We start from the raw sequence: 144,179 nt of genomic DNA on the forward strand, positions 1-144,179 counted from the left end.
GGCCTCCGTGACTTCTCCATTTGTTCTCTGTCTGTTTGTGTAGCTGTAAGACTTTCTTCACCTCCTCCTAGCCATGCCATGCCAAAGAAATAGGATGGGGCCCTCCATTTTTGTCTTCTTCCGTTGCACACCTTTCACCATTCCAAAACTCAATTCTTTTTCCTCTTCACGTCCGTAGCTACTGCTCTTCTTCTTTCTCTTCAGCCTTCACACATTGTAATCAATGAAGAACCAATTTCCAAGAAGATTGATGGCCTAGAACACCACTGCTGCATGTCAACCTTCGTGCCTTCCTCTTATACTTCTAACATGTGTGCTTCTTCTTTTCCTTACATGTGGAGGTCTTCTTCAACCGTTGCAGTTGCTGGCCATACTCTTCTCTCTTTTCCAGCAAGGCCGAGACACCTTCTTCTTTTCCTTGCTGTTGGGCGTAGCACACCAAGGCTGCTGGAACGTTTCTTTGCTGCCATGGGCCGTGATGTTTTCTTCAAAAAAACTGATGGGTGCCCTTCTCCAAGATCAAGCCGTGACCAAACTGTTGCTGCCTCTCAAAACCAATCGTGAACTTCCAATAAGTAGTGGCTGGACAGCCTTGATCTTCTCTCCAAGCTCTTGTGACTGCGTGAAGAAAGCTGCTGGAAGCAATGAAGTCTTTGCTGTTCGTTGGACAGGTCCGTGGAGTGTGTGTGCAGCTGCTCCAAGTGCACCTCCAAAACTCTACTTGCTGGATGAGGCCGTGTGTTTTTCTCCAAGGCCAAGCTAATTGAAAATAATGTTGCAGACAAGAATAAGTTTGGTGGCCCCCTTCATAATATGTTGTCTCCCACTCACTTGCAAAGAGAAAGAAGATGTGCCGTGAGTTTGCTTCTTCTCTTAGAAGAATGAATGCCCAAAACCGTGAGTGGTGATGTGTTGTTTCTTTTTCCAATTTTTCAAGCTAGCGGGACCATGAAACCACCTCCCTTAATATAACATTAATATAATAGAATTCAGCACATGACCTCCTACGTGAACTTTCATTTGGTGGCCCTTCTTCATTCTAAATTCAAGTAATAGCTTTGCCAAAAATGAATTGTTATTGGTACCAAATGATATTGGAAAACCGTGAACTTCAACAATGGAAAACGTGATGGTCTTTTTTTTTTATATTCCAAACTATGTGTTGGATGCTTGCCAATTTAAGTTTGCCGTGTACACTTCATCATGGAATTCCAATGTATTGGCTTGTCAAAATGATCAATTCCAGCCACCACAAGTATAAAAAAAAAACAAGCAAACAATGTAAACAAATTAGAAGTCACTTAAACAGTAAGTACTAGACTGACATAGGGGAGTAAAAAAAATACTGGGAACAACACATAATGAATTTGAACAAAATAAAAACTATATGTGAAAATAGACATCTAGACGAAACTAACAAAAAAAATTACATGAAAAACGGATAAGATATGATCTCAAACGAAGACACACAAGTTGACACAACATTCACGCAGCACTGTGCGAAAATTGAAGTGGCTGAAATGCATTGGGCTCAATTGTCATTTCTCATTTAGCCTTCAATTGTCCCAAAAAGTTATCCAAAATTTTCCCGTAATTAATAATGCAAAATAATAAGCTCAGATAATTCAAATTAGTTAAAATAAGAATTTCTGATCGGATTAAGCTCAATTCAGTAAAATGGGAAAATACTGGACAATTATGCACAATTCCCTAATTAAATCTAGCACAATAAACTCAGTGAAGTGAAGAAAATATTGACTCATCAAAATAGACCACACTTAGTCTTTTGCACTCCTGGGCAAAATTAAGACTCAAATCAAGGAATAGTTCAAGGACATCAAAGGAGTGATACAAACGCAGCATACAGAAAATAAAGACTCACAAGAAAACACACAGAATTTACACAGTTCTCAAGAATTCTAGACAGATAAAAGAAGTAGACAATATCCAACACATAGTTAAGAAAAGCAGATACTCACAGAAATCATCCAAGCAATTCAGTACATGGAAAAATAATCAATCAGCTCAAGAGGTGAATTAAAAATAACATAACCTCACAGATGCACTAATAGTGTTTCTCTCAAGTGTTTAAGGTAAATAATTTCAACTCGATGCACTCAAGAAAGCAAACACAAGTAGACTTGGCAAGCTTCTAATATCAACACTTAAAACATATGCATGTTCAAATCTAAAGGTCTTTACTGGGTTGTAATGGGGCCAAGGACAGGGGAGGATAAAATATGGATAAGTAGCTAGATCTCAGAAGAATTAGAGGATCACTGAAAAAAAATGGAAATACAATGAAATTACATTCAAACCTCTAATTCGATCCTCTTCTCGACTCCATTATTCACAAAATTATTTTTCAATTTTTTTTTTCTTTTTCTCATCATCACTTTTTCATCCTGTCTCTTTTTTTTTCTCTTTTTATCACATAATAGGATATAAATCATCATTTCAAAATATGATGAGGAACCAACTAGCCAATTTATCAGAATCCCCAAGGAGACCACACTTGTTCACAAAACACTTCTATAGCTCCAGACTTTCCTAAGGTTTAGGTAATCATTTTTTTTTTTTTACTTAGGATCAGTGTATGAGCTTCAATCACAAAGAAATAAATATAGTATAGGCTCAAAGGGGTTATCAAAGGATAATAACAGGGTAGGCTTATTTGGCTAAAGAGGCTCAAGAACAAAATGCCTTTATCACTTCTAAACATGCATATCAATCAAGTAGTTTCAAAAAGAATCAAGCCAAGGCATATGTGCAAGCAATCAAGAGACATGTCACACAAAAGAAAGAAATTTAAGTGGCTCAAATCTCACACAGGGTATTCGTGTTATAATCAATTCACCCTCTCAAACATTATAATTATCTTCCAAGCAGAGAAAAGCAAGGATGTAAACTATAAGTATTAAGTAAGTGAAGGAAAAATCTACAACTTAGACAGCATCCAGAAATCAAGAGAAAAATGTAAAATTTATTGCACACAGAACACACTAAAACAACTTAAAACAGAAAAAATTTAACACTCAAAAACAAAAAATTTCACACACAAAACAAAGAAAAATCAGAATCTCTCCCAATAGACCACACTTAAACTACACATTGTCCTCAATGTGTTCTAACCATACATCAGCAATCAAAACAGTAAACATATTATGGACAAGTGCAATAAAAGTAAGGAAAAAGGGAGAGAAAGAAAATGCAAACTCCCGCAGGTTATGGTGGAAGTTGCCAATTTTGGACTTGTAGGGAGATGTTGTCATCTTCACGATCCAGCCAGGAAGTTTTGAGGACGAATTGCTTCATCCTCCATATCTGATCAAGCAGGGAAATGTTTTCCACAGCTGGATCAAAGTAGAAATTGTTGATGAGCCGGTTCAGCAGGTGCCTATTGTTGTTGAAACTTTTGTGAGTGTTGGCACCTTTGTCTTCCACTGTGGGTGCATGTTGGTCAAATTCATTCGTACCTCCTGCAATAGGGTTAGTGCAATATGGTTCCAAAGAAATTTCATGCAGGGGTATAACACCCAATCCCAATGTAACAAGCTGAACCTCAAATACATCCTCAGAACATGAATCAATTTTAAAATTACATGCATTATCAACCACAGACTCATATTCATGTTCAGTGCATGGAGAATAAACATTTGAATGTGATAGTAAAAAGCGGTTCTCATCATGCACAGAGGAAAAATTAAAATCAGACTCAGCAACAATATAATCATTAGCATACCGATCATCATCACAATCAACAGAATAATCAAATTGTGGTATGCTTACCTCCACTTCCTTGAAGATTTGTAAAGTAGTGGAGGATGAAAGTGGTCTACCTGGTTCAGAATTATTGCTTATTCTTGCCTGCTCCTCGAAATGTTCAGCAGTCTCATCAAGTGCAAGAGTGGCCATCTGCCCGATCTGATCAGTCAGATTCTTCATGGCAGCTTGAGTTTCCTGCTTGATTTGATCGAACTGAATGCTCTTCATGGTTATCTGCTCCAGTAACTCCTTCATTGTAGGTTCAGAAGTAGAAGGCTGAGGAGCTATTTGGGCAGGAGCATCATATTGCTGACTCTCATATTGCTGGACTTGTGGGGGCATAAAAGTGCTCTGGAATGGTGGTTCTAGATGATGATCTTGTGGGGTATCGTACCATTCGTTGTTAAGATCATTCCACTCAGGATCGTTGATGTATCCATACTTCTCAGGGGAGAATTTGCTCAGAAACTGATGCTCAAGATGTCCCCAATTGGTAACGGATTCTAGAGGAAGAGAGTCTTGCCAATCCTTAGCTGCTCCGTGTAATGAGTGCGAAAATGCCCTCAAGAAAATGTGATCAAGAGGGACATGTGGAGGCTTCATTGAAGAGCACATGTTGTGGAACTCCTCCAAATGTCTATGTGGGCATTCTCCAGCAAAACCATGAAACTTAGGGAGCAGATATATCAGTCCAGTGCTAAGAACGCAATGAATATCATCCTTTGTAGGTGGGACCGGCTCACGAGGAGCACTTTTAGGAAATTGAGGATGATCCATATAATTCTCATAATAGAATTCAACAGAATTACAATCAGGGTACCAAGCAGAAGGAGATTCATGATTATAAGCACTCGTAGAATAAGCATTATTCACGAAATTAAAATAGGTAGACATGGAAAAATAAATAAAAAGTAAATACTAAAAATTACGAAACAGATAATTCACAACACATTTATACAAGCTACAGGAACACACAAAACAACACATAAAAAAAATTTTAATTTTTTAATTTTTTTTTTTTTAAATTTTTTTTTTTTAAATTTTTTTTTAATTAGCAGACAAAATACATACGACACACATACAGAAAATAGAACATCACATCACAACGTAAGATAAAACATAACACAATTAAACATGCTACACGCACAAACAAAAAAAAAATTTTTTTTTTAATTAACACACATAATACAAAACACAACACAATAAAAATATAAAAGACTAAACATATATTAACACAACATATATTGACACAGTAAAAATCTAAAACAAAAACCTGGAACTGAAGTGACAACGCCACCAAAATTTGCTGAAGGTGTCGTTGTCGCCTACAAAAATATACAAGACAAAACACACAAAACAAACATATTAACAGAACAAAACTTTATACAACAAAAATCTAAAACCGAACCGTTATTAGTCCCCGGCAGCGGCGCCAAAATTTGCTACGACTGTCGCGGTCATACAAATTTGATTGCACGAAAATATGCAGTATAGACTAGGAAGTGACTCCTAGGTCGTCTTCAAGGACCAATTATGTGTGGTTCAGTTTTAGATCTTTTTACGAAAGGGGGGGTTTGTGAATATTTTTGGATGCAAAAAAAATATAAATTAAAACTGCCTGGAATTTAAATAAGACAAAAAAAAACACTTAAATAAATTTTAAAGACTGTAAAAACAGAACGATAAAAGACGATAAAAATAGAAAACGTCTGAAAATAAAATGAATAGTAAAATGCAATAACAGGATTTAAAGATGCAGACAACAATAAACGATAAAAATACGAAAGACAGCAAAAATAAAAACATTTGATTGAAAATAAAATTCACCAAAGATTCAACATTAAAATTAAAATTATGGACAGTGAAGATAAACAATAAAACGAGTAAACTGATCCAAATACTGTAACACACTACATCTTTTGAAATAAAATTCTGCACAATAAAATAAACAGAGAGGTACTGGAATGAGAAGTAAGAGCTGGCTACTGGAAAATGGAAAAGAAAGACTAAAATGATGTGTCAAGGAGAACCGAGAGCTACTGGAATGGTGGAATGAAAAATGAAGCTCCTGGAAGAGAAGGCTTCTCCCAGGCCGTAACACCCCTCCTACTCTACTCCCTACACTACTCCTAAATTCTGCTACTGATGCCCTTTTATTACCAATGCTCTGGACATACTGTGTACCCCTCCTTTATTCCAGCCGAATTTCAGCCAGCTTTTCCGTTCCATTGTCTCCTTACCATTTTGTCTTTCTTCAATTAAAGGTGCCAAAAAGTAAACAAAGGGCCCTCCGTTTGTGCTGTCCGTGTGTTTTTTCTGCTTCCCTCTTCCAATATTGCCAAATTCCTTGGACGGTGGTGCCCACACTCCAAGCTGCTATCCGCTTGTGCTTCCTCTGTTGTGCTTGCTGGATGCATCCATTCTGGGGTGTGGTGTTCTCCATCTAGCTTCAATGTCCGTGCTCTCCTCGTGTTCCATTTCTCTCAGTAAAACTAATTGAATATCCACATGTGCACCGCTTGCATCTCCAAAGCAATTGAAAGAATGTGCACTCCCATCCATTCTCCGTGTGCCTTCTTCTTTCCAGCCGAGACAACACTTCTTTAACGTGCAATCTGTTTCTCAAAGTAAATCAATGCAGCTTGTGCTTTTTGCAGTTCAGCAGCTTGCTTCTCCTTCATCCACAATCCATCACCGCTGCTGCCTTTGCTCAACGTGACAACACCTTCTTCTTGAACCGTGAGCTTTCATTCTCTCACGCTGGATGCTCCGCTGCTGTCCAGCTCTCTCCTCTTGCTTTGTGAAGGCTACTTGTTGGCAGTGGATCGTGATGTGATGCTGCCTGGACCGTGTGTTACCATCTGCTGGTCGTGGTGCTTCTTCTCAAAGGCTGGACCGTTGAGCTTCAACCGTGTGTGCTGGACCTGCTACTGCTGGAGCCCTTGCTTTTCTTTTGGTGGACGCTGCCTCTTTCTTTCTCCATTCAGCCATGACACTTCCCTTCACACATTGCAGCTGCTCTACGTGTTGCTCTAGGCTGTGGAGTGTGTGTGTACAGCTGCTCCAAATGCACTTCCGAACTCTGCTGGACGTTGTGTATGGACATCTCTTCCTGGCTGTGTGCTTCTTTCCTAAGTGAATATGTTTTGAATATGTTGCTTCACTTAAAATCCCGAAAGCTTTTCCAATGGAGCCGTGAGCTTGTCAAGAATCAAAAGCATTTTGGAGCTCTCACAAATGGACGTAAGTTTCAAAGCGGTGGCCATTCTCCATATATTTTAATTCTTAAAAGAAAGAAGATTCCAAACCAATTGTTTTTGCAATGGCCGTGTGATGTTCTCCTTGCACATTTTCTTTAATAAACTTTTAACAAGAAAAGGGACCATGTACTTTACGTAAGTTTCTTTTCATTGCATGTGGTCCCCTCCATCTTTTGTTTCTTCTACTTATTCAATAAATTAAATTCCCTTCTTTGTGGCTTGTTGTGGCCGTGTGATATTTGTTACCATGAAGCTCCTTTTCCAAATTAATAAATGTAACAACACTTCATTCTTTGTGCTTCTCTTCACCATATTGTTCCAAAATATTTCTAATATTTCCCTGCAATTATTAATGCAAATAATCAACTCAGATAATTCAAATTAATTAAAATAAGAATTTCTGATCGAATTAAACACAATTAAGAAAAATGGAAAAATACTGGACATTTAAACACAATTCCCTGATTAATTTTTGTACAATAAACCAAGTGAAGTGAAGAAAATAATGACTGATCAATGAGCTCGGCCAGTGAAGAACTAGCTCAGTTAAGAAGTTCGTCCAGTAGATTATAAGCTCGGCCAATTGATAATAGCATATTTTACCATGATTTCAGTGTCGAATTGAGAGAGAATATCAACTCTTTCTTAGCTTTTTGCCTTGTAAATCCTAGTTTTCATTTAGTTTCTTAAGTGGTTGCATCTTAAACTTTATTGATTCAATTTCATCACTAATCCCCATTTTTTAGTATGTTTTGGTCATTTACATCCAAGCTTGTATGCCAAACAGAAGAACTGAAGAACCAAAGAACCATATAAGCAAGAATGAAGGTAAAAGAGGAAATTTTGAGAGAAAAGATAAATGCTAAAGCTGGGGTGCCGCTGGCGTGCAGCTGAGCGCCACCTGACCAGACTTGCTGTAGCTGAGCAGCACAGCTCTGTGCAGTTGAGCGCCACCCGATCCGACTTGTTGCCACTGAGCGGTAGATATATTTGGGTTGTAAAATGATTTCAAATTTTCAAACTAACCCAAAGGACCCATACAAAATAGTTGGGTACCTATTGTTTAAAATTTAGAATTTCTTTAAAACAATATTTAAGAAAATTTTTTAAAATTGTTTTTGTTTTAAATATTTGAAAAGAAGAATTAAGAAATTTTTATTTCAAGGAATATGGAACAATTTTTTAATATACAAACCATATATAGTTTTCAAATGGAAAAATAGAAAAATGTGTGCATGTTGTCTTTGATGAAATTGTAGACCTTGAGGCAAAACCTCTTGAGTCATTTGAATTACATGCAGGCAATAATGAAGATTTGTATAAGACAACAAATGAAGTGAAGAATGATGACAATCCTCAAGATGAAGATCTAAACAAAATATGGAAACAACCTAGAGGATTATCATTACGAAATTGGAGGCATATCTAAAGGGGTACTTTATGATTCTATGCTTTTTGTAGTGTGTGTGCTATATATTTAACTTCTTTGTATGCTTGCCTCTTTAAATTCAATAAAATGTATGTTGTTTTGCCTTAATATCTCTATGCATACATACTTTTATTAAGGGGGAGTATATTTTCTAACAAATTTAGGGGGAGCAATTATACATCACTTTTTAATAATGATCAAAAAGGGGGAGAAATATTTAAAGCCTTAAACTTATTTCTAAGTACACTAACAATTGTTTCTTCCTTAAGTTGTGTTTTAAATACAGATTATTACCAAAAGCTTTAAATCAAGAAAGTTTTGATCATCATCAAAAAGGGGGAGATTGTTAGCAAAATGATGAAGATGAAGTTTTGATGATGTCCAAATCAATTCAAGAAGAAATCAAGATTCAAGATGTTATGAAGACTTGTATTGCTATGGAAAGCTTTTGTAATACTCTTAGAAATATGTATAGGACTTAGATTAGAAAAAGAAAGTGTTTTGTAAAATTACTGTAGCAAAACACTGTAGCTAATCGATTAACAGAGGGTGTTAATCGATTAACGCTAATCGATTAACAGAGGGTGTTAATCGATTAACACAGTGACCGTTTGAAAAACTAGCCGTTTTTAGAGCCGTTGGACAATCCGTTGGAGTGTTAATCGATTAACCACTGTAGCTAATCGATTAACACAGTAAGAAAGGCTGAAAACGAAAAATGGAAGAGTCTTTGGATGAGTCTATAAATAGACTCTCATTTCCTCTCAAGAAAAACCAATCCAGAGACACAGAAACTCTTCCCTTGTGCTCAAATACTCCGAAATTCTTGAGACTTGTGTGTTCTTGTTCGGCTTGTGAAACTCGTGTCTGTAGAGCTGGTGAAGTGCTGCTACGGTGACAGAGGAAATAGCCGGTTCATCCTTGGTGTGTCTAAGGAGGTGTTCGAAAGAGAATCATCCTTCGTGAAGTATTCGGAGGAGGTGTTCATCCTTTGTGAAGACTCAAAGGAGGTGTAGTTTCATCTCTTGTGGTATCAAGAGAGGTGTTTTCTAAACTCTTACAAATTGTTTCTTTGTGATTGTAATTTGTAATTTCTTTGTGTTAGTGAAAAGGTTTATCTTGTTTGAGATAAACGACTGGAAGTAGGATTGGTAAGATCCGAACCAGGATAAAATCATCTGTGCAAATTTCTCTCAACCTTACTCTTGCTTTATTTGTCTTTATTAATTGCTAAGTAAGTTTATTTGAGTAGAAATTAAAGGCACAAGTTAGTATTAAAAACCCTCTTGGTTTGTTATTCCACGCTAACCATTCCGCTGCAGCCGCTCTGACAGCCAGCTCTCTGGAATGCTGCCGCTGGGGTGCAGCTAAGCGGTGGCAATGCTGATGTGGCAAATTTGGTCTATTTAGGGTTGAAACTCGAAGGGATTTGGATCTTTGGCTGCCCAAACATGATTTCTCTCATTTGGAGCTCTTGGAGGCGAGCTAGGATCTGTGGGAACAGTCCTTCTTCACCCTTGGGTCTTCTTCCTTCTTCCATTTCCACCATTTTTGTAAGCTTGAGCTTTCCATTCATGGAGGTCTAGTTTCATTGTTGTTGGGGGATTGATGTAGCCACTGAACTCTTATGTAAACTATTATGTTTTGAATGAATTTATGCCTCTTTCATTGATTGTTAGTGTTTAATTCCTTTTCTTAATGCTTGTTGTGAAGTTGCTACCCATTACATGATTTTAAGGTTTGTTTGATATTGGGAAATGTTGAGTAAATCTGGACTTGGATTAAACACCTAAAGGAAATAGTATCTAGGGATAGAACTAGGATCTTTGGTTGTCTTAGATCTCAATTCTTAATGCGGAAATAATTGTTAGGTCTTCCAAGGGATTGGAGCCTAATAAGGAAGTCTAGGCTCTCTCTACCAAGGGATTGGGTTTGAGTAATTTAGTATATTGACATTGGCATATTAATGAAGAGGAAGTGATTTTCTATACATAAGAGTGAAGTAGGTGAAATCATACCCCCAATAATACCATTCCATATCATTTCTAATCTTTCCATTTCCAAGTGTTTGAGTATCTAAGATCTCTTTTATCATTTATGTTTCATATTTACTTTAATTGCACTAAAACCCAAATTATGAAGCATTCTTTAGTCTAAGTTAGTTGGAAATTATACGATTGTTTGGTGACACGAGTCTCTTGGGAAACGATATCTGGTCTTACCAGTTTTATTACTTGAACGATTTGGTATACTTGCCAAAGTCCTAACACCAATAGAGAAAGGTTGAGCAATGGGTGATATAAAACAAAGAATAAATAAAAAAAGTCAGTAGTTTGTCACATCCAACAATACAAATCCAGATCAACAAAGATAAAAATGAATTGTTACAACTAGTAAGCATAATAATGACAGATGAGTAATAAATCTCACTTGTAAATTTATATGTGTTGAAATATTGATAATGTCATAGGCAACACACCATCTTCAGAATGATACGACTATTGAATCCTAGTAAAGTTTGTCGGGGCATATATTGAAAAACCAAAAGCCTTTGAGGACATCTTCATTAGACTCTTTTGAATCAAGCTGGTGAGTATTAAGTTCTGAGCTTTCTCCTAGACGATGACTCCTAATGTTTATTCAAGTAGACTAGAAAGCCAAATCCAACTCCAAACCTAACAAAGCTAAAAGTTTAGAAACTTAGTACTATAAAGGAGATGCTTAAACAACAAAGGCTAAGCAATTTGAACCAACCCATATTTCAACCAAAGCCGATAACGCATAAGTTCAAAATGAAAAGTCGTTCAAAAAATCTCTCAAAGGCATAATCTCGGATAAATCCTTGATGAAGATCACAATGATGGTAACATACAAAATTGGTCTCAACCATGACGATTACAAAACCACTAAGCTAATCTGAATGTTATTCACAAAAATTGGGAAGAAGCTCGTGTAAGAGAAGTAATGACAAAATAGCAAGGTGCACCACAATGCACTATTTGAGTAGAAGAGCCAGATGCTTGACAAAATGGAGAAAGAAAGATCCCTCCAAAAAAGGAACAACCCATGAAGTAGTCGTCAAACTCTATCTGACTAGTAGTCATACAAACTCGGAAGGATCTAAAAATCAGAAACGGGCAAATCACTCCGAGAACCACAAAGACCAAGAAAAATCTTGATCTCTAACCCGTTAGGATTGTTGTAGAAAAGCTGACAGAAACTGATGAATCATTATTTTCTTCACTTCACTTAGTTTATTGTGCCAGAATTAATCAGGGAATTGTGCTTAATTGTCTAGTATTTTTCCGTTTTTGCTAATTATGCTTAATTTGATCAGAAATTCTTATTTTGATTAATTTGAATTATTTGAGTTAATTATTCGCATTAGTAATTTCAGGGAAAATTTTGGAAATAAATTTGGAACATTTGAAGGTTAAATGAAAAATGGCAATTGAGCCAATGCATCTCAGTCATTTTTATTTTCGCTGGCTGCCACATGAATGTTGTGTCAACTTGTGCGTCTTCGTTCGAGTTCAATTCTTATCCGTTTTGCATGCAATTTTTTTTCATAGTTTCGTCTAGATGTCTATTTTCACGTATAGTTTTTACTTTGTTCAAATTAGTTTTGTGTTGTTCCCAGTATTTATTTTACTCTCCTATGTCAGTCCAGTGATTACTATTTGAGTGACTTCTAATCTGTTTACATTGTTTGCTTATTGTTTGGTACTTGTGGTGGCTGGAATTGATCATTGGACGGTGCTAAGACCTCCCAACACTCAAGGATTCAACACTCATATTGGCACAATTTAGAACTCATTTTAATAAGTGATATTGGTTGGTTTGGAAACCATGCATAACACACTTTTGCACGTCCAAAGCTTGCTAGATTAAGCATTTTTTCTTGGCTGGAACAACTCTTTGCTTTCATCAAAAAAATCAAGTGAAGAAAGAAGGAAGGAGCCACATTTAGTGGAAATTCACGTTGGGAAGTTCCTTCCCTTGCCATGTCACGGCCAAATTTTTGCAGCAAACATCACTTCAAATTGAAGAAAGGGACCACCATGGTTGAAAATCTGAATTTGTTGAAGAGTCATGACTCCTTTATTCTTTTAGTATTTCCAAAAAGAGGAGACAACATAAAAAGGAGGAGGGCCCCTCATGGTTTTGGCACATTAGCAATTAATTGAAAAAAGAAGAAAGCTTTCACACAAGAGAGTGAACTCACGGTTTTATTTAGCAAACATACACCAAGACCACACATTTTGCAACAAAGAAGGGACCACCGTGTAGAAAGCACATGGCCCCATTGTAAAATTCAGCAAAGCATTGGAAACCATCTATGGAATTGGAGTGAAGTAATGAAGGGGACCACGTTGCTTTCACATTGCAAAGCATGGTTTCCATTCAAAAAAAAATTGCCGAGAAGTTTGATAGAAATGGAAAGCCATTTCATGTTTTCTTTTAGTTTGGTGCAGAATTTTTGAAGTGTTTTCCAAAAGGGAGCTCACGGCACACTACAAGATGAAGGAGGCTAGCATCACAAAGATGGGTTTATTTATCTTGTTGTCCAGCCATCACCCAGGGGAGCTCTCAGTTATTCCAGCAACAGTCCAGCCACGTAGAGAAGCTTCACTCACGGCCTTGGTCTTGGAAGAAGCAACATGTTGAAGCATCAAGTTCATTGGCTGGAAGAAAAGCACACATGGAGCCACACCTTTAGCTTGGAACGTAATTCTTGAGTGGAGGAGAAAACAACTAATTAATTTGGAGAGATGCACAAAGATACATCTAGCTACCTCACGGTTTTTGTCATGGCTTGGAGTGCAGATTTTGTTGCTCTGTATTCTTCCACTCCATAATGGTTTTTCATTTTACAGTTGATAAGCTAATGGCATCCATCCACCAAGAAGTGATATTTTTCAATTCCAAGGAAGAAGCTCACAGCTGGTCCAGCAGCAGCTAAACGGTCCAGCCTTCGTCCAAATAAAAAGAACAAAGTCCAGCAGTTTGGGAGTGTAAGGACCTAGTATTTTATTTTATGTTATGTTTTTATTTTAATATTATTTTAGAAGGGGTGGGGGAAGCAATTAGGAAGTCACGGGACTTGGTTTTATTTGGAAGTGGGGAAAAAAGAAGTCCGTGACTTCTCTCTTGTTTTGGCACCATGCAAGCTTGGAAGATAAAAGGAGTTGAAGGGTTCTGCACTGGGAGAGTTTCTGCACTGGAAGGGGAAGAATCCTTGCTACCTTGCTGCCATTTTTGTAAGAGAAGGAGAAGTTCAAAGCTTGGTGGAATTGCTTGGAACTGCAAGTTTTGGAAGAGTTAGATTCAAAGAGTTCACAAAGTAAGTCTTCAAGAGGTAAGGGGAGATAGATTTTTCGTTTTGGTTAGTTCATTTTGCTGTTTTTGGTAGAAATCTAAAAGCTTTAGAGTTAAAAATGGAGGTTTTCTGGTTTTCTGGAAAATCAGTGATTCTCCAAAATCTGCAGAATCGCGTTCGTCCAATTTGGTTTCAAATTGGACGTTCGTCCAAAACTTGACAAATTGAACGTTCGTCCACGTTGTTTTGAACGCTTGTCTTTTCTCTGTCGAGCGTTCGTTTCTGAACGTTCGTTCGTCTTAGTACCGAGCGCTCGTCCAAACAGTGTTGTCGAGCGTTCGTCCTTAAGTTACATGTTGAGCGTTCGTTCTTAAATATTCTGAACGTTCGTCCTAACAGTATATGACCTAATATAGGTGGGTTTCTGAGCGTTCGTTCATAAATAGTGGATTAACGAACGTTGGTGATAAGGATTTGAGTAGAGAGCGTCTGTGTGCGCCTGTGAACGTTCGTCCATTCCGGGTAAGGGAAGCTTATTTAATTTAACTGGTTTGATGTATGTGTTTGAACGTTCGTTGTTAACGTGATTTTATTGTATGATGTTACTGTGATTTTATTGTATGACGTTCGTTATTTGATTGAGTATAATGCATGATATTGGATTTCTGAGATGCATGAACGTTCGTTATTTGATGGTATGTGTATAAGGCATGATATTTGATTCATTGAACTGCTTGAACGTTCGTTTTATTGAATGAGAATGATATATGACTGAGAGTGGTGTCTGGTAATCGTTTACAGCACCCCTGTAAACGATTACCCGAGAGAATTAGCAAATATGTACCGAAAGTCCATCACAGGTACTCAGTCAGATGAATAGGGGTCACCATTTGAAAAAAAAAGAGTTTTATGCATGTCTGCACCTTCCCTGAAACGCTGTACGTTCGTTCTGGACGGTCACTGACCGTTCAGTTTTCCTTAGGAAAATGTTTGGTATGTTGATTCTGTCATTTGACACTTTCTGGTTGAGTACGAACGTCCTCATTTTCGAGCGTTCGTTCTAATAGTGCTCGGTCTCCAACTGAGCGTTCGTCCAAATAGTGCTCGGCCTCCAACTGAGCGTTCGTCCAAATAGTGCTCGGCCTCGAGCGTTCGTCCTAATACTGCTCGGTCTCCAACTGAGCGTTCGCCCGAATAGTGCTCCGTATGATTTTGAGCGCTCGTTCTCTTTTCCCACCAAATAACGTTCGTCCAATGAACAGTACCATGCTTGGCCATTTCCTGAACGCAGCTGTTTCTCTGCCGTCCGTACTTAATACGAACGAGCGTTCTATTGGTCTCGTTCACTGCGTTCGTTCTCAGTCTCCTTGGGTTGGGACGTTCGGTACATGATATTAATGAACAATACATGATGAATAGTAATTGATGATGAATAGTAAATGATGATGAATAGTAAATGATGAAGAGATGAATGGAAATGTTGTGACTTTTGAAAGAGCGTTCCAAGGAGGAGCGACTCAAGAATTGATTATTGAGATTTGTAAAGTATGAATGTGGTAAGCTTATCCGGTAGTTCATCCTGATGTTCCGTGAGTACTCGTCCTCACGTAGAGGGGGTATGTCATGTGTGGGAACGGCAGGAGGTCCTAGTCCTGATGATTATTGGACAGATAGGATTAACCTCGGGTGGCAGCTGATGAGAGTTCCAGTTACTACATCACCCGGGTGCACGAACACCGAAGCTACACAGAGTTCATACAGTCCGGACAGTCAATCGTGTTGAGTTTTATTTAGTGAGTATGTTGGAGTCGGTTGTTATGTAATGAATGTGTATGTTGAGATATGCATGTATGTTGAATTGTTTACCTGAAATTGTATGTTGATGCATGAGTTAAATTACGTAAGCTTACCCTTTCGTTTTCCTTGTGTTGTCAATTGTCCTTGTACGTCCGTCTTGTCATTGCAATGATCATCCGTGTGGATGTGAGCAGATGGAGACGAGCGTTTGGAAGATGCGTTGAATGAAGAGAACCTGGTGGACGTTGAAGTGAAGATCGAGCAGTGAGACCGCTCGGCCTGTATTGTATTTAGTTGAATTGAATGGTCGTTCGACCATCTCTCGTTTTCATTTAAGTTTATTTTGGACCGTTCGGTAAATGTTTTCTGTAAACCGTTCGGTCAGGTTTTTATTTGTGCGTTCGACTTCAGATTGTGATTCGTGTACGGCTTGGCTTTTGTTTTTAGTGAAAAACTGTACTGAATTATTATTAAATGTGACTTTCTGAATTTATAGTTATGACTGTATTTTTGGGATGTCACAGGGAGCATGGAGGAAGGCATGGAATCTGCACATCCAGCAACCACAATCTCGGTTAGCATGGAATTGAAGAAGACAAGTTGGCAAAATGGAGGGCCCTACCTACTTTCTTGGCACGGCTTGGAGGGGAAGAAAATCAGGAAACTATAGAGACAAAAGACAAAACAATCAAGCTGAATGAAGGAGAAAGAAGTCACGGGAGGATGTTACTTTTGGCTATAAATTGGCAGTAGACAGAGAAGCAAATCATTACATTTCAACATGAGATTTTAGATTAGATTTTAGCATTAGAAGTTAGGAGAGAATTTACGTTTCTGGCTTTGGTTTTCTTCTCCCCTCTCGGGGAGATTTTGTGTTTCATTTCATTTTCCAGTTCCATGTATTGCATTTCGTTGATTACAATTTCAATTCTGCGTTTTAATTCCAATTCTGTTCTGCTATAAAAAAATTCAGTTGAGCATTTTAATTTTGTCAGAATTTTGTTTTCAATTTACATTCTCAAAACGTTATTAAGCTGTTTCTCAATTTTTATTTTCACTCCACCCCTTGATTTACGTTTTCAGAAAAAGTTAAATTTCGTTTTTACCATTTTCAAAATTTATTGTCTTTTGTTTTCTACTATTTACTATATTTTCAATATTTACTGCATTTTTGTTTTCTGCACTGTTATTTTAGTTTTCCGCATCAAAACACTATCAAACCCCCCCTTCGTGTTAAATCTAAGACTGAACCCAAATTGGTCCTTGAGAGACGACCTAGGAGTCACATCCTAGTTATACTGCATTAATTTCTGTGCACATCAAATTTGTATGACCGCGACAGTCGTACCAGAAACACGAACAATGTTTCCTGACGCGTGTAGTTTCACTGTCCTTAAAGACTTATCCGCGGTGTATTGCGCAAGTCTCTCAAGATACAACAGGAACTTCCTAGAATATTTTTGACGATCTTAGAACTAGCAAGGATCTTTAAAAGGAGTATAAAATAAACATGGATTTTCTTAGAAGAAAAGAGATAAAGAGAATGAGAGAATGAGAAGATGAGAGAAATAATTTTGATGTGTTATAGAATGAGAAAAGTTGTTCTATTTATAGAGCATGTAAAGCACCTTGCAATCAAAGAAATTGAACATTGCAGCTCTTAATAAAAGAAATTGATTGTTGCTTCATAAAATTTTAACGTTGGCAATTAATAAAATATTAACATTGCCAAGCAAAATATTAACGTTGTAATCCAACGTTCTTTTGCAATCAATATTTTACAATAATCCCCCACTTATTGCAAAAGAATGTTGAAATAAAAGGTCTTTGACTTAAATCGTTCAAACATTAAAAGAAAGATAAAAAAATTATTCTGGGTCTGATATGATGTATTGCATCAGAGCTGGTAGAGCAAGCTATATGAACCAGTCTTAAATTGAGATACTTAACACACAGTGTAGTTGATATAGCAAGCTATATGAACCAAAGACACTTGACGTGTGTTAGAGGTTTATCAATCACAATACACCCACATTATCCTTGTTCTTATCGCTGTGTTGCGCTTACTAGGCCATGTGTGTGCCCGGTATTCATGAGTGCTCTAGAGATCATGCCAGATCTCATGCAAGCGACCCCACTTGACACTCATATAGGTAATTTCATCAAGTCTATGCTGCAAATCATACACCACCCGTAAGGGATATGAAGATCATTAAAAACTTTGTTTAATTACAAAGTTTAACCTCTCAATAATGCAGTCTCTAGCACTTTCACACACCATAGGAAAGGACATAATTGATTAAGAATCAATTTAGTGCTATCAGAACTAACAAGTGACTTGTTTTTACCCATATGAACCTGGATCTCGAATCACAAAGGATGGGTTACCATCACTTGTTTGTTTTCCAGTGGCTTAATTCTCATTCCCCTCGATGTTTCTAAGATCATACTTCTTCTCAAGGGTTTTGTTAGAGGTTCTGCTAGATTCTGTTCTGACTTCACATAGTCAATGGAAATAGTTCCACTCTTTAGCAGATGCTTCACCAAATTGTGTCTCAATTGTATATTTCTATTATTTCCATTTTAATTCTTTATTTTAGCTATAGCTATTGCTGATTGGCAATCATAGTGTATTGATACCGATGGGGTTGGTTTCATTCCTAGTGGAATGTTCGCTAAGAAGTTTTTCAACCACTCAGTCTTATGATCAGCCATCTCAAGAGCAACAAACTCATATTCCATAGTTGATCTTGCAATAATTGTTTGCTTGGTTGATCTCCATGTAATCACACTACCCCAAGTGTGAATACATAACCTCTAGTAGATTTTGTCTCATCTGAATTAAAGATCCAGTTAGCATTATTATATCCTTCTAGTACAGTGGGAAATCCACTGTATTCAATGGCATAATCCATTGAACCTCTTAAGTATCTCAAAAGCCTAGCAAGTGCATCTCAATATTCCTGATTTGGACATTGAGTGTACCTACTCAGTCTACCTATTGCATAAGCAATATGAGGTCTAGAAAAGTTCATCAAGTGCAGTAAGCTCCCAATTATCTAGGCATACTGAGGCTGAGATAATGATTCTCCTCTATTTTTTATTAATTAAGAGTTAGCATCATAAGGGGTACTCACGGTTTTGAAATCATACCCAAACTTCTTAAGAAGTTTCTCAATATGTTGTTTTTGATGAGATAGTAATATGTTATCTCCCTTCCTTATGATTCTAATACTTAAAATCACATTGGTTTCACCCATGTCTTTCATTTCAAAATTTGATCCTAGAACCTTAGTTTTTAGAGACTATCTGATTGCATGTGTCAATCATTAGCATGTTGTTCATATATATATAAATATATAATGACATATTATTTACTTCCAGATTTATAGTATTATCATTTGGTGAAAAGCCAAACTTATTTCTTCAAGTGATTAAGTAAAATTGCATACACCCCACAATTTTAAAATATTTAAGATTGGTAAACGAGAAATACCTGGTTGTGCTTCTCTCATTTGTAGGTAAAGTATACGAAACATTACTCAAGTACCTCATCTTCTTATTTCTTTTTCTTTCTCTGGAGAGAAAATCTTCTCCACCTTTCCTCAAACATTACAAAGGCATGACACATGAAAATTAAGGTTCATCATCCTAACTCCAACGAACTCTAAGTTGTCGTCTTGTCTCTCTCTTCTTCATCTTCATCTGCGGTCCCTACAAATGCGATCAGAAGTCATTGTTGCTACAAGCATCTTGCTAGCCTCCGAAAGTTTTGTCAAGAGAATATCTTGACTTTTGACACGTCCGGAAGTGATTTTGCGAAGATTGTCTAGGTTTCGAAAACAATGGTTTGGCTCTCTAAAGGCATGTTGTTGATGTGAGTTATAAGTCCTTAAGATTGTTGTAGAAATGCTAACAGAAACACGAACAATGTTTCCTGAGGCGTGTAGTTTCACTGTCTTAAGGACTTATCCGCAGTGTATTGCGCAAGTCTCCCAGGATACAACAGAAAATTTTCATAATATTTCTGAGGATCTCAGAATTAGCAAGGATCTTTAAAAAAAAGTATAAAATAAACCCGGATTTTCTTAGAAGAAAAGAAAATGAGAGAATGAGAAGATGAGAGAAATAACTTTGATGTGTTTTAGAATGAGAAAAGTTGTTCTATTTATAGAACATGTAAAGCACCTTGCAATCAAAGATATTGAACGTTGCAGCTCTTAATAAAAGAAATTGACAGTTACTTCATAAAATTTTAACTTTGGCAATTAATAAAATATTAACGTTGCAAAGTAAAATATTAACGTTGTAATCTAACTTTCTTTTGCGATCAATATTTTACAACAAGGATTAGTAGAGTAGACCGTAGGAGGAATCTCAAAAGGTTGAGAAAGATCACACCCCACCTCACCGACGTGAAAGGTTGGGTGGTTCCCATGACCATACAAGAAAAGCTTGTCGTTCTAGTGTTCAGTGCAAGAGAAGCTTGACGACGATAGTAGCTTGTTGTCCCAATGCTGAGTACAAAAGAAGCTCGGTGTCTCAGTACCCGAGTTAAAGAGCAATTTAATGTTCTAGTGACCGGGTGCATGAGCAACTCATTGTTTCGAAATCCGAGTATAGAAAAAGCTCCACAATGATGCCATGATGATAGAAGAGCTCAGACGAGCATCTTATCTCACTAGTTCATGAAAAGAAAACAATAGTCAAAGAAAGGGTAATCCAATGAACACACAGAGATGACAGAGATATGAAACTTTATGAGATAATGTAAGAAAAACAGCAAATGAACAACCCGATGTTACAATATTTGGATTCAAGAATGAACGATCCAAAAGCTACACCTAGACTAGAGAAAGTCTGGCGCGACACTCAAGACTTCAAGAAAAAAGAAACGTTGCACCCAACCGAAAATCATATTTCATAGACCGCTCCATAACAGAGCCTATAGGTAGAAGAACTTAATGAGAAGGTAATCATCAAGATCACCTCATGACAAACCTTAAGAGTAGATAACGAAGACAAAATAACAAAAAACCATGTATTAGAGGAAAAATCTATTCACCTCACATTATAAGAGATATTATCTTGATTTAATTAATATTTTGAGTTGATGGATTGAACTAATTGAATTTAGTTAAAACCAAAACTCACATAATTCTATGCATTCAACATGCTCCTCCTTCATGTTTCTAAATAAGTACCTTCATTCTCTCTTATTCATCGCTTCTGATTATTCCTTTTAAAAGTTAAACGGTGTGATAGGTTGAATTTAGTCTCAGAATTCTGAAGGAGTTGTTATTTGAGAATTTGCAAACGGTTTTCAGACTGATATAGTATCTGCAGTGCTGATTCAAACGCGCAAATGACAAGGAATCAGATACAATATTAAGTCACCTCTATTACCTATATTAACAGCATATGTTATGATAAAAATATAAGATAGACATATATATATATATATATATATATATATATATATTCATTATTACGATAGAATTAAGGCTGTGTTCGTTTGGAGTGATTTGGGGGAGATGATTTGGGGGAGATGATTTGAATAGATTTGAGTGGATTTGAGGGTAATTTTTTTGTTGTTTTTTTGAGTAGATTTGTGGGTAATTGAGAGTGGATTTGGAAGTAAAGTTTATGAGAATTAGTGTAGGATTTGATTGATGTGATAGATTTTAAAAATTAGTTTAATTGATAAAAATTAAGGATTACCAAAATGGCCCTAGTTATAAAAGTAATATAAAATGTTATTTATAAATGTTATATTTAATTGTAAAAATGTTTATAAAGAAAAAAAAATTATGAATAATTTATAAAATTAATGTTTAAAAATTAAAAAAACTAAATAATCAATTTTTTTTAATAAATTAGAAAACTAAATAATCAATTTATTAAAAATAAATTAGAAAATATAATAATCAATTTATTAAAAATAAATTAGAAAATATAATAATCAATTTATTAAAAATAAATTAGAAAATATAATAATCAATTTATTTTTAAAAAATTAAAAAATATAATATACCTAATTTTATTAATATTAAAATAATTATTAAAAAAACTTAAAAAAAAAATAAGAAATCGCGTAACCGGTTACGAAAACACGTAACCGGTTACGCGAACGCGTAAGCGGTTACGCGAACGCGTAACCAGTTATGCGAACGCGTAAATGGTTACGCGAACGCGTAAATGGTTACGCGAACGCGTAACCAGTTACACGAACGCGTAACCGATTACGCGAACGCGTAACCAGTTACACGAACGCGTAACCGATTACGCGAACGCGTAACCAGTTACACGAACGCGTAACCGATTACGCGAACGCGTAACCGGTTATGCGTTTCCAGCGTTTCTTAACTGAGGGCACACACGACATTTCGCTCACAATCCGCGCAAATCTCTTCACAACCGCGGGTGACTGAACAGTGCATCCATCCCGCATTTCATCACAAATCCGTCCGCGTATTTCATTCCAAACGAACGCATAATATACTTAATTCATCGCTCTGTAGTTCGCATGAACAGTAAATTTTGTTCATGCATTTTGCACGTTCCATGTACTGCATTTTGTCAATTACAATTTCAATTCTGCATTTTAATTCCAATTCTGTTTTGCTATAAAATTCAGTTGAGCATTTTAAATTTGTGAGTTATGTTTTCAATTTACATTCTCAAACGTTATTCAGTTGCTTCACAATTTTTATTTTCACTGCACCCGTTGATTTACGTTTTCAGAAAAAGTTAAATTTCATTTTCATTTAAGTGTTTCATTTTTACCGTCTCTTTATTTTACCGTTTATTGTTTTATGCATCATTAAATTTTACCGTTTTTGGATTTTTACTGTTCCATTTTTACCGTGTTTAAAATTTATTTCAAAAGTTTTTAACTTCTGTTTTATTTAAAATTCAGTTGTTTTTAATTTATTTTATTTTTCAGTGTCAAAAACATCCACAAACCCCCCCCCCCCCCCCACTTCGTGTGTAAAATCTGAGACTGAACCACATAAATTGGTCCTTGAGAGACGACCTAGGAGTCAAATCCTAGTAATATACTGCATTAATTCTTGTATCAAATTTGTATGACCGCGACAGTCGTATCAACAGGCTGAACTTTCCCAGAACAAAACGTTTAAATTGGTGATGGAGGTAGTAAACCATCAATGTTTTACTACAGCAGAAGAGGAAAATGAGTGGCTATGGCACCTCAGATTTGGACATCTGAATTTTAAAGATCTATAAATGCTAAGTCAGAAGAATTTGGTGACTGGCTTATCAAAGGTAGACATTCCAAGAACTGTTTATAGGGAATGTGTCCAATGCAAACAGACACGTGGCAGTTTTCAAAAGTTTTTACCCAAGAAATCTGCAGAGAAAATAGGAGTGGTGTACTCGGATGTTTGTGGCCCTATGCAAGTAGAGACACCTGGTGGCAGCAGGTATTTTCTACTACTTTTAGATGACTGGACCAGAAAATGTTGTGTTTATCTCTTAAAGAGAAAAGGGGAAGTACTGCAACATTTTCAGCAGTTCAAAAATATGGTTGAAAGGCAGAGTGGAAACAAATTGAAGACACTGAGAATAGATGGAGGAGGAGAGTATATCTCCACTGATTTCAGAGACTATTGTGGAAAAGAAGGGATTGTTCATGAGGTTACTCCTCCCTACACGCCTCAACACAATGGGGCAGCAGAGAGGAAAAATAGAACAATCCTAAACATGGTAAGGTGCATGTTGAAAAGCAAGGGGCTACCTAGTTTCTTATGGGGTGAGGCTGTGTTGACAGCCACCTATGTATTAAATTTGTCTCCAACAAAGAGACTTAATGATGTCACACCAAAGGAAGCTTGGTCAGGAGTGAAGCCAGATGTGAAGCATCTGAAAGTATTTGGGTCCCTATGCTACAAGCATGTTCCAGAACAGTTGAGGAAAAAGCTGGATGATAGAGGAATTCCACTAGTGATGATTGGGTATCATGTTACAGGAGGATACAAATTGTATGATTCAGTAACAGGTACTGCTTCAGTCAGCAGGGATGTGAAAGTTGATGAAACTGGAGAATGGTAGTGGGAGGATAAAGAAAAAGAGAACCCAACCATTGTGTTGGAGAGTGAACCTGCAGCAGAATCAGAAGCATGCAGGAGGGAGGAGAGTGTTAGGAGGTCCTCTCGGGTTACTCAATTGCCAACCCATTTGAGATACTATGATCTTGCATATGAGGCCACTATCTCATCAGAAGGTAATTTTGTGCACTTTGCCTTAATAGGAGAAGCAGAACTAGTTAACTTTGAGCAGGCAGTGAAGGATGAGAGATGGAACAAGGCTATGCAGGAAGAAATTGGGTCAATTGTGAAGAACCAGACCTGGGAGCTGACAGAATTACCTCCTAACAAGAGACCCATAGCTCTAAAATGGATTTATAAGTCTAAAATAAATCCTCAAGGGGTTGTGAGATACAAAGCCAGGTTGGTGGCTAAAGGATTTTTATAGCAAGCTGGAATTGATTATGGAGAGGTGTTTGCACCTGTGGCCAGATTGGAGACAGTGAGACTGGTAGTTTCAGTGGTTGTACAAAACAACTAGGTGTTACATCAATTAGATGTAAAGTCTACCTTTTTGAATGGAGACCTGGAAGAGGAAGTTTATGTGGTTCAACCTCAAGGTTTTGAAGTTAAGAAACACATTGACAAGGTGTACAAGTTAAAGAAGGCCTTATATGGGCTTAAGCAGGCTCCAAGGGCCTGGAACCAGAAGATAGATGGATTCATGAGCAGCATTGGCTTTGAAAAATGTGTGTCTGAACATGGGGTATATGTTCAGTGTTATGAGAAGAATGACAGGAAAGATATGGTAATTGTGTGCCTATATGTAGATGATATGTTGGTTACGGGCAGCAGTAATGAGAGAATTAACAAGTTCAACGCATAATATACTTAATGCATCGCTCTGTAATTCGCATGAACAGTAAATTATGTTCATGCGAACACAGCCTAAGGAAAAAGACTAAAAAGTTTTTAAAATATTTAAAGCATAATTTAAAAGAAATAATATAATATTAAACATAAAAATACAAATAAACATATTTTTCAAGGAGTTCGAACATAGTTGTATAATTATTCTAAACCTAATAGTATACAAAGGGAGAGTGTTCATAATTTTGATGTTAAAAAAGTTGATGGAAAGGATGAATTGTTAGAAGTTTTTCCACGACTACCAATGAAAGAGAAAAGTAGTTTATATACATTCAAAAGAAAAATAGTTTATAGTTCGACCAAAAGCATCCAGTATTCAAAACGAACAACATCACTACCAAATGTTCAGACATTGAATGTCAGCAATCTTTTCCCAGTCTTGGCCTCCTCTATGGCAACGCTGTTTGAGCAAAGGACAATTGACTATTCGAAGATTCGAAATTGATTGGGGAAGACCCTGCTCTGGTAAGCATTGGAGTTTGGGGCAGTGAAGAAGAGCCAATGATTGGAGAGATGAGAGTTGGGAAAGCCCCATATAGTCTAGTTTTTCTAGATTTAGACAATCACGAATGGTTAGTTTAGCAAGGGAGGGTGGAAGCAAACTTTCATCAGGAAAACATTCTGCATCCAGTTCTGATATCTCTAAGCTTTCCAAAGAAGAACTGTCTACGAAAGCTCCTTTCAGTGACACAGCAAGTCTAGAGCAATTAATGAGTTTCATCTCTTCTAGATTCGATGGCAAACCTCCGCTAGACAACAACTTAAGCCTTGGACAGTCCATTATCCGTAGCCTCCATAGAGATGGAAGCAACATATGCATGTTTGCAGGAAATGATTCTAATTTAGGGCACTCGCTGATTATTAGATCTCCGAGATCATGATGAGCTTGATCCTGTGAGATCATACGTAGATTACCAAACCTAGAGAGAACAAGTCTCTTGACTGTTGAGAATGAATCTAGAGGAAAAGTCGTTAGAGGGATAGAGTCATCGATTGAGTCTTCAATTTCCAACTTATCAAGAGTGTGGGACCCATCACCTTTAGAGAATAATGCTTTCATGTGGTGCCCACCCGTTCTAGGCCATTCCATTGGAGCCCAATCCAATTGCAACTTTCCACAGTGACGTAGGTCTAATTCTAGAGTCCTGGGAGGGAAAGCTTCAAGTTGTTGGCAACCTGTAATTTCTAGTGTTTCCAAAGGAACAAGTAGGTCTGGTAGTTGTCCTTTCAGTTTCGGACAATTCTTTAAAGAAAGAATTTGAAGATTTGGAAAAGCACCTGTCACAGCTTGGCATTCCCATTTTTCCCATTGCTTCATATTGGAGAACTCCAACCTTTGAAGGGATTGAAATGAAGAAGAGTTGTTCCCATGAAAATCAGCATCAATGCTCACTACCTTATCAAACCCTGAAATATACAGCTTCCTCAGAAATGGCAAAAGACCAAGCGGAGGTAAGCTTGGGCAAAATTCACAGTTAGCCAACTCTAAGGACACCAGGTTTGGTAACGAATCATCAACTAACCACTTTGGAAATTTATTCCCACCATAGTCTAAGATTGACAACTCTTTTAAGTTTTTGGAAGGTTGCAGATTCTCATTTACCTCCTCTTCTTTTTTTGAATCAACAGAGTTCCCAGTCCTCTCCCATCCCAATGTCAGCCTCACAAGGTGTGTTTTGTTCTTCAAATCGGCTTCTAATGCATCCACAGGATTCTCAATGTCCTGCAGTCCCCCAATTGATAGGTTTTCATAAAGGATGTTGAGCTTTCCTAGCCGTTGAATACCCGACTCCATGCTATGGTCAACCTCAAAGGTAGTCATCATTACTTTTAGATTCTTTAGTTTTTCCAAACCTGGTGGCACTTTTCTCACTTTAGTGAATATAAATTCAAGGCGACACAAAGTGGTAAGTAAATGCAAATTTGAGGGCAACTCTTCCAAAAGGCTACAACAGTTCAACTTCAGTATTTGCAAGTTGGAAAGTGAACATATCTTTTCAGATAGTTTTTTTATGTCAGTCCAAGAGAGGTCTAACGAACGGAGATGTTCAAGATTGCCGACAGAGTCAGGTAACTCTTTAAGGTTAGAACAATGAGAGAGAGATAAGATACGCAAGAACTTGAACTTGGTGAACAATTCATGTATCGACATATTGCAATACCAATATAAGTAAACCAATTTCCTATCTGATGTTGGCAGAAATGTACGCAACCTTTCCGTTTTGCATAAAGTTCCAAACCCATCAAAATATTTGTTGTCACCAAGTTCAAGTGAGAAATGACGAGTCTCTTTTTGTATCTTTTCGGCTTGATCATCTTCCCACCTAAAGTATATGTCTCCACCGACATATTTTGCCAAATCATTCAGAAGGTCATGCATGACAAATAGTCCTATCTTTTCACCTGATTGTTGGAAGAAGGACCTTGATAATAGATCATTGAAGTATTGTTGGCAAACTTCTTCTGGAGTCTTACTATGTTGACGACAGTGTGGGAGATTTTCAGTCATCCACAAGTGTATCAAATGCTCCTTCTTAAATTCATAATCTTTGGGAAACAGGGCACAGTAAACAAAGCAGGCCTTGAGATGCGAAGGAAGGTGGATATAGCTCAATGCTAAAGCGGGAATAATATCAGATTGCTCTTTTGAAAATTCCCATATTTCGCTTTGGGACACAATTTTCCATTCTGAAACAGATGATTTATTGTACAATAGGCTTCCCATTGTTTTCAAGGCGAGAGGTAGTCCTTTACACTTTTTAACAATCTTCATGCCAATCTCCCTACACTCTGGATTTGATTCAGTATCATCATCATCTCGGAATGCATGTTTAGCAAACAATTTCCAGCAATGATCTTCATGTAATTGCTTTAGGAAGTGAACTTCTGACATCATGGTAGAAGCAACTTCCTTACTACGTGTGGTGACAAGAATCCTACTCTCTTGGGCAGCGAATACAAGGGGCTTCTTCACTTCTTCCCATTTAGGTTGGTTTTCGTTCCAAACGTCATCCAAAACGAGAAGGAATTTCTTTCCCATCAATTTTTCTTTCAATCTACTATGAACCATCTCCAGATCTCTACTATCATCAGTTGATTTAGTGACACCTTCAAGAATTGCTCTTGATACCTTAAAAACATCAAATTCTTCTGAAACACAAACCCAAACTTTGACATTAAATTTAGGCTCATCCACCCTTGGATCATTGAATACATGTTGAGCAAGAGTGGTCTTACCCACTCCGCCCATTCCCACAATAGAAAGTATTGATGGCTGGTTACGATTGATGTCAGACGTCAGCCAGTCAAAAATCACTTCTTTATCATCCTCTCTGCCATAAATGTCAGTTCCAACCACCAAAGATGTTGTTTGTGATTTTTGTGGCAGTTCATTACTCAACCCATATCCAACACTCTTAGCTGTTTTCAATCCTAGAGCACCCTTTTGGTTTGAAAGAAATTCTAAGCCGTCAAGGGTTTGTTCCATCCTAGACTCAATTTCCTTGTTAAGAGAACTAAAAGGAGAAGATTTGAAGAAATTGAGTACCTTGCAAGAACAGCCCGTAAAGGTTTGAGATTCAGAATCATCATCCACTTTTCTTTTGGAGAGCATTTGTATATCATCCAAAAGATCCTCTACATCAAGGACAGCATCTTTGACACTAAGCAGCCAGTTTCTGACATATGGATCCGTGAACTGCTTTCTCTCTGCATCATCAGCCAGAGAATCGATTGAATTCAGCTTGGTTTCCAACTTGGTCAGCAGCTTCTGATCAAGCTTCTTTGCACAAAAGAAATCGAGAATTTGGGGAGAAGCTAGTTTCTGGAATGCCACCTGAAGGAAAGCAGAAAGAAGAGCACCACCAACAAATTCTAATGCCATGGTAAGACAGGGATGAATGGGATTGAACCGCTGATAGCTTATGCCATTGACTCAGTGCAATGCAGGGTTAATGTAGTGATGAAACTGTATATGGTTAGTCAACCATTAATTAATTGCTGAGTCTTCCACGCATTACATATTTCAACCATTGTATTCCATTTATGAACAAGGGGCTATTATTATATTAACTAAATAAGTGAATTGTTTGAACTAAGAGATATTAAAAAGCTTGTTATGGAAATGTTTGTCTAAAAAGCTTGTTTAAATTTTAATGTGTTCTTTTAGTATTGCAATGTATTTTGTTATGGGAATTTTTGTCTTTATATTAAAATAACATTTATAATAATAATCTAACATTATATGTATTTTCTTTGTAGGAATTTTATATATTTTGATGTAATTTACATGTTTAAGATGACATAGTGCATGTTTACTTCTAAAAGCTTAAAAACATACTAGCCAACTCAGCAAACTAGTTAAATAACTTAAAGATAATTTTCTTTCAATCTTATTATTTATATATTAATTTTGATTGGCCAGAGGTTAATATTACGATGAAAGAATGGTAATAATCTATTTTAGGAGTGATGGCTTATTGTAAGACTTGTAAATAGAGTGTATGAATGGATAAGGCTATGGATGAATGGATAAGGTTAAGCATACTGAGTCATTGTCATTTAGATGTTTCTTTCAAAATTATCAGTGAAGAGAAATATTAAGAACTGAATAATTATTTAAAATTTAATTTTATAAATCTGTACTTTTTATTTAAATTTACGACATTTATAGTTCAACCAAATGCATCGGTATTCAAAACGAACAAAATGACTACCGCATTTTCAGATATTGGATGTGAACCATCTTTTCCCAGACTGCACCTCCTCTCTGGCAACGCTGTTTGAGCAAAGGACATTTGTTTATTTGAAGATTCGAAATTGATAAGGGAAGACACTGCTCTGGTAAGCATTGGAGTTTGGGGCAGTCCTCAAGAGCCAATGATTGTTTATAGTCTAGTTTTTCTAGATTTGGACAAGCACGAATGGTTAGCTTAGCAAGAGGGGTGGAAGCAAACTTTCATCAAGAAAACATTCTGCATCCAGTTTTTATTTTGATATCTCCAAGCTTTTCAAAGATTGACAACTCCTTTAAGATTTTGAAAGGTTGCAGATTCTCAATTACGTCCTCGTCTTTTTTTGAATCAGTAGAGTTGTCATTCCTCCACCAATTCCACTCCAAATTTAGCTTCACAAGATGCGTTTTATTCTTCAAATTTGCTTCTAATGCATCCAGGGAATTTTCAATATTCTGCAGCTCCCCAATTGATAGACTTCCATCAAGGTTTAGCTCTCCTAACCGTTGAATACTGAACTCCGTGCCACGACCAACACTAAAGGAATTCATTACTACTTTAAGATTCTTCAGTTTTCCCAAATGTGGTGGCACCCTTTTCACTTTAGTATATATGAATTCAAGGCGACACAAATTAGTGAGTAAATGCAAATTTGAGGGTAGCTGATTCAAATTTTTACATTAATTCAACTTCAATATTTGCAAGTGGGAGAGGGAACATATCTTTTCAGTTAGATTTTTTATTTCTGTACGAGAGTGGTCTAAAGAACGGAGATGCTCAAGATTGCTAACAGAGTCAGGTACTTTCCTGATGTCAGAACAACCAGCAAAAGATAAAATTCGTAAAAACTTAAATTTGGAGAACAACTCATATATCGACATACTGATATTTAAACAACCTATGGGCATAAATGTATGTAACCTTTCTGTATTGCATGAAGTTCCAAACCCATCAAAATATTGATTGTATCCAAGTTCAACTGAAAAATGACGAGTTACTTTTTGTATCTTCTCTGTTTGACCAACTTCCCACCTGAAGTATATGCCTCCTCCAACATATTTTGCAAAATCATTTAGAACATATGTTTCTTCCTTTTTACCTGATTGTTGGAAGAAGGATCTTGAAAGTAGATCATCGAAGTATTGTTGGCAAACTTCTTCTGTGGGATAATGTAGGAGATTTTCGGTCATCCACAAGGGCATCAAATGCTCCTTCTTAAACTCATAATCCTTGGGGAAGAGGGCGCAGTAAGCAAAGCAGACTTTGAGATGAGAAGGAAGGTGGATATAGCTTAATGCTAAAGCGGGAACAATATCACAACGCTCCTTTGAAAATTCCCATATTTCGCTTTGTAACACAGTTTCCCATTCTGCAACAGATGATTTGTTGTATAACAGATTTCCCATTGTTTTCAAAGCAAGAGTTAGTCCTTTACATTTTTTAACCATTTTCGTGCCAATCTCCTTGCACTGTAGATTTGGTTGAGTATCATCATCATCTTGGAATGCATGTTTAGCAAACAAGTTCACTAGTAAAAAAATACTTTTTTAACTCGCAATATATGCAGCGGTTTCGTAAAAACCGAAACATTTAAAGAGGCGGTGGCAGTTTTGAAATTAAGATGAAGTTATATACTTTGGATGTACAAAGAATCGTGGCATAAATTGTTTACGACACCGGTTTCAAAGATAACCAAATAACACCCTGCACAATCTGCTGTAAGTCAGACTTTACGTCTGACATGCTTTTTGAAACACAGATACTACTTCGGTTGATGCAGGACCGAAGTATAGTGTGACGCAGAATTTCAAATTTGTCATTTCCTGAAGGGAATAGGCATCGGGTGTGTGTTTAATTGAGTCCTATAATATGTTATTGCCTCGATTTTTTGTTAACCGAGGTAATCTCCTTTATTTACTAGCCAAAACGCAGTAGGTTCATTTACGCAAACAATTTTCACTTCTCCCTCTTGCGTACGGATCAAGGGTGGCTAAATATGTAATTCAATTATATAATAGTACGTAGTAGATATTAGGATATAGTAAATTCTAAGTTTATGCTTCTAAGTTGTTTTATGCTTTTGTACATTATTATTAGTTTAACTTTGTGCATTAGACTGATTTATGTTTCAAAGTTGATTTATAATTACATTGGATTGATTTATACTTCTAAGAAGTTGATTTATGATTACATTGAATATATTTATGTTTTAATATAATTTTCATTCAAAATATACGCTTATGGATTATTCTGGACTGTTCTGCACTGTTCTGGCTGTAAAATTATATGAAGGTTTGTTTCTGCAGTTGAGAATGTTGCAGAAACAAACTTGTTCTTAAAAAAAGGAGAATATGTCTCGGTTGTGCCACAACCGAGGCAGAAAACACCCCTACGGCATCGGTTCAGGTCCCAACCGAGGCATAAAGTCTGGCGGAAGAAAAAAAAAAGACCCTACTGCCTTGGTTGACCAACCGAGGCAGTAGAGGTGGACATACTGCCTCGGTTTGGTGGGAACCGAGGCATAAATTCCTGCAAAAATAAAATTTAAAAAAAAAAGACATACTGCATCGGTTGACTTTGAACCGAGGCATAAAAGTCTAGACTTTTTGCCTCGTCTGTATATGCCTTGATTCAGAAATCGCTACCAAAGGGCGAAAATAACTGTTGTCGTTTCCCTTGACTGCACTAGTGGTTCCAGCTATGATGTTACTCTAGTTACTTTAGGAAGTGATATTCAGACCGCATGGTAGAAGCAACGCTCTTTTTTTGTGTTGCGACAAGAATCCTACTTCCTTGGGCTCCGAAAATAAGAAGCTTCTGCACTTCTTCCCATTTAGATTGGTTTTCGTTCCAAACATCATCCAAAACAAGAAGAATTTTTTCCTGTCAATTTTTCTTTCAACCTTCTGTGAACCATCTCTGTATCTCTATTATCATCGGTTGATGTAGTAAAATCTTCAGTAATTGCTCTTGATACCTTGAAAACGTAAAATTCATCTGAAACATAAACCCAAGCTTTGACATCAAATTTAGCCTCATCCATCTGTGAGTCATTGAATACGTGTTGGGCAAGAGTGGTCTTACCCAACTGCGAGGTGGGTCGTTGTGCGAGAAACCTCTGGGTTCGCTATGCGAAAGTGTGCGCTAAGTGAATGGTTTGAGTTCTAGTTACTCTGTTCTTGATTTCCTTGTTTGGTTTTAATGATGTGATGAATGATTTAGATTATGTATGATTGTGTGAAAAGTTATATGAGTATCAAGTAATTTGAGTTATGATTTAAAGGGATATTAAGTATGTTCTCAAAGTAAAGTAGTAAGTTTCAAGGTAGAATCTCTTGGTGAGATTCAAGTTTGTTTAGAATGAATGCAGAAGCTCAACCTTGGGGGTTATCCTCAAACTCTAATGGTTTTTCATTCTAAAGTAGAGATGATTGAACCATGTCATGAGGAGTAGCAGGAGGTCTTAGTCTTAGGGGCTTCTAGTATGCCTTAAGGCTTGGAACAGACTAACCTCGTGAGTGTAGTAGGGTGAAACCCATTGGCAATGGCTTTGCAAAGCAGTAGAGGCCATCACGAGTGCATGACCCGCCATAGCTCGACAATCATTCTAAGTCTGAACGGAGTAGTCTAGGTCATAGCATGTTAGGATGTCTGAATTATTTTATCTTGCTTGAGGTATCATGTATATGATTTATGCTTTGTAATTATATGAATGCTTTTATATCTAGCTTACCTTTCTGCTTGTGTTTGTGTTTTGTATGTGTGGTGTTTTTCCTTTGCAATGATTATCCTATGGGTGTGAGCAGAGGGAGATGAGATCTCCGTGGAGCAGGCGCTTGATGGAGAGGATCCAGCTGTTTAGTTAGTTGTTGTTTAGTATTGTAAATAGTTTTGAAATAGATCAATTGTATATAAAGTTTAAATTCTATAGTTATTTTGGATAAAGATAAGGATAATACTTTATATTATAGTCGCATAATTTTACTATGTTATCATGCATGTGATGACTCTATTATATAGTTTATACTATATATTTTGGGATGTTAGAAATAACTGTAATTTTATTGTTATAATTGTATAAATAAATTTAATTTAATATAATAATTTATTGTGATTGTAATCAATCTTTTGTATTTCTATTCAACACATATTGAAATTCAAAATATATATGTTAGATTTAAATTAGTATTGATTTATTATATGTTGATTTTTGTTTAGTAATTTTGATCGAGTGGTGTATTATAATTTATTATAGTATAAAAAATATTTTATTAAAATTAAAAAAAGTTAAAGTAAAGAAAAATTTAAAACAATTTTTGTAAAGTATTTCTAAATTTCATGAACTAAGTTTCATTAACATTTACAAATTTAATAAATGTTTTGAACTTTATTTGATACTTTAATGTGAAATATATAAAATTATAATTTCTTTCTAAATATTTAACATTGAATAAATGATTATATTTTTTTTATATTGAATATTTGATCATATTATATTTTTTTACTGTATTTTTTACCATTTCATAACAATTAATTAATTAATATTGAAATAATAAGAAAGTGGGAAGAATATTGAATAAATTAAGAAATAAAATATAAATTTTATAAATATAAGTATTTGATTATCGAGGTTAATAGCTAGTTAATTGAGATATTTTTAAAGTTATTATTGTAGTTGTTTACATTCTATATTTATTTGTAATGTTACTTGTGATTTTATGGTGTAAAAATTTAGTGAATACCATAAATGATATATATGTTTAAGGCTATTGGGATTTAATTTTATTAGATATGATATCATGTAATATTTTAAGTAAAATTATTATGACTTAAAAATAAAACAATAGAGTGAGAAATAGATATAAAAAAGAATTAATAGTATATGTTAATAGTGCTTGTGCTTGACATTGTAGATGGAGAGGAATAAAATTCGTAATTTGGAGAAAATATTATGTGACGGAACAATTGAAGTATTGTTTTAAATTATGTAGTGGGAATGAGCTTATAGGAATTCCATTTGATATGAGTTTAAATAATTTTAAAGAACATATTTTAGATTATGATTCATATTTGATAATATTATATTTAGATGTTTAGATTAACTTAAGATTTTTTATTTAAAAATGTTTAGTTTTATCGTGTTTGATGAAACAAATATAATCGTTAATTATTAAAAATGCAAATAGAAATAGTTGAGTGTTATATTGGTTGTCAAAGGGCCCTATTTATTAAACAAAACCTGAGTCTTATGCATGTTGTGTTGTGTGAAGTCAATTGTTATAATATGCTATGATTACGGAGATTTATTTTATATTTACTATTATTAAAATGTTTTTAATTTTTAAAAGAGACAAAATAGAATATTTTAGACAGTCTCTAAAGTGTCTATATCTTATACAAACACAAATACCATGTACAAGTAGTAAGAGCAATAAAAAGGATGACTAATACATTTTAAGTAAATGAACAAGATAATATTAATAAACTAAATGTAGTTGCAATATTAGGAGTCAACCAACATGCTTACCCTTGTGAGTATGTAGGTTCATTTTTTTGAACAATCCTCCAAAATTTATTCAAAACAAAAATCTAGATATAGCATATTTTATGTGATTTTGCTTATTACATAAACATAAGATAATTATTATTTATTATACATTTTGAGTGATTATATTTTGAGTTTGGATGGTGATTGGAACATGCTTACATCCACTTCCCGATCAAGTTGTAAAACATCAAGTTAAGTTGCCTATAAAATGAAATTTACTGTAACTTGGGTTAATTCTTTTATTCTTAATATAATAATCTTAAAATAAAAAAAAAAACTATGGATTAGAGGAAAAATCTATTCACCTAACATATTATAACAGAAATTATCAATAGTCGATGTCCAGATATTGAACGTGAGCAATCTTTTCCCAGTCTTCGCCTCCCCTCTGGCAACGCTGTATGAGCAAAGGACATCTGTATATATTAAGATTCGAAATTGATTGTGGAAGACCCTGCTCTGGTAAGCATTGGAGTTTGGGGCATAAATAAAGAGCCAATGATTGGAGAGACGAGAGTTGAAAAAGCCCCTTATAGTCTAGTTTTTCTAGATTTGGAAAACCATATATGGTTAGTTTAGCAAGAGAGAGTGGAAGCAAATTTTCATCAGGAAAACATTCTGCATCCAGTTTTGCTATCACCAAGCTTTCCAAAGAAGAACGGTCTCCAAAAGCTCCTTTCAGTGACCCAACAAGTCTTGGAGAGTCTATTATCTTCAACGCCTTCAGAAGTGGAAAAAGACCAAGCGGAGGTAAATGTTGGCAAGATTCACAATTGCGCAACACTAAGGACACCAGGTTTGGTAACGAATCATCAACTAACCACTTTGGAAATTTATTCCCACCATAGTTAATGATTGACAACTCCTTTAAGTTTTTGGAAGGTTGCAGATTCTCAAGTACGTCCTCTGCTTTTTTTGAATCAATAGAGTTCCCAGTCCTCTTCCATCCCAATGTCAGACTCATAAGGTGTGTTTTATTCTTTAAATCGGCTTCTAATGCATCCTCAGGATTCTCTATGTCCTGCAGTCCCTCAATTGATAGGCCATGAGAAAGGTTGTTGAGCTTTCCTAGCCGTTGAATACCCGACTCCATGCTATGGTCAACCTCAAAGAAATTCATCATTACTTTAAGATTTTTTAGTTTTTCCAAACCTGGTGGCACTTTTCTCACTTTAGTCCATGTAAATTCAAGTCGACACAGAGTGGTGAGTAAATGCAAATTTGAGGGCAACTCTTCCAAATCCATACAATGGTTCAACTTCAGTATTTGCAAGGGGGAAAGTGAACATATCTTTTCAGATAGTTTTTTTATCTTCGTCCAAGAGAGGTCTAACGAACGAAGATGCTCAAGATTGCCGACAGAGTCAGGTAACTCTTCAAGGTTAGAACAATGAGAGAGCGATAAGATACGCAAGAACTTGAACTTGGTCAACAACTCATGTATCGTCGACATATTGATATGTAAACTACTATCTATAGGCATAAATGTACGTAACTTTTCTGTATTACATAAACTTCCAAATCCATCAAAATATTCATTGTATCTACCTTTAACTGAAAAATGCCGAGTTACTTTTTGTATCTTATTTGTTTGACCAAGTTCGTACCTGAAATATATGTCTCCAGCGACATATTTTGCCAAATCATTTAGAAGGTCATGCATGACAAATAGTTCTTCCGCATCACCTGATCGTTGAAAGAAGGACCTCGATAGTAGATCATTGAAGTATTGTTGGCAAACTTCTTCAAGAGTCTCACTATGCTGACGACTGTGTAAGAGATTTTCAGTCATCCACAAGTGTATCAAATTTTCCTTCTCAAACTCATAATCCTTGGGGAACATGGCACAGTAAACAAAGCACGCCTTGAGATGAGAAGGAAGGTGGATATAGCTCAATGCTAAAGCGGGAATAATATTACTTCGCTCTTTTGAAAATTCCCATATTTCGCTTTGGGACACAATTTTCCATTCTGAAACAGATGATTTGTTGTACAATAGGCTTCCCATTGTTTTTAAGGCGAGAGGTGGTCCTTTACACTTTTTAACCATCTTCATGCCAATCTCCCTACACTCTGGATTTGATTCAGTATCATCATCATCTCGGAATGCATGTTTAGCAAACAATTTCCAGCAATGATCTTCATGTAATTGCTTTAGGGAGTGAACTTCTGACCGCATGGTAGAAGCAACTTCCTTACTACGTGTGGTGACAAGAATCCTACTCCCTTGGACTCCAAACCCAAGGGGCTTCAGCACTTCTTCCCATTTAAGTTGGTTTTCGTTCCAAACGTCGTCCAAAATTAGAAGAAATTTCTTCCCTGACAATTTTTCTTTCAATCTTCTATGAACCATCTCTGTGTCTCTACTATCATCAGTGAATTTAGTTACAGCCTCAAGAATTGATCTTGATACCTTGAAAACATCAAATTCATCTGAAATACAAACCCAAGCTTTGACAACAAATTTAGCCTCATCTACCCTTGGGTCATTGAATACATGTTGAGCAAGAGTGGTCTTACCCACTCCGCCCATTCCCACAATAGAAAGTATTGATGGCTGGTTACGATTGATGTCAGACGTCAGCCAGTCAAAAATCACTTCTTTATCATCATCTCTGCCATAAATGTCAGTTCCAACCACCAAAGAAGTTGTTTGTGATTTATGTGGCAGTTCATTACTCAACCCATATCCAACACTCTTAGCTGTTTTCAATCCTAGAGAACCCTTTTGGTTTGAAAGAAATTCTAAGCCGTCAAGGGTTTGTTCCATCCTAGACTCAATTTCCTTGTTAAGGGAACTAAAAGGAGAAGATTTGAAGAAATTGAGTACCTTGCAAGTACAGCCCGTAAAGGTTTGAGATTCAGAATCATCATCCACTTTTCTTTTGGAGAGCATTTGTATATCATCCAAGAGATCCTCTGCATCAAGGACAGCATCTTTGACACTAAGCAGCCAGTTTCTGACATGTGGATCCGTGAACTGTTTTCTCTCTGCATCATCAGCCAGAGAATTGATTGAATTCAACTTGATTTCCAACTTGGTCAGCAGCTTCTGATCAAGCTTCTTTGCACAAAAGAAATCGAGAATTTGGGGAGAAGCTAGCTTCTGGAATGCCACCTGAAGGAAAGCAGAAAGAAGAGCACCACCAACAAATTCTAATGCCATGGTAAGACAAGGATGAATGGGATTCAAACGCTGATAGCTTATGCATTGACTCAGTGCAATGCATGGTTAATGTAGTGATGAAACTGTATATGGTTAGTCAACCACTAATTGCTGAGTCTTCTATGGTTAGTCAACCATTAATTGCTGAGTCTTCCGAGCATTACATACTTCAACAATTGTATTCCATATATGAACAAGGGACTATTATTATATTAACTAAATCTGTGAATTGTTTAAACTAAGAGATATATCTAAAAGCTTGTTATGGGAATTTTTGTCTAAAAAGCTTGTTTAAATTTATTGTGTTCTTTTAGTATTGCAATGTATTTTGTTAGGGGAATTTTTGTCCTTATATTAAAATAACATTTATAATAATAATCTAACATTATATGTATTTTCTTTGTAGGAAATTTATATATTTTGGTGTAATTTACATATTTAAGATGACATAGTGCATGTTTACTTCTAAACCCATAAAAACAAACTAGCCAACTCAGCAAACTAGTTAAATAACTTAAAAGATAGTTTTCTTTCAATCTTATTTTTTATATATTAATTTTGATTGGCCAGAGGTTAATATTAGGGTTAAATATGTTTTTAGTTTCTATACTATCAAGCCATTTTGATTTTAGTCCCTTTTTCAAAGTAAGGTACATTTTAGTCATCTTCCTTAAGAAAACTTTGATTTTAGTCCTAACACCGTTAAAAACCAACTGACGTGGCTAACGGTAGACTGACATAATTTTTTTTTCTTGCACTGAGTCAGTGTTTCTCAATTTTCTCCCTCTCTCTCCCTCGTCTCTTCCTCCATCTTCCACCCAACCTTCCCACCCTCTGCAGAAAGGTCATTGACACTGTCCAAAGGGTGTGACACATCCAATTCAGTGAAGTGTGAGTCTTATTATCAATGTCAATTCAACTAATGGCCTACTCTTTTCTCCCCTGTCTCTCACGACAAATATCTCTTATTTTCTCAACCAAATCCCATTTTCCAAGTGAAGCATAAATACTTGAAAGTAATTTGTAGGTTTCAAGGTTGCAATTTGATAAAGAGTATCTTCTCTCCCATGATCTATATTCCCACGCAATCAACATACAACATGGTCATCTGGCTTAGAATCCATCATCTGCAGATCCTTCACTGATTCATTAAAACACTTTGCTTCATAAAAAAGATTAGTTAAGCTTGTGTAGTGCTGTTGGTCAGGGACGACACCATGCTCACTAGGCATGGACTTGAAGAACTGAAACTCTTCCTGTACAAGACCTGAATGACTAGAAGCATTCAAAATGACGAAAAAAGTGATCCTATTTGGCTTCACTCATGATCTTAGCATATTATAAAGCATCGTAATTGCTTATGTGACATAGCCATAGTGAGCCAGTTTTGATAAAATCGTGTTCCACATCGTAATTGCTTCTCATTTTGTTTTCATATATTTTGACGATGAATTAAAAATTTTGTTTGAACTGAATTACAGAACTATTAAACAAGTTATGGTTGATTTATGATAAATAATATGTTGGAAATAAACAAAACAGAAGTTATTCTGTTACTGTGTGTGCGGTTGTGTATAAATAGTCTTTGTATCTTTCATTCATGTGTTAATAAAATTTTGAAGTATTATACAGAATACCTGAGTGCATTTGTAAGCTTTTGACCGTTTGTTTCTGCATCCTGGTGTTGCTCCGCCGTGTGTGGTGGTGGTGGTCTGCAAGACGGGTCGGAACCCTAGCAGAGCGTTGCAAGCTCTTTCTCTCTCTGATTCTCGACACTCATCTCACTTCTCTCTCTAAGCACGTGCCACTAATATGTCTTAAAGAGAAAGTATTATCTGAGTATGGGATTTTACCTTTCTGCCCTTTTACTCTAATATGGTATCAAGAGCATAGGTTGTTGTCCTGAGGTGTGTGGAAAGTGAGCATTGTATTCTGGAGGTGTGTGTATCCAGAACTGCAGAAAAGGAGGGTTCTTTGACTGGATTTAGATCAAAGATTCAGAAAGACTGTAGCAAGAAAGGATGGCTGGAATTGGAGGAATTCAGGGGTCACTACCTGTGTTTCATGGCAAGCATTTTGCAGATTGGCGGATCAAGATGTGGGTTGTGTTTAGTTTTCAAGATGTGTTGGAAATCATTGAGGAAGGAGTGCCTGTGTTGAGTGAAAAGGCAACCCAAGAACAGAAGAAAGAACACAAGATACTGGAGAAACTGGACAACAAGGCCAGGTTCTTGATGTATCAATGTGTAAGTCAGAAAATTTTCAACAAAATCTCTAATGCAGCCACTGCAAAGGAGATTTGGGGAATGCTGATGAAAACCTACGGTGATGGAGATAGAAATGCAAAGGTTAAACTACAAGCTTTAAGGAGGAAATTTGAAACTCTAATCATGGAGGAAAGTGAAACTGTGGCTGAGTATTTTGATAAAGTCCAGGAGTTGGTGAATAAAATGAGAGCTTGTGGTGAAAAGGTAACTGATGAGTACATAGTAGATAAAGTTATGAGAACCCTAACTCCCAGATTTGACTATGTGGTGACTGCTATTGAAGAAACCCGTAGAAGAGAGGATATTAACAGTGAGGAGTTACTGCATTCACTGGAGGCTCATGAGTTTGTTGATGGTTTGGCAAGCGTATCGAATCGTTCAAGTAATAAAACCGGTAAGACCGGGTATCGTTTCCTAAGAGACTCGTGTCCTAGACAATCGTATAATATCTAACTAATTTAGACTAAAGAATGATTCCATGTTTTTGGGGTTTTCATGCAATTAAATTAAAGATAAAACATAAAGGGTAAAAGTGATCTTTGATAATGCAAACACTTAGGAAATGAAAGATTAGAAATGATATGGAATGGTATTGTTGGGGGATGATTTCACCTACTTCACTCTTATGTAAAGAAAATCACTTCCTCTTCATTAATTGGCCAATGTCAATCTTTTAATTTACTCAAACCCAATCACTTGGTAGAGAGAGCCTAGACTTACTTCTTAAACTCCAATCCCTTGGAAAACCTAACAAGTTCATCCGCTTTAAGAATTGAGATTCAAGACAACCAAAGGTCCTAGTTCTATCCCTAGATACAATTTCCTTTAGGTGTTTAATCCAGTTCTAGATTCACCCAATATTTCCCAATATCAAGCAAACCCTAAAATCATGATACGGTTGAATCAATCATACAAGCTTTAAGCAAAGGAATTAAACACTAACAATCAATCAAAGAGGCATATAATCATTCAAAACAACTGTAATTTACATAAGAGATTTGTGGTTACATCAATCCCCAACAAGAATGAAACTAGCTCTCCATGAATGGAGAGCTTGATCTTACAACAATGGTGGAAATGGAAGAAGGATGAAGACCCAAGGATGAAGAAGGGTTGTTCCCACAGCTCCTAGCTCGCCTCTGGACGCTCCAATTGAGAGATTTCGTGTTTGGGATGCCAAAGATGCCAACCCCTTCGCGTTCCAGAACTAAACAAGCCGTTTCTGCCACATCAGCAAAAGTCGCACCCAGCGGCCCGATAGACAGGCGCCCGGCGCGCCCTCGGTCAACATTGTCATGCCCGACGCCGCTTAGGTCAGTAGGCGTCCGGCGTGACTCTCTGCAGCAGCCTTGGTTCTTCATCTTTTCAGCTCCTCTTCTCTCTTTTCTTGGGTTTTGGCAATGTTCTTTGGTGAGTAGCTTCTCCCAGCTTCTTTGAATGGGGATTAGCCATCAAATGGGCTAATTACAACTTATAATGTAATCACTTACAAATAACAAGAAATTGAGTTAAACAAGACTAAAAGTAAAGGAAGAGTTGACAATTTCCATCAATTTGATGTTGGATATTGAAGTAAAATTGGTCATTATCAGAGTTACGTCTCAATGAACGCAGGCAATGTCAGGAGCAAGCCCTGCAGGCCAGATCACAATGGAGAGGTAAAAAGGGGTTCAAGAAAGGTGAAAAAGGAGGAAAGAAAGGAAAAGATTCTCTAGATCAGCAAGGACAAGAGTTCACTGAATCTGGAAAAGAGAAGAAAGCAAAGAATGTTGATGGAGAATGGAAATTTGATAAGAAAAAGGTGAAGTGCTATAACTGCCAGAAGTTGGGTCACTATGCAAAGGAGTGCTGGAAAGGTGAAGGGGCCAAGAATAAACCTAAGAGGGCTAATCTGGTCCAAGAAGAATCAGATTCAGAGGCAGTAATTTTGATGGCCTATGATGATGAGAAGCAACCAAAAAGCAATGTGTGGTATCTTGACTCTGGCTACTCAACTCACATGACTGAGAGAAAAGACTGGTTTGTGACAGTGCAGAGAGTGAAGAATAGAAGGATCAAATTTGCTGATAACAGCAGTTTTGAGGCAGAATGCTCTAGCAGAGTATCTTTGAGGGGTGAAGATGGTAGAGAAGTGGTTATTGAAGAGGTACTGTATGTACCTGGGTTAAAGACTAATTTACTTAGTCTTGGACAACTGCTTCAAAAGGGCTATGTGATGAAGATGGAAAACAATGGCCTGAGTATCTTCAACCAAGATGGAAAAGAGGTGATACAGGCTGAACTTTCCCAGAACAGAACGTTTAAATTGGTGATGGAGGTAGTAAACCATCACTGTTTTACTGCAGCAGAAGAGGAAAATGAGTGGCTATGGCACCTCAGATTTGGACATCTGAATTTTAAAGATCTATAAATGCTAAGTCAAAAGAATTTGGTGACTGGCTTATCAAAGGTAGACATTCCAAGAACTGTTTGTAGGGAATGTGTCCAATGCAAACAGACACGTGGCAGTTTTCAAAAGTTTTTACCCCAGAAATCTGCAGAGAAAATAGGAGTGGTGTACTCGGATGTTTGTGGCCCTATGCAAGTAGAGACACCTGGTGGCAGCAGGTATTTTCTACTACTTTTAGATGACTGGACCAGAAAATGTTGGGTTTATCTCTTAAAGAGAAAAGGGGAAGTACTGCAACATTTTCAGCAGTTCAAAAATATGGTTGAAAGGCGGAGTGGAAACAAATTGAAGACACTGAGAACAGATGGAGGAGGAGAGTATATCTCCACTGATTTCAGAGACTATTGTGGAAAAGAAGGGATTGTTCATGAGGTTACTCCTCCCTACACGCCTCAACACAATGGGGCAGCAGAGAGGAAAAATAGAACAATCCTAAACATGGTAAGGTGCATGTTGAAAAGCAAGGGGCTACCTAGTTTCTTATGGGGTGAGGCTGTGTTGACAGCCACCTATGTATTAAATTTGTCTCCAACAAAGAGACTTAATGATGTCACACCAAAGGAAGCTTGGTCAGGAGTGAAGCCAGATGTGAAGCATCTGAAAGTATTTGGGTCCCTATGCTACAAGATGTTCCAGAACAGTTGAGGAAAAAGCTGGATGATAGAGGAATTCCACTAGTGATGATTGGGTATCATGTTACAGGAGGATACAAATTGTATGATTTAGTAACAGGTACTGCTTCAGTCAGCAGGGATGTGAAAGTTGATGAAAATGGAGAATGGTAGTGGGAGGATAAAGAAAAAGAGAACCCAACCATTGTGTTGGAGAGTGAACCTGCAGCAGAATCAGAAGCATGCAGGAGGGAGGAGAGTGTTAGGAGGTCCTCTCGGGTTACTCAATTGCCAACCCATTTGAGATACTATGATCTTGCATATGAGGCCACTATCTCATCAGAAGGTAATTTTGTTCACTTTGCCTTAATAGGAGAACCAGAACCAGTTAACTTTGAGCAGGCAATGAAGGATGAGAGATGGAACAAGGCTATGCAGGAAGAAATTGGGTCAATTGTGAAGAACCAGACCTGGGAGCTGACAGAATTGCCTCCTAACAAGAGACCCATAGCTCTAAAATGGATTTATAAGTCTAAAATAAATCCTCAAGGGGTTGTGACTAGATACAAAGCCAGGTTGGTGGCTAAAGGATTTTTACAGCAAGCTGGAATTGATTATGGAGAGGTGTTTGCACCTGTGGCCAGATTGGAGACAGTGAGACTGGTAGTTTCAGTGGTTGTACAAAACAACTAGGTGTTACATCAATTAGATGTAAAGTCTACCTTTTTGAATGGAGACCTGGAAGAGGAAGTTTATGTGGTTCAACCTCAAGGTTTTGAAGTTAAGAAACACATTGACAAGGTGTACAAGTTAAAGAAGGCCTTATATGGGCTTAAGCAGGCTCCAAGGGCCTGGAACCAGAAGATAGATGGATTCATGAGCAGCATTGGCTTTGAAAAATGTGTGTCTGAACATGGGGTATATGTTCAGTGTTATGAGAAGAATGACAGGAAAGATATGGTAATTGTGTGCCTGTATGTAGATGATATGTTGGTTACGGGCAGCAGTAATGAGAGAATTAACAAGTTCAAAGCTCAGATGCTACAGGAGTTTGAGATGAGTGACCTGGGTAAACTCAGTTACTTTCTTGGGATTGAATTCACTACAACTGATACAGGTATAATGATGCATCAGTCTAGATACATTATAGACATGTTAACTAAGTTTAACATGGAACAATGCAACTCTGCTATTACTCCAGCAGAGGTTGGCATAAAACTTGAGAAAGATCCTGAGGAAGAAGCTGTTGACCCGACTGAGTATAGAAGAATGGTTGGGAGTCTAAGGTACTTGTGCAATACAAGGCCTGATATTAGCTACAGTGTGGGTTTGGTCAGCAGATTTATGCAAAACCCCAGAGTGTCTCATTTGAATGCTGTAAAAAGGATTCTAAGGTATCTAAAAGGTACTATTGAATATGGAATCTTGTTGCCTAAACATGGATTAGGAGGAGAGGTAAGAGTAATTGCTTACTCAGACTCGGATTGGTGTGGAGACAAGGGTGATAGAAAGAGTACAGCAGGGTATGTTTTCTATTTTGATGGGGCACCTATTTCCTGGAGCTCTATAAAGGAACCTGTTGTAGCTCTGTCTTCATGTGAAGCAGAGTACATTGCGGCATGTGAAGCAACTTGTCAGGCAGCCTGGCTTGACTCACTGATGAAGGAGTTAAAGATTGAAGGGAGAGGGAAGGTCAGACTACTTGTTGACAACAAGTCAGCCATTGACCTGACTAAGCATCCTACATCACATGGTAGAAGCAAACACATTGAGACACGATTTCATTTTATCAGAGAGCAAGTTAGCAAGAAGAAGCTAGAGGTGGTGCTCTGCAGATCTGAAGACCAGATTGCAAACATTCTCACCAAAGCACTGAAAGGAGAACACTTTCTAAAACTTAGAAAGCAGATTTGAGTGGAAAAATTGAAGCTTTCACCGATTGATCGGTGAAATGGGTTGAAAAAACTTTGGTTTTATTCAGAATCATGTTATCTTTACCGTTTTGTTTAGGAGGAGTGTTGGAAATAAACAAAACAGAAGTTATTATGTTACTGTGTGTGCGGTTGTGTATAAATAGTCTTTGTATCTTTCATTCATGTGTTAATAAAATTTTGAAGTATTATACAGAATACCTGAGTGCATTTGTAAGCTTTTGAACGTTTGTTTCTGCATCCTGGTGTTGCTCCGCCGTGTGTGGTGGTGGTGGTCTGCAAGAGGGGTCGAAACCCTAGCAGAGCATTGCAAGCTCTTTCTCTCTCTGATTCTCGACACTCATCTCACTTCTCTCTCTAAGCACGTGCCACTAATATGTCTTAAAGAGAAAGTATTATCTGAGTATGGGATTTTACCTTTCTGCCCTTTTACTCTAATATAATAAACTGTTACTTTATACACATAATAATTAAAGTATAAAATTAAAGTGATGCATGTGTCTTCGTATAAACGCTTGGAATGTGTAAGAAATAAAAAACCCAAGCTGAGATCAGTTTTGCTTCTTGCCAAGTTCATATCCAAAGAACAAAATTAGCACATCGTCCCCCAGTTTTTACGGGAACCTTTTTCCACTTTCCATCGTGCGTTGCATTATATCTTTCTTCCTTTGTTTTTACTTCCACCAAAGACACCAAAATCAACAGAATAAAGCAACGTTTCCTTCAAATTAGGGAAAACTAGAACGAATCTACCAACATTGTTTGCAAACAAAACATAACAACGTGCTTCCACTGTCAATGACCTTTTTGCAGAGGTTGGGTGGAAGATTGAAGGAAAAAACGAGGGAGAGAGAGGTAGAAAAGGTGAGAAACACTGGTAGCAAAAAAAAAATCATGGTGTCAGTGTATCGATAGCACATCAGTACATCAGTACATCATTTTTTAACGGTGTTAATTTTGAAGGATTAAAATCAAAGTTTCCTTAAGAACAAGAACTAAAATGTACTTTACTTTGAAAGAGGGACTAAAACCAAAACCGCTTGATAGTATAAAGACTAAAAACATATTTAACCCTTAAGAAAAGAATGGTAATAATCTATTTTAGGAGTGATGGCTTATTGTAAGACTTGCAAATACACACGGTATGAATGGATAAGCTTAGCTTAGGCATACTTAGTCATTATCATTTGGATGTTTCTTTCAAAATGATCAGTGAAGGAAGAGAAATATTAATAACTGAATCATTATTTAAAATTTAATTTTAAAAAGCTGAACTTTTTATTTAAATTTACGACAATAAATTTGTTATTAGAAAAATTGAATTTATAAAAGGCCACTTTCATAGCCTTGTCATTAGGCCCAAACTCTATTATACCACCCAGCCCAAATTGAATAAAAATAATTTCCAGAGGAGATAGGGTGCTGGAAGAAATCTAATGGAGTGCAAGAAGTAATAGCCCTGATTCTTTCTTTTCACATCTTTTATTATTGTGTGAAATGCTCAAAAGGGTCCAAGATTTTGACCTTCTATATGACATCAAGAGAAATATATTATACACTGCAAACCTTCAAACCACAACCTAAAACATTCTCAGCAATTACTTCCTCTAGCTTAAATAATTACAAAGACAAATCATTGATGATATATTTAACCTAGTTTCTTCCCGAGTACTTGCAGTAAAAACAAGAAAAACAAACAAACTTCTTCTAAATTAAAATTAGTTTATGCATTACTTAATTTATTTATTTTCTTATAATTTATCAAATTTTTAATTTTAACATTTTATACTACTTTTAACCTACAAAAAAATCCTTTTATTTTTGTCTTCCAAAAATAGTTAGGAAGCAATCACGTAAAAAAACATATCCATACTTTATTTTTGCACACAATTCAAAACATAACTCAAACAGTAATATAAGAAAGATAAGTTAAATTGAAGGGAAAATATATTTTAGATACATATGTTTTCACAATATTTTAAATAATACACGTGTCATTTTCTCACCAGTTGATTATTTATTTGTTAGTGTTGATGTACTCTAAATCCAATGAAAAAATGACATATATATACAAAGTATTGTCAAAAAATTGGTGTTAACATATCATTGGCCTAAATTCAATTGAAAAAAATGATATTTTGAGATACAAATTTTTTACATTCATTTTACATTATTATTTTTTACTTTTTTACTCTCATTTTTCTTTGAAAAAATATAAAAATTTATTATTTTATAATTATTTTATCCTTAGTGTATCAAATATAATATACTGTATATCAAACACATATAAAAGTCCATCACGGTATTATTACTCATTAAATTGTTATCAAACAAATAGCAAACAAAAAAAACCATTTAACTTATCAAACAATCAGTGAAGTAGCAAACAAAAAAACCATTTAACTGGCACAAAAGAAGAACTTCATTCAACCAAACAAAAAGAAAGGTATACTGGTCAATACTTTCTATATCAGTTTTCCTTCAGAAAAATTTAAAACTTGAGATACAATAATCAAATGGAGGATGATTGGGGGAGTGAAACGTTCTTGGGTTTACCAATACAATAGAAAAGAGAAAACAAGGCTTCTGTTTGATGAAAACATACCAATCCACACTTGGAGAAAATAGTAGTCAGCAGCAATGAACACAGTTTGAAAAGAAGCTAGTTGGGTTCATAGTAATTTCGGTTGAGGTAGCCAAAACAAATTTGGCCGGTGAAGTTTACACATTTTATTGAACTTATAACAGTAAGAAAGGAAAAACGAATTCAAGTTAGATGGTATGAAGATCACATCCTCAAGCCCTTTACCAATATATTTGACCTAATGACAGATAGAAAAAAATTGTCCATACATTAAAAAATATAACTAAAATACTCAGTTATTATAATTTGGTGTGCAGCGGTAGGATTGAATAAATGATATAGAATAGTTTATTCAAAGTATAATGCCCTTCGTATTTTGATCCATGTGATTTTGTACTTGTCCAGTAGTTAACCTTAAGCATAAGAGAAATGAGTGTAATATAATCTGTTAAGAAGTGGAACAGAACACTTACTCTGTTAGTGTAATGCATTATTCTTCTGCAAATAATCATACTATCATCACCTGCTTATCGCTGCTTGATAATGTTAATATGCTCACAGATCATTTATTATTGTATTACTTTCATGTGATAACAACAGTCAGTCACCTGAGTAAAGCTCAACATTTTCCCAATGTCAGTGAGAAAATATTGGATGATTTCATCCATGGGAGCGCATGGCATAGACTGTGCATGAGAATGATATATTCTTGTCATAATCGAAGGAACCTAGATTGTTACAAATTAAATTCATATTTACTCACTATGAAGCTAAGTATTTAGGAGTTGAATTCACATGTTTTGACTATAGTATTAAACCTTTGCAATAGGAGAACAATTATGTGTTCAAGAAGTAAACTCTTTAAATTATCAAAGAATATATCAAAAAAATAGTTATCAGTGACATTATAATTTGTAGTAAGAACTTGGGAAACAAAATTCAAGAGTGGAATGTTTAATCCAATAGTATGATTATGTTAAAAAATATTGATGGAAGGAGTGAAGTGTTAGAGCCTTATGCAGGACTACCAAAGAAAGAGAAAAGCAGTTGATACACATTCAAAACAAAAATAAATTGCAGCAGACCAAATGCATCAGTATATAGAAGACTCTATGTCCACACGTAGAATGTGAGCAATCTTTTCCCAGTCTTCGCCTCCTTCTTGGCAACGGTCGTCGAGCAAAGGACAATCACATATGTGAAGATATGAAATTGATTTGGGAAGACCTTCTGGTAAGCATTGGAGGTCTGGGCAGTTATCAAGACTCAATAATTTGAGAGACGAGAGTTGATAAAGACCCTTATAGTTCAGTTTTTCTAGATTTAGACAATCACGGATGGTTAGATCAATAAGAGAGACTGGAAGCGAACCTTCTTCAGGAAAACATTCTACATCCAGTTTTCCAATGCACAAGCTTTTCAGACAAGGATTGTCTCCCAAAGCTGCTTTCAGCGAACCAATAAGTCTGGAGAAATTAGTGAGTGTCATCTCTTTTAGATTCGATGGCAAACCTCCGTCAGGAACGACCCGAATCTTGGACAGTCTTCTATGTGTAGCTCCGTGAGAGATGGAAGCAAGGTATGCATGTTTCCAGGCAATGATTCAAATTTAGGACACTCTCTGATTGTTAGATGTTCCAGCTTTGATGGCAAACCTCCGGGAACGACTCAAGTCTTGGACAGTGTTTTATGTATAGCAAGATGAGAGATGGAAGCAGTATATGCATGTTTACAGGCAATGATTCAAATTTAGGACACTCACTGATTGTTAGATACTGGAGATGATTGTGAACGTGATCCTGTGAAATCATCTGTAGATTAGGAAATCCACTGAGTTTAAGGGTCCTGAGTGTTGGGAAGAAATCTAGTGGATAGATCCTTAGAGAGACACAGTCATCACTGATTGACTCCAGAGGTGAGTACCAAACTCTCTGCCATGGCCAACACTAAAATTCATTACTACTTTAAGATTCTTCAGTTTCTCCAAATGCGGTGGCACTTTTCTCACTTTAGTCTCTATGAATTCAAGGCGATACAAGTTGGTGAGTAAATACAAATTTGAGGGCAACTCCTCCAAATCTCTACAAAAGTTCAACTTCAGTATTTGCAAGTGGGCGAGTGAACATATCTTTTCAGTTAGTTTTTTATTGGGGTATTGGAGAGGTCTAACGAACGAAGATGCCCAAGATTGCCAACAGAGTCAGGTAACCCTTGAAGGTCCAAAACAAAACACAGAGATAACATCCGTAAAAGCTTAAACTTGGAGAACAATTCATGTATCGACATATTGATACGTAAACAACCTGTTGGCATAAACGTACGCAACCTTTCTGTATTACATAACTTTCCAAACCCATCAAAATATTGATTGTATCTAAGTTTAACCGAAAAATGACGAGTATCTTTTTCTATCTTCTCTGTTTTACCGACTTCCCACATAAAGTATATGCCTCCCCCAACATATTTTGCCAAATCATGTATAAGGTCATGCATAACAAATACTTCTTCCTTTTCATCCGATTGTTGAAAGAAGGACCTTGATAGTAAATCATTGAAGTATTGTTGGCAAACATCTTCAGGAGTCCTACTGTGATGAGAACAGTGTAGGAAATTTTCTGTCATCCACAACTGAAACAAATCCTCCTTTCTAAACTCAAAATCCTTGGGGAATAGGGCACAATAAGCAAAGCATACCTTGAGGTGTGAAGAAAGGTGGATATAACTCAATGCTAAAGCAGGAACAATATCACAACGGTCTTGTGAAAATTCCCATATTTCGCTTTGGAAAACAGATTTCCATTCTGAAATAGATTATTTTTTATATAATAGACTTCCCATTGTTTTCAAGGCAAGAGGTAGTCCTTTACATTTTTTAACCATTTGCATGCCAATTTCCTTGCACTCTGGATTTGGTTGAGTATCATCGTCTCGGAATGCATGTTTAGCAAACAACTTCCAGCAATCATCTTCCTGTAATTGCTTAAGGGAGTAGTCTTTTGATCCCATGGTAGAAGCAACTTCCTTACTACGTGGTCACAAGAATCCTACTCCCCTTCGCTCCAAAAACAAGGGACTTCTGCACGTCTTCCCATTTAGATTGGTTTTCATTCCAAACGTCATCCAAAACAAGAAGAAATTTCTTCTCAGTCAATTTGTTTTTCAATCTTCTGTGAATCATCTCTAGATCTCTACTATCATCGGTTGATTCAGTAACAGCCTCAAGAATTGCTCTTGATACTTTGAAAACATCAAATTCGTCTGAAACACAAACCCAAGCTTTGACATCAAATTTAGCCTCGTCTACTCTTGGGTCATTGAATACATGTTGAGCAAGAGTGGTCTTGCCCACCCCTCCCATTCCCACAATAGAAAGAATTGATAGCTGGTTATGATTGTTGTTGTCGGATATCAGCCAGTCAAAGATCAGTTCTTTATCATGATCTCTGCCATAAATATCAGTTCCAACAACCAACGATGTTGTTTGTGATTTCTGTGGCAGATCATTACTCAATCCAGATCCAACACAGCTAGCTGTTTTCAATCCTAGATCACCCTTTTGGCTTGAGAGAAATTCTATGTCGTCAAGGATTTGTTCAATCCTAGACTCAATTTCCTTGTTAAGGGAACTAATAGGAGAAGATTTGAAGAAATTCAATACCTTGCAAGTACAGCCCGTAAAGGTTTGAGATTCAGAATCATCATCCACTTTTCTTTTGGAGAGCATTTGTATATCATCCAAGAGATCCTCTGCATCAAGGACAGCATCTTTGACCTTAAGCAACCAGTTTCTGACATGTGGACCCGTGAACTGCTTTCCCTCTGCATCATGAGACAGAGAATGGATGGAATGCAGCTTGGTTTCCAACTTGTTCAGCAGCTTCTGATCAAGCTTTCTTGCACGAAAGAAATCAAGAATTTGGGGAGAAGCTAGTTTCTGGAATGCAACTTCAAGGAAAACAGAAAGAAGAGCACCACCGACAAGTTCTAATGCCATTGTAAGACAAGGATGAATGGGATTGAGTGATTCAAATGGGTTGATGTAAGAATGAAATAGACAATAAGATATTTGACCAGTGTTTTCTTCTTCGATGGTTTTAGTCAACCAATAACTGCTGAATATTCCGTATATCACATACTTTAACAGCTGAATTCCATTTATGAATGAGTGGGTATCGTTGTTATACTATCAACTAAATAAACAAATTGTTTAGATTAAGAGATATATTAAAGAACACGTTAAAATCTTTTATTTTATTTCTTTATATGATGTGATTTTTTTTCTGCAGTGTATTTTTGTCACGTTATTAAAATTATATTTATAGTAATAATCTACTATTTAATCTTTCTAAAACAATCTAACACCACATTTACATATTTAAGAGGACAGACTGCATGCATACGGCTATCATCGTGAAACAACTTAACCAAGTCATCAAATACTTAAATAACTCAAATTATTTTCTATAACGGTTGTTTTTATATATTAATTTTGAATGGCCGGACCAAAAGCGGATTATAATTATGATGAAATGAATGGTGGTATTTTATGAATGATACTTTACGTTGATAATTATTAAGGACGAAATAAATAAAATAACTCATTCAATCAATCAATATGCATAGTTTATGTACTTTATAATTATTCGGTCAGCTATGGTCAATTATTGTTGTTTAAGTGGTTAACCAATGAATTCAAATGAACACCCCGTAGCTTTGAAACACGAGTTATTGAGATGGTCAATCAACAAGCAAGTTCGACGGTCATTTATCAATCCGGATTGTCAATCAATAACAAGACAACGAGACCAATCGATCATGAGATGGGTCGATCGATATGAATAGATATCGAACAAATTAATTAATTTAAAAGTAAAGTATGATTACTTGCAATTACAAAATAATTATGTCAAAATTAATTAAAAATTTATTGTAAAACTTATAAACAAAGGTTTGAGGTAAAGAGATAGGTTATGTACATTAATTTCGCATAAATTATTATTTGTTAACATTAAAGCGATTTTGACATCAGAGTATTTTTAGGGATATTCTCCAAATGGTTTGGATGAACCGAAACTCACTTTCTCAATACTATTTGGACTTTGGACACCACAACTCAATTTAGACTGCTCACATTGATCTCATGCCGAAACAGTTTAAATAAAAATAATAGGTATCTATAATAGTAAAACATATTAATAAGCTCAGAAAATAAAATAATTTATCATAATATTATATATATATATATATAATATTTAAAAACTAAATAATTGATTAGATATAATATTTAATTATATTTTATTTTAATATTTTTTAAGTTGTAAAATAAATGTTAATGATTTTCAATTTGTAAATGAAATAATTATCAAAGGTGAAAGGTGGTAGTTGGAAGAGTTTTTATGAATATATTAGTTATTTGATGCACACTTCTAACATAAATGAGAAACAATAGTTTTTTTTAACCGGTTCAAAATAAAGTGGTAGTCAATATCTATATACCTCTTATGATGAGAGAGATTGAAAGCAATGTGCATGACAAATTTGTTGTCACAAAATCTATATATATATATATATATATATATATATATATATATATATATATATATATATATATATATAATTGGATCAATTGAAACCACAAAATGTTTGGGTAATCATTGTAGTCAAACTACTACAATGGTCATCAAAGATAAAGTACAATATTTCAATTATGCTAAAAACCTTGACATAATGTCTTATTTGACAAACTTCCAAGAAACCAGAGAATCACTATGGGAAACATAAAAACTGGTTATTGATCTTCTAATATCTAAATAGTTGCCCCAATCACATTAGTACAAGCTGAAAGATAAAGTTTGTTATTGATCGGGAAGAAGAAACCTTGACTAGTGTGGACTTCAAGTATAATACAAGTGATGGTTTCCAACTAAATGTGTGGTTAATTGATTATGCATGTAGTGAATAAGCTTATGAATTGCAAAATTCATGTACGGTTTAGAAAGTATCAAAGTACAAAATCCTTACAATTAATCCTCTATACACAAAGGGGTCCTTAATAAGGTAACCAACATTGACGCTAAGTTTTAAAATTGGATCCATAGATAGTGTAATTGGTTTGCTATCTAAAAACACAATATAATCAAGCAGATAAAGTATATTTTATTTGACTCAAGGAGACACTCAATATTAATTATACTTTATCAACACAAGAAGAACCAAGGTCTGTTAGGACGAAATTGTTCACATAGACAAACAAAATGACCAACGAGGAACTAGAACTATGAGTAAACAAAGAGTAATTGTTTTTAGGCTATGTGAAACCATGTTGCAATAAGGTTGAAGAGCACTTGTATAACCATTGTCTATAAGTTTGTCTCAATCCATATACAAACTTATTCAACTTGAAAATTAATCTTTATATTATTGTTTTGTAACTCTAGGAAATATCCATGTATACTTCCTCAACTAACTTGTCATTTAAGAATGCATTACTGATTTATAACTCTTGTAGGCTCCACTTCTTTTAGTAGCAATCACTTATATGATCCTTACATAAGTATTGTGTAAGCTTAACCACTAGTGAGAAAGTGTCTTAAGAAATCAATCTTACCCTTTTATGTGTAACATTTGGCTACCAACCAAGCTTTGTATTTGACAATTGAACCACGAACATCATATTAATTTAAGAACCCATTTACACCTTATGCAATGCTTGTCTTTCGGTGAAGAGAGCGAAGACCCAGTGTCATTATCTTCTAGAACCTTAATTTCTTTAGTCATAACATTTCTTCACTTCAGATAAGGAATTGCTCGATATTAGAATTGAGGTTCATAAGTATTTGGAATTTGATAGATAAATGTTTTGTACTCTTGATTGAGATTATTAAAAAAAATACACAAATTGAGTGAGATAGAGTTGTGAAGTGTTTGAGCACACTAGACAAAAAAGAGATTTAGATATTATAAGTGATTTTCGAACAAGAGATTTAAAACCATCAATATTAGATATTGAAGTTTTAAATTCATCATGAGATTCATTAGCTCGTGAGATTCATTAGAGATTAGCTCATGAGATTCATTAGAGATGTACACCAAAAATATTTGAAGATAAATTATTAGTAATATAGGAAAAGAAATTATTCTATCGTAAATAAAAGATAAATAAACTTTAGAACGAGTAACTTTCTTGAAAGGAGAAAATGTTTCAAAAAAAGATACATCCCTTGAAATAAAAAAATGGTTTGGTTTCTAGGTTGTACATTGGATATTCCTTATAACCTTTTGGATAGCCAATAAAAATGTATAAAATGATATGAGTAAATTTATGTTTGGAGGATGGCAGAGTGTTTTTTTTATAGTATTAGAAAAGAAATTCTATTAATTAGAAAGTTATCAAATTTATATTAATTAAAAACCTCGTTATTCGGAAAAAACACTAGTATACACACACTTTCCCGTAATTGAATTGGCAGCTTAGATTGAAAAAGTAAAATCCAATCCACAAGAGAAGCTCTTAACTCAACCTTAGATAATTAATTTAGTAAAAAAAATTAGTAATTAAATAAATATTTAGATTTTAAATTTATAAATTTATATATTTTTATTTAGATTTATGTTATAAAATTTGTTATTGTTTTTTTGTCTTATAACTTAATTAAATTGATTATTTAAAAACTAAACTTACGCTTACTAATATTTTATTATGCAAATTCTGGATGTTGAACTTTTATTTGAGTTTATATTTTAAATAAAATTATATAATTATATTTAAAATTATATATATATATATATATATATTATTTAAAATTTAGTTTAATTAAGTTTAAATATTTGATAACTTTTGATAGTTTTATTTGAGTTTCTATTAAAAAACTTCTTCTATTTTTTTATTTAAATATTCTTTAAATTAATTTTGTCATCAACAAAATAACGTGATTATTACTTTTTGTCTCTAATCAAACGATTAACTTGTTCATTATCTTTTCAATTCTTCTAATCCATGAATCAACTTATTCTTTAAAAATGAAGTTATGAGGAAATACTTGAGTGAACTAGAGACTAAAATATTTGAGATCTTACTTTACATCAAATTATATTATGGAAATAGGAGTCCAAACTTCATCTTATATATTAATTTATGGAATTAGGTATATACTTACTTATTGGAATGATATCATAATCTATTTCACTCAAGTTCATTTAGGTTATTGTACTTAAAACAACAAAATCAAATGTTCACATTATCTTAGTTGATGATTGTTATGCTTGTTCATCTTTGTATCACCTCACATTCGAAAAACCATTCTTTGCATGGAAAGGGCTTCAAATATGGAATGATTTGAATCTTTCAAAGTTATTTTTTAATAATATAAGAAGACAGAGGCCACATCTTTCAAACAAGAAGAAAGTACCACGACATAATTCTCTACAAAACTAAGAATCATATGTCATGAATTAAAGAATTTTAGGCATAATCCATTTAAGAAACATGTTTTACCTCCAACACAATTTCAAGAATTCTTGAAATATATAGGTTTGTAGTCATTACAGGAAGAATTTTAGCCTATGTTTTGTTCATATATATATATATATATATATATATATATATATATATATATATATATATAGTTATCATGTATATATCATATTCTATTCAGATAATATATTTTTTTACTTAGTTTTCTTCGCTTATATGTTTTATCATTATTCTTGCATTACCAATCATGATGGACCACCAACTTTATGCTTATTACTAGTTTGTTTATACTCATAGAAAATTTAAGATTACTCAAGATACTTAAACTTAAATTTAATTTTTCAACAATTCTTTCTTGAGTATAATTTTTTTACATTAATATATTTTTTTCAAGCAAAAGTATTTTTAGCCATGATATACCTCATTAATGATCTTGCTTATACTTATGTTAATTGTATGTCCTAAAGGAAGCAACCTAATTACCTTATCCATAGAAAAAGTATATTTAATTTATTATAACTAAAGTCATGAGATGACATTATTTTTTATGTTATTAATATGTTCAAACTTCAAACACTTAATTCAGTTTGTTTGTGAATTGTCTTTTTCTCTCTCAAATTCTATATCTGATAGAATCTCTTTACCCTCCTCTTCTTAATAACTAAACTCAGTTTTACACTATTTTAATATATAAAGTATACTTAAGTAGGTTACTATTACCTTTTTTTTTCCAGTGATTATATAGTTTTCTTTGTGTTTCCATTTGTGATTTTTATATATGTAGGTTAATTGCTTTGGATAATACCATTTTAGACTTTTATTAGGAGAGAATTGTTTGACTGGGACCTTTTATTTAAAGTTTTACCTGCAGATTTTAAAATTACAAGACTGATTTTTTTTCAGTAAAATTATCCTTAGACTGTTTTTATAGTAAAATTTACATAAAATTTCTCACAAAATTTGCAGAAAAAACATTATCCATTACATTTAGTAGAAAAAAAAATAATAGTGAAGTTGTAAAACATCCAGCTAAATTTTCTCTCATTAATGTACATGAAATTTTTATAATTAAAATTAGTATTGAAATAGTTATTTGAACTTTATGAGAATTAAATACAGAAATAATTTGTATTTAATTATACTTAAATCTTTAAAATTGAATTCTTTACATTTTAGCATTGACAACCAAATCCAATTAATTTAGGAAATAAAAAAATGATTCTACTGTTTTTTTTTCAGCATTTACTAAATTTAAGATTCAAATAATTGGGCATTCAAAATCAACTTAACAAAAAATTAAAAACTTGTCAAATTCATAAAAAAATATAAACACTGTGATATTACACAAATATTAGGAAAAAAATTATATTTTCCTAAAAAACAATACCTTTCATCAATATTCTACAATGGTTCAAAAGTATACTAATAAAGATGTCATGCTTTATAGTGAAAATCTCTAAAATTAGAAGATAGATAAGATATTGCTACTAAACAAAATTTTGCCAGCCTTTTGTTAAAAATACATGAAAGTTGTGAACTTTAATGACTTCTTTGTGTACAATATGTTTTAGGATTACAATCTTAAAATATTAACAAAATAATTGTTTAGTTATCTTATCTCTTTTGTATTCAAATTACTTTTTTTTTGTTTCTACACATTCTATACACATTACAATTTAATTTGGTCAAGTAATAATCTTTCCTTTATTTTAAGACTATGCCAATGAGCAACATGTTTAATCTTGTCTTATTTTATATGCTTAAACAAATTATCTTAAATTTACTTTAAATTATATATTCAATAGTCACAAATTCATTATTTTGATGTTAGGTTTTGGTTTATCTATTTTTTCTTTTATATTTTTTTCTTATTAATTTTTGTTATTATAAGTATAAATGACAGTTAACAATTCTATGTCTTACTGTGAGATCTCGGAAATTTAAACCATGATTACTGTCATTATTGCACTGCTGAGTCACCTGGCTGCTTCCATAAATGCACCGCGCCACACGTTCAGTGCATTAAAAACGCACTAAACGCTGCATGCACGAGCGCCACTTGTCACGTTGGAAGCTTCTGAAGTCAGAGTGGGTGTGCAGGTGTCGGCTTGGGAGACGTTCGTCCGCACGAACGTGGATTGAACAAAATGATTTTTCGAAAAACCCTTCCACTCACCTGTACCACTCATCTTCTTCCTCAGAATCCAACTCTTCTTTTTCTCTAACTTCTCTCTAGAACCAGTCCACCTTCTCTCTACTGTAACTCACCATCTCCTTCTCCGATCACGTTTCAGAACCGTAGAAACGTTCCTGGAGACGTGAGCATCATTCTGGACCGAACAGAATTTGGATTGGAACTGGTAAGTTCTCATTTCTAAGCGTTCGTTCTTTTGGTTTCATGCGAACCCTAGTTCTGGTTGCATGTGTGAGTTTTAGGTCTGAGTCGTTTATTATTCTGGTATTTAGATTGAGTGCAAGTTGTTGAGCGAAACCTGAGGGTAGGACGTTGTTAGAGGAAACGCTAAGTCTTGCTCTTTGGGAGTACACTGCTATCCAGGTAAGGGAAGCTTAATAATTTGATTCATACGTATATGATTGGGTGCGAGCATGATAGAAATAGAATGTATGAGATGTATGATGTGTTTGAGTATGCCTGAACGATCGTTGTTGTGCATGAATGAATATGGTATGCGCTGGTTGATACGTATGGATTAGATACTGGATGATTTTTGTATAAGTATGACTTATTAATGTGAATTCTATATAGTATGTGAATTAAATGATGAATCGGAAATTATAAGATTATGAATCGTATGAGAAATGTTAAGTTTAGATGAAGATGAAAATCTGAAATATAATGATCCTGTCATATGATAAAATACGTTCGTCATCGTACGGTCCTATACCGTTCGGTTTCTCTGAAAATGATTTAGAGTGAAATTCTTTCATTTGGAAAGAATTCTGTCCTAGAACGAGCGTCCCCATTTGAAATACTATTTGAGCGTTCGTCCTAAAGAGCGCTCGGTTTATACCAAACGTTCGTCTTAAGTAGCGCTCGGTCTTACACTGAGCGTTCGTCCTAATAGCGCTCGGTCTTATATTTAGCGTTCGTCCTAAGAAGTGTACGGTCTTATACCGAACGCTCGTCCATATCTTTGATTTCAGAACGTACGTAAATAGCGTTCGTCTCAAATGTTCAGTAAATGAATATTCGCTTGCGGTCACTGACTGGCGTTCGATTCTTGTTTAAACAATTTTCCTCAGAGTACTAAATAAATCGTCTTGTTGTATCTTTATCCTTTTGAATTTAGTCTAAAGTCTTTAAACTTAAATTATTCTGAAACACTTATATTATATCGCTATGAGTCGGTTCATTCAACTGATTTTAGCAAAAGTAATGTTCGTCATGTTCAAAGCGTCAACCTTATTATTTTGAAAAGAAAACCCCACGGTCTCACTCTCGACGTTCGTCCTCGTTGAGTAGAGGATTGAACGCTCGTCTTTTTATGGAAGTGGAACATAGAATGAAAATGTAAATAAAAGGAAGTATTAAGGTGTGCGAACACTATAAGAAGTGAAATTATGATTTTGGTATTTGAACGAGCGTTCCATGGAGGAACGACTCTGATGTATATTGAATATTAAATTTGGTAAAGTATGACTGTGGATAAGTTAAGACTCGCTGTCCATCCTGATGTTCCGTGAATACTATCTTCATGTAGAGGAAGTATGTCATGTGTGGGAACGGCAGGAGGTCCTTAGTCCATAAGTTAACATGGGCGACGTAAGAACGGACTGACTTCGAGTGGCAGCTGTTTGGTGTATCCCAGTTACTACATCACTCGGGTGCAAGGACGCTTGTAACTACACAGATTCATACAGTCCGGACGGTCGGTCTAGAATTTGTATATATATGTTTTTGAATGATGTTGTGTATTGAAGTTATGTGTTTGTTTGAATTGAAATGCTAATGAGTATGTGGAAGTATGAATTAAATTACTTAAGCTTACCCTTTCGTTTTCCTTGTGTTGTCATCTTGTATATGTACGTTCGTCCTGTCCTTTCAATGATCATCCGTGTGGATGTGAGCAGATGGGGGTGCGTCACTTGAAGAGGTGCTAGAAGAAGAAAATTTGGAGGACGCTAACCTGGTGGATGTGGAAATTAAAGCCGAGCCTTAGAGCGCTCGCATCTGTATTTAGTTTTGTTACGTTTATTTGTGGACGTTCGGTCATAGTTTTGTAAGACCGTTCGTCCCTGAACTCTTGTCTGTTTAGGCGTTCGTTATTTTCTGTATCTTTATGCCGTTCGGCTTTTAACGCTCGTTCGGTTTTTGTAAGACTGCACTGTTTTATTAGCTTAATGTAATTAATTCTGATTATGGTAATTATTATATTTTGGGATGTTACACTTACTCATCCTTTTTAATATTAAATTCAAATTACAAAATATATGTCACAACAAATATTAATTGTTTATAAGAGCAGTTCATCCAGTGTAGTTTTTATTTTCTATAACTGTGAATTGTTTATTCAAGAAAACAGTGTATGTGCACTATCATACATGAATGTATTTATAAAATTAATATTTTTCAAAATATATTATATATTATAAAATAACATTTTATTATTTAAGCAATGGTCGCATTATACTATATTAATTAATTTTTTGAAATATTATTGAACTGTTTTATTTTTTTAATTCATCTTATATTTGATATTTTACTTACTAGTATTAGTCAAAAGAAGACCATTTGCGTCTATCTATTTTTGCTGTTTGTATATTTTAATTGCAAATAAATGTTATAATTTTTTTTTATAATAACAATGATAATTGTGGATGGTTTTTAGTTTTCAGAATTAGTGAAACAGTGGAACATTTAAAAGGAAAAAATAAAATGAAAGATCATTAAAACAGAGAAATTATTGTTCCTTTGAAAGTATAGAATAATGAAAGATATAGACAGAGAGGATGAGAATGAAAATTCATTACTAAATAAATACATCATTTATGATACATTCTCGAAATTACTAAACTGACCTTTACTCTGTTGAGACGACATTTTGGCGGGAAAAACCTGTAGGACACAACAAGTGGCGCCAAAACGCGACAACTTTTTTCATTTTTAATTGAAAAATATTTTAATATCCATTTATTATTCTTAAAAGAAAAACAAAAATAAAAACAAAAACCCACACAACAACAGAACCAAACAGACAAAGCAACACAACAACACAAAGTTGCGTCTCGCAGAGAAAAAAATACACACTTCTCTCTCTTCATTTCTATATTGCTATTCTCCTTAGGGTTTCTCAATTCCTATTATCTTCAGTTTGTTCGCAATTCTTTGATACCAACAGTTGAAATCCAGTCTCCCTGGGTGTGATCTGAGCCAATTAGGGTTTTCGCATGAGTCCTCCAGCTGAATCCAACAGGATGGAAGATGGCACGCCAGAAAACACCACAGACCAAGTTGTGTCTCGCTTCGTCGAGTTCCTCAAGGTTCTGGTTTATCCTTACTTTGGTATTTTATAATTTCATTTTAAGAATTTTTCGGGAAAATTAGTTTTGTTCTTGTGGTTTATACTGTAGTCCTGTGTGGGGTTTCAGAGGGAGCTGTCTGCATGCAGAAAGTCAAGATCTTTAAGTTCTTTAGATAATGAATATAAAAGTTTGGTATTTTGTTTTATTTCATTTCATTTTTGTATAGTACCTTCCTTAGTTAAGGTTCTATTTTTTGTTTTGGAGATTTAAGAACAAGAAGTCACTGCAGAAAATATTTAATTGATCAGCAAAAAGTTAGTTGTTAGTGTTTGTGCATTCCCGTATATGATAAGGGAAAGTGAATTGTCTGATATTATTTTTATTTAGGAGATAATTGAAATGAATATATCTTACTAAGTATTTATTGAGTGTCTCCCTGTGCTTGTGAGGTTGAATGTCTATTCATGATTTATTCTTGTGAGTGAGTGTGTAAGTAGTCAATAGAGGGACACAAGTGTCTCTGCAGCCCTCTAGTGGGAATTGCAGTTGCAGGCAGTTATAAGTAATTTGTAGATTTGAATAGTCAGAATAAAAGCTGAATTCACAACTCAGCAACTGAGTTGTGGAGAATGTAATAGTCATCTGGATATAATCTGTCTCTCCATTTTCTGGGCAAATCCTAAATTGTTAGAGAATATTGTAACCATCTAGGTATCCCCTTTCACATTTCAGAATCTCTATTTTCTTGACAAATCCTGTTGGACTACATGGTCCAGCTGAAACTACATTTTGCCTAACCTGCAAGCTTTTCTCTGCCATATTTTTTAGGCTGACCCACCTGTTGCACTTTCTTTATTCTGCATGAGAATCATTTTGTTGTTTACAGTTTTTTTTTTCTTTTTGTATCTTCTCCGTCCTCTAGAGTATGTAATTTGTTAGTTCTTTTGAAATTTAATATCTTTGACTTTTTAGCATTGTTTGTGTTATTTTTTTTTGTGAAATACCAGCCTACACTGCTTGCAACCCACTTTTGTTTCGTCTTTCTGTCTTCTTTTATAGACGTTGCACTTTTATTTTTCAGTCTAAATCAATACTGTTGCATTTTTGGAGTTGGCTGATATGCTCCACAAATTTGGATAGTTTACCAACATTTGTGTTGGTTATACTTTAAACACTTTGAGTCCATATCAAATTGAGATTGGGTTAATAAATGAGTGTCAGAATAGAAGAAATGTCCATATATGGTTTCTTATGTATTTAGGTAACATTTAAATTTGGATCTCTTACCCCATTAAATTCTACACTTATGCTGTTTCTATGACAGAATGAATTAGCATTGGAAGAGAAAAGCTGCAAAGAAGCAATCAATTTGCTTGGAGAAACCAAACATATTCTTCTCACAAATATTTCATCAATGGGGAATGGAACGGTATATATGCATATCATGAATATCATTCTTTGAAATATCGTGTGAAATTTTATTTGAATTCATGAGGTTGTATAATTCTTTTCCAGTCTGAAGAAGCTGAGCGGTATTGGTTTGCTTTTATTTCGTACTCTGTCAAGAAATTGATCCACAAAAATGAGGAGGCTGGAAAGGAAGAGAATGTGAATTCCAGGCTTAGCTTGTGTCAGATATTGAGAGCAGCTAAGCTCAAGTATTTTACTGGCCTTTTCACTAGCATGCTAGTTTTATCTTTGTATTTTTTATAGTACTTCATTTTCTATTCAACAGCATTGCAGATTTTTTCAAAGAACTTCCACAGTTTGTTGTCAAGGCTGGTCCAACTTTAAGTAACATATATGGAACAGATTGGGAAAACAGGCTGGAGGTATTGACTAAGTAGAGACTCATGGTTGCAAAGTTTATGGCCTCGTATGCTTTTCTTTTTTAATTAATCCCTGGAATAGTTTTCTATTAAACCATTGTTTATGTTGGTATGTCAATACTAGGCGAAGGAGACACATGCCAATGCTATTCACTTAAAGATTCTTAGCAAGTGAGTACCCTCCTTTTGCATACATTTCTTTGCTTGATATCTAAGGTGCTCATTGTTATTCATTAATCTATGGTATTAGTGAAACTCTATACCCTTGTATTATTTTCATAATAATTAAGCAAACCTGAACCTGACATGTGCCAATTCTACGAATCATGTTTTTCCATGGATGGTTATTTAGTAATCCATATCTGTGTATCTCGTGTTCCTTTTACAAGGTAGCAATTATTCATTGTTGGTAGTGAAGTTTACATTGCCTTAGGTGTTGTGTTATTTGCTTTTGTATTTTGTTAATATGATAATATGTTGACTATAGATCATCAAAGAAGTCTATTTTTGTGACAGAAAAAAACTGAAGGCAAATGTGTAATAATATGGGTAGCCAGCCAGTCTACTTAAAGGGGTACATTCATTGTGAAGGGGTAATAGTACTTAACGAAATATTGAAGGCAGGGCAACTAATAATTTGTAGCTAACCTATCAAAGAAGAGATGCTTTTATCTGGAACTACAACTCGGCTATGTTCTAATATTTCATACTACTGTTGTTTTTTAACTACCCAAGAAATCAGATGCTTTTGTGGTATCTTTTAGTCATCACTCAGAATGTTATATGCTGATGATTCCTATTTTAGATGTACATGGTTGATTGCTTTGATAATCGTGTGTGCAGTGCACTGAGATTACTTGACAACTTATGTGTTTGATGCTGCAGGTACTATAAACGTGTATTTGGAGAGTTCTTTGTGACAACTGACTCAAATGCTGAAAAGAACTCATCTGTTATTGTTCATGCATCTGAATACCATCGATTTGGTTGGTTGCTTTTCTTAGCTCTTCGTGTACATGCTTTCAGCCGCTTCAAAGACTTGGTGACTTGCACCAATGGTCTAATTTCAATCTTGGTGAGTTAGATTCTCATGGCCCTCTTTTCCGTTAACGTTCCTGTAAAAATTTGTAATCTTTTTGAACACGGTGAAGATAATTATTGAAACTTTGAACACTTGAATTTCTTATGAGTTTTAATAACTGAATTGCTGCTTTGGTGAGGGAAATGATGCAAATAGTTTCTTATTTTGTGGTTGTATCTGTTACAGGCCATCTTAATTATTCATGTTCCTACTCGATTTCGGAATTTCAACATTCATGACTCATCACGCTTTGGTAATCCTCTTTGTTCTCCTAGCTTTCCTGCATTTGGTTTAAATTGTGCTTGTTATCTTTCTTTGGGGGCATCACTTTTAGATGTATGCTGTAAATACTTCATGCATGATCTTTCCTGTTCTCAAACTACCATTTACTTATAGTTTTTTTGTTGATGGCATTAAAAGTGGATTTTTTTTTTCTAATTGATGGAAAAATGAGGTGTTTTGAATTTAACTTATCATGTCATACTATGATTTTCTGGTAAGGCTCTTGTATCGTGTCAAAAATCACAAGAACCGTATAAGAAAGAATTAGTAATATTGCTTGGGAAGAACTGAGCTGTGCCTCTGAGTCCATTATCATTAAATTGCCAGTAGGACCTTTATAACAGAAATTTTAGATGTTATAGATATGTACAGCAGTTCTTGAAGTGATTGGTACTATTAAATTAAATAGTTATGACGACATAAAATCTGATTTGTTTATGTACAATTGTAACATCTAAATAAACAATAATTGCAACAGCCTAAAGGACATTAGCAGTAATATCCTCAAATTATATTTCAGTTAAGAAAAATAACAAAGGTGTGGACCTCCTTGCTTCACTTTGCAACATATACAACACTACTGAAGATGAGTTGAGGAAAACAATGGAGAAAGCCAATAATGTAATAGCAGATATATTGAAGAAGAAGCCCTGCTTGGCATCAGAATGCGAAACTGAAAACCTAGAAAATGTTGATAAAGGTTCATTTTCCTTTTTGTCATTATTCTTTATTTTCATTAATAACTGATGTTTAACTGGTATTTATTATCCTTTTTCCTATAGATTGTTTGACCTATTTTAAAGATTTAATGGAAGAATCGTCTCTACCTTCAAGTTTAAACTTATTAGAAAAGGACTATGAGTACATGATTCGCCACAAGAGTGAACTGGATGAGAGGTTATTCATTAACGAGGATGACAGCCTATTAGCTTCTGGAAGTTTGTCTGGAGGTTCTGCTTCAGCAGGTGGTGTAAAGGTATGTTCAATGGAGAATTTGTTTCTATCATGTGTAAGATAACACCTAAAATCTTCTGTTATTGTATTCTGTAGAGGAAATTTGATTCACTGGCATCACCTTCTAAGACCATTACAAGTCCACTCTCACCTCATCGCTCTCCATCGTCACATGCCAATGGCATCCCTGGTAGCGCAAACTCAAAGATGGCAGCCACCCCTGTAAGCACAGCAATGACTACAGCAAAGTGGCTTCGAACTGTCATTTCTCCACTTGCACCAAAGCCCTCGCAAGAGCTGGAAAGATTTCTGACATCATGTGATAGGGATGTTACAAGCGATGTAGTGTGCAGAGCACAGATTATATTGCAGGCTACTTTTCCTAGTAGTCCACTTGGAGAATTATGTGTAACTGGAAGCCTGCAAAGTGCAAACCTCATGGACAATATATGGGCAGAACAACGAAGATTGGAAGCACTGAAGTTATACTACAGGGTCTTGGAGGCAATGTGCAGAGCTGAAGCTCAAGTTTTTCATGCAACTAATTTGACCTCTCTTCTTACGAATGAGAGGTTCCATCGGTGTATGCTTGCATGCTCTGCAGAATTAGTCCTGGCAACTCATAAGACTGTAACAATGTTGTTCCCTGCAGTACTTGAGAGGACTGGAATTACGGCCTTTGATCTTAGCAAGGTGATTGAAAGTTTCATTAGACATGAAGAATCTCTGCCAAGAGAATTGAGGCGACATCTGAATTCATTGGAAGAACGACTTTTGGAGAGCATGGTATGGGAAAAGGGTTCTTCAATGTATAATTCTTTGGCAGTTGCCAGACCTGCCCTTTCTGCAGAGATTAACCGCCTGGGACTGTTAGCTGAACCAATGCCATCATTGGATGAAATTGCAATGCAAATTAACTTCTCTTGTGGAGGGCTGCCACCAGTGCCTACCTTGCCCAAGCTTGAAAGTTCACCAAGTAATGGTTCTCTCCTTCTAGTTCGAACCTGAAGTCTTTGGGTCATATTTTCTGAATTTTCATATAATTCTTTGTGCTTACTGAATAACTTTAACTCTAAAAGCCCGTAGTGAAAATAAATACTTCTCAACTTGAGTAACATCCTCAATCAATTTCAGTTCAGAATGGGGATATCAGATCACCAAAGCGAAATGTGTTGATGGAAAGAAATTCGTTCACTTCTCCTGTGAAAGATCGGCTTCTTCCCTTCAGCAATCTTAAGTCAAAACTACCCCCACCTCCTTTGCAGTCTGCGTTTTCCAGGTATGACAGATTGTCTGTATTCCTGTAATTTTGTTATAGCCAGTTTACTGTTTTCTTTTGGTACTTTATGTTGAATTTTTATTCAATGCAGCCCAACAAAGCCAAATCCAGCAGGTGGAGGGGAAACATGTGCAGAAACTGGTATTAACATCTTTTTCGGCAAGGTAATCATCATAACACTGATTTGCCATGTTAACTAGGTTTCATTTGATAACTATCTTTACCTTTTAGCTTAGTGTGCGACTCTGTATATGCATTGAGATGAGCTCTTTACTCAATGTGACAACCCTTCTATCTGTTTCTTCAAAGCTTCAAGTTTTGACCATTATGCCTCTAGGGACAACTTGATCTAGATGTTTGTGTTCGATATTAATAATTTACTTTGCCTTTTGGAAATTAACTGTTACACCACTTTGATTTGAATTATTTAAGATTTAATTTTTTTTGTTTCTCCACTAAATTATTTTTAAGCAGTTCAGCCTATGTTCATTTCCTTTGTTTGCTAGATCATTAAGTTGGGAGCAGTCAGAATTAGTGGCATGGTTGAAAGACTGCAATTATCTCAACAAATAAGGGAGAATGTATACTGCCTTTTCAAGCGGATCCTACATCAAAGGACATCTCTCTTCTTCAACCATCATATTGACCAAATAATCTTGTGTTGTTTCTATGGAGTTGCGAAGGTTTCTCTTTACATATAGAAACTTTGAAGTGTAATGTGTTTCTCTATTATTCCCTTTTTCTCATTCTATTCTTTTTTGCAGATTTCACAATTAAACCTAACTTTTAGAGAGATAGTATACAACTACAGAAAACAACCACATTGCAAACCACAAGTTTTCCGCAGTGTATTTGTTGATTGGTCATTAGTACGCCGAAATGGGGTATGTAGCCAATGGTTAAAATTTAATGCTTATGTAAACTTTTATGATAACTATGACCTCATGAATGAGCTTGATGAAAACAGAGAACAGGACAGGAGCATGTTGACATCATCACCTTTTACAATGAAATATTTATTCCCTCAGTAAAGCCTCTATTGGTTGAACTTGACCCTTCTGGAGCAACTACAAAAAGTGACCGAATGCCTGAATTTGATAATAAAAGTGATGGTACTTGCTTATTTGTGAATTTACTTTCAATGGCTTACCGGCTTCCTTTATTATACCAATCTTGTGATCTATTTATTGACTTGTGTGTTCTTCTCTTTACAGGCCATTTAGCTCAATGTCCAGGATCTCCTAAAGTATCATCTTTCCCTACCCTTCCCGATATGTCTCCAAAAAAAGTATCCGCTACACACAATGTATATGTCTCTCCGTTACGATCGTCCAAGGTACTAATTTATTTGTTTGGGTTTCCTTTTTGGACTGTATGTTTTCCCAGTTCTCGTTATTACTGGTGCATAAAAACCATCTAACATTATGCTGTGAAAGTGGGCACTGTAGTGTTAAATCTGTACTATTTTCACAGATGACTATTTTTTTAATTTCCTATTTGATACGATCTCTAGTATACATAATAAATTCGTTTCTACGAAACCATTCATTAGAGAGCAAAGTCTTGTAACACTTATATATTCATTTGTTATCTGCACAGATGGATGCTCTAATATCACACAGCTCAAAAAGCTATTATGCTTGTGTTGGGGAGAGCACTCATGCTTATCAGAGCCCTTCAAAAGACCTGACTGCCATCAATAACCGTTTGAATGGGTATGCCTTTCTCCATGCCTTGAACTTTTGAAACTTATTATTTACTCATTTTGTTATTTTTCATCTGTCTATTAAGGTTTTTATGTAGAAATAAAGAAATCCAACTGATCCTAATAAAATATTTATGACATTTCCTGTTTTACCCTCAAAATGTTTTCTGAAAGCGAAAGTATTATTGGCAAAAGGGTAGTTATGGTTATTTATATTTTGAACTTTGAAGATGTCAGATAAATAGAAGCAATTTTTTAAAAAATTGACCCTTGAATGTTAAATTATGTGTTTGATTCTATGTATTAGCAACAGGAAGGTGAGAGGACCCCTGAATTTTGATGATGTTGATGTGGGCTTGGTTAGTGATTCTATGGTTGCAAACAGCCTCTATCTGCAGAATGGAAGTTGTGCATCATCATCAGGTGCACCAGTGAAATCAGAGCAACCTGACTCTTAAAGCTCCATGTTGTGTATATTCTGCTTGTCTCCTCTCTCGAGTCCATATAATATTAGCAGCTTTTATGAGAAGGGGTAATGAATGAGCGGTGAGATTGTAGAATGCCGCCACAGCCCTCTTGTGCTTTGTGTATGTTAGGAATTAAATGCAGAATGTAGGTCTCTGATTATCTAATCAATAATAGCTTCCTTTCCTAGTTCAACTTGGTTTTGATCTTCATAGTTCGAATACTCATTGTTTTTCAGCTGTGTTTTGTCAACATTAACTTATTTAGGGATAGTTTATGCACATCTACAATCATTTTTCAATGAGACAGGTCTTTGACTAGGCTATAATGTTAACTAGACTTTTGAACAGGTGAGGTTAAACCAAAAAAAAAAATACTGACAGGTTAATAGCTAGGGTTTCTGAAAGCAATTGACAGCCATGGCGGTTGACCATAAAATTCCAGGGCCAGCATGCAATGATGATAGCATGGTGGCAGTAATTCATACTGATGATGAGCTGCCGTGGAGTCTCATGAAAACCCTAAAATCCAAGATATCGAAAGTTCTCTAGCCCAGAAATCGTAACTTATCCTTAAAATAGAAGACTTTCTTCTTGAACTCTATCAAATCTCTTTTCAGAGTGTAAAATCTTCATTTTGATTCACCTATTTTGGATCGAGATTTTGTAAGATGTATTAATGGTTTTACTTTAGAATTTAGAAGGTCTATATACATTTTTTAGCTGTAAGCAAAAATAGTGTCTTTTTTGCATTCCACGATGTATTTTTGACACATGAAATTTCCTTATGGGATAGTTTGGAATGATTTTTAGAAGTATGCTATTTACACTTGAAAAGTCATTTTCCCGTTTAATTTGTAAGAAATTTTCATAATATATTTTAACATAATAATGCTTTTGGTTTCGGAAATTTTGAAACTCCTGTTAAGTTTTCTAATTAAAAAATTATGTTTATTCTTGACATTTAGTAAAATATGTATTGAAAACTAATTTGAGAGATTAAAATAGTTTAAAATATTGTTTTAATCCTGAGTTTTGTGTTTACTGTTTAAAATTATATATTTTTAAATTTTAAGAGAGTAAAATAACGTTTTTTTAATATGGAAAGTTAAGACTGGAATTATCCTAAATTTTACAAGTGAAGATGTAATTAAATTGTATATTTTTTATATGTGGAAAGTCTTTCACAGTAAATAGAGAAAATTATAAGGAACAAGAAGTTCAAATCAAGAAGGAAAGTAATTAAACCAGAAAAAAAGAACTAGTTTGGACCATAGGTTGAATGAATATTTTTTCACAAATAACTTCTTAAATTCTTAAAATGTTTTAAAGATGTAACCTGGACTGTATTAAAAAAATTTATTACTTCCTGCACCTTCACAGTAACTAATTGCACCATCATAATATAATAAAAAGAATTAAATACCTTTCAATACTGCTTCATACCACTACCACTTTGCAAAGAAAAATAAGAAGAAAATGCAGAAAAAGAAAATTCATTTTGAAAAATTCTTTTTAAAACATTTCATGGAAAGGTGTTTTGGAAAATTAATTATAAAAGACATTATATGTGTTTTGAAAAATCTATTCTAAAAATTACATTTCATAATATATTTCACGTGTTTTAAAATATTTTTTTTATGCAAACCTTTTTCTGGAAAACTTATTTCAAAGAGTTCTACATAATCTAGAAGTTACTTTTACACAAGGCAAAATAATCATTTTAAAAATTTGAGGAGGGTGTGTGACGAAATTGTGCGGTGCAAAAAGTAAAAGCCTTATAAAAACTTTTAAATTACATGTGCAAGCGTTTTTTAAAAAGTTATTTCAAAATTGATTTTAACTCTTAGATTAATATTTCGAAAATTTTCCATTATAAATTAAATGAAAAGGGGAGCTAAATTAAGTATAAACAGTAATTTCAAATGCTTTGAGAAATTATGATTTGTTTTGATAAATTGATTGATTTTATGCTTAGTAGGTGTGTTAACGTAAGTTGACACTTTGTTAATATGATTTCTTGAAATTATTGATATAATCTTGAGTTACAAATAATTAGGGTTGAATTACAATTATATTAGATTGATAAATTGATATTATAGATTATTAATTAGAATTATGTACATGAAATGTTTGTATTCATTATGCAAAATTAATTTATAACGTCACCAATTTCATGTCATATAACTTCAAATTTGACTTTAAAGATGCCTGATAATATTTTTGTAAATATTTTGTTGAAATTTATGTTGGTCATAAGACCAACAAACGTTAAATAATGTTGGACTATCTTAAGTTTAATGTCGATTTTGAATTTAACATCTGCGATGGGATCTCACATCAAATTATGTTTTAAAATTTCAAAAGTAACGTCAGTATCCTCACATCTCTCTTTTTTGTTTGCCTGAAACCTACCACAAAAGTTTAGCAACGACGATGCCAAACTCTTAGGAGAAGTTCTTCAACTCATTTCAGCCCATCTTGGCATTATGGAGCACATTTCGGTAGTTTTCATTGTCTCCAGCTACATTTCACGTTAACGTTGGGGTTTAGCTATTGTTATTTGTCCTAAAAATTTAGATTTTGAATTTTTTTCGTTTAACTTTGATTTTTGTAAAATTCACTAAAAATAGTCGTAAAATTATTTTTCACCTCAATTTCTATTTTTGGGAACTTCTATTAGGTTGTATTTGAATGTAAAGTGTTCAAGTATGAGATATTGGTCAAAAATTTAGAGTTGTCAAGAAGATTTGAAGGTGAAAAACATTAAATGGTCATAACTTTTTCTATGAACCTTAGATGGAGACATTTCAAAAATGAAAATTGTTGGAAATAGGACTACGGACATGCAGGCTAATTTGGGGTTCTGGAATTTTCAAAAGTCCATCATTTAAGGTATATGTTTTATTTTGTTAATATTTTTCACTAATTTTTTTAGTACTTTGAAGTTGTAATTAAGATATTCATGCTACTTAGAAAATTCTGGAAATTGCTATGGTGTATTGTTGGTTTGTATATGGACTTTTTATGGTTTTAGTGAGACAAATATTGGTGATATGTTTTATAAAAAAAATGTCATAAATTAACATCTGGTACGTTAATTAATATTTGTTATAAATGCAACACATTAAGGTTTGTTGAGGGACTACAAAAATTAATTTAACGTCTCACACACGTCTTCAATAAATGTTAAAAGTCCAAGATAATATATGTTAAATTTTTTTCATTTTGTTAATGATTGCATTGTTTTTTATGTAACTTAGGAATTTCTATGTGAGATCTTAAATTGATTAAATTATTGCATATTGAGCTAAGAGAAAGATATATTGTATTCCTATAATTTATATTAAGTGGTGAATAAATAGGAAAGAGTCAAAATGTTCAATTAAAACTCATAGAGAAATCTCATAACGACAACGTCCTATAGTACCATTGGGCACCAATCAGACAATATTTCATTGACTTAATTGTGGAGGGTGGAACTTAAGTATTGTTGAACGAAACTTGTATTTTAAAGTCCAGGGAGTACCAAAGGATTTGGTGATGGGCACCAAAGGTAGGGAGTTGGGTGCCACCCTATTTTGGGTTATCGGTTGTCTTGGTAAAGTTTTGATTTCTAATTTGTTAATCGTTGGATCATACTAAAATTTTAATAGCTAGTTCTAAACATATGTATCTACACTTTAACCGTTTGGACCTTTGATTAAAGGTTTATGGTTAGAGTAATGTATCACACAATTTTGATATATTTAATGGAAATATCGTAAATGAATATTATGGAAATGCAAAAAAAAATTATGTATTGTTAATATTTCAATTGAATTAAATTATTTGTGATAAGTTTGGATGGAAGTAAGATACATATGTATGATATGGTGTTATAATCTATGATTGTATAAGAATGTGATGTATGAACGATGTATGTGCTTCAAAGTAGTTATATTTTTACTTTTGTTTGATATGAATGACATGGAATAGGGGATAATGATTTCTAAGGTGGAAATGGTACTATTTTGATGTTGTGTAGAGTGTGTTGATGTGATAGTTCGAAGTGAGAATATCCTCACTCTACTAAGTATTGAAATCACGTAGAGGAAGATACGTAAAGTAAGAGTTGAAGGAGGTCTTTCGATAGATTTGGTCTTGAAGGTCAAATCTACACATGAGTGATTTATCTTTTTATACTCCTTGGTATGAGACATGATTATGGGATGGTGAGGATGTAGCCACAGTATGGCGAGACCCTTGAAAGGTGAGGATGAGTGTAATAGGTGCATGATCTCAGATTCCAATCAATACATTAAGTCTTTCGAAGGTCGTCTCTAATGGCCTTTATGATTGTAATATTTTTTGCTTTGTATAATGAATTTGATGTGTGAATATAATGTGTATGGTATTTATTATGACCATAATGTAGAACTATCATTATAATCTTAAATAACTCTAACTTACCCTTATCTTTTATGTCTATTGTTGTTTTATCCACTTATGATAATAATATGTTATACGCGAGCAAATAACAGTGTAAGTGAGAGACATCAAAGTTGATATAACAATAAGGGGTGTAGCTAATGGAAGCTATATCTTTTGTTGTGTTGCATAAAGTTTATATTTCGTTTGTTTAATTATTATATTTTTTACAACTTTCTTTTATACATTTATTAAGAAGTGACGTAATACATGGAAAATATTTATATAATTTTTATGATTAATATTAGTAGAAAAACTCCAGACTTAATACACTTGAAATCTATTTTTTTTGGAATACAATTTACTATCAATTTCACCTTTATCAAATTTAGCTAACTTATTAATATTATACCTTAAGATTTTATATCTATCTTTTAAGAATATTTTTTTTATCAATTTCATAAAAAATATTTTAATATAAATTAGAAAAAAATATGTATTACTATAAAGTAAAAATAGACACATGCGCGCGTAATATATATGTTTTCACTAGTATAAAGAAGTAAATATGATATATGTTTATATACATATATATTACACCATTATATGATATATGTTTATATACATGTGAAATAATGGTGTAAAACTATATATTATGTATACGTTTCAAATCGATACCTAACTCTATCTAACAGAATGAAACATTAAATTAAAAAATAATGCATGAGAATCAAAGATAAATTTTTTAAAATATGAAATAATTTACAAATATATATATATATATATATATATATATCAGCATTAAAATAAAAATTAACTTAATAAAAAGACTTGACCAATATCTAAAGATAAATAATAATAATTTATAAGGAAAACCAAAATAATTCTCACCATTTAAATAAAAAATAATCATTTCAATATTAAAAAAAATCAGAAATTATGTAAACAATGTAATGACCTAAAATTAGAGTTAATCTATCAGTAGAGTTTTACGTCTTAGACCATCATTACTAAAATGAGTAAGAACATAAACAAACACATATCTGTAGTGTATATACTTAAAAGATCTCATCGCTCAAAACGAAGATTCATGTATCTATGACCAAATATTAAAATTTTAGTTTCATCTAATAGTTAAAGAAACAAAAAATCTTAATTTTCTTATAATGACTCCAAAGAAAAAAAAAATAGTAATCAATTGGCAAGAGCCAAATTTATACATATAACACAATTTCTTCACCTTAACACATGTCAAAGGCATGCCAAAAACCCATTCTCAACCTCTACCAAGTCAAAACATCTCAAATTCCTCCTTGTAACCTCAAAATTCAATCAAATTTATATTAAATAAGATGCATTCAACAAAACCCCAAATTTTCAAAACCCATACCTATACCCAATATGATATTAGAATTTTTTTTCATCTAACATTCACAAAGAAAAAATCAGCATACCCATTTAAGCTACCAAATCACAGCATCAACATACAACTAAAACTTCACAAAAAAAATTCATATTGCAATAAATAAAGTTTTAGCTTTCCTCACTTGTACCAAAGCTGATATCCAAAGCTCCTTAGAACTCCCTCCCTCGTAACGCATACAAAAAGATCAATTCAATGATTTAAGGACACGAGTGAAATCACCGACATGCAAAGAGTTCATAGGAGTAACGAAAATCCACATGAAACTAATAACAACTCAAAAAAAAAAAAAAAACAAAAGAACACAAGTTGACCTAAAAACAGGAAAAAAGAGAATTTACTCTATTTTTGAGTTTAATCAAGTAGAGTGGTTTAACTCTCCACGGTGATTCTAATAGTGGGAAATGATCGAATACTGAGTGAACTTTCTATTAGAGAAGAGGAAATATTTTTAGAGTGAAAACTTTATAAAAGAGAAAAACATGTTCTGTTAATACATAGTGTCTCTTAGAACCTATTGAAGAAAACAAGGTTTCACAAATAATGTTTCAATATTTATAAAGAGATCTCAACTAAAAGTCAAATTAAGGATAAACATAAAATAAACCTCACAAAATTTATAACATACAGAATTAATAAATTTAATTTCAATTTAAAGTTATTTAATTTTAAATAATGTAATTAAATCTTATAATTTTTGCTTATAAAGTATATACTTAGTGCATGTTAAGTTACTTATTAAAATAGTTATTATTTTAAAAATGATTTTCTATAGATAATATTAACTCTGAATTTCTTATCATATATGCTTTATCTTTTTTTCAATGATAGGTAGTATACTGAATGGTTCACTTTTTCTTGAAAGAATATATATATTTTTATTTTGATATATATATTTTAGTCTTCTTTTTTTTAAAAATAAAATATATTCGTAATTATCTTGAGAAATTATAAAGGCATAAAGAAAATAATATAATCTATATTATTTGATAAAAAGTACCTTTCTATTATTATTTTTATATTTTTAATTAAATAATTTTATTTTTTACTAAATTAAAATAATTTTATTATTCTACAATATACATAATCATACAATCTGAAATAATCAAATAACTTTATACTTTCTCAATTGAAAAACAACTCTATTTTACTAAAACAAAATAATTACTTGAATGTTAGTATTTGATGTAATTTATTTATATTACTAAATCTTTTCATTTTTCCAATAATGTTTTTAAAACTATATTTAAACAATTTTATATTCTTATTTATTTTTCAAATTATATTACTTTAATATAATCGAAATGCAGACAAAAAAAAACAGTTGTATTTTCGCTAAGCTATACACAATTAATAACATGTCACATATTAATTTCATTCGTAATTATTTTATACAAACAGTATACTAGCATTAATATTTTGGACAAAAGTTCAAAATATATTGGTGTATAATAAAATAATTTATAATTATGGTAATATGTTGGTGATAATAACAATCCTCTTATTACCATGGAACATGGAAGCTAACAAGGTAATATTAAATACGTATTTTCCTTTTATGATATATTTAGTCACGTTAACTTATTTTAATTTTTTAGTTTATTCTTTTTAATAACATATAAATTTTACTTGTAATATTATGAAATTTAGATAATTTTGATATTTTTATTTTAATTAATTTAGCTCACCCAAACACTGTTCAAGTACAACGGCGCGAAAGTGATATTAGGTATATTGTGTATCCTAATTTCCCAAAGGTTACATATTCAAACCTCTTTTTCTCAAGCTTCCGCCGCACCTTCTTCTCCTTCCCCCCTCAACCACCGCGCACAGACTCCATTCACCGCCACTCCACCGCCATCACAACCTCCTCCCCGCAACCTTACTGGGCGTGTCCGGCGAGACCATAACGTGCCGAAAGCAGCGAAGATGGTGGCTAAACCAGGTTCGGTGCCGGATTTCGGGCATTTGAGAGAGCTGTTTAAGCATCATATAGATTCCTTTGATCATATGGTAGACGCTGGATTGGAAACCGTTGTCCGCCACATCAAAGCCGTCGAAGTTTTCGACGATTTAACGTCCACAAAGCTTAGAAATATCCTTTTTCTTTGTTGATGAAAAACTCGATGCGTATTTAGTTTTTACTGTTTGAGTAAATGTTACTGTATGAAGTTGAAATGGTGATTATTGCAAAGTTGTTAAACTTTCTTAAGCTTAAAATGAATTAAGCTTGTCTATAAAACTAATATAAAGTTGCGAACTTCAGTTTCTGAAGGAGTTATATGTGAGAGCTTCGATGGAGATTGATTGCATTACTTAATTTTACCTTATGAGAGTATTAGCTCAATTTCTTTTTTGAAAAACGGAATTTCCCACTTTTCTTCAAAATGATTATAGAGTGGTTTAATCGGGTTGAGGGATTTGCATTTACTTGGATCCATATAGAGATGATGATGGGATTGATGTTTGTTCTCTTAACTTGGTTCTTACTTTCGTTGGAAAATCCAGTGCTGTATCCACCGCAGAAGGAGCGAATTTCGAGGACCATGCGTGAAGCTTTACTTCCGTTTGAAGCAAGTTTCAATCTTAAAATTTCGTACTTCGTATTATGCAGAATTTTATTATTGTTGTTATTTTTAATTTAGTGATTGATTTAGTTTTTCTGTTTTTTTTGTGAGCAGTGTAGACAGGCAAAAATTTCATATACAGGAAAGCTAACTGTAGATGTTTGCTTTCAATACAATGATGGGCCTGTTATTAGAGAAACTATAAATTTTGGGCAGTTTCCCATAATGTTGCAGGTTTGTTTACTCCCCATAAAGTACGAAATGAGAAGTTTTACATTATATATTTGATTTTTATTGTGTTCTTTCTTTAAGGAAATTGTTATTCTAAATAAATATAGATGTGTGGAAGTATCTGTTTTCGTAGGATTTGTTGTTTTGTCTGTATATAAAGAGGACTGTGGAATGTGTTTTTTTTAATATTTTTTATTTTTTATTTCTGCATCTTTGATGGTTGGAGAGCAGAAATAGTTCTGGGTGGATGAAAGTGGGAAATATTTACATGTAATAATTGACAATTTACTTTTCAAATGTGTAGTTTGAATTTGCCATTTTAATTTGTGAAACTGTTTATTGTGGCATGTGTGTAAATATTTTTTATTCTCTTGCAAAAAGAAAGGCACTAAAGACCTATTTACCTGTGATTTTTTTATAAAGTTGTTACAAAAAGTAGTTTAAGTTTAGAACTTTATTCTATGCGTGCTCGCTTGTTTGTATGCAAGTGTTTGTCTTAATATTTAATTTTAGTGCAAGCTTATTAAGTATATATTTTATTCCATGTGTGCTAGGTTGTTTGTGTAGGCAAGTTTTTGGCTTAATGTTTAGTTTTAGAGAAAGCTTATTAATTTCTGTGCATTGACAATGCCAAGCAGCGAGGTCAAGCTAATATTTGTGGCTTTGCACGTTTTAGTTTTTCAGTACTGTGCACTTTTATTAAAGGCTACCCTTTAACGTAGATTTATTAGCTACATTTGTTTGTGATTAACTGAAATGAAATCCCAGCAAATAAAAGAAAGAAATCAACATCTATTGTACAGTATCCACTTTTAAACATGGCAAAATGAAAAGAAACTGAATATTGATGCTATGACCTTTTCTGATTCCTGTACATGTCTACCAAGAAAAGCTTAATGATAGAAGCCATATTCTCTGTGCCAAATAAAGACACAAAAGTGCTGTATCATTGGAAACTATTCTTTTTGTCCTAAAGTTGAAAGTGTAGCATGAATTTTCCACTGCCGCAAAAACTTTAAACTTGCCATCCGTTTTTCTATCCTCCAACATTTTAAGCTATTTTTAGTTATTCGTCTAAACATTTTGTAATATTAGCATTTTACCCACTTAAGATTAAAAAAGAGAGAAAAATATATTTTTGGAGAGCTTGAAAGGCCCCTCTTATGATCTTTTATTTATAATGAGAGAAATCTGATATAATGAGAAGATGAAAGATTAAAAGTCTACACCATAATCCTAGTTATAGAACCATGTACAACTCATAGGTACAACATGAAGTAGTTCCCAATACAACTACCTTCTACCCAGATTTTAATACTTATTCTAACATACCCTATGAAAAACTTGAGTTCTTTTGAATTGAATTTTACATTATAATTCATATGCATTTATAAGCTAACAAGTTGTTTCTGGTTTATAAACCTGCTCTATTTCTACATAAATTTTGTTTTGCATATTTTCTTGTGCATTTTTATGCATGGGTTAGTTGTTTTAAGTGCAACTGTGCTCCAAACCTTACTAGTTGTGCTAGAAAATTAGTTTTTAATTATCTAATTCCGCAATTATGTTGAGTGTTTTTCTTTTGCCTGTACTGCTGCAGTCAAAGTTATGCAACTTAAGAGGTGCTGATCCTAAAAAACTTGTGTCCTACAAGGAAGAAGCATCGGAAATGGGTGGGTAAGTGGTTAAACCCTGTCTGTGAAACTTAATACATAATATTATAATAAAGATGAACTTCTTAGTTGTATAAACTCTTTTACGTGCAATGTTTCCTTTTGAAATATAGATTATGTGCCTGCATTTAGGAGAGTTGGTTCTTCATGTAGTAGCATAATAGAAGAGCTTCTATGACTCAAATTCATTTTATTATAATATTACGTTGATGGTCTGGCCTGGTCTCTATCCTGTTTTTACCTTAGGCTTTGTAAGCTTCTGACTTATGAGAGGAAAAGCTAATTAAATTTGAATAGTTGTTCAAGAACATATTTGTTCTTCACAACATAAACTTTAACTTAAAAGTTGCTGTTAATGAATAGCAATGAATCAGATATTACTTTAGGCTACAGTTAGTGAATCAATACTGAATCATCACAGGTTTTCTATTGTGAAGCTTGATTTAAAAAAGTTGTTCTGTTTAACCAGTATTTGATTTTCTTATTCCTTTCCATTCCTTAATTTGTTTCAACATGCTGATAATTGGTTTATCAAACACTTTTTTTTTTCAGCTACTTCATCTTGAATGGCCTTGAGAGGGTTATCAGACTGTTAATTATGCCAAAACGGAATTATGTAAGCAGTTTTTCGTGTTATGTTCTTTGCTTGCATTGAGTAAGCCTGTATCGTTGTATACTTATCTAGTTTCTGCATAAGGGTAATTGTGGATTTCTCAATCCCTTGTCATAGCTTTTAATTCCTTTTCTGGTTCCTTAAATGTTGTAGCCAATGAGTATGGTGCGGAATTCATTTAGTGAAAGGCGAGAAGGATACACTGATAAAGCAGTTGTAATAAGGTTTGTAATTGAAAAAACTTGCATGTCACTCTAATATTTTGTTTCTTGCTTGTGCATCATGAGAAGAGTGTTGTATGGGCTTTATTAAGAGTAATTTTGTTCAACTTTTGTAGTAAATAGTTTTCTATGGGTTTTGTAAACAATTAATATGTAACCCAACCCAAAGCAGTGTTAGCGTCACTGGAAAAATGTAGCAATGCGTTAACTAAATTTGTTTTAAACTTCGAAGTTAAAAGATGATAATCTTTAATTAATTCTATCATATTTTATTTGCTCTCTTTTCCTTGTTCTCTATTTTTGCATCCAATGGGTTACTTTTTTTTTTTATAAAAAGTGGACAAATTCAATTTAGGACAAGATGATTGACATATTTATAATTTCTTATGATTACGCTAAGAGTGGTTAGCCTCTTTCAAAGATAGTGTATAACTGATTGACCAATGTTAGTTTTGGTTAACTAGTCCTAAATGGGACTATGTCCAGCCAGATATTCTAATAGTGTTTTCTTCAGAAAAAATTGCCTTCTACAATTACATTATATTAATATCTAATGCGTTTTATTTGGTATGCATGTAATTAGATGTCCAATGCATTCATTACTATTTAAATTTTCTCCATTCATGGACTCTATCTTTTTTATCATCTTTTTCAGCAATTATGCCATTTTACTTTTGCCAAAAGTGAAATATGTTGATTTCTTTAGTGTTTAACCCATTGTTTAATGTTTTAGTATGATTTCTTTTGAGGTTTTATGTTTTAATGGCTAGGTGTGTAAGAGCTGATCAGTCTTCATTATCAATACGATTGTATTACCTTCGTAATGGGAGTGCAAGACTTGGTTTCTGGTAAACAGCCTTTTTGTTGATTAGAACACCTAGTCCAAACTATAATTTGTATTCCTAGAAGAATTCCCATGATTTGAGATGTAAGTAAACATATTCATCGTGGTAATCATTTTTCAGGTTAAGAGGAAGGGAGTACTTACTTCCTGTTGGCATTGTTTTGAAGGTAATGATTGCTGACTATTAATTTACAATAAAATTCTGTCTTACTCTAGCTTCCTGTATTCATCTTATTTCTCCATGATTTGGTTTTTGTATTTGGAGGATATATTTATGGTGCTAATGGTCATCTGTAACAGGCCCTCATTAGGACATCTGATCGCGAAATTTATGTAAAATTGACAAGTTGTTATAATGAAAAGTATGCAAAGGGAAAGGGTGCTGTTGGGACCCAGCTTGTTGGTGAAAGGGCAAAAATAATCTTAGACGAACTTCGAGATTTGTCTCTATTCACCCAAGATCAATGTCTAGAGTATATTGGTAGTTAACTTGACACTGTTCAAAGTCCCTTTTCCAAACAATTTGTATATTTTTTGTACTAATTATTCATTTTAAATCAGGAGAGCACTTCCAACCTATTATGCCTGAACTTAAGCAAGCCAGTTATCCTATTGTAAGTCTTTGATTTCATTATTATATATTAATAATGGTAGGTTATACTTCCCTCGTGAAGAATGTTTAAATTTAACTGCCCTTTATTTTGAAATACTAAATTCCCTTCCTTGTGCAGATTAACGTGTGCTACACTTAGTCTAATTTGACATGAAGAGTCTTTATGTTTTCATTATTTATTAATGTTGAATTACACTTCCCTCATGAAAAATGCTTAAATTTAATCGACTTCTCTACTTTGAATTATTACACTTTCATCCTTGGAGAGATTAGTATGTGCTGCACTTTAGTCTAATTTGACATGAACAAGCCTGACATAAACATGATATCCATTTAAAAAGAAATAAGGATTCCTCCCTGAAATACAGTGTCCTATATATGAAATTTCTAGGGGTTGAATCTTCCAATGCCAAAAAAGTCCCAAATTATTTTTTGTTGAAGAAAAAGGAGAGAAGCAAACTAAACTATTAATTCACACACATTAAAAAAAGGTTACAAGATTATTTAGTGGTAACGGCTTACAAGAAAAGCTATTGTTAGTAAGAGCTGATAGCTGTAAAATCTTGCAGCCGTAACAGTAAAGGTTAACATTTGTTCACTTGAACAATTATTCACTCTAACACCCCCATCAAACCCAAGGAGAAGATTTTTCATAACAAAAATTTTACACATTGAGTTTGTCTCTAAGAAAAGCAAAACAAGCTGAAGATAGAGGATTGGTAAGCACACCTGCCCTTTTATTGAGAGCGGGTATGTGATAAATGAAGAGCTCTGCTGCCTTAATCTTTTCGTGCACAAGGAAAACATCAATCACCATGTGTTTAGTGTGGTTATGAAACATCGGATTGTGAGCAATAGACACAACAATTTAATGAAACTTGGAGTCCAGTGAGCTAAGTAGAAATCCATGTTAATTTAGTAGAAGTTTGTGCCGGACTTCTATACTTAGCCTTAGTGCTAGAATGAGCACTAACTCACTGCTTGTGGGACCATCAAGATTTTAAATTGGGACCGAGAAGATGGATGCATCTAAAACATATGGTTTCTCATCAACATTAGATGACCAATCAGCATGACAAAAGACTTTAAATGACATATGACATGAGATGTCGGTGGAAGATGTAGTTCAAGGAACAAGGTACCTTTAAGATACTGTAGTTTGCATTCAATCACAACCTTGTGAGAATAAGCACAACCTATTCCAGGAAACAAATCCCTAAGATTGCAAGATTGATATGCTAGTAATACAACCAAGATACACCCAATATACATAGTTAAAACCAATAGGAATAAAATCTAAAACTTCCTAAAATATGTTGATTGAAACCACAAAAAAAAAATGGATTTTAAGAGTTCTGTGTGGTATAAATAATGGTATCTTATCAACCGGGCAATTCAGTATGTTGAGTATGACACCTTTGATATCCTTCTTTGTGATATCAACAGTGCCAAAATATTTCATGACAATGTTTCCTAGCCCTTATAATCAATAGAAAGCATATGAATATATCCATCGAATGCTCAAAGTATAACTTGTGTAGAACTTGGAAGCATTGATGCACAAAACACACGATTTCTCTCTTGGTGATAAGTTTGCTTGGACCTAAATGAAATGTCATTTTCTAGCTTAATAAGAATGTTAAGGTCTTAATAAAGGAAATCAAGCAACCAAAGATGCTTTAAGAAATTGAAAATCTAGATCTTTATTAAAAGAAATGGAATAGGGAATTACAAACATGAGAGAAGACGTGATCAACTTATTTATATGATATTCTATAGTGGTAAAGGCATAATCCCAAAATTGTAAAGGAAGGGAAGCATGATTCAATAAAGTGAGGCCCTAATCAATAGGGTTTTCTTTCTTTCAAAACCCCATTTTGATAGTGAGTATGAGGACAAATTAGCCTATAGTTAATACCATGGCTGATTGATATTCTCCACCCTAATTAGATTGAATATTTTTAACTTTTAAATTAAGTTGTAACTCAACCATGGATTTGGAGGTTTGAAAAATAGACAATGTGTCAACTTTAGACTTTCTTGGGAAAATTCAAGTGAACCTTGAATAGACATGCATGAAGAGCAAACATTTTATTGGATGGAGAAATTTTACCGTGAGTCTGATAATTTGCAATATACAAACATTGCTAAGTGAGATTTGTACATGAGGCAAATTGACAACTTTTGCTTAATTTTAACAGCTCTAACACCACCATTAAACAAAGAGCTATGCGGTTGAACAATTGAGGAGTTTGGAGGATAACTATTGCATCCACGTATATAAGAATAGAGTTCATCAACACCATCAATTCCTTGAACAACTTTATTCGTTCCTTGAGATTTGACAAGATACTTATTAGAATCAAACTCAAAGAAAACAAAATTATCTTTATCAAATTGACGAACACTTAACAAGGTTTTAACAATAGAAGGAACATGTAAGAAATTGTTTAGCTGAAAAATGATGTGTGAATCATGAAATGACACAAAGGTAGAGCAACCAACACTAGAAATACTTAAATGTTCATCGTTCCATATGAAAGTTTCATCAAAACCGTCAAAACGATTAAGTTGTTTGATATTTTTAGGTTCATTAGTTACTTGAAAGATTTCACCATAATCTTGTATCCACGAAGTATTTCCAATTCCTTGAGAATTAATTTCGTTTACATTATGTTGAAAAGTGAACTTTAAATCTTATTTAACCTTACAAAACCAACTTGTAAACTAAGGTTTGCACCTACTTATATACTTTAATATGACCTTATTTGTAGTCAGAGTGGCACTTCCAACACATGACACTTGGCCAAACTTTGTTTCAAGACTTAGTATTAGGATTGATCCATGTATTTGAGGTATTATTAAACAAAATTATCTTTAGCAAATTGACTAACACATAACCAGCTTTTAGCAATAGAAGGAACATGGAATGAATTGTTTAGCTGAAAATCATGTGAATCATGAGGTGACTCAAAGGTAGAGCAACCAACACTACAAATACTTAAATGTTGACCGTTCCATATGAAATTTTGATCAAAATCATCAACATGAATAAGTTGTTTGATATTTTTAGGTTCATCAGTTACCTGAAAGCTTGCACCATAATCTTGTATCCAAGAAGTATGTCCAAGTCCTTGAGAATTAAATTTTGTTACGATTACACTTGACCAAACTTTGTTCTAGACTTACTATCATGATTTACCCAAGTATTATAGGTATTACTGGATCCAGCAAAATAAGGAATATATTGTTGTGTAGCAGGATCAATGAAATACATAGAATCATGCTGTTGATAAGAAACATTAGATCTAAAATGATAGACATTTGCTATTTGAGCAAATTTTAGATTGAAAATTTGCAAATTTGCCACCACCACCACCACCACCACCACCACTATGACCTCTGCCAAAACTGCCACAACGAGGGCAACCTTGATTACCAACATCATGACCGTATAAAGCACTACTATAATTAAATGAAGGAGATACCAAACCTTGCATCTCTAACATATCGATCAATATGTGTTTGATGACCGTAAAAAAGAGCTTCAATTTTAGCAATTGGTGGGGTATGCTTTTTACTTTCAATAGCCAAATTTACAAGCACATAGTTAGAGAGATGTCCTTCAAGAATTGTATCAACATACACTTTTTGACGAATAGGAACTCCAAAATTGGTGGGTTTATTAACATCACTCTTAATCTTGAGAATATAATCTCCCATTGATTTGGAATGAGGTCGAAGTGTGTGCATCTTATTATGTAAATGAGGTGCACGAGATTTGTTTTATGGACAAAAATATTCATGAATGTTCTACCAATCCTCATAGGAGTGGATGGACCTAAGGATGCATGACAAGGTTGGCTAACCTTGCACCTCCTCAACTTATCAATCAAAAAAGTGTTTAATGATTGTAAAATAGGGCTTGAATTTGTGATGGATGATGTACTCTTTATGCTTTATATAACCAAAACAGCTGGTGGATAATTAGAGGGAAGTCCTTTAAGAATTTCATCCACATTTTTTTTTTGTTGGAGGATAACTTCAACACTAGTGGGTTCATCAACATAACTCTTAATCTTGAGAAGATAATCTCCCATTCATTTAGAACCAAGTCAAATTGTGTGCATCATGGTATGCAATTGATGTGTGCAACATTTGGGTTTGAATATAAAAAATATTCATGAATTGTCTACCAAACCTCATAGGAGTTGGCTAACCTAAATATGAGAGATAGAACTGACTCAGGGAGGGTTGATTGAAGCCCAACAAGTAACATTTTATCCTAAACATTGAACGCCTCATACTCTTGATTAACTTGGTCAAACTTGCAATCAATTTTAGTGAGATAGCAAAGCAGAACCACAAGATTCACAAGGAATCGCTGAAGCATATGCATTTTTATCACTTATTTAACATATTGTAGCTATTGAAGATAAATTGATTTATCATGCTTTTAAGCAATGGAGGTTGGGAAAGAATGCAAAGCAAAGCAAAAGCCGTATAAACAAATGAAGACTTCGCAAAGGTGAAGGTGCTTCAAAGAAGATTTGTGCGACATAAGTACCAAATAATAACTCATGATACCTGTGAAGAGAGATTTGCAAGAACAATAAGATGAAGCAACCTTACATTCGGAAAAGATGAAGCATCGAAAAAGTAGCTCTAGATACCTCTTGATGAAAAATAATCAGAGAAACAAGTTGAACTGTTTTTATATTTTCACACACTTTAAAATATGGTCACAAGATTATATATAGGCTATTGCTTATAACAAAAGCTATTGTTAGTAAAAGTTGACAACTGTAACAGTATAAGCTAACAATTATTCAGTCTTAACAATTTCATAAATGAAAAAGTGACCTCTTCTTCAACTCTCTTATTTATAGGTTACATGCTTTATTTCTTCCTCCAACCTAAGTAACTAACTATCTAACTAATCAATGGGTTTCCATATCAGAGCCTCTTACGACTAATATTAGTTCCTCCTTGCAAGTGTCAGTTCATTGGTAGTGTATTGAAGTTGTAAACTGGAGTTTGAGGATTTTGGATGTTGAAATTAAAATTGTTTGAATTCCTAGGCCAACAACAAGGGGTTATTCAAAAAATCATTCCATCTTATGAAGTTTTCAAAGTTTATAGGTAGGTGTTCAAATTAGTTGTAGGCAACACTAAGAGTCATACAGACTTAGAGGAAGGAAACTTGCCCCTTTAAGGATTCTAACACATTGTATAAAGGTAGAGAGAGATAATCCAGACACCAAATTTTCACTTTATGTTTGAGCCCCACATCCTATTCTTCTTGAAAGAAATATTTTGTTTATAAAAAAGTAAAAATTAAGACATTTTCCAGTGATTTTATGAAGTTCTTTGTTTTCTAGGTGGCTGAAGCTGTTTTGAAGGACTGCATATTAGTTCATCTGGATGAGAATTTTGACAAATTCAATCTTCTCATGTTAGCCACTTGCTCTTCTAATTTATGTGATGATTTTTAATTACTCAGATTATGTTCTTTCTTATGGACAAGAAATACTTTTGGTAAATGATTTATGTATTGTTTTCTCACATTTTTGTGTTTTGTTGGGCTCCTCCTTTTTTTCCCGCTTTAGCTTCATGTTGCAGAAACTTTTCTCGCTTGTAGACCAGACATCGGTTCTAGACAATCCTGATTCCTTGCAAAATCAGGAGGTTTTACTCCCTGGCCACCTGATTACACTTTATATCAAGGTATAAATGTTTTTCATTTTAATGGCTTAATGGCATACACTTAAAGTTTATATTTGGTCCCATTTGGCTTTTGGATATTGACTTTGATTTCAAACTTAGAATGGAATAGGGTTCAATTTCTGAAACACCTGTTCATTTGTGCCTTTTTGAATTGGTCAAGTTCCATATAAAACCCCAATTACATAAACCTTCATTGATTCTCTTAACCTTGATCCTACAACTGATGTAGAAGGGGCATTGTATTCTGTTGTTGACACTCTTGTTCCAATATATCTTGCTAGTTCATTATCATTTCGGCTTTTAGTTCTATTACTTTATCCTATGCTCTGGTTCACGGTTCTTTCCATCTATTAATGTTGATTCTTGTATTTTCGTACTTTTTATCTCAGGAAAAATTGGAAGATTGGCTGCAAAAAGGAAGAAGGCTTCTTATGGATGAGATCGATAAAAAGAGCAAGAATTTTAATATCAGCGACAGTATGTATACATTTGTTGGTTATTTGGGCTTGCTGTTTCTTGGATTTCTATATTGTTCTGTTTGTTTCAGCTTTATGTATAGTTTTTAAATTAGTATGGCTTAAGTTAAATTAATTATATGTAACTTTTGTCATTTTATTGTTTGCTTCTTTGGTATTGCAGTTGTTCAAATTAAGAAAATTATGGATAAAAATTCGTCAAAGCAAGTCAGTTCAGCAGTTGAAAACATGTTGAAAACTGGAAGATTAATTACACAAACGGGTCTAGATCTGCAACAGGTATTGACTTTCCAATTAGTTAAATTATGCGACTGTTTATAATTTTGCATTTGCAACCTGTCAATTGTTACATACTTATTTTTGTTTTCTTTCAATTTTTCAATTTCCTATTATTTAATAATAAACTTGATCTCCTTATACAAACTAAACCGAATTAGTTCAGGCTAGACACGCAAAGGAAAATCCAAAGCAATTGAAATTGATTGGTCCAGATCAAAGTATAACTTCAGCATGATCTGAACCAGCCCATCTGATAAGGCTAAAATAGAATTGGTGCTTTCTTTTTGGGTGCTTTTTCCTTTCTTCTTTTGATGTTCTTCCCATGCACCTTCTGTATGACACGTGCACTATGTTCATGTTGTTAATGGTGTCCTATGAATTATTGACATTTCAACAAGAATAATAAAAGTAACATTACATTTCAACACTTCCCCTCAACATAGAGATTGTAGATCATATGCACCAAGCTAGGAACATATAAATTGAATCCTAGGTCCTCTTAGGGATTTAGTTTGAATGTTTGCAATTTGTTCATTAGAGCTGAAAAACTCGGTAATAAAATCCTTGGACAATAGCTTCTCTCTAACAAAGTGAATCTGTATATGTTTTGTTTTCTCAAGAAACAATCGATTAGAGACAATATGAAGAGTTGCTTTGTTGTCACAATACAACTTCATCTCCTCATTTTCATAAAATTTCAACTCTTGAAGGAGTTTAAAAGTTTGCATGTAGCTGGGGCCACATATTGCTATTTAGGTTTTGCATTAGATTGAGAACACTTTTTTTACTTTTCCAAGATTCAATGTTCCCTCCAAGGAATACACAATATTTTGTGGTAGATCTCATGTCAACGTGACAACCAGTCGAATATGCACCACAATACCTTATGACTTGAGTACTTCCCTTGTTTACAATAATCCCCGTCCTAGGTTCCCATTTACAAATTTGAGAATTTTAATCACAACATTCTAGTGATAAATGTGGGGGCTGTGTAAATTGACTTACAACTCCCACTTGATAACTGTTAGATATATTATCTTTTATCTTTTAGTTGGTTTGTTATTATTTCTCATTTGTATTTTGGGCTTAGCCCATATTTCTTCTATTATAAATAGAGAACCCTATGTGTGTATTTTACACAAGAGGGATTAATTTAAATATAGTTTTTCACTATATTCAATATGGTATCAGAGCAAGTTCTCTGATCCTCTTCTGGTGGTCTCTGCTGTCTGTCGGCGGCCGGCCGCCATGGCCGCCGGCAGCCCCTAAAATTTCAGTGGGCAGTCCATTTTTCTTCTTAAATCTCTGCCACAGTCAGCACCAGTCCAGACCCAGTGTGCCACTGCTGTCGCCGCCACTTTCCGCTGCCGTCACTGCTAACTCCGGCCACCGTCGCCGCCGCTGCCGCCGCCGGCCACCGTCACAGATTCGACGGGTGACCTGCGGATCTGGACCGTCTCTTCGAGCGACGGCCAACCACGCTGGTTTCGAGAGCCACCTCTCAGTCACGCGCCGCCACGCAGCGCTTCTTTCCGACCAGTCCGCCGCCGCCTTGTCGCCGGCCACCGTCACAGTTCCGTCCGGCGACCACTGGATCTGGTTCGCCTCTTCACGCGACGACCAACCCCACCGGTGCCGGCGTCTGATTCTTCCCCACGCTCCGCCACGCGCCGCTTCTATGTTCGCTGCGAACAGGCGCGTACAGCTCACGCGCCGCCCTCTGGCCACCGGAAAGTCTCCGCGACTCCTCCATAGCCGTCGTCTGGACCTCCTCTCTCTGTTCAGACCCTCAGAGCAGCCATTGCTGCCATCTTCGTTTTTCCAGCGCCGTTTTGCCGCTGTCCGGCGCCGTTTTTCCGCTGTCCAGGCGTCTTTTTCCGCTGTCCAGGCGTCTTTTGCCGCTGTTCGGCACTGTTTGCCGCTGTTTGGCACTGTTTGCCGCTGTTTGGCGCTGTTTGCCGCTGTTCGGCGTCGTTTGCCGCTGTCCAGGCGCCGTTTGCCGCTGTCCAGGCACCGTTTGCCGCTGTCCAGGCGCCGTTTGCCGCTGTTCAGGCGCCGTTTGCCTCACACTCTTGAAGACAAATCATCTAGTTTAACACTGAGTTCATCTATTCCAAGCTTAGTTCATACAATTTGTATGCTCCAGCTTGAGGAGGAGTGTTAGATATATTATCTTTTATCTTTTAGTTGGTTTGTTATTATTTCTCATTTGTATTTTGGGCTTAGTCCATATTTCTTCTATTATAAATAGAGAACCCTATGTGTGTATTTTACACAAGAGGGATTAATTTAAATATAGTTTTTCACTATATTCAATAATAACAAAGACTAGGTCTTGTTATATTAAGATAAGTGAGTTTTCCAACCAACTTTATATATCTCCGAGTATGAGAAAATTCACCTTGGTCTCATTAACTTCTAATTTGAGTTCATAGGACTATCAATGGGCTTATAATTTGTCAGACCTATCTCCTTCAAAATATCAAGAACATATTTTCATTGTGAAATGATGATACCTTATGATTGCACTACTACAATACTATGAAAGTACTTTAGATAGGCTAGATATTTGGTTTGAAAGTGGCTGAATAAATGCTCTTTAGTTGAGCAATTCTAGTGATATCTATAATAACAATATCATTAACATAGATCATAAGATAAACACTTGTTAGAAGAAATATGACAATAAAACATTGTATGGTTTGTCTTACTCTGTTTCAATCCAAAAATTCACACAATATGACTAAATATACTAAACAAGCTTAGGGTGGTTGCTTTAATATACAAACGACTGAAATCACGAGCTTGCTTCCGATTTGACAAGTTTGTGAAGATTTTTTTTTATTGTAAAACGAAGTCATTTTTAGGACTCACCAAATTAGGGTTTTCTGATTTAGCTGAGTCATGAAGCTAATATTCTTCGCTCGTCTCCTGTGATTCACTAAAAGCTCTGCTTCGTCTCCTATGACTAAATCTTCCTAATTAGAGAAAAACATGTGTATGATCTTCTAGATTATTTTGTTTCCTTGTTTCCCTTTCTAGAAGATTAGATTGTTACAAATAGGAGTAAGAAGAATGTAATGACTATGAATGAAAATAATAAAATCATTCTTTTTTAGTTGAACCAGAAGCTTTGTGAAAATGGCTATAGTTAATAGGTATTTCTTGCAATATAGCCAAAATATATTAAGACCGAGTAAACTATATTAATGAATAGCAAGACTAATTTCTTAATTGCTTTAAATATCTTGTTTTGTTTCCTTGTTCCCCAACAAGTTATTCATAGCTTATTTTCTTCTTAATCAGAGGGCAGGATATACAGTTCAGGCTGAAAGGCTAAACTTTTTACGTTTTATATCACATTTTCGTTCCGTTCATAGAGGGGCCTCATTTGCTGGACTCCGTACAACAACTGTTCGGAAGCTATTACCTGAGTTAGTACTTTTTACATAATAAATATATTGTGATTTTATTATGATATACGTGCATATATATGTTTTTATGTAAATTTTTATATAATTATATAAATAGATCTTGGGGCTTTCTTTGTCCTGTGCACACGCCTGATGGAGAGCCTTGTGGATTGTTGAATCATTTGACTCGCACTTGTAGTAAGTTAATTTTTCTACTTTTTTCTGGTTCACTTATCTTCCTCTGTTTTCTTCTCCTAAATAGTAGACATTTTGCAACTAATTAGGAAGTGTACTTCTTAGTGACTTCCACATATGTGTCTGCCTTGATCTACCTCTTACACGGGTGAGCTTGTTTTTCATAAGTAATTTAATGAGATTGTGAATTGCCGTTTTTCAATCTGTAATTGCCTCTTCAAACAAAGTGAAACAGGTTTCTTAAACTAAACTAGATTCTTAGAGACATGCATGTTAGCTTTCAATTTATTTTAGGGAAAAATATAAAACAACTTGTAATTGTAACTTTCCGATCATGTGCTGATATTCCATGTATACCCTCATGCTTTCGCAGAGCTCGATTTTTAACATAGATGCATGATTTCATTCTATTTTAATCTCATACACTCTCCATTTTTCATGTGAATTCTGTCGCAGATGATCTCAATAGAGGTGTGAATAACAACTTTGTGATTTTGATCATAGGGCTTGTGTCCCTATGCATGGTAGTGTCATGTCAATTACCATCTTTATTGAACCTATATAATAATGTTAACATCAAATATATATTGGCTAAATATGTTAATTGTTATTTTTTCTGTACACCTAGGTATCTAATTTTTTTAGAAAAATATTAGAAAACTATATACCAAAGTTTACCGGGTTGGTTATTATTAATATAATGAAGGCTGTATATGTTTTTAATCTAGGTAAGTTTACCGTGTTTTGATTTTCGTTGTTGTAAATTTTATTCTTTCTTTTTAGTCTTCTAAAATTGAAAATTATTGTTTTTATTTGTTATAAAATGCACAAACTTTTGTAGTAATACATGTAAAATATTTTTTTTTGTTTTTCATCATTTAGAAATTTGGAATGACTAATTTTGATCCCTAACTTTTTAGATAGATAAATAACATATTTTATAATCCTAAAGAACTTTACTTGCTGACATTATATCACAATTCCACTCCACCACTTGGAATAGTCACTTGACTCTTCATTAAACCCATAATATTAAGGATAAAACAAAAACACACACACACACACACATATATATATATATATATATATATATATATATATATATATATATATATATATATATATTATAAAACTCATTAGATATCACTGTGATCCTTGACATCGGTGATCCTTGACATTTCAGTTAGACTGACACTTCAAGGATATCTATCATTTGTCATTACATGAAAATATCATTAAAAACGAAAGAATAGATACAAAAAACTCATGGGGGGACCCAACGAAAAGCCGTGAACAAAAAACAAGCCAGCTATGAAGCTATAAAACAGGCTAGTTAAAATATATTTAAGCCTATAATGAATTAGAATTCAAAGACTTCTACATTAAATATATATGTATGGAATGGACATTGGCACCCATTTTGTTATTGTACTTCGAAAATGAGTTTTTATTGCAAGTTTTCAAATGACGCTGTGTATCATTTAGTTTTTTTAAATTATTTTTTCAAACAAAACTCATGATATTAAAAGCTCATTTTGTTAAATGATATTAAATGATGCTGTGTATGAATCAGTTTTTTAACATTCTGTTTCCAAGCAAAACTCATGATATTAAAAATATATTTAAGCCTATTATGGATTGCAATTAAGAGACTTCTACATTAAATATATATGTATGGAATGGACATTGGCACCCATTCTGTTATTTCACTTGCAAAATCAGTTTTTATAGAAAGTTTTCAAATGACGCTGTGTATCAATCAGGTTTTTAACATTCTGCTTTCAAACAAAACTCATTAAAAACTCTTATTTACTTACAATAAATTCTTTTAAAAATCAATGCACTTAGTATGAACATGAGGGTATATGAATTTGTTTTTGAGGATGCTGATTTCTTTAACATGGGCTGAAATTTTTTTAATTGCATTCGAAAATAACATGGACATCATGTGGGATAGTGCAGTGGATTGCACCAAAAAAAGAATAGATGGAGAAGCAGCGACAGCAGGGACGACAATCAGTAATTACATTTCTCAAATATAGTATTGTGTTGCTCATGATACCCGCGAGGGTGAGTCCAAATTAAAATTATGGCCAAGGAGTCAGCAGTTTGAGTTACTTGGTTGGAACTTTTGGTTTAACCTGAAACACTTAGTTGGCCGAAAGAGTGGTGTAGTTAAACTCCTCCATCTAATATATCACGGCATAAATGTTTACTGTGTCTAACTATCAAACAAGAACACTGCTATTAATTTGTGTATGATAAAATATTAAAAATTATTCAGAAGCTTGATTAATGACATTTTTGCATTAGATTAATTGTTCATTAATCCAGAATCCAATCATTGTAGTTAATTCTTTTTTCCGCTTCTGTATTTCAGGGATAACATCATTCTTTGATTCTCAAGGAAAAATTAAAGATTATTTTAAAATAAAAAAGTCCATCGAAGATATTTTAAAGGAGGTTGGGATGACACCATCAGTGCCAAACACACCTCTTCCTGGTCCACCTGAAGCTCTTACTGTTCTCTTAGATGGTTGTGTCGTTGGTTGTATAGCATCCAGTGAAGTGGAGAAAGTTGTGGCTTACATACGAGCATTAAAAGTTTCATCTGCTTCAGTGGTTCGTTTTTGGTCAAAATGCCGTGCTTCCTTAGTTAAATATTAATTGGTATTGACTTAAAACTATTTGGCACAGATTCCTGTTGACATGGAAGTGGGATATGTTCCTTTGAGCATGGGTGGAGCCTATCCTGGTCTATACCTTTTCACATCCCCTGCAAGATTTGTTCGACCAGTAAAAAATATATCAATTCCTCCCAATGGAAGTGAAAACATTGAATTCATTGGGCCATTTGAGCAGGTAATTGCAAGTTTTTCTCGTGTATTATATGATTATTTGGAGCTATTCTAAAAAAAATCATCACTGATGAGTGCTTTCAACTTAGGATTTGCCAATTTTTAACTGTTTTTGTCTGTTTTTTTAACAGGTTTTTATGGAAATTAGATGTCTTGATGGAGGAGATGGTGGAAGAAAAAGTTCATTTCCTGCAACTCATGAAGAAATCCACCCAACAGAAATGCTTAGTGTAGTTGCAAATCTCACCCCGTGGTCAGATCATAATCAGAGTCCACGAAATATGTATCAATGCCAGGTTCTATAATCTTTTGTCTTGGTATCCAAATCTACCGAAGATACAAAATTTTTTACTCTGGGTTATGATGTAGATGGCAAAGCAAACAATGGCATTCTCTTCACAAACAATTCAACATCGTGCAGATCAGAAATTGTATCATCTTCAGGTTTGTTCAAATCAGCATGTTGAAAATTACAGATACACTATGTTTGAAATAAATTGTTGTATGTGACAAGGGAACCAAACTAATTGGTCTGTAGTATGTGATATATAATTGTATCACTTGAATATGTGTGATATAATTATTTTTGTCTAATCATAACAATCTGTCACCAAATTATCCACTTCATGGGGTATACTGTTATTATTTGTATTCGATTCTCCTTAGATTGTTATAACTTAAACATTTTGGTTATTTCCAGACTCCTCAGACTCCCATTGTACGCACAAGTACATATAGTAAGTACAACATTGATGAATTTCCGACAGGCACAAATGCTATAGTGGCAGTTCTGGCTTATACAGGGTACGAGCTTTAATGCAACACAACTGTAGCTTTTATCATCCAGCACTATTAACAATTATTTTCTGTTAACTAATTACAGATATGATATGGAGGATGCCATGATTCTAAATAAGTCTTCAGTGGAACGTGGAATGTTTCATGGACAAATATATCAGGTTAGATACTGCCGCATCCATTTATGCTTTCTTGACATAATGCATCATAATTAATTTTCTTTGTTACTTCATATTGAGGTTCTGCGACTTTGTTTCATGTTAAAGTTTTAGCAGTTTTCTTTCAAATTTCATTGTTGCTCTAAGTTTTCTGTTCGCAAGACTATTCCCCTTCCAACATGTTCTTTCACACTCGATGCAGCCAAGTACTAAAATGAAACCTAGCCTTTGTACTATAGGAAGTTGGGATTTTCTATTAAGCACTGTTTTGTTGTAATTACTGTCAGTCTCTTAGTCGAATATCTTTTTGTTGTTTTTGGATGACATTTATTATTAGCATGAGGTATTTATTTGTCAGAGAGAGAATGCGAAAAAAAAACAATGCAATCTATGTAGAACTGAGCATATATTAACGTAGTGATAAATATACAGATCCTAGTTTCCCTATTTGATATACATTATACGTTGAACCTTAATCTCTTGTACGATGAACCTGGACAGCAAAGTGAAATAAGATTATTATTCAACAATATTTTTATCTTTGACATCCATTTTACCCTTTTCTGGTGTTCTCATTGTCTGCTTATATTCACATCCTTTGTTAATTTGTGTTGCTGCAAATTCTGATACCAAATTTTCTTTCTGTGACTGTTTTTGGAAGACGGAAACTATTGACTTAACTGAACAAAGCAAAAAGTCAGACCAATCTTCGAGAACGTTCAGAAAAAGTAATGTAGAGAAATCATCTTATCCCTCTATTGATTCAGATGGACTTCCACATGTTGGTCAGGTATTGTGCCTTTGCCCATCTATCTCTTTTCTCTTGACTTCAATTTTGTCATGTAAAAACTTATTGTATGACTTTCAGATGATACAACCAGATGAACCCTATTGTAGCATTTATAATGAAGTTACAAGTTCCACACGCACCTATAAAAGAAAGGGTTCTGAAGCTGTTTATGTCGATTATGTTGCTGTGGATGTCAAAAACACGAAGCACATTCAGAAGGTGAATCAAGAAAGCTCTTTATAATTTTCTATCTTTATTTGGTGAACTAATATTTCTGTTTAAAAAGAACAATATATTGTGCTCCTTTCATGTTTTTGTTTAGTTCTTTTCCATTTTGGACGTGCAAGTAACACAGCTATTCGCAAGACTATTACCCTTTTTTTATTTGCTGCCACCCTATTGTTATATAAGTGAAGGATGCTTATGTGTTTTCTTGTCTGTTTTTATTTCCTCTTCAATAAAATTTTATCCTTTTATAATTCATATCACAACAATTGTATTCCTAAATTTGATTTGTTTATGTGACGACAGAATATTTGATTTGCAGTTGAAGTTATAATTTCTATTCATCTTTGATAAAAATTGATATTTTCTTCTGCATTTGTAATCTGAATGTTGTTACCAGAGATATGCTACTGGCAATGGAAACATAAACTCAAGCTACTTTGTATTTACTGTAGCTTGATTTTATCAGTCAGTTAATCTAGAAACGAAACGAAACTAAATTGAGAATTTGAGAAGATGAACTGAAAAATGTTATTATCACATCATACTGAAAGCATGAGTACAGAAATGTATTTATATGCATTGCTTACTGACACAAAGACTGACAGCTGCTAACTCCTTAATAAAACCTACAGCTGTACAAAATGACTTACATGTAATAACTATGTAAACTATACAGACTAATTTGTTTATACTAACAATTAATGTATTTTTTTACAAATCTTGTAGTTCTTTGTTGGATTATTCACTTTCATCTGCTGATTTATATAGTTTGTGCTTGTAACTATTTGGAGCAGGTTAACATACGCTTTCGACATCCTCGGAACCCTGTTATTGGGGATAAATTTAGCAGTAGACATGGACAGAAAGGTGTTTGCTCTCAGTTGTGGCCAGATGTTGATATGCCATTTTCTGGAAATACTGGCATGCGCCCTGATCTCATCATCAATCCCCATGCATTTCCTTCCAGGATGACAATTGCTATGCTTTTGGAATCAGTTGCCGCTAAGGTACTACAATGGAGTAATGTGTGAAAAATATCATAATGCAAAATCCTTATGAGTGAAGATTATCATATAAATTATGAAAATTTTCCGTTTGTAGTTGATGTCGTAGTAGTCAATAGTGCACTAGCGTAGTGGAGTGCCCTGGACTGCTATGGGATTCTATTAGTGGAGTAGCTTTCACTAGTGGCCATTGATAGTCCGTAAAAATAGTGGCATTCATTAACAAATTTTTACCCCTGGAATACTGTAGTTACTTCTGTTCTGACCTCGGTTACTTCACAGTTTATAAGACTCCGTTTTCATCTGCTTTTGTTCTTTCTTCTTCCTTTAGACTTCCCTGTTCACATTTTCCTAATTACTGTCTAATTTCTTGTGCTTCTTTTTTATTAATTTCAATATCATCTTTCTTTTTCAACTTTCTTACCGTGTTCTTGTATTATTTATTATAAATTTCTTTAGTTTAGGGCGTTTTGCTTTTGACGTATTTGTACATGTAGTGCATTTGTTCGTATGTCATAGTCTTTTGTGGAGGATAATTTGTTGATTTTTATGACAAATTTACAATTTGTAGATAAATCAACTTTTGTTTTTCTAATCATACCCTTATTTCTTCTTTTTTTATTATGCATTGGAAATTGTTTGGAGTGAAAACTGTAAGGGGTATAACATTGCATTGAAAATAGAAGAATTAAATGTTTTTCTTGGTTTAGGTTAAAGAACCTTGAGCTGACGTCCTTATAGGAATATAGGTACTTATTAGTTTGTATTATAAAATTTAAAAAATAGTAGCCACCCTGCTATCTGGCTAGAGCAATTTCCTTGTTGACTGGTTCACTGTCCAAAATTCATCACTACGTTAGGTGGAAGACAGGATATCTGGTTCCCTTAATTATTTTTCCGAGGATCATTGTTTAGGTTTGTCTGCACTTTTTACCAATTATGTTAGTAACTTGAAGCTCCATACTTGTAATACAAAAATGATAGCTTGTATTTGTAGTGTTCACGAATCATCTTTCAAGTTTAAATTATTTATTAAAATTTTGTATCAATACAAGTGGGATTGTACTATGTTTAGATAAATTACAGTATTTATTGTATGTACAATGATTAATAATGACTTAGAAAACTTGATATGTTTATTCTAATTAATATTTGTATTTTTATGATGTTATAATTATATCAATTTCTTAGGTTCTGTATCTTATTTGTGCTGTATCAGTCTCACTTCTGAAGGCATGCATGTTTAATGATAATTTCTTCTTGCAGGGAGGTTCCTTACGTGGAGAATTTGTAGATGCAACTCCATTTCGAAGTTCAGTGAAGAAAGACGGTGAGGGATCTGATTCAAAATCAGGTTCACTTGTGGATGATCTTGGTCTTATGCTAAAAGAAAAGGGATTTAATTATCACGGTCTGGAGGTTTTATACAGCGGTGTTTATGGAACAGAACTAACATGTGAAATATTTATTGGGCCTGTTTATTATCAGCGGCTGCGTCACATGGTTTCAGACAAATTTCAGGTGAACAAATTCACTGCTCTCACTTCCTATAAAGTCATCAACAAAAGGATACTTCTCCATATTTTCTGTGATAGCACGTCGAAAATGTCATGTTTTCTAGCTTAAGAGTGTGGTTTTTATAAACTGCATAATGTATATCAAATTTAAGCTCAAAAGATTTCTATGCTGGCGGGACTGTAACAGTAGAACATAACTTTGTTCTTTTGAGTTGCTTTCTGCTGACAACTATTTCTGTTAGAAATCTAGGTAAGAATCCTAACTTTCTAATTCACTCGCACACCTCAGTAAAACTCACAACAAGAAATGGTAACGAATTGAACTGTATTTACATCAAAGAATCAAGAATACAACTAGGAAAATCTAGGAGCTTAACCTCCTTCACCATGTCTGAACCGGTCTACAAACTCAAAGGTAAAAACTGTCCATTTGTAACTACAAAAGAGGTCCTTTTTATAGACCTTTTCCCGCCCCCTTAACTGCTCAACAGTTAAGTACTCATCTTTATTTCTCTACTATCTTTCTCCTTTCATAAACCCTCCAGGTCCTAACAATTTCAGAGACATTTTGAATAAATAACAGTTTTAATATTGAATCTTGTTGACAAGTAGATTGATTGCTCGGTATTTTTGTTCACGTTTCCCCACTCCTTCCGAGTTTCAATAAAGGGTTAAGTTCCTACTGCCCTATAAACTAAAAAATAATAACAAACGTTGTTTGATACCATGTGCTTTTTCCTTATTACAGGTTCGATCTACTGGCACAATTGATCAGGTCACCCGGCAGCCGATAAAAGGACGGAAGCGTGGTGGAGGAATCCGATTCGGTGAAATGGAACGTGACTCTCTGCTTGCGCACGGAGCTGCATATCTTCTGCATGATAGGTTGCACACATGTTCTGATTATCACATTGCTGACGTATGTTCTCTGTGTGGAAGCATGCTTACAACAACATTCATCCAGCCTCAAAAGAGGCCGGTGCGCCAGATCGGTGGGCTACCTCCCGGAAGAGCCGCGAAGAAGGTTACTTGTCATGCTTGCCAAACGAGTAAAGGCATGGAGACTGTTGCCATGCCCTATGTATTCAGATATTTGGCTGCAGAGTTAGCTGCAATGAACATAAAAATGACTCTCAAGCTCACTGATGGAGCTGAAGTTGGAGCCTAATATGTTTAGACTGTAGTGTAGTCTCAGCTGCTGTTAAACTGATTGGATGTGACGAGCTTGTGATTGCAGCATGAATCTTCAATGGAGCTCAGATGCTTGCTCATATCATGAAGAGTTACAAATTTTGGTGACCCTTTCAGCAGAAATTTTGCTCACATCATGGAGAGTTAAAAATTTTGGTAAGATTTGAAGTGTTATTCATTTTGTCAATTGTTATGTGGAAATTGTTCGACTGATTAAGACGGTGAGAAGACTTTTTGGATTTTGTAGTTATTGTAAATTCTATCGTAGCCTTAAGTTGTGTTTTTGATTATTGCTTGATTATAGATATAATTTTATATTACTATTTTGCATATTACGAGTAAATTTATACAACTTTTTAGTTTAATGATATACTTAGTATGTAGACCTTTCGTATGCCGTCAATTAATTAAAACTCACTTTACCTAAACCTTGGAATCGCTAACTTCCACCCGAATATGGTTTTTCACTTTACTGCACAAAATATTCAATAACTCCTTTAGAATTTTATGTGAAGTATATTTGGAATTATATGGAGCATTTTCCAAAAAATTTTTGCAACTTCATCATTGCATGATGCTATGAGTTTTATCATCTCAAAAAAATTGACTTGGTTCCTTGATTAAATAGTGTCATCTTGACGTCTAAAAGCACCTTGAAGTGAAAAAAAAAAACAAACTGTGTCAATTGAAGTCTTGAGATACAATTATACTTTAGCTTTGGGCTTTCAAAACATTCCTAATATGGTAATTTTGATTTTATAAGTTTTGACAAACTCTCACTACATTATTGTGAAGGATCCTTTCTTATGTGTTTAAGGAAAGCATAATTTTTTCCATTTTTAACTTTTTTTCAACTTTTAAAACCTATGAAAAAAAACAGTCATCAAAGTTAAAACAATAATAAAGGCAATCAACCCATTGACAAATTCGAATTTAATTACAAACAACAATGAAAACATCTGAACTAGGGTGGCTGCTTGGTTTTTTACTAAAAAGATAATAAGTTAAGCAATATATGCAACATCTTTTAGTGGCGAATACTTTAATTACGAAGAAAATTTATTAAATAAGTGTATTGAAATCTTTTTGGATGATCATTTTTATCCGATTACGGATAATTTTTTAGATGTATTTGATATGTACTCTAATTTAGATAAGTCTTTCGTACTTCATTGATAAGATTTAGTCGATATTAGCTTGGAGAGTTTTTTTTTTCATTTTCTTCAATTCTTGGATTCTTATGAAATTTCTTAAGCTTAGTTAACGTAGATACATTTCTTTTATCTTCATCACAAGTCTTTCTTCTGAAAAAAGAATCAATTCTTTTATTCTTGATCATAATGTTACAAATATAAATTTATCACCTCTCACCTATTTACAAAAATATAAATTTATCACAGTAGACAAATTAATCACATGCAAGAAGAAAATAATTTTCTTAAAAAAGGATAAAAAATAAACTTGATCAGTCTAACATGTTCCTTAACTCTTCAATTTCAATGTGGTGAAATTTAATTTTGAAAAAGATGAGAGATTGAGGAGAAAATTTGGATAAAAAAAGAGGCAAGAAACAAACGAAGATACAAGACACATAAAAGAAAAGAATGAAGAAAAGGAGGGTGAAGAGAGAGAAATTAAATAAAGAAGGTGAAGATCTGTAATATCATTTGCTTCTATAACATAGAGAAATAATCATCACAACAAGTAAAAACCATAACCACTAATTTACAATAAAATATATATATATATATATATATATATATATATATATATATATATATATATATATATATATATATATATATATATATATATATAATGATAAAATACCACACCAAACTTTACCCAAGCTTTTTCATTAATTCATCCATACATAATTACAATAATTGTTGTTTCATTTGACGACAACAAATCTGTGTAGTCTTAGTCTAAAAGATTCAATGATCAATATAAACATAACCCTCGTGTACGTAACCTACCATCAAAACTAGTTCATTTCTAGAGTTAAACCCTCTTCCTTTATGTTCCTCAAGAATTTCCAAATAGAGTCTATTTCTTTATACTCTTCCACGAGTTTTACTTGTGAAGTCAAATATTGATATAGCTCTGACGGTAGCCAAAGTCCTCTAGTTTCTAGAATCATCTCACCTCTTGTTGAGACACACACACTTCTTACCCATCATCACGACATATGCGTGTATTACATTCACAACAACACACATTCTATTTCATAATATTTATTAAAAACCATCCACCTAAATTACAATAACATTAAAACATTGCAATGAATATACAATTTAAACAACATCCAATACCTTTAACTTAGCACACAATTGCACCAAATTTCAAAACAAAATTATCATCACAAATTTAAAATAAGACAATCATGTCCAACTTATTTGTCTAACCATAGACTTCAAATAGACAGTCCCAATAGTCAAACTGAAGAACCATTTGTCATGGATTAATTGTCAAAATTTTAGTTTAATCCAATCATTACTGAAATAGAAATTGGTAATTTTACTGAAACAGCCCAGAGTAAATTAACTATGTAATCCAGCATCCATCCTAGAATGCCCAACGGTCCAAAACTGCATGTATAACAGAAACATGTAATCCAAAGACACTCTAAAAAGCATATCTTATAATTTTTAAACCTATTCCAACACTTACTCTCATAGATCATGCACTCAAAAGATTGTTTAAATCTACAAATTCCATTAACAACTCTAAACACCATTAATACCACACATCAAAGATTAACCTATATTTTACTCTATCCAAAAATTATCAATTTACAGTTCTAAACTCTAAAATAACATTAATGTAAAACACTATATCAATTTTGGTAAACATCAAATCTGTAACATTCACTAATACCTCAAACAAACAATAATACATTCGGTTCAGCATAGACTGAATGCCATTTAGTTTATTCACCGAAAATTTTCGAAACCATATAATAACCAAACAATTTAATATTATATTTTGTAGTTGTGAAGTTCATTAATCAAAAAATTATTAAATGATGTAATATGGGAATGTATAATATATAGAAGGTAAATAAAAACTTAAATTCCATTTCTGGTTAATTTATTGAATAATGTAGTACAAAATTGATAGTTATACTAATGTTGCTTAAATTAAATTCATATTAAGACTGTAGCACAAATCCTACAATTCAACATTTTTGTTTTAATTATTTTATTCACTATAATTTTTTCAGTTTTTAATTTTCAAATATCTAATTTTGTTATTTATCATTAAATGAAAAACAATGATAAAGATAACGTTATCATGCGTGAAATGAAGTTTGACATCTTCACAAGCACTATCCAATAGTCCACAAAATGATATTTTTAAGTAACGGCAAAGAAAAATCTTTAATTTTGACTCATTTCGCTTTCGAAATTTCTTATGTTTGACGAATTCACACTGCAATGGCATCTGCTTACAACTCCATTTCCATACTTCAATTTATGTTCATTGGAGACATCCTAATCAAGATTTTTCTGAATGAATCTTTTATCTTATGTAATTCTCGTTGTAGGCATTATTCTATATTTTTACATTTTAGCTTGATACTTCAAAATCCACATTTATTATTTATCATCACATAAAATATATATGTAAATAAACAAATGAAAACATTCTAAAAATGTTGTCTTTTATTTGTAAAGTGGTAAAGCAATACAAAATTCAATAATGAGAAAAATAAATAAATGATAAATGATATATTGAAAATAAAAAAAATTACATGATTATGATTAATAGGTGATGAGAGAGAGGGAAAGGAAAAAAAATTGTTATTAAAGAACAAAAGTAACTATAATTTGTAATTCAGTCTTACAAGGAAATAAGGTTTAGAGACACTTATATATTATGAATTGATTTTAATTATAATCTATGTGAAACTTTCATCACACTCCACTTCAAGACATATACATATTTAACATGAGACTAAATATTAATAGTTGAATCAATAATTGACTACATAATAAATAAAATAATATATCTAACAAACAACAAACTTTATTATGATAAACTCTAATATATGACTTTGATAATATGTTAAAGAAGAAAATTTCAAACATAACTTAACCTTACAAAATTAACTTGTAAAATAAAATTTACGTTCACTTATGTACTATACATTAATCTTATTTTTAGTTGATACCGTTGTTAGCTACAGTTTAAGGATCTTCAACATACATTCAAGTAATAATTTACTAATTTTAAGATTATTTTCTTTATCTCAACAAAGTCAAATTTTCATCATATAACTTGTTTATCTCAACAAACTCAAACTTTCATCCAATATAACTCAAGTGTTACAACTTTCAATTATTTTCCCACTAAAGCGGTTTATAAAGTAAATATTGTTATAACTGACATATATGAAATAGATTTTCCCTAATAAAGAAGACATACTAAGTAATTTTGTTTATAACCATTAGACGTTTTAACAAAATGATCAATGACTAGTATGAGACTAAACTATTTATGGAATCCTACTACTATATATTAACACTATGGACAATCTAATATTTGATAAGAAATCTATGAACTTTTTATCAATTTTTTTACATGTTAAAAGTTACAAAAAAAGGTGTTTAGTATGGATTTATTTTTTAATAACATATTCTTTCTTTCTTTCTTCCTATATATATATATATATATATATATATATATATATATATATATATATATGTGAATTTAATTTAATTCATGCTATGTTCATACAAATTCTTCAAAATTTTTTATCATCGTCATAATAAAATATTTACAATTTCTATCATCATTCAATTAAAATACTCTCAATTTTCTCATAATCGATAGAATCACTATCAAGTGTTAACAACATGACAAAATGAAAGAAGATGAAGAAGAAGAAAAATGAAACGAAGAACAAATAATGCAAGGAAGAAGAAGATAGCGATAAAGAAAAATGAAATATTACAGGAAAAGAAATCACAGAATATATTGGAAAAGTGAAATGAAAAAGTAAAATAAAATAAACAATTAGTATATCCGAGAGAAAAAAAAAAGAATTGACTTCATTAATTAATGTCTTTTCATCTAAATAATAATGCAAAAATATATCATAATTTTCAAAATTAATTTTTACTTTTTACTTTTTTATAAGAAAAAGAAAATATTGTATATTTTTAGACACCCCGAAAGGATTCAACCCAAAAACAAATATATCCTGTATAATATTATTCTTTTCTTTTATTACATTCTGACCATATTCCTTTATTATTTTCCTTTCTACAAGCTGCAACTAAGTTTCCAAGTACAAACTGCACCATCAGTTTTACGAGGAATTAAAAAAACCAATGTGAATAAAACAAAATAATACTATTGTAAGAGGTTAAAAAATATATAATAATATAATATAATATAATAATAATAAAAATAAAAACAAGCATATATTGACATAAACTTTTGCTTTTCTGAAAACGAAAAATAGAACTTGGATTGGATCCATACGAAATTTGGAATTGAAATTGAAACTCGAATTGCTCCGATTTCTTGTGAGAGCTGGCTGAGGTTACTTCGCTCTGCTTTTACTCACAAGAGTCCTCACAGCTCAGCTCAAGTGACCAGAAAACTTCAATTTCTGCATCCAATTCACATACCCATTTGACTTTTCTTCTTTCTCTCTTCTCCATTCTCCACATTTTGAAGATCCATTCAGGTAGCGCTTTCTTTGCTTCACTTGGAAAGAAAGGGCATCTACTGTTTCAACATCAAAACGTAGTTCTTGTCACGTGGTTCACCGCCCCACACAAAAAATAAACTTGGGTTCTTGATTTTTTGTTGAAAGTTCTAGCTTTTCACTTTATTTTTAATGAAATGCTTGAACAATCTGAACTGGGTTGAATCTGATCTCTTGTTTTGCTTAATGTCAATTTTGTTCTGCAACTTTTTTTTTTTTTTTGAATGGCCTTGATTTATGGTGGGAGTGTGCGATTTTAGTTTTCTAGTGTTTTGATTTTGTATGCTACATATTATCCTGTGGCATTCATTGTTATTATAGTTTTCAGCTCTATGTTGCAGAAATAGCACACTTGTTGAAGTTGGCCGGAGTTCAATATAATTGCAGTTTTATTAGCAATGGAAGAGTAAGTGTCTTTTTGTTCCTTCATTACTTTATCATGTGATGGGACCCTTACTTTTGGTGATTTGATGGGCTGCAGAGAGAATGCCATAGAGCTTCTCCAGAGATACAGGAGGGACAGAAGAGTTCTTCTTGATTTTATACTTTCAGGGAGCTTAATCAAGAAAGTTGTAATGCCACCTGGTGCAGTTACACTGGATGATGTGGATCTAGATCAAGTCAGTGTTGATTATGTCCTCAACTGTGCAAAAAAGAGTTAGTTGAATTCGCTCTTTTGCCTTGCTTATCAGTTACCATCCTTCTTTTTTTGTTTGTTTTAGTTTTCCTTGTCTTAATATTAACTTCCTTCAATGCAGGTACAATGCTTGAACTTTCAGAAGCAATTAGAGATTATCATGATCATACTGGGTTACCACAAATGGTATGTTAGATATGACCTTTTTGATGTTTGAATTTATTTTTAAATTGTTTATTTAGGCCCATTTATACAAGTTTAAGTATTAATATTATAAATGAAGTACTGGTTTGGCTTGTGCACTTCTTAATGACAATTTTATACTGAAGTCATTCTTAGTTTCTTACTATATTTATGTGTAACTGCTGCATTTTGCCATTTTAAACATGCTATGACTAGTCTGCCAACTCTGCTCTTTTATTAATACTTGCGGAGGAATACGATGCAGCTTCGAAACTGTTGAGCTATTTTCTTTACTGTCATGACATGCTTTATAAGTTTTGATTTTATCACATTTCATTCAAATCTTTTGTTTAATCGTTTGTGGATGATGTTTGGATTGTAAATGTTCCTGGCTTTAACAGAGTGATACAGGTTCAGTCGGTGAATTTTATTTGGTCACTGATCCTGAGTCTTCAGGTTCACCTCCCAGAAGGCCGCCACCAACTGTTCCTGTTTCTGCAGTGCCTCCTGTAGCTGTTTCCATTCCTTCTGTTTTTCCACCATCCCCAATTCTATCTAGTGTATCGAGATCTGAGTCTTTTGACACTACTCAAGAAAAGGAGCTAACTGTGGATGACATTGAAGATTTTGATGATGATGATGATGTTTCAGTTGTTGAAGGCGTTAGAGCTAAAAGGACTCTTAATGATGCTTCAGATCTTGCAGTGAAATTGCCTTCCTTCTCCACAGGTGGTTTCTCTAGAAAACTTGTCTGTTGGCTATGTTGTTTCATCTTCACAACTTCTAAGCTGTGTAAATATTGTCAGAAGAATAGTATTTCAATTTAGAATATGAAGGAGTCATATGATTAAGAAAATTGAATGAACCAACAGTGCTAACAATTGTTGTAAGGTAAAATCTCATACATGAAGTCACCATTTGTTGATTGCTGAGTCATTGAAGTCATCGCAATGGTGGAAACCTGTATAAAGAAGGAATCTGACATTTTTCTGTTTGCCCTTGTGCCTCTGCATGGTCATAGACATGTGTTGACTGGAAAGTTCTCCCTTCTCATTGTATTGTCGCAGAATAGTTTTCTTGGCTTCTATCTGGTGTCAACCCATTGTTGTTTTAGGGTTAAGGGGTGTTTCTATAACAGGTATCCATAGATGATGGAGGTCTCTTTTGGGATGATGGTTTTGTATATTTTGTTTTGTAGCTCTAGCAGGACTTTTTATCCCCATTCTTTGTACTTCTCATCCTTCATAGTATCCTAATAATTTCTTCTTTTGTTGAAAACATTAAGATATTACATCTTGATGTTTTAAGCCTCAAATTTGAATTGAAAGGTTCAAATGAAAGCTCTCAGGAATTTCCTAATTTCTGGTTTTACCGATTCTAGGCATATCAGATGATGATCTTCGTGAAACTGCGTATGAGATCCTCTTGGCCTGTGCTGGAGCCACAGGGTATGTTGCCAAGACATGTTTAATTTGAGGGGATATCTTCTCGTGAAAGATTTATATGTGAACTCTTTGATGTATTTCTTGTTTATCAGGGGTCTGATTGTCCCATCAAAGGAAAAAAAGAAAGATAAAAAATCCAGCTTGATCAGGAAGCTTGGGCGTAGCAAAAGTGGAAGTGTTGTATCCCAGTCTCAGAGTGCTCCTGGATTAGTTGGCTTGCTGGAAACCATGCGAGTTCAAATGGAGGTATACATGGACATATGTTCTATTTACTTATGCTTTGATCCTTTGGTCCTCCCATTGATTTTTTTCTACCATTATGCTTCTTATTAATGTTTATTTTGGCAACATACTTTAAGTGTACTCTTATAATATGCATTGGCCTCTGGTTTCTTCTAATGAAAATGATAATTTTTTAAACCCTTTATAGCATTGTGGCTTCCTCTTTTGCTGAGGGAGGTAGTTTAGAGGATGAATTACATTTTACCGATATTGACTTTGGAAGCTTGTCTGCTATTATAGAAAGTTAATTATCATAGGGTGATAAGATCTTGCTTTTTTGGCATTGTGCCTTTTGTTTTGTTTGTTGGCCACAGAAGGTCTTGAGGTTTAGTAGCTAAAGTACAGGTAAAGTGAAGACACTGGGATTGAATCCCTAAAGGGACTTGGGGCTCGTCTGATTTGGTGGGCATTGAATCTGTGTTCAGTTCAATATGCATTCTGGATTCTGTTTAATTGTTCTTATGTTGGGCTCATACTCATAAGCATGGGCTCTTTGCCTCTGAATTTATATTCAAAACTATATAGTAACCAAGCCTTTTCCTACTAGGGGTGGTTAGCTACATAATATTCTTCTTTGAATCAAGTCTTTGGACAAATTGTTGACCTTTAAATCCTTCGTAATAGTTTTGCATATAGTTTTATTTGGTCTGCCTCTACCTCTAGTGCTACTAATAGGGCTATCGTCCATCTAATTCGTGGAATGAGACAACTAATACTTGCAAACCATGAAAATCAAGAAATCATAAATTTGTATTTGCTTACGTTTTCTACATCCTGCACTCATTTATAGATAATTGTTGCATGCAGATATCCGAGTCAATGGATATTAGAACCAGACAAGGCTTGCTAAATGCTCTTGTGGGTAAGGTGGGGAAAAGGATGGATACTCTATTGGTTCCTTTGGAGTTGCTTTGCTGTATTTCACGTTCAGAATTTTCTGATAAGAAGGCGTTTATACGCTGGCAAAAGCGGCAGGTAGTAAGATCCATTATAGAAGTTTCTCTGATCTCCTTCATATACACTACTAGCTTGTTAATGTGTCAATGAAAAGATGAGGATGCCATTCTAATAGTTTTTTATTCGTTGTTGAACATTTCCAAATTTGTGCTGGTATAGTTAAAAGTTTTGGAGGAGGGGCTTGTTAATCACCCTGCTGTTGGATTTGGTGAATCTGGACGCAAGACAAACGAGTTGAGGATTCTGTTGGCCAAGATTGAAGAAGCAGAGGTGTGTGGTTCTCCATTTTGATGTTCATATTTTACCTATCCTCTATTGGCATTAGGTCATAAGAATTGGCATACCTTTTTGTGTGGCCTGACTGGCTGTGACTAACATGATTTTTATTTTATATTTTTAAGTTTCTCCCATCTTCAAGTGGTGAACTTCAAAGGACAGAATGCTTGAGATCCCTAAGGGAGATTGCAATTCCACTTGCTGAGCGGCCAGCTCGGGGTGACTTAACTGGTGAAATATGCCATTGGTCAGATGGTTATCACTTAAATGTCAGACTATACGAGAAGTTACTTTTAAGCGTGTTTGACATGCTTGATGAAGGAAAACTGACAGAGGTTGGTGTCTTTTACTTTCCAAGGCTATATTATAGCAGACGTTCAGCCATTACATCTTTAAATTGTTATTGCTATGCTATGTTTGCTTTATTTATTTATATTCTGAATATTAAGTTATTAACAAGTGAATTGTGATAAGGTCTGTGGTTCCTGAGTACATGGGCTGTGCAAGTGATATGTATAACTTTTCCAAATTTGATTGGAAAAGAAACAGAGGGTTTTTATCAACATGTATTTACTTGAAATCTGCTGTTAAGACAGAATTCTATTTTATTAAGAATTAATTGTGATGAAACTCTTATTTGAGAAGCTACCAGGTAAAGTAGAAATTAGATTGTATCACTTTTGTGGATTCTGAATTGTCATCCGTGGTCTTTCTAATTTCTAGGAAGTGGAGGAAATTCTTGAACTTTTGAAGTCAACATGGAGAGTTTTAGGAATCACGGAGACAATCCATCACACTTGCTATGCATGGGTTTTATTTCGTCAGGTAGTTGCCATCACATTTTCTTTTCATGTTATTTTTAAGAATCACAATTGATTTTAAAGTTGAACTACTATACTGGACTGCTGTTGACTGCCTCAATTTATTTGTAGTTGCAAGAGACCTTGAACAAAACACTTGTCTTTCTCATGTAGGACTAATTTTATTACCACTTCGTGGCCTTGTTTTTCTGTGTTTTTTTTTTCTTTCATATTTCACTCTATATATACAAATGTTTCATTTCACGTATTTTCTCTTTGTTTTCTCTTCTGAAATGTACGCAGTTTGACTTATATGGCTTTAGACCGTAATCTAACCCTGGAGATGAACACCATCAGGGAAATTGAAAATCAATTCTTATTCTTCTTGACTAATCCCTATGGATGGTGCCAAAAGGTTTTGTTGAATAATGAGAAAAATTAGAGATATATGGATGAATCCATGTATCCTTATCAAGACAAAGAAGTCTTTTTGTTTGATAGGAATCAAGATTAAGGTTGCGTTGTTAAAATTCCACTCATTGGGATATGTTGATTATTAGGCATTCAGTGTATTTTCCATTGTTGTTTGGCTTTTTTTTTTTTTTTTTCTTTTTGATACTGTACTATTTGATTAATTAATATTTTTCGAATAATGGGACACAACTCTTCCTTCAATCATTATTTAATGTTGCTTTTTCATTATGGGGATGCAGTATGTTATCACAAGGGAGCATGGGGTTTTATTGCATGCACTTGAGCAATTAAATAAAATACCACTAATGGAGCAAAGAGGCCAACAAGAGAGGTTGCACTTGAAAAGCTTGCGTTCCAAGGTTGAGGGTGAACGGGATCTATCTTTCTTACAGTCTTTCTTAACACCAATTCAGAGATGGACGGACAAGCAGCTTGGAGATTACCATATGCACTTCAACGAGGTTTGTTCAACTTATTAAGTTGTTAGGTAGTACTGGATCACATGCTTGACTATGTTTTTCTATGTTTTTGCCCTTTAAAAACAAATATTCTTGAACTCTTTTCCCCTTTTATTTTCTATTCAAAAGCTTTGTTTTTGATTTGTTACCAAGTAACTATGATATCTTGTGTTGCACCTTTAATTTTTGTTTTACAAAACCTCTCACATACTTTTAGGGTTCAGCAACTATGGAAAAGATTGTAGCAGTTGCAATGATTACCAGGAGGCTTCTACTGGAAGAACCAGAAACTGTGTGTAATCCTTTTCAATGATATCTTTCACATCTGGATGGATAATTTTGTATAAAATACAAATACTATGGTAGGCTATAAATTTCAGTTATAAAAGTTTCTTTACTATTTTCCTGCAGACTTCACAATCCCTGCCAATTAGTGATCGTGATCAGATAGAGATATATATATCATCATCAATTAAGAATGCATTTTCAAGGGTGAGTATTAAATTGCAAAGATGTTTGGATACATTGTTCTTTCAATTTTTATCTTCATTGAAATCCTAATTGGGTAATTATTAGTATCTTCCACTTGACTGGTAAATGATAGACAACTCACAAAGCTTCCTGTTCATTGTTATTGATTATACACATGCTAAAGTGAATATCTTTTAAGCATGACTTAATTATATATATTTATATTTTGATTGATTTTGTGCTAAGCTTTAAATATATATTGTAGAATTTGGAATCAGATGTGTTCCTAAAACTGTTTTATGTCTTCTTGATTCTGCTATGTAATTGAATGCTTGTGAGAACATCTGCTTTTTTGTTTTCATCTTTTTAAATTGCAAACTGTTGGATAGAGCATGTCATTGTCTTTGTAGTCCATTGTTATGCCTATCTTTTAGATTTAAGGAATCTGTTTACTTTCTGCAGACAGTGCAAGTTGTTGAAAGAACTGATATGTCAAACGAGCATCCCTTGGCATTGCTTGCAGAAGAACTCAAGAAGCTCCTAAAACGAGAATCTGTAAATTTCTTGCCTGTTTTATCTCAAAGGCATCCTCAAGCAACTGTTGTATCTGGATCACTAGTTCACAAACTTTATGGGCTCAGACTGGTGAGTATATATATGGTTTGTTTATATATAAGTATATGTATGTGTGTGTGTATGCGCACGCGCGCGTGTGTGTGTGTATATATATATATATTATGATTACATTATGGAATATATCTTCAAAATCACTGAAAATCTGTTTTCTTTTTTTTGTTTTTTTTCAGAAACCCTTTCTGGATGGTGCAGAGCATTTAACCGAGGATGTCATTTCTGTATTCCCTGCAGCTGAAAGTCTAGAGCAGTTCATAATGGCACTTATTGCATCTGTATGCCATGAAGAAAATGCCGAGATCTTGTTGAAGAAATTGAATCTCTATCAGGTTAGGTGGTCAAATTTCTTTTAGAGAACTTAATTTCATTTTCCCTTCTTTTTCTCTCTCCTAAAAGTGCTTATGGAGACATTTTCTCCAAACAGACCCATGGTCTTTTGTCATCTATCCTTCTATTGTCCTATCATTATTTATTCTATACTTTGGTCCTTGCTCTTTTTACTTGGTATAGATTGAGACAAAATCTGGAACATTGGTGTTACGTTGGGTCAATTCACAGCTTGGAAGAATTTTAGGTTGGGTAGAGCGGGTTTTTCAACAAGAGGTAAATCCTTCATCAATATTGCTATACTGTCAAATTCCAGTTGTTTTGATTATGTTTATTACAGAGACCTTTCTCAAGGTCTAGTTTTATTGTTCTTTTTAGAAGATTATTTTTGTAATATCTATTGTATATTTAAATTAGCGTTAGAGTACTTAATCCTGGAGTGGCTGACCCCAAATTTGGTAAAATGAAGAAGCAGATAATGAGATGGCTAATAAAGGATTCAGTGCAGATAATTTATAGTGCATACATTTTCCCAAAAATAGTAAAAAAGAATTACTAAAGATATATGTCTGTCATTAATAATCAAAACCAGTAGTCTGTACACCAAATCACTATTAATTTGTTTAAAGAATAATTAAGTAGAGTCAAATAGCATAATCAAAAGGTATAGGCAGCACAGCACTGTGGATTGAAGTGAGAAAAAATGAGATAAGTTAATGATGAGTGAGATTGGTTTTAAATCCCATAATCCTTCTGCTTTATTCCCCCCCCCCCCCCCCCCCCCCCCCCTCTCTCTCTCTCTATATATATATATATGTGTATGTATGTATGTATGTATGAGTGTATTTATATATAATTAAGAATAATTTATATATTTATTTGTTAAAAAGGTTTAGAAACAGAGTCACGATATGAATCTATTATTAAAGTAATACTTTACTTTTGCAATGGTGTAACTACTAGTTTTCTTCATTTTTTATGCTGCTTCTATAGTTCTACTAAATTTCCTCATTGAACAAAGGCTGTATTAACTTATTAGTAAAATTTCATAGCACTGGGACCCAATATCTCCTCAACAGCGGCATGCTGGTTCTATTGTGGAAGTTTACAGGATTATTGAGGAGGTAAGAATGCAGTTGCCTTTATTGGATTATTATAAGGTTGTGTAACACCATAATTTTTCATTATCTTCCAATGTAAACTTTACTCTAGTGTATGTTTGTAAGTTATGTTTGACCATATCTGCATCGTTTTCCTTTTGGTATTATGCATTATAAGAAAAGAAAAAAACCATAATTCCCCTTATCTCAGAAAAAGATAGAAAATATAGACTAATCAACAATGGAAATAGTTCAACTAATCAAGAGTTCTTCCTACTTGGCAAAGGGATATTTTTATAGGTTCTTTTCATCATTTGGAACCTTGATTCTGCGATTGGAAACTTAGTTATCAAATGGATGCTTCCTTCCTGCTCAAATGACATCCAAGACTGCAGAAATGTATTTACATATTTTCAGTTGCTCACTTGCATGACTTCCACTTTACTAATATTCAGCAAAAATATCCACTGTCTGGTTGATTAAGTTGTTGGCAAGATCTTATCCATGGAACAATGGGTGACAGCAGCTGCCCATGTATTGTAGTTATTTGATCCAATCAATTTATCTCATGGAATCAGTTGAACATTTGTAAAAGTTGCACTGGTGCCGGGTTCCAAGGTACATCATGAGGAGGCCGTGATAGAAATAGCCAGACAGGGCATAGGGAAGGACCATCAAAGACCAGGAAGGGGTTTTTGATGAGTGGGTGGTGATTCACCTGTCATTTGACTGTGTTCACTTAAACTTCACATACTTTAGAAAGACTGTACATGGGGGTCCATGTGGTGGCTTAAAGCAGAGTGTTGACCGGGTGGGTTTTGCTGAGGGTGTCAGTGACTGCAATGGGCGTTAACTAAGGTGGCTGGGAAAGCTGCCAATCAATGGCCAATGGGAGGTGTGGTATTGTTCACCTGCAAGGAAAAGAGAAAAAGAGAGGAAAATGGAACCTTGATCTGTCAGTAGCATATTCAAAGATTTACAGGAATTGTGTTATAAGCACAGACATGATTCTGTTTTTGATGAATAATATTGATATAATAAAAGGGAAAAAATGTAATCCCCAAAATTAAGGCTATTCAATATTTCCTGATTAGCATAATCATATTTTTAACACCTTTAAAGTGAATAATTACTCACTTTAGAGGAGTCAGATCCAAAATAATATTTCTCTATTTTTTGGTCACGGAGCCACTTATTAGTTTTATTGTCATTATAATATGACTATAACTATAATTATAATTGATTTTATATCTTATTGGGTGCAGACAGTTGATCAATTTTTTGGTCTCAAAGTTCCAATGAGGTTTACAGAATTGAATAGCTTGTTTCGGGGCATTGACAACGCTCTTCAAGTGTATGCAAATAATGTTGTTAATGACTTGGGTGAGTAGAAACTGCATATTTTTTATTTGTGAAGTGTTCGCGTAAGACAATTTAATGATGGTTTAGGGATCTGTTCTTCATGAAATACTGAAAATGATTTTCATCATAAGGAGCTGGATTAACCCTGTTATATTATGGTGTCTTTAAGAATTTGCTTTGCATCCTTGTCTCCAAAGTTAACTGATGGTACAAGAATATCCCTAAACCCCATTAGACGTTCTCATTTTAGTCTTATTTACAGATAAATTTAACCACATTTTAATTATTCTGCTGTCTCATCAAGATTTAAAGTTCTAATCATATTACCTGATTATGTGGTGTTTTGTTAGCTTGATAATTGTTAGAATTATTGTATTTGTATTTAGATGTGAGTTGTGAGTGTGCTGTATGTGAGTGTGTGTGTGAGATGTGTACCACTCACTTACTCCTATAAGTATAGGATTAAGGAGAAGGGATGTAACAAGCAAGAGAACCATTTCTTTCAATACAATACCATTTTCACATGGTATCAGAGCAGGTTCTCTGATCTACCTCTAGGTCTCTGCTGTCTGCCGGCGGCCGGCCGCCATGGCCGCCGGCAGCCCCTACAGTTTCTGGTGACAGCCCTCAAATTCCATTTTCTCTTCTTCTCTGTGCACCAGTCCAGACTGAGTGTGCCACTGCTGTCGCCGCCACTTTCCGCTGCCATAGCTGCTGACTCCGTCGCCGCCGCCGCCGCCGCTGCCGCCGCTGCCGCCGCCGCCGCCGGTCACCGTCACAGTTTCGACGGTTGACCAGCGGATCTGGACCGTCTCCTTGAGCGACGGCCACCCCTGCCGGAGACAGGACCAGAATCCTCTGAACGCGCCGCCACGGAGCTCTTCTTTCCGCCTAGTCCGCCGCCGGCCGCCGTCACCGTTTCGACCGGTGACCATCGGATCTGGAGCGTCTCCTCGAGCGACGGCCAACCCCGCCGGAGACAACACCAGATTCCTCCGAACGCGCCTCCACGCGCCTCCTCTTTCCGGTAGATCTCGGACGCGTATAGCCACGCGCCGCCTTGTCGCCGGCCACCGTTACCGTTCCGACCAGCGACCACTGGATCTGGTTCGCCTCTTCACGCGACGACCAACCCCACCGGTGCCGGCGACCGAAACCTCCGCACCAGCTGTCTTCTCGGCCAGTCTCGGCCGCGTGTTCTGCACGCGCCGCCTTCCCGTGGCGGAGTTTCACCGCGACACCTCCATAACCGTCGTCGGAGCTCCCTCTCTATGTTCCGACCCTCAGAGCAGCCATTGCTGCCATCTTCGTCTCCACCGTTGATGTCCAGGCGCCATTTGCTGCTGTCCCGCGCCGTTTGCCACTGTCTAGGCGCCATTTGCCGCTGTCCCACGTCGTTTGCCACTGTCTAGGTGCCATTTGCCGCTGTCTGGCGCCGTTTCTCCGTTGTCCAGGCACCGGTTGCTGCTGTCCGGACACCGTTTTCCGCTGTCCAGCCACTGTTTGCCTCTGTCCGCGCCGTCTGCCGCTGTCCAGGTGCCGTTTCCACTGTTCGGCGCCGTTTCCGCTGTCCGGCACTGTTTGCCACTTTTCGGTGATAGAGTTAGCTCGATGTTTGGCACTGTTTGCCGTTGTTCAGTGCTAGAGTTAGCACTGTTTGCTGCTGTTTGGTGCTAGAGTTAGCACAGTTTGCCGCTGTTCGGTGCTAGAGTTAGCCCGATCTTCTTGCACTATTTGCTGCTGTTCGGCACAGCCGTTGTTCGGTGCTAGAGTTAGCCCGATCTTCTTGTGATACACTGCAACGTATCACCACTTAGGAGTTGTCCAGCAAAGAATTTTGGACCTTCAATTTGGATCTTTGATGCCTCTGTTTCAGCATTGTAGCTTAATCTTGTGTTTTGTTTTAGTGGTCCAGCAACTGTGATATTCCACATTTCCGCCGTTCACACTAAGGGGGAGTACGTTTCCAAGACACTGCAAGTCACATGTATATGGGTGTAGTCCCTGCAGTTTTGTAGATTTCAGCTACTACTGTTGATCCCGTCACCCAGCCATCATTGATGAGGATTTAGTGTAGTCCCTGCAGTTTTGTAGCTCTTAGCTTTCAGCTACCACTGTTGATCCCGTCACTCATCCATCATTGATTGGAGAATCAGTCCTTGCAGTTTGTCATTGGTCACCAATGCTTTCCTTCATCCACTTTTGAAGTTGAAGTTTCACAAGCTGCTGTTGTCCATCTATGTTTGCCTCACACTCTTGAAGACAAATCATCTAGTTCAACACCGAGTTCATCTATTCCAAGCTTAGTACATACAATATGTATGCTCTAGCTTGAGGGGGAGTGTTAGAATTATTGTATTTGTATTTAGATGTGAGTTGTGAGTGTGCTGTATGTGAGTGTGTGTGAGATGTGTACCACTCACTTACTCCTATAAGTATAGGATTAAGGAGAAGGGATGTAACAAGCAAGAGAACCATTTCTTTCAATACAATACCATTTTCACAATAATTATAAGGCTGATGTGATCAAGTTTTTGATTGATGCATTGTAAAATTTGGTGGTTATAATATTTTACCAATGTTAGTGTATTGCCTACATCCTCACCATTACCAATTTCTTGACTATAATATGTTCTTGAGTAGATGGTGTCATTAGTGCATAATGCATATTTTTCTAATGTTTTTCCAAAAGATTTTTTTATGTATCAGTTTTCATCCTCTGTTAAGATTATGCATACTCTGTAGACACTACATTCTTGTGAGTTATTAATCTTAAGGTGTCCCTTTAATTACACAGCCAGCAAGGAGGATCTAATACCACCAGTGCCTATTCTCACACGGTACAAAAAGGAAGCTGGAATAAAGGCTTTTGTAAAGAAGGAACTGTTTGATACTCGTGTGCCTGAGCCTGATGAGTTAAAGCCTAGCCAAATTAGTGTCCTAACAACTCCAACACTTTGCGTTCAATTAAATACATTATACGTGAGTTCAAGCAAACCTGATTATACCTGTATTATTTTCACTCTTGTTTCTGTGGTTGTGAGGATATTACATTTTCCTTTGTCGCTCAATAAACTTTTTTAATGATCTGCTTTTCATTCTGGTTAAATTTGTCATTATTTTTAGAATTTCTGTATTCCATTTTGGATTACAGATTTCTTGTAATTTTTAGCAGCCATTTTTTCCTTCAACAACATTGTTTGAAAATTTTGAAGTTCGTATGTGGTTGGATAGAAAAATGTACGGTTGTATTGGAAACCTCCTAGTTCTGTTTAGTAGTAATTTATTGGTGGATGCTGCTGAAATATTATACTAAAATGTTAGGTGTTAAAGAGATGATGCAGAATTGAATTTTTGATTTTTTAAAATTCTCAGAGATTCAATCATGATAAAACAGTTGCTTAGCTGTACAAGAAATTTAGTACATACTGTTGGTACTCTCTTCACTGTATTATAAATATGAAAGGTAGTCTGTCATTAGCATTTTGGAGGGTTTACTGTCAATAGTATATGTTTAGGTACCCGTTTTTGGAGTATGATTTGAATCTGTAATCCATATAGGTTGAACTGAAGTTTTTCCTTTCATTTTTACTTTGGGCTACACATGAATATAATTAGAACTTTGAAACTGGTACAACCGCGCTAGAAATAATAGTTAATGTGGGTATAGTGAATGAAAGGATTGAGATGCAAGACTTGAAACGCGGGAAAAGTTGGACCTTGTAAAGTTGGAGAATCGTTGCTAACTACTTAGCTAATTGAATAGGGAGCTTTTTTGGGAGAAATTAAAGTAGAATATAAGACAGAAGAAGACCTAAACTTTAGGGGCTTTTAGTGAACACACACCTGAGAAAAACTTGACATATTTTGGCTGCTAGTTTTTTTTTTTTTTTTTTTTTTTGACATAAATATTTTTGGTGTCTAATAGCTGGATACATCAGTTATATAGACCTTGTCAAAACTTTATGTCCAAGTCAAATAACTGACCATTAATAAAATAAATGAAGCTTAGTTAAGAGTATGAACATTCACAAGCAAAATGGCATAAATCCACAAAACTAAAATCCTACTTATAAAGTTACTAGAATTACTCTAGTGCCAGAAACATAAAATTATAAGAAATTAAGTAGTTTTTTTCGCTTCCTCGTTATATTCTGTCCATGTTGTCTTCAGGGAAGGGTGTTTCTTGGATGTATAGACATTGGCATGCTGTGTCACATATTTCTTTTTCTGTTTTTTTCTTTTCTCTTTCCTTTTATTTTTGGTATCCACAAAGAGACTAGCATGATGTGTTACATGTTTCTTGTTTGTTATTTTTTCTTTCCTTTTACTTTTTGATATTGATTTATTTAGTTGTTTAGGATTCTGCTGCATATGTATCATTCTATTCCACGTTAGCAAATTCTTACTGAAAGGAAACAAGTTACTGAGCTGAAAACCCGAATAAATTGTGATCTATTAGACCATTTTATTACAATTGTTCTAGTTGAAAGAGAAAAAACTAATGCAGAGGTGCCAAAACTTTCACAACAAATAGAGTCTCTTTATGTAGACTTAATGCAATAAGTGTAGGAAATAATTTTCCTATTTACAATATACCATTGACCTATAAGTACAAAGATCCTAATTCAATAAGAAAACAAATCACTAAATACAAAATAAAAAGAAATCCAAACAGATTGTCTACGATACTCTAAAATAGTCTCAGGTACGTAAAGATGTTATCAGATATTTCTCAGATTTTGTAGCAGTTCCCAATAACATCAAATTAATGAAAGTATGAAGTTAATGAGGTGTCTGGCTCTTTAAACTTATGTCTTCTTGATATTACTAGTACCTGCATCATAAAGGATTGCATAGCACAACAACAAACCCTTATCCTCCTGGGTTAGATCAGCTACATGGATCACACATCGCCATTCAACTCGTTAAAAGAACACCCAAACCCTAAACCCAGGTTTCATAAAGAATTTTATATGGGCTAAAATTCAGCATAAGAAATGGTAAAATATGAAGTATAATAGAGATAAAGCTTTATTAGATGAAATGGTAAGTTGTATTTCTAAAATCCAATTACAAAGAAAGAGGATTCAGCTATTTATAGCTGATTAAGAAAACAAACTAACTGAACTAACAAACTGTACTGACACTAATAAAGTAGTCACTTAGTCCAGCTGAAAGTTATGTAACAGCAAACTGATTTACAGTACAATAAATATCAATAGTATAGTCTACTCTAATAAATGGAGGAAGAAAATAAGCAAAACACTTGAGGAATACAAAAGTAAGTATAATCATGTTTTTTTTTTTTTTAAAGAAAAACATCTGAATATGATTGATAATAATTCTGGTCAGAGTGCAGTAATGGTGAACCAAAAGAACAAATAAGCCCCTTTGAAGACATGGTAAAATAAGAATAGCGAGTTGTAGCCCTTAAATCTTCTTTCTCAAGCAAGATCTCAAGAAGAATTTAGAAAATCATTTATCAAATTGGATGCCATGGACTAGATGTAGAAATTACAACTCTGAGAGCTAGTTACAGGACCCAGCTGCTGCTTAAGTAAATGGTAGAGTATATCCTATGCTAGATGTTGTAAGCACTTAGTATTATGGATGCCTGGTCAGTGTTTTGTTGTAAATAACTGAAGTCAGTTATACTGACTTGTCGGTTAGTTAGATCCATTGACTCTAGTCAGCAAAGCTTGTTGTGCAGGCTGCTACCGGGCTACTTCTGTATAAATACCAACATATGTACTTCAAACAAGTAATGCAATAAGTCACTTTCAGTTTATACAATTTTTCTTCCCTTCTCATTTTCAGTACTCTATTACTTTCTTCAAACAATATTGTCTTGCACAATATATACAATTGTATAATGCATCGGTGGGCTTTCAAGTGTGCTCTCTCTCTCTCTCTCTCCCGCCCCCCCCCCCCCCCCCCCCCCCCCTTCCTCTTCTGAGTTATTAGTTAGTGGTCTAGACCATTGCTTTACCTAGTAAGTTCTGATATTGAGACTTCCAGAACTCTTCTTAATAATCTTCTGTTTTAATGCCTCTCTTTATTCTTGTGCTGCTTATGCTGAATCTTCTTTCAATATGTTGTTGTATTAATTTAAGTTTTGTTTGCATATACAGTATGCCATTAATCATCTGAATAAATTGGAAGACAACATCTGGGAGCGATGGACAAGTAAAAGGTCCATTGAAAAACTCATAAGTATGTGCTGAATGGTTGTCTTTGTATCTGTATTTTGTTATGTATGGTTACTATTAAAATTATGATGTCTTATCTAATGAACGAAAATTTTATTGGACTAAATAAAATAATTGTCATGGGATTAGCCATGAGGCTCTGTTGGGACTGGGAGGGGGATTTGTCATAAAGTACTTTTTGAACTTTTTTTTTCTGTCCTCAATGAAATTTCTGTTCAAATAAATTGCAATGCTAGATATGATTCAACTTATCAATGAAAGATGTGATTTCTACAATATGTTGATGAAATGATTATGCAAAACAAATTTGTTACTACTACCGGGTTTGATCTCTAATATTCCATCTATGTGCATGAGAAATTGTCAGTATTCCATCTATATACTGTTTGTCTTTTTTTTTTTTTCTCAAATTGATAATAATGATAATTGATGAGAGTTCTGAAACTGATAATTTCTGACTCTTTCCCTATAATCCTTTCATCAATAGAGAAATCCTTAGATGGGAAGTCCAAAAGTTTTTCCCAGAAGGATACTTTTGAGGGAAGTAGAAAAATCATAAATGCTGCTATGGACCGCATTTGTGAGTACACAGGTGAGAACATGAATCTTTGTCTCTTTTTAACTTGTAAATCAGACTTCTCTAATCACCTTGTTGGGTTAATTATCCACTTGCAGGAACTAAAATTGTCTTTTGTGATCTGAGAGTTCAATTTATGGACAATTTGTACAAACCCAGTGTCTCTGGCTATAGGTTGGACGCACTTATAGAGCCACTTGATATGGTAACGTTTGTCTCATTAGAAAAGTGCCATGTTTTACATTGTACTTGTTAGATCACATTTAATTGCAAATACATCGTGTGAATAATATTTTACTGAGTAAAATCGTTAATTTCAGAATGTTTAAATGTTGAAATTAAATTACCACTTGGAATATTCAGTCGAAAAGATTTTTAAATGTCTGTTTTAGCAAGCATTACTCACCAGATTTTATGCAGATAAAGTCTTAAACTTTTGCCAATTTAATTGATCTGTTTTTCACTTTTGACTTATTGTAGGAACTTAGCCAACTTTGTGATATTGTTGTGGAGCCTCTGAGGGACCGCATAGTGACTAGTCTTCTTCAGGCATCATTGGTTGGTATCTTAGCCTTTCTTTCCATAATCATTTCTCTACTATTATTGTGATTTTAACATTTTTCCTGCATACCAGGATGGCTTACTCCGTGTTATCTTAGATGGGGGTCCATCAAGAGTTTTCTTTCCCAGTGATGCAAAATTATTAGAGGAAGATTTGGAGATCTTAAAGGTAGATTATCTGACTCTAGTCAATTCAATGCCATCCACAATTTGCAATAGGCTCTCTTTGGATCTTTTGAACTTTCTTTTCCATAAAAATGAGTTTTGAGTAGGCCAATGTTTCAAAATCAATGAATGGTGATGTGCTTCTTGTAGGAATTCTTTATATCAGGAGGGGATGGGCTCCCTCGGGGTGTGGTCGAAAATCAGGTTGCACGTGTTCGGCATGTGATCAAGTTGCATGGCTATGAGGTTAGTGTTTAAAAGGTTTAAATATGTTTTTGGTCTTTAAAACATGTTTTGATTTTTCTTTCGACTTCTTACAAAAGTTATCTTGCCTTTTTGGTCCCAGAAAAAATGTTGTATTTCATCTTTGCCGTTACACTGATTTTGTTCACTAGACACATTATCATCGGATGAAAAATATGATAAAAACTTTTGCAGGGACCACTTATCAAACTCAGATTTTTCCACGGGTGAAATACTACTATTTTCAGGGGTCTGAAGTTATGAAAAATTTATTAAGACTTGAAGAAAAATCCAAATATCGTTAGAGAACAAACATATTTAAACCTATTGAAAATTTTCTCAAACTAGTTGTTCATTGGTAGACATACTGATACAGCCCAAATATATGTTGGGCCAAACAATATATTGGACAAAGAAACAAAAGAGCAAAGGAAATGGGGACAAGTTTATAGCAGGAGAAAAAAATCAAGGGGCTGAGGTGGTCAGAATTAGTTAGAGAGAGAGAATTGGAGGATCCTAGAAGATTTCTTTTTTCGTTATTACCTTTATAGTGTCAGGGGAGTGTGTAGGGGGAGGGGTCGGTTTTTGAACAAAATTAGAGTGGAGAGTACCGTTTTGGTCTCTTAATGAGTCTAGCTCTAGGCAGTAGGGTTATTCCTTCTGCTTTTGCCTTGATTTCAGTGAAACAGGATCTCCGATCCTTTCTATATTCTCTTTTCCTCTTATTTTATTACTTGTCCTGTGGTTTCCTAACGCATATCCTATGATTATTACAACAATAATAAGAACCGTATCAAAATAGGCAAGTTCTTGTATCAACAAATTATACATTGGCTGCTGAAGGGCTAATAATAATACAACCCTCGTTTACCAAGATTTGAAACAGATATAGTTAATTACTGATAACAATGTTTTTCTTGCAACTTTCATCCATCAGAAAGTATACAATAATCTGTGTTATTCTGCAGACGCGAGAGTTGATTGATGACTTGAAATCTGCTAGTGGCATGGAAATGCAAGGTGGAAAAAGCAAACTGGGAACTGATTCCAAAACTCTATTAAGAATATTATGCCACAGGAGTGACTCAGAAGCCTCTCAATTTCTGAAGAAACAATACAAAATACCCAGTTCTTCTGTATGAGGAATGTAAACAACAAAAGGGAAGCTGCAAAATTTTCATTTTGGTGCTAGCTTTCTGTGAATATTCATTGCTTCCAATGTGTCATTTTTGGTTGGAACTGAAATTATTAAAATTACTCATTTTGTGTATGATTAGGAGGCATGAGTGAATTTTCTTTCCTTTTTCGGTTTAACTTTGCTTAAAATGCTAATGTTCATTTGTAAAATTTCCTCCTTGTGAATTGTGAGAACCTGATTAATTAAGCACTTAAATCCACACTCTGATCACCATTTATTACACCTTGCCACGTCAAAACCCACTTACTTTCACTCTGCATGCGCCTGCCATGTGTCACTGAGGGAGCGTTCCAAAAAACGTTAGTGGAAAACAAGTGGCATGCAGAGAATGGACGTTCGTCCTGCGGGGGGAAGGGAAATCACCTTCTGCATGCGCTGACGCCATCTGTCGCGTCAGAAGCTTCTAAAAGCTGTAGTGGAAACCAGGTGGCAGTACGGGAGTGCATGGCCGTTTGACGTGGGGAGAAAAATGAATTCTCTGAAAAACAATTTCCATCATTTCCTGCATTCACCTTCTTCCTCACGAAACCCTTGATCTTCTTTCCTCCAACTTCTCTCTAAACCTTCTTCATCTTCTCTCTAAGATAACTCACCATCAACATCTCTGTTTCCATTTCAGAAACCGTAGGATCGTTCACGGTGTCGTGAGCTTTCATTTGAACCGAACACGTTAGGATTTTGTGACTGGTAAGTTCTCGTCCCTGAACGTTCTCCCCTTTTGTTTCTGCGAACCAATTTCTGGTTGCATGAATGAGTTATAGGTCTTAACTGTATATGATTTTGGTATCTTAGATTAAGTGAAGATTGTGGAGTGTTTCCTTGAGTAGAAAGCTGTGAGAGAACGAGTGAAACCCTAGCAATTGGAAGTGCACTGCTAGACCAGGTAAGGGAAGCTTTAGTAATTTAATTTAATACTTGTTTGATGTGTATGAAAGCAATGAAGTGTACTGGATGTCTGAAATGCATGAAATATTTGATGTTTAGTTATACATGAACGAGCATGGTTGCACTGGATGTATGTGATGAATATTGTTTGAACTTATGCTGAGAATGAAATGTATGATTAGGAATATGACTAAGTTTCTGTATGGTTTGGGATGATAATATTAATTTTGTAAGGTATGAGATTTATGGTGGAGAGAAATTATAAGTTATGAATCGTATGAAAACTGTAAAGTTATTGTAAAATGAAAAATCTGGAAAATATCATATTCTCTGCTTGATAAAATACGCTCGTCCTTGTACGGTCATATACCGTTCGGTTTCTCTAAAATTGATTTAGAGTTAAATTCTTTCATTTGGAAAGGATTCTGTCTTAGAACGAGCGTCCCCATTTGAAATGCTAATTGAGCGTTCGTCTTAAGTAGCGCTCGGTCTTACACTGAGCGTTCGTCCCAATAACGATCGATTTTATTAAACGTTCGTCTTAAGTAGCGCTCGGTCTTACACTGAGCGTTCGTCCCAATAACGATCGATTTTATTAAACGTCCGTCTTAAGTAGCGCTCGGTCTTATGTCGAGCGTTCGTCTTAATAGGGTTCAGTCATTAACTGAGCGTTCGTACAAATGGACTCTCGGTCTTGTATCGAGCGTTCGTCCTAAGTGGCTCTCGGTCTTAGACCGAACGCTCGTCCAAAAAGGTAAATGATAAGTAGCGCTCGGTCCTATACCGAACGCTCGTTCTTTCCGTACATTTTAACGAGCGAGAAATAGTGTTCGTCCTGATCTTAAATAGCGTTCGTCCTGATCTTAAATAACGTTCGTCCCGATCTTAAATAGCGTTCGTCCTGATCTTAAATAGCGTTCGTCCTGATCTTAAATGGTGTTCGTCCATACAGTTAATTAACGTTCGTCTTTTTAGAGAAGTGTAATTAAGAATGAAAATGTGATGTTGAGGGAATTATAAAATGTGCGAACCATATTTGAGACGAAATTATGATTTTGGAATTTGAACGAGCGTTCCAAGGAGGAACGTCTCTGTATTGAATATGATGAGTTGTATAGTATGACCATGGTAAAATCGCTGATGGCTGTTCATCCTGATATTCCGTGAGTGCTCGTCCTCATGTAGAGGGGAGTAGGTCATGCGTGGGAATGGCAGGAGGCCCTAGCCCTATTGAGTACTTTGAGGCTGATAGGGTTAACCTCGGTTGGCAGCTGATGAGTGTTCCAGTTACTACACCAACCGAGTGAACGAACGCCTGCGGTTACATGGATTCATACAGTCCGGACGGTCGGTCTTATGAGAGTTTGGATGAATTATATTATGCTTTGATGTATTGATGTATGTCTTGTGTGTTAATTTCTTATGTTAAATTGTATGTGAGCTGTATGAATTAAATTACCTAAGCTTACCCTTGAATTTCCTTGTGTTGTCTATTGGTTATGTACGTCCGTCTTGTCAATGCAATGATCATCCGTTGTGGATGTGAGCAGATGGAGAGGCGCCACTTGAAGAAATGCTGGAAGAAGAGAATTTGGAAGACGCCAACCTTGTTGAAGTGGAGGTTAAAGCCGAGCCTTAGTGCGCTCGTTAGGTTTTAGTCTTTGGGTTATCGGTATAGTTTTTGGGGACGTTCGGTTATTTATTTTGTAAAACCGTTCGTCCTGAATCTTGTATATTTTGGAAAATTTTTTACTGAACCTGGTATCTGTTTAGTGTTCGGCTTTTAATAGCTGCTTTTAGTTAAGACTGCACTGTTTAACTCTGTAAATGTGATTAGTTCTAATTAATGGTAATTACTATTTATTGGGATGTTACATGAATACTGTAAGAATTTAATTAATGCAACTGCGATTCTTTTTACAAGGATAGCTGTTTTATGTTGAGAAAACTTTAACTGAATTTGCAATTTATAACCTAACTTCCTAATAAAGCGATTTTCATTCTATTTTACATGAATGGACAAATTGAGGAAATCTATCTCTAAAGGGTTTATGGGTTGAAACCACATTAAAAAATAATTTAAAATATAACAGTTTTTGCATGATGTTATTTGAATAATAGCGAAATATATGTATTATGGACCTTCCTAGTTTAGTAGTATAAAACTATTAATATAAAATATTATATAGATAATAATTTTTAAGAAACTACAGATCATTGATGAAGAAAATTTAATATTTGGACACTGAAACGACTAGAGATATATCTCCTTTCTCTAAGTTTACACTGATTAAGATGATCATCGTAAAAAAGAAAAATACATAAAGACAAACAACACAAAAAAAAGGTAAGCTAATGTAAACAGAAAATATCACAAGATAGTTAAGACTTCAACATAGATGATAAAACTAAACTAAGTGTACAAACATTCGAGAAACATGTGATACACCTAGACTTGACTCATTCAGATATTGTATGGAATGTCAAGTTATAGAGGTTCTTACACCTGTGTGGTGGAACAGTTGGATTATCACAAGGTTAGTCCTTTAAACGTCTTTTGTCAACTGGAGATAAGAACCTCCTGTTATTCTCACGACATGACTCATCACTCTTTAATTGAGCATGGATGATCATTAGAATATCAGGATAAACCCCAACTTAACTCTGGTCATTCATACTGACAATAACTAAAACCACCAATAAGAAATTCCTCTTTGGAACTCTTTTCCACAACTTTTCATCCACAGATAAAACCTCATAAAACATCTCATATAATTTACATGAATCATTAAACATCCATTAATAACAAGAAATGATTCACCTAATCAGATAACCAAACAAACCAAAACAATTAAAAACCAAGACTCAAAGACTAGCACCTAAGAGCTAGTGCTTAGTGCCATGGTTATTGAAAACTAGTGCCCAAGCGCCTAGAGGCTGGCGCATAGTGCCTAAAGGCTGGCGCATAGCGCCCTGGTATCTGAGAACTGGCGCTCAACGCCCATAAAAGGGCACTTAACGCTAGAGGCTCAACGCCCATAAAAAGGCACTTAACGCCCCATACCAGTTGACAGCACACTTCGAAAAATGCTTTTAATGCATTTGAGACTTGTTCAATTGATAAAGGGGTTCCATACGTGCTAAAATTCATGTGAAACACATTTAGAGATGAAACAATTACTTCTTTGATTATAAGAACCAATAATAGTTGTATCAATACATTTTTTACCACCCAAATGTGCCTAAACTCCAAACCACACCTTCTAACTCAAACTTCTACCAACTAAGGGTCCTAGCAAGTCATAAATGACTCCACAACAGACCCTAAACACTCCCCTTTTGTATAGACTTTCTAAATCAAAACCTCACCATTCAAAACCCCTAAATTGACCATAAACCATATCAAACTCCAACTTATTAACCACTAACCCATGTTTACATCAAATTGCTCTTAAGTGACAACCTATACAAATTTAAAATGACCATAAAACAACCATACAAACCCAGCCTCTCCATTTTGATCAATAACACAAACTCTCAATTGTTCAAACCCTTAAAATTAAGCATAAAACCTTATAAACTTCACCCTACCAACTAACATCAATTTGTAACCGATATATAATATATCTCTTTGCTCCAACAAATATTTATTAACATGAAAACAAACCTGAAATATCATATTACTCATCCCAACCATTATCTTACAATTTTGCCCATTAAAAACTCCATTTCAAATACCAAACCAATTACTTTGATACTCAGCACTCCTCGACCATTTCAACTAATTCAAATCATCAATACAACATCACAACAACATAGTTCATGATAACTAATCAATTCCAAACATACTCAACATAATACACAACATCATTCAACCAATAATCTTCATTTTCAACACAATCAACAACATGCATCAATTTCCTATACTACCAATATCAATTCATACTTAATAATTTAATTATAAAATAACACTAGCTTCCCTTACCGGTTAGAAACTCCAACTGGCTCTAGAGAACCCTACTATGCTCCCTCAACTCAAAGAAACCAAACAATACTTACGGACCATGAAAACATGATCAAAATATACCATTAGAACCACTAATCAGTAGAGAACCTAAGAGAAAGCTCAAACCATACATGCGACATAGAGAAACCTCACATGCATTGAAGAACGTGAAACTAGAGAAAAGGGTAAAAAATTGACTTATTCTATTTGAGAAGCTGATAGGACAGACTTGAAGATCTCGCCGCAAGGATCTCACAGAAGGTTGTCTGATCCTTAAACAAATGAATAAAGTGCACGAACCCTTAGAGAGAACACAAAGACTCTAAAAAAATAATTTTAAGAGAAATTGTGTGTTTTAAAATAACCAAACTGGTTTATAACAATTTCTTTTATATTAAAATATTTTAATATTAAAATAATAGAGTCTTATTATTTTTAACTCACTACCAATTCTAAAATACCATTTTCGAGGTTTTCACATATTAAGGATATTCGTGATCACTTTTAAGTCATGATAATAAAAAAAATAAAAAATAAGAATAAAATGAATAATTTTATAACTTTATTAATTGCACACACACACACACATATATATATATGTCGCAACCGGAATCGCGACGGGACGACGATCCAATAAAAGAAAAAAAGATATTGAAAAGAGATTTTGGAGTCGCCACCATAGTTTATTCTGGAAAACTACGGAAAAACCATGAAATGATAAGGCATGGTCAAATTGAACCAGATTCTTGGTTCGGGAGTCGGTTACGTGTAGGGAAGGTATTAGCACCCTACAACGTCTGCCCTAAGGCAGTACCTTTAACTAAATGTGCGAATGTGGATGTGGTTTTCAAAGTATTTAACTTCCCCTTAAAATAAAACGCTAAAGAAAACAAACAATTATTTTTTAGCTTTTTGGGGCCCGACAAGGATTGACCTTGCTCCTACGTATTCTCATGCGAGAAATCAGGGTTACGTAGTTCTTTTGAAAACTGCTTGAGAAACTTGTTTGAATATTTGTTTGAGAAATTGTTTGGAAAATGATTTGGATTTTTGGGAGAGTGAGCCTGACAAGGACTGACCTTGCTCCTACGTATCTCCACTTTTGATGGAGAATCAAGGATCACGTAGTTCTGCGATATTGTTTGAGTTTGAAAAGTAGATGTTTTTTGGTTTTTGAGGATTTTTATATTTTTTGGTATTTTTTTATTTAGGAAAAAAGAAAGGGAAAAGGTTTTTGGCACAAGGACGATGCGTGCGATCACACATGTGCCTAAACCTTTAAAACGTATTTTTTTGGTATTTTTGAAGAAAGAGAAAAGGTTTTTGGCACAAGGACGATGCGTGCGATCACACATGTGCCTAAACCTTTAAAACGTATTTTTTTGGTATTTTTGAAGAAAGAGAAAAGGTTTTTGGCACAAGGACGATGCGTGCGATCACACATGTGCCTAAACCTTTAAAACGTATTTTTTTGGTATTTTTGAAGAAAGAGAAAAGGTTTTTGGCACAAGGACGATGCGTGCGATCACACATGTGCCTAAACCTTTAAAACGTATTTTTTTGGTATTTTTGAAGAAAGAGAAAAGGTTTTTGACACAAGGACGATGCGTGCGATCACACATGTGCCTAAACCTTTAAAACGTATTTTTTTGGTATTTTTGAAGAAAGAGAAAAGGTTTTTGACACAAGGACGATGCATGCGATCACACATGTGCCTAAACCTTTAAAACATATTTTTGGCGTTTTGATGTAAGAAAAAGAAAAGGTTTTTGGCACAAGGACGATGCGTGCGATCACACATGTGCCTAAACCTTTGAAACATATTTTTGGGATTTTGTCAATTCATTATTTATTTTATTTATTTATTTTTGTAATTTTTGTTCAATATAAAAAAGTGAGCGTGCGTAGTGTTTGGCAAATAAACAAAACAAATACAGTACAGAGGGATGGGGGTTACTTTACAAGGGGATTACACGATATAAATTAATGACCAAACAAATAATAATAAAATTAAGAAACTAAAGCGTAAAAAACAAAACAAGAGAAAATTAACAAAATTAAGGGTACAGAGATAAAACCAAGATTGACGTGTGAAATTGATGCTCCTTTGTTTGGGCCAAAAAACCCTTCTCTTCAACCACTTGTCTGCCACGGGTGTAAAGATGAATTTGGGGTTGCTATTGATTATTTGCTTGTCAGGCCCAATTCTTCTTTTTATTTTTTGTTGACAGAAAAGCCTTCTATAAATTTTTTTTGAAACAATAGGGGTGCGTATAGGAGACAGGTGTGTGCAAAGAGAGAATAGATATATTTTTTTGATATTTTTCTTTTGATTTGGTCCAGGTTCCTTTGGCAGAAAGGGTTTCTCCTCCTTCTTCCAGCCAAGCCTCCTCGTCGCCGCTGCCACCGGCGACTGCGTCACCGCTTCTGCGAGCAAGCTTCCGCACCACCACCTCTTCCGCGGCGTTGCTCCCTTTCTCTTCTTTCGTCTCTCTTCGCGCACGGCCCAGATTTGCCGCCGGTACACGCGACCAAACCGGAAACCGCCTCGGCTCCACCACCAAACGACCTAGGATGCCACCACTGCCACCGCGAATCGCAATCCTTTCCTATCGGACACCGACATTGAAGTTCTCGAGAGGGAGATGAGGATGGTTAGGCTAAACTGGAAAAGGATTTAAAGGTTCTTAGTCATTTCTGGTTCTTGTGAATTCCTTCTTGCAGATTTGGATAAACAAAAATCGATGACGGGGAGGTATGGTTGATGGGTTGGAGTTGGGTGATGGAATGGAGGAAGAAAGGTGTTGGCCGTGGTTGGGTTACGGTGGAGGCAAGATGATGATGGGGTTTGGTAATAAGGATGAAGATTGAATATTGGGTGAAGATGGATGATTGGTTTCCGAAAATCTGTGTGAGTCTGTGATGGAAGGAATGAAAGAAGAAAAGGGCGAAGAATGAAGGGGTGAGAGTTTTGCAGTGACGGGTGTTGGAGATCTATGGTGTTGAAGATGAAAATTGATGAAGATGGTGGTACTGTGATGGTTGTGGTAAGGTGAAGATAATGATGTTGGCCGGGAGGAAAAGATGAAGAGGGGGTGATAGCAGAGAGGGGTTAGTGATGGCTGGGAAGATGAAGGTTGTTGAAAGGTGAATGAACGGATGATGAGAGTGAGAAGTATAAGGGTGATAGCTGGCTGTAGTGTATGGATGTTGGCCGTAAGGTGCTAACAGTGGTCGTGGGTGTCAAAAATGGTTTTTGGTAGTGAGCGAATATGGAGGATGGGTAGGTGAGGATAGGTGGTGGCCGTGAGGTAAGGGTGAAGATTGATGATTAGGTGTGAAGGTGGAGAAAATGCTCAGAGGTGTTGACTACAGTCATTAACACTTGATGATCAAAATGCAGAAAAACAAGGTGATGATAGAGGTTGGCCGTGAGGTAAGGTTGATCGTGGCATTGGGTTCGGGATGTTGGGGTTGAAAATGAAGAAGAAAGGGATGTTGGAATGGATGGATGAAGATCAAGTGTTGGAGGTGAATGAAGAGATGAAGATGATGGGCTCCTGGACACAAAGGCTCCTTCAGAGTTTTTTAGTTCGGCTCTGGTATCCCCATCTCAGCTGTCCTCCTGCTTTTTCTGATGGTAAGTGTTGGTGAAAAATGAAGATCAGCCCCCTCCTTCAGTAGATGTTGAAAGTGCAGATTTTGGTGGGAATCAAGTGGGAATCATTAGTGGGAATCCGTGGGATGGTGGAAGCTGTTGGTGGTGGTGAGTGGGAAACAGTAGTGGACGTTGGTGATGGTGGGGAATAGTAGGAAACAGTTGGTGAGTGCAGCACTGGAGGTTGGATGGTTGGAGCACTCAAGAATGACTGACCCTACCACCCACCAGATGTCTCATCTTGCTTCTCTTTTCTCTACTGTTGCACCTTTGTTGAATCTTCTGGAAATAGTGGCTCTGTGGTGCAGGCCGTGAGCTTCACAGCTGCTGGATGGTGGACCGAAAATGCTTCCCAAACTGCTGGAAGCGTGAGCTGCTGTTGCAATTTTGGAGATGCGCTTCTGCTGAACGTAGAACACCAAAGTGAAGACGTGAAGGCTTGCTTCTTCTCCCATGCTGGATTGGACCGTGATGTAGATGAGTTGATTGAAGCTGGAGCTGCTGTCCGTGTGTGCTGGACGAGCGGCAGACCGGGAGTGATAAGGACGAGCGTCAGAAAAGCAGGACGAGCGTAGATGAGGGGGAACGAATTCGGCGAGCGGTTGTGCAAAGGACGAGCGCTCAAAACCGAATGGAGGGAAAACGAACGCTGGAGGAGACCGAATGTTCAAAAGAGAAACCGAACGTCCAAGTGATGACCGAACGCTCATTAAACAATAAAACCGAACGCTCAATAAACAATATAAACCGAACGCTTAATAAACACAATGACCGAACAGTAAATATGAGAGGTTGAACAGTTGAGGGCGAGGACGAACGTCCAAAATGAACAAATGGCCGAACGGTCGAATAGTGAACGTTTGAGGATGACCGAATCGGTTGACGATGAGGACGAACGTCCTAAAAGAAACGAAATGCCGAACGGTCAAACAAGGCAAAGGACGAACGGTCGAACAGTGCAAAAGGACGAACGGTCACTGTTTGGACGAGCGCCACAGCAACAGTGGGGAAGGACGAACGGTTTAGGCAACAGTGAGGAAGGACGAACGGTTGAACAACAGTGGGGAAGGACGAACAGTTCAACAGTGGGCAAGGACGAACGGTTGAACAATGGGGAAGGACGAACGCTTCAACAGTGGGGAAGGACGAACGGTTCAACAACAGTGGGGAAGGACGAACGGTTGAACAATTTGGACGAACGGCCTCAGCAACAGTGGGGAAGGACGAATGCTTTCAGCAACAGTGAGGAAGGACGTACGCTCACTATTTGGACGAACGGTTGATCAATTTGGACGAACGACCTCAGCAACAGTGGGGAAGGACGAACGCTTTCAGCAACAGTGAGGAAGGACGTACGCTCACTATTTGGACGAACGTTTGATACCTTTTTTTTTTTTTTTTTTATTTATTTTTTGCTATTTTATTTTATTTTTTAATTTTTGTTATTATATACCTTTTTTTTTGTATTTTTGATATTTATTTCTTTTGTTGGTGAAAATAAATTTTATTTAATCAACCCGGACGAAATTGAGTGTTGACAGCTGCCCCTCTTTACTTAGATTTTACTAGATCATATGATAAACAAAGTTTTCATATTATCAGAGTAAAAGATAAGTAAAGATAGAAATACCAATTTCGTCTGGATTTCAAGATGAACAAGAAACAAACATAGAATAAAACAAACAAACAAAGCTGAGAGAAATGAAGTGCGACAACCTCGTGGAAGGTCCACCAATGCTACAGATGCAGTGAACGAGGAAATATTATTTTTGATAAAAGTAAATTTATTAATCAACCCGGACGAAATTGAGTGTTGCCCCTCTTTACTTAGATTTTACTAGATCATATGATAAACAATGTTTTCATATTATCAGAGTAAAAGATAAGTAAAGATAGAAATATTAATTTCGTTCGGATTTCAAAATACACAAGGAAAAACAGAGAATTTTCAATGACAAAGAAACAGGAACAAACAGGAAAATTTTTTTGTTTTTTTTGTTTTTTTTTTTGTTTTTTTTGTTTTTTTTTTCAAATAAAATGAACAAGATTAAATGAATGAGAAATTTGAATTTGATTGGGTTCGACCATTGTCATGCAGAGGGTCGTTTGAAAAAAATTAAAATCTGTACCTGACTATTGCCATGCAGAGGGTCGAGACAAAATAAAACTGAAAACTGCTTTCGACCATTATCTTGCAGATGGCCGGGATAAAATGGAACTGAAAAAGTGCTTTCGACCATTATCTTGCAGATGGCCAAAATAAAACAAGAGAAAAGTGCCCCCGACCATTATCTTGCAGATGGCTGGGATAAAACAAAAGAAAAGCTTTCGACCATTATCTAGCAGATGGCCGAGATAAAACAAAACTGAAAAGTGCGCTCGACCATTATCTTGCAGATGGCCGAGATAAAACAAAACTCAAAAGGTGCTTTCGACCATTATCTAGCAGATGGCCGAGATAAAATGGAATTGAACAAAGTGCGATCGACCATTATCTAGCAGATGGCCGAGGTAAAACAAAACTGAAAAGTGCGCTCGACCATTATCTTGCAGATGGCCGAGATAAAACAAAACTCAAAAGGTGCTTTCGACCATTATCTTGCAGATGGTCGAGATAAAACAAAAATGAAAAGGTGCTTTCGACCATTATCTAGCAGATGGCCGAGATAAAAAACAGAACAAAAGGTGCTTTCGACCATTATCTTGCAGATGGTCGAGATAAAACAAAATTGAAAAGGTGCTTTCGACCATTATCTTGCAGATGGCCGAGATAAAACAAAATTGAAAAGTGCGCTCGACCATTATCTAGCAGATGGCCGAGATAAAACAAAAGAAAAGTGTGCTCGACCATTATCTAGCAGATGGCCGAGATAAAACAAAATTGAAAAGTGCGCTCGACCATTATCTAGCAGATGGCCGAGATAAAACAAAAGAAAAGTGCGCTCGACCATTATCTAGCAGATGGCCGAGATAAAAACAAGAGGAAAGTGGTTTCGACCATTATCTTGCAGATGGCCGAGATAAAATGGCAGAGAGAAAAAAGTTTGATTGCTTTGAATTTGAAAATTGGAATTGGTTGAAATTTTGAGAAATTTTTTTTTGATTTTTGATTTTTGATTTTGATTTTTGATTTTTTTTTTTTTTTTTTTTGAAAATTTTGAAATTAAGAAACAAGGTGTTGCATTTTTGTACAAGTATATGGAATCTTGATATGCAAGAGAAACTTGGTTGATGTAAATTTTGAAATTTGGAGAAGAAAAGTTTGATGAATGTTGATTTTTTTTTGTGTTTTTGAAGGAAGAAGATTTGGTGAAAACATGTAATTTTGAAATTGAAGGAGAAAGCTTTGATGCATTTTTTTTTGTCTTTTTGAAGGAAGAAAAATTTGATGAAATTTTTGAAATTAGAGAGGAAAACTTTGAAGCATTTTTTTGTCTTTTTGAAGAAGAAAATTTGATGAAATTTTTGAAATTAGAGAGGAAAACTTTGATGAATGTTGATTTTTTTTTGTCTTTTTGAAAGAAGAAAAATTGATGTAATATACATGGAAGGGAAAACTTTGATGCATTTTTTTTTTGTCTTTTTGAAGGAAGAAAAATTTGATGAATATACATGGAGGCAAATTCAAAGTTGACGAAAATATGTACATGATGTATTGGAAGATTATGAACCTATGACATTTTTTTGAGAGTCAATTTGTTTCCTTTGAAATCATCCAATTTATGACGATCTAGACTTCCAATTTCTTTTCAATGGATGTCCAATTCTAAAATCAATTGTGAAAAATGAAGTTTGTGTGCTACGCATTTCTTGACGAGATACTAGTGTGTACATGCTTGGTATCAAGGGTTGGAAAAATATGTGGAGGATGATTGGAAGGATTTGGAGAGCACCGGGATGGCTACTTGGGCCCCTTACTCCTTAAAATGGCTACAAAGGCCAATGTGAGGTAGTAGATACACAGAAGCTGCTCCAGTTTGGAGCATGGTAAAAGTATTTTCATGGATAAATGTATCTGTGAATTGTGAGGGAACAAGTCATGAATCAGGGAGTGAGAATATCATGTGGGATTTGCAAATTGCCCCAAATTTGGTTGTGATGGATTTTTGAAGTTCGGGGCGAACCAAGATCATGCAAGGCCTAACAAGGGATGCCCCAATCTTTGTATGAACTTTGAATGTTCAGATGAAAAAATTTGAGATTTAACAAAATTGCTCAATACTCTGAATGGGCTGAGGCATATGAAAGTCACGCCTTGGTTTTGGGCATGAGTCAATTAAGCGAGGTTCCACAAGAAGTTGTCCCCCACTTTGGGTTTACGAATGATAAGATGGACTCAAATCATACAAAGCCCCAAAATGTCTGCCCCTGTTTTGAGGGTGGATCCATGAATTTCAGTACGGACAAATCTGAGAGGCCCAACGAGGGATGCCCCGGTCTTGGTACGAACTGAATATACAGATGTAACAAATCTGAGACAAACAAAGTTGCCCCAAGTTTGGGATCCGAGGGAAGAGTTTGAATGGGATTTGAATGTGTTCAGGAATTTGTGATGGATATGGAAAGGGTTGGCTTGAAAAGATTGCCCCAAACGGTTTGATTTTCCCTTGTATAGTCTTGATCAAAAAGGAGTTCCCTTTGTCCGAGGACATTTATTTTTCATCATTTTTTCATTTTTTTTTTGGTCATTTTTGTCTTGTCTCAAAATTAAGCTTTATGAAAATTTAAACAACCAATATTCAATCTGTGTGGGCTTTTATTGGGCTTGTAATGTGGCTTGGGCTGAAGGGTATTGAAAGAAATGATATAAAGGCTCAAATAAATTTTTGTGGGTTATTTGAAACAAGAGTTACCATCTGCACTTTGTATCAGTCATTTGTCAACACTGTTGACTTTCTTTGCTAATTTGCAAATTTCACTCTTTGTTTGCCATCACTTTGTGATTCTTTGTGTTTTTTTTTCTTCACTTTTGAGGAAATTTTTTTCATTTGATCACTAAGTGTGTTCTTCTTGCAATTTGAGTCGACTTCTACTGTGATGGTGACCCTTGTTTGTGTAAATTTTGAAAAGAAATTTCTTATTGGCTCAAATTTGGGTATCAAAGGATATATTTTTGTTTTGGATGAAGAAAAATGGCCACACATCATTTCAAATATTGGTTGTTTCATTTTCAAAAGATTAATTAGGAGACAAGACTAAATGATCTCAACAAGAGTCATTCATTTTTTTTTATTTATTCATTTTTTCCTTGTTTTTGTTTTGTCCTAACGGATTCAGGAATCTCCCAAATGAACGCTAGTGGAGGTAAAGGAAAATCTGCCCCAGTGTAAAACTTGGTGTTTATCAATTGGGCTCAAGAACATGATTGGGTCAATCTCTGGTTTGGCGAGGGTTGAAGGATGATGTTTTCAAGCAATGCACACACAGATATCTCTTAAGAAATATGTGATTTGATCATTTGACTTCAGGAGATTATGACATCCATTACATTTTTCTTAAATCTCATAAATTGGATGATTTGCATCAAAAAACAAATGACTCAACTTTTGCGTATTTTTTTGGTTTTATGCATGAAGAAAAGTAATATGAAATGAAAATGATGATGCTTGTTGAAAAACGGATTTTTTAATTTTGTGTTTTTTTTTTTTTTTTTGAAAATTGGGCTTTGCGGACCAGCCTGGAAACTGGACCTCGCGGGCCGATATGGAAAATAGGCTTTGTGAGCCATTGGGGAAATTGAGATTTTTTGGAATCTGGGCCCTGCGGGTCAGTATGGAAACTGAGCTTTGCAGACCAGCATGAAAAATGGGCATTCTTAGCTATTGTGGAAACTGAGATTTTTTTGCCTTTGTGGAATCTGGGCCTTGCGGCTCAGTATGGAAACTGAGCTTTGCAAGCCATTATGAAAAATGAACTTTTTGGACCAATGTGGAAAATAGGCTTTGTGAGCCATTGGGGAAATGGGATTTTTTTGGCCAATGTGGAATCTGGACCTTGCGGGTCAGTATGGAAACTGAGCTTTGCAAGCCAGTATGGGAAATGGGATTTGTGAGCCAAAATGGAAACAAAGGCTTGGGAATCAGTGCAGAAACTAGGCTTGGTGAGCAATGCAGGAAATGATATGAGAAAATTTTGTTTAGGAAAACGTTTGAAAAAATGTTTTTTTTTTTGTTTTATTCACTTTCTGACACGGGAAAATCCAGATCGGATCGGACCCGAGGAGAAGTATCATAGAAGGAAGTTGGACTTACCAGGCACATTGATCCAATGGATCAGATGACCTGAGCCGTGTGAACCTGTCACAAGGAGATGACAAAGAAAGCATTTTTTTTTGCACAAATAATTGTTCACACAAATGAAAAGGGAAATTATGAATTGAAAACACAAAATCTACACAAACAAGGATTTTATTTTTTCAGAAATTCAGATGCACTGGTTCAGGAGAAACCACATATGCCGAAAGGGCCTAATGGGCTCAAAAACTGTTCATCTTTCATTCTCAGATTTTTTGTCCTTTTTTTTTACAACAAATTCAACGATAATCACACAAGAGAATTTGAACAAATGTACAAAACATCATTCAACAGCAAAAATGTGAAAACAAAATATTTTTGACACATTTTCAAAAGAAGTAGACTCGAGGGACAACCACGAAGGTCATTGGACCTAATGGGCTCGAGCACTGTTCTTTTTTTTTTCAGATTTTTTTTTGTGTTTTGTTTGTTTTTTTACTACCAATTCAAAGAAAATCACACAGGACAATTTGAACAAAAGTACCAAACATTATTCAACAACAAAAATGTGAAAACAAAATATTTTTGACATATTTTTAAAAGAAGTGGACTCGAGAGAAAACCACGAAGGCCATTGGGCCTAATGGGCTCGAGCACTATTCCCTTTCAATCTGAGATTTATTCAAAATGTAGAAGAATAAGGAATAAAAATCAAACAAAATGGTGTGATGTAAAATTACAAACATGCCAAAATAATTCTTCACTCAAATTTATTTCAGAAAGAATTGGGTTCAAAGAAAGCTAACATGGTAATGAGGCCCAATGAACCTGAAAAATGTCCTTTGTCATGCAAATGAAAAACAATTTTGAACACTTCAAATTTTACATCAATCCAATTATTATTTTTTTTGAAAATTTTCTATTTATCATATTTTTTGATTTTTTTTTTTAAAAAAAAACGGATCATCCAAGAAGTTTGGTATTGGGCCGGATTGACCCAACAAAACCCTACCCGTTTTCAGATTTTCAAATTTTTTTTTTTTTTTTATTTTTTTTTGTAAAACTCAGAAAGGAATCAGACCGACACCAGACGGTTGCAGCGACCGGAACTGTAGCCACAGTGGATTTGCTCAACTATAAAACGGGTACCCCTTCGGCGTCTGAGCGACATTTTCCCGATCTCGCTCTCTCTCTATCCTTCTCTTTCTCTCTCTTCCTCTCTTCCTTGAGCGTCTGGATTTCTGAGAGGAGCCTCTGCCCCGTGTGCTTTCGGAGGCGTCCCAGTGCTGCGACGAGCTTCTGTGTGCCTTGCGCTTCCAGGTAAGTCCTTCGATCTCTTAATTTCACTTTCTTTCCTTAAATTTTTCGTTCTTCCTTTTTCCTTTCCTTTTTTTTTCGCTTTCTCTAACTTTCTTTCCCTCTTCCCTTTCTCTGTTGTCTTTTTTTTTTTTTTACGCTTTCTCTTCTTGCTTTTCTTTCTTGTTCCCTTTAGCTTTCTGTTTTTTTTTTCTTTTCTTTTATGCTTTCCTTTATGCTTTTCTTTCCTGATTTCCTTTCCGTTTTTCTTTTCTGCTTTCCTTTCCTGCAAGCTCTTCTATTTTCTTCTTCTTTCCACTTTGTCTGCTTTTATTTCCCTCTCGCCTTTCTCTGCATTTCTTTCTGAGTCCTCTTTCTTCTTCCTCTTTTTTTTTTTTTAATTTTTAAAAAACTTAAAACACTTAAAAACACAACTGTCTTAAACTTAAGGGGTATATAGGCTGGAAACCAGACGTTCATCTCCCTTCGTTTGAAGGTATGGCAGAGACAATCGGGTAGAACAACGCCACGTACCCCATAAAATCAGAAAATTTAAAAAGATAAATTTATTTGATGAACCGGACATGGACAATATGGACAAGGACAAAAGGACATAGATCCGTTTAGGAACCTTTGCGAGGACCGTGAAACAGATCCGAGACCGGACACTGAAATAACAAAGACTGACCGGATAAAAAAAATTAACTCAAAAGGAAACAAAAACGAAAAAAGAAAACACTGAAAAAACCTTTTTTTTTGTTTTATGCTTTCGTTATGTTTTTGTTCTTTTTATTTTTATATTATTTGTTTTTTGAAAACTTAGAGAGGAAAGATGAACGAGATGGAGATGGAGAGGTACACCAGTCAGCGGTGGAGACCTACTGAAGATCAGGTCAAAATGATGACCCATATCTACAATTACGGGGTCACACATCCCAGCAGAGCCCAAGTTGTCGAGATTGCGTCTCGACTAAGGGTTTTCGCAGACGCCACTGAATACAATGTGCACTGCTGGTTTAACAACCACGGCAATCGGGTCAGGCGCTGGCAAGCGGAGGTAGACCCCACTGGCACTCAGTTTTCACAACTGCCGCTATACATGTATGGTAAGTACCCTGATCACCTCCATCCTTTTCTTTTTTTTTTTTCTTTTTTTTTTTTGAAATTTTTTTTTCTTTCCCTATTATTAACACAAATTTTCTTGCTTTTTCCGGAAAGAAAACGACTGGGTGATCATGAGGGCGCCGAGGCTGCTGAACTTGTTCCCCGTTCCGATCATCATTGACGACGATAGGGACACACGACAAATCGCTCCACCCATGCTTATCACATTCCGCACCAGAGCTCCCTCGACGGAGCTCTCCCTTAGACCACCGCAACCGGCCCGGGAATATTTTCGCTGAAATTGTTTTTTTTTTTTTGCTTTGGTCTGTAACTTAACGATCACCCGTGATCGAACCACGAACACTGTTTATTTGCCCTTGTTTATTTGCTGCTTTTTTTTTTTTTGCTGCTTTTATTTGAAATTGTAACCTTGCGCTTTTTTGTTATATCTGTTTTTTTTTTTTATGGATTTTTATTTTAATGTTAAGATCGTATGAGTGTATTTAAATTGATGTCCTTGTTCAAAATCATCTCTCCGATCTTACTGTAATTCTCTCTTGATGGTGAAATGAAATGGATTTTTATGCCTTTTCTTTTTTATTATTATTTGGTCCAAAGAAAAATTCTAATCGAATAAACCTTTGTAACAAAGAAGAAGAGAACATAAAAAAAATTTACGATGAAGGAAAAATAAGGAAAATTAATTTCGAAAAAAGAGAACGAAAGTAAAACTCAAAATTATTTGCATGAAACAACGAAGAAATGGGCTCAAGATAAGCCTTTGATGGAAAACATGATGAAATACGCGCTGACACCACTGTAAAGATGGAAAACATGCCTCGCAATAAATTGGGGAAAATCTGACACTGATGATCTTGTTTTTGATTTTCAAATTTGCTATTTTCGAAGAACATGAGTTTGGTAATTTTCAAGTAAGACAAGTGACACAAGATTTTTTTTCAATTTTTTTTTTGCAATACCCTTTAAGGACTCGATTTCCAGCACTGCTTTGAGAACCTTATAGTGAATGTTCACATTGAAAGTCATGGATGAAGGTGCTATATCGATGCGTATACCTCCTCGGTACTAAGACACTTCACAACATCAAATTCTCTTGTATAATGACTTATGTTTTCCTAAAGCCCAATCCATCGAACTTTAAACATCTTGAATCAACTAAAGTTTGGCTTTGCGCTGGAACACCCAACACTTTCGATGAAACCATAAGCCCTGGATCATGGAAGTTTAACAGGTTTCACGAAACCAGTAGACAAGGCCTTTTCGTAGGAGACTTGGTAGCATCACGCGTAAATTTCCTCTCCGTCCAAATCTGCTTCTGCAACTCCTCTGAATCAGCTTTTAAAGAGAAGGGTTGAATAATTGAGTCACACGAGCGTCCAATTTTCTGGACGAGCATCCCAATTCTGGACGAGCGTCCACTTTCTGGACGAACGTCCTCTGCTGGACGAGCGTTTCGAGCGTTATGGACGAGCGTGGACGAGTATCCACTTTTCTGGACGAGCGTCTACTTTCTGGACGAGCGTCCACTGCGCGCTGAACGAGCGTCGCTATGGAACGAGCGTGCGCTCGCTATGTGACGAGCGTCCGCTCACTTGGCGACGAGCGTCCATGCAACACTTTCAAACTTGGCGCTTCATCCACCTTTTATGGCTTTCACAATTTTTCTAGCACCTCAAATTTGTGCCATGACAACCTCAACATTGACTTGGTGAGAAGATTTCAACTCAGGCAGCTTTGTCCTCATCGTGCTCACAATACTTGGCTTAATAATTTCCCCAATGGACCATACAAGTGGTTGTCCCCAGCTTGTTTCCTCTTTAAAATGTGTTCTCCTTGGTCTTTTGTGGGCTTCATGACCCGAGTCTGCCTCTCACGGCGAAGTGTAATATGAGGAAAGACCAATAAGGAGGAAAAAATTGTGCCACTCAAACTCTATTGTAGTTGTGGTGTGTACAAATCTCCAAGTCATTGTAAGGCGTTTAGGGCCTCTAAGATTAAGCTCATTTGTTCCTTCAGTTGTTGGATATCGACTTTCATTCCTTCTTTTTGGTTCTCCAAGATTTGTGAACTGGTTCGAGTCCTTTAGGGTATCTTAGATGTTTAGCTGTATTTTAGTTTTTTTAGTTTTTTTTTTAAAAGAAATTAAAAAAAAAGGAATAAATAAAAAAAATGAAAAGAACAGACAATGCAGTTCAAAATCTCTAGTCAGAAATTATAAAGCTGTGAAAATAATTGCCCCGGTATAACTTTGGAAATTAACACGAAACAGAGTCAA

The 144,179-nt window shown here is 34.8% G+C and overlaps 5 protein-coding genes, 1 long non-coding RNA gene and 3 pseudogenes across 11 annotated transcripts; 4 read left to right on the forward strand and 5 right to left on the reverse strand.

The window, feature by feature from the left end:
* The first annotated feature begins 12,785 nt into the window (after positions 1–12,785).
* Positions 12,786–16,557, forward strand: LOC108325516 (uncharacterized). Its single transcript, XR_001831840.2, has 3 exons — positions 12,786–13,813; positions 14,191–14,296; positions 16,096–16,557. It is a non-coding gene; the product is annotated as an uncharacterized LOC108325516 (long non-coding RNA).
* Positions 16,558–24,794: 8,237 nt separating this feature from the next.
* LOC108324183 (putative disease resistance protein At3g14460) lies at positions 24,795–28,711 on the reverse strand. Its single transcript, XM_017557042.2, has one exon. It carries the CDS (start codon positions 28,430–28,432, stop codon positions 24,884–24,886), a length of 3,549 nt encoding a protein of 1,182 aa, XP_017412531.1. The 5' UTR covers positions 28,433–28,711; the 3' UTR covers positions 24,795–24,883.
* Positions 28,712–29,509: 798 nt separating this feature from the next.
* On the reverse strand, positions 29,510–34,536 carry LOC108324827 (putative disease resistance RPP13-like protein 1; annotated as a pseudogene).
* A 424-nt stretch (positions 34,537–34,960) lies between these two features.
* LOC108324828 (putative disease resistance RPP13-like protein 1) lies at positions 34,961–38,149 on the reverse strand. Its single transcript, XM_017557755.2, has one exon. It carries the CDS (start codon positions 37,994–37,996, stop codon positions 35,159–35,161), a length of 2,838 nt encoding a protein of 945 aa, XP_017413244.1. The 5' UTR covers positions 37,997–38,149; the 3' UTR covers positions 34,961–35,158.
* A 10,599-nt stretch (positions 38,150–48,748) lies between these two features.
* LOC128193376 (putative disease resistance protein At3g14460) lies at positions 48,749–49,649 on the reverse strand (annotated as a pseudogene).
* LOC108325559 (putative disease resistance RPP13-like protein 1) lies at positions 49,505–51,896 on the reverse strand (annotated as a pseudogene).
* Positions 51,897–61,511: 9,615 nt separating this feature from the next.
* On the forward strand, positions 61,512–69,585 carry LOC108326125 (retinoblastoma-related protein 1). 2 transcript variants are annotated; one of them, XM_017559406.2, is made up of 18 exons: positions 61,512–61,813; positions 63,120–63,224; positions 63,311–63,453; positions 63,531–63,627; positions 63,749–63,795; positions 64,510–64,699; positions 64,892–64,958; positions 65,508–65,687; positions 65,770–65,963; positions 66,038–66,917; positions 67,076–67,220; positions 67,312–67,384; positions 67,727–67,903; positions 67,985–68,104; positions 68,188–68,332; positions 68,435–68,556; positions 68,820–68,935; positions 69,233–69,585. In XM_017559406.2, exons 1-18 carry the CDS (start codon positions 61,721–61,723, stop codon positions 69,381–69,383), a joined length of 3,045 nt encoding a protein of 1,014 aa, XP_017414895.2. In that variant the 5' UTR covers positions 61,512–61,720; the 3' UTR covers positions 69,384–69,585. The 2 variants fall into 2 exon arrangements, with proteins under 2 accessions (XP_017414895.2, XP_052733595.1); XM_052877635.1 differs by having other exon boundaries at positions 69,239–69,585.
* A 7,366-nt stretch (positions 69,586–76,951) lies between these two features.
* LOC108326108 (DNA-directed RNA polymerase I subunit 2) lies at positions 76,952–100,953 on the forward strand. 2 transcript variants are annotated; one of them, XM_017559385.2, is made up of 27 exons: positions 76,952–77,317; positions 77,713–77,795; positions 77,904–78,023; positions 79,621–79,697; positions 80,246–80,309; positions 80,460–80,530; positions 81,298–81,375; positions 81,493–81,538; positions 81,672–81,852; positions 81,933–81,985; positions 87,366–87,439; positions 87,594–87,711; positions 88,101–88,188; positions 88,351–88,466; positions 91,773–91,900; positions 91,998–92,077; positions 94,455–94,696; positions 94,772–94,936; positions 95,064–95,228; positions 95,302–95,376; positions 95,633–95,736; positions 95,816–95,891; positions 96,550–96,678; positions 96,757–96,897; positions 97,701–97,913; positions 99,177–99,431; positions 100,176–100,953. In XM_017559385.2, the coding sequence occupies exons 1-27, from the start codon at positions 77,152–77,154 to the stop codon at positions 100,593–100,595; spliced, it is 3,528 nt and encodes a 1,175-aa protein (XP_017414874.1). In that variant the 5' UTR covers positions 76,952–77,151; the 3' UTR covers positions 100,596–100,953. The 2 variants fall into 2 exon arrangements, with proteins under 2 accessions (XP_017414874.1, XP_052733871.1); XM_052877911.1 differs by having other exon boundaries at positions 76,952–77,167; positions 77,731–77,795.
* Positions 100,954–106,082: 5,129 nt separating this feature from the next.
* LOC108325870 (protein unc-13 homolog) lies at positions 106,083–124,857 on the forward strand. Of its 4 annotated transcripts, none has more exons than XM_052877912.1 (27): positions 106,083–106,319; positions 106,662–106,746; positions 106,822–106,997; positions 107,099–107,163; positions 107,562–107,889; positions 108,542–108,608; positions 108,698–108,851; positions 109,695–109,862; positions 110,004–110,114; positions 110,246–110,455; positions 110,844–110,945; positions 111,634–111,855; positions 112,070–112,144; positions 112,264–112,344; positions 112,786–112,968; positions 113,130–113,285; positions 113,467–113,559; positions 114,336–114,407; positions 115,649–115,766; positions 118,543–118,727; positions 121,880–121,961; positions 122,445–122,549; positions 122,633–122,739; positions 123,015–123,092; positions 123,169–123,264; positions 123,411–123,506; positions 124,472–124,857. In XM_052877912.1, exons 2-27 carry the CDS (start codon positions 106,739–106,741, stop codon positions 124,643–124,645), a joined length of 3,312 nt encoding a protein of 1,103 aa, XP_052733872.1. In that variant the 5' UTR covers positions 106,083–106,319; positions 106,662–106,738; the 3' UTR covers positions 124,646–124,857. The 4 variants fall into 4 exon arrangements, 3 of the variants coding, with proteins under 3 accessions (XP_052733872.1, XP_017414469.1, XP_017414468.1); XM_017558980.2 differs by having other exon boundaries at positions 106,669–106,746; XM_017558979.2 differs by having other exon boundaries at positions 106,682–106,746.
* Positions 124,858–144,179: the final 19,322 nt, after the last annotated feature.

Source organism: Vigna angularis, chromosome 5 (genome assembly GCF_016808095.1).
Source record: "Vigna angularis cultivar LongXiaoDou No.4 chromosome 5, ASM1680809v1, whole genome shotgun sequence".
Classification (NCBI taxonomy): Eukaryota; Viridiplantae; Streptophyta; class Magnoliopsida; order Fabales; family Fabaceae; genus Vigna; species Vigna angularis.

What these genes read in the sequence shown, in the direction of transcription:
- LOC108324828 (XM_017557755.2), bottom strand. Translation starts at nt 37,996, where the DNA reads ATGGCATTAGAATTTGTTGGTGGTGCTCTTCTTTCTGCTTTCCTTCAG.
- LOC108326125 (XM_017559406.2), top strand. Translation starts at nt 61,721, where the DNA reads ATGAGTCCTCCAGCTGAATCCAACAGGATGGAAGATGGCACGCCAGAA. An exon ending in GCTTCGTCGAGTTCCTCAAG is followed by an intron (nt 61,814 to 63,119) that starts GTTCTGGTTTAT and finishes TTTCTATGACAG; the next exon opens with AATGAATTAGCATTGGAAGA. An exon ending in TTGAGAGCAGCTAAGCTCAA is followed by an intron (nt 63,454 to 63,530) that starts GTATTTTACTGG and finishes TCTATTCAACAG; the next exon opens with CATTGCAGATTTTTTCAAAG.
- LOC108326108 (XM_017559385.2), top strand. Translation starts at nt 77,152, where the DNA reads ATGGTGGCTAAACCAGGTTCGGTGCCGGATTTCGGGCATTTGAGAGAG. An exon ending in AAGTTTCATCTGCTTCAGTG is followed by an intron (nt 94,697 to 94,771) that starts GTTCGTTTTTGG and finishes TATTTGGCACAG; the next exon opens with ATTCCTGTTGACATGGAAGT. An exon ending in TGGTTTCAGACAAATTTCAG is followed by an intron (nt 99,432 to 100,175) that starts GTGAACAAATTC and finishes TCCTTATTACAG; the next exon opens with GTTCGATCTACTGGCACAAT.
- LOC108324183 (XM_017557042.2), bottom strand. Translation starts at nt 28,432, where the DNA reads ATGGCATTAGAATTTGTTGGTGGTGCTCTTCTTTCTGCTTTCCTTCAG.
- LOC108325870 (XM_052877912.1), top strand. An exon ending in CCTCAACTGTGCAAAAAAGA is followed by an intron (nt 106,998 to 107,098) that starts GTTAGTTGAATT and finishes CCTTCAATGCAG; the next exon opens with GTACAATGCTTGAACTTTCA. An exon ending in TTAAGAATGCATTTTCAAGG is followed by an intron (nt 112,345 to 112,785) that starts GTGAGTATTAAA and finishes TACTTTCTGCAG; the next exon opens with ACAGTGCAAGTTGTTGAAAG.